This window comes from Hypanus sabinus, chromosome 8, assembly GCF_030144855.1.
Source record: "Hypanus sabinus isolate sHypSab1 chromosome 8, sHypSab1.hap1, whole genome shotgun sequence".
Lineage (NCBI taxonomy): Eukaryota > Metazoa > Chordata > Chondrichthyes > Myliobatiformes > Dasyatidae > Hypanus > Hypanus sabinus.
Window position 1 is genome coordinate 8,057,036 of NC_082713.1, and position 144,179 is coordinate 8,201,214.

Consider the following 144,179-nt stretch of genomic DNA (forward strand, 5'->3'; position numbering starts at 1 on the left):
TTCAAAGTTCAAAGTAAATTTATTCTCAAAGTACTTAACTGTCACCATATACTGTGCTACCCTGAGATTCATTTTTTCAGGCATTCATTGTAAATAAAGTGGATTCTGTTTAATTGAGGTACCTGTTAATCAGGACAACCATTTATTTGGGACAACTCTTAAAGAATAAAAACTAAATCGAGAAAATAGCTGGGATTCCCTTTGTTTATTTATACACTATGTCAGATAATTGGAACAGGGCCTGTTGCCACACAGTTTGTAACGAGCCTTAGTTGCATACACTTCTGTGGCCATTAGACACCAGACCATGCTTACAGTGAACAGTTTTTAAATAGTATCAGTTGCATGTACTTGTTTTCAAATAGCAGTGATTTTTGTTACTGATTTTTGATGAGAAATAAGGAATGAAACAATTTAGAAGTGTTTTGCTCATCATGGCTTCAAGTATTCAGGCTTGGAAATGTCAGAAATGGCCAGGATTGAAAATGAAATGATTTCACTAGATAGATAGTTATTTTATTGATCCCAAAAGAAATTACAAGTGCACAGATATACAAATATTAGAAGTTAAGTAAGAAAGAATAAAAAATAAGTTACCTCAAACAGTCCATCAGGAGGGTGTCATCACTTCCTTAGCTAAAGGTTGACTCGTTATAGAGCCTAATGGGTGAGGGTGTTAATGATTTCATATTGTGCTCTTTGGAGCAATGTTAGTATCTTAGTCTATTACTAAAAGTGCTCCACTGTTCAGCCAAGATGGCATGCAGAAGGTGAGAAACAGTGTCCAGAATAGCCAGGATTTACCTGCAGGGTCCTTTGTTCTACCACAGCCTCCAGTTTGACTCCTATTACAGAACCAGCCTTTCTGATCAGTTTATAGAGCTTAATCACTACTTCAACAAGTTAGGAATTATGTAGAACTTGAAGTTATCATCATTTTGAATGCTACAATGAAAATGAAGATTTGGAGGATGCAGTCATCTAAAGCATTGTTTGAAGGGAATTCATTATCTGCACTTGGTATCTGTTCTGACTTTGTTCATTTACAGTCAATCAGAAAAATACGGCAGATGAACTACTCCCTGATAACTATTAGGAACTAATACAGAGTTTTATAATACTGTAGAGGTATTGGTAGTGTTCTAATTTGTTCTGTATTTCATTTAAATACATAATTTGTTAGTCAGTAAAATGGTAGTATTTTTATATATCTTTTAACTGTTTCTATGAAACTTTGGCTAATTGGGGCAGCTGCTTAACTGGGACAAAATGTACTAGTTGAATGTGTTTCAGTTAACCAAAATCCACTGTACAGAGAAATAGAAAAATAAATAAACAATAAATATTGAGAACATGAGATGAAGAGTCCTTGAAGGTGAGTCTGTAGGTTTTGGGAATAGTGGTAGTAGAAAGTGGTGCGTGAATTTGAGTAAAGTTATTATCTCTGTTCAAGAGCCTGATGGTCGAGGGCTAATAACTGCTCCTGAGCCCTTGGACTTCCTTCCAGATGACAGCAGTGAGAAAAGAGCATGGCCTGTCCACAAACCTCTCCAGGAACTCCAGCCATGCATGAGGTCATTTTTGCCTCCAAGTTGCTGCGTAAGCTGACAGGATGTTTAAGAAGGTGCATAATAAGTTGGCCTCCATTATTGTCATTGTCATTTTGTTGTTGTTTTTGTTGCTTGTTTTGCTCTTCTGAACAGAGTGGACATGCTATGTTGATGCCAGAATGTGTTGCAATATTTGTGGGCTGTTCCCAGCACATCCTTAGATTGTATCAGTTGTTAACTTAAAAAGCACACTTCAAAGTATGTTTCGAATCCAGGTACAGGGACTGGAGGCCCAGATACTGCCAGTCCTGGGGTCGGGGGACAGTCAGTGTGTGTGAATGGAAGGCTGGGCTTGTTTTAGAACATAGAATAGTAAAGCACATTACAGGACCTTCAGCCCAAAATGTTGTGCTGACCCTCAAACCCTGCCTCCCATAAAACCCCCCACCTTAAATGTCTAGTAGTCTCTTAAACTTCACTAGTGTATCTGCCTCCACCACTGACTCAGGCAGTGCATTCCACGCACCAACCACTCTCTGAGTGAAAAACCTTCCTCTAATATCCCCCTTGAACTTCCCTCCCCTTACCTTAAAGCTACGTTCTCTTATACTGAGCAGTGGTGCCCTGGGGAAGAGGCACTGGCTGTCCACTCTGTCTATTCCTCTTAATATCTTGAAAACCTCTAACATGTCTCCTCTCATCCTCCTTCTCTCCAAAGAGTAAAGCCCTAGCTCCCTTAATCTCTGATCATAATCCATACTCGCTAAACAAGGCAGCATCCTGGTAAATCTCCTCTGTACCCCTTCCAATGTTTCCACATCCTTCCTATAGTGAGGCGACCAGAACTGGACACAGTACTCTAAGTGTGGCCTAACCAGAGTTTTATAGAGCTGCATCATTACATCGCGACTCTTAAACTCTATCCCTCGACTTATGAAAGCTAACACTCCATAAGGTTTCTTAACTACCCTATCTACCTGTGAGGCAACTTTCAGGGATCTGTGGACATGTACCCCCAGATCCCTCTGCTCCTCCACACTACCAAGTATCCTGGCATTTAATTTGTACACTGCCTTGGAGTTTGTCCTTCCAAAATGTACCACCTCACACTTCTCCAGGTTGAACTCCATCTGCCACTTCTCAGCCCACTTCTGCATCCTATCAATGTCTCTCTGCAAGCTTCGACAATCCTCTACACTATCTACAACACCACTAACCTTTGTGTCATCTGCAAAATTGCCAACCCAACTTTCTAACCCCACATCCAGTTTGTTAATAAAAATCATGAAAAGTAGAGGTCTCAGAACAGATCTTTGTGGGACACCACTAGTCACAACCCTCCAATCTGAATGTACTCCCTCCACCACGACCCTCTGCCTTCTGCAGGCAAGCCATTCTGAATCCACCTGGCCAAACTGCCCTGGATCCCACACCTTCTGACTTTCTGAATAAGCCTACCATGTGGAACCTTGTCAAATGCCTTATTAAAATCCATGTAGATCACATCCATTGCACTACCCTTATCTATATGCCTGGTCACCTCTTCAAAGAACTCTATCAGGCTTGTTAGACACGATCTGCCCTTCACAAAGTCATGCTGACTGCCCCTGATGAGACCATGATTCTCTAAATGCCCATAGATCCTATCTCTAAGAATCTTTTCCAACAGCCTTCCCACCACAGACGTAAGGCTCACTGGTCTATAATTAACTGGACTATCCCTACTACCTTTTTTGAACAAGGGTCTCCCTCCAGTCCTCCGGTACCATTCCTGTGGACAACGAGCACATAAAGATCCTAGACACTCAGCAATCTCTTCCCTCACCTCCTGGAGCAGTTTGGAGATTTATCCATCCTAATGTATTTTAACAGCTCCAACACTTCCTCTCCCTTAATTACACCATGCTTCAGAACATCAACCTCGTTCATATTGTCCTCATCATCATCATCTAGTTCCCCCTCATTGGTGAATACTGAAGACAAGTATTCATTGAGGACCTGGCTCACTTCCACAGCCTCCAGGCACATCTTCTCACCTTCATCTCTAATTGGTCCTATCTTCATTCCTGCCAATCTTTTGTTCTTCACATAATTGAAGAATGCCATAGGGTTTTCCTTTACCTTACTCACCAAGGCCTTCTCATGCCCCTTCTTGCTCTTCTCAGCCCCTTCTTAAGCTCCTTTCTTGCTACCCTATATTCCTCAATAGACCCATCTGATCCTTGCTTCCTAAACCTCATGTATGCTGCCTTCTCCCACCTGACTAGATTTTCCACCTCACTTGTCACCCATGGTTCCTTCACCCTACCATTCTTTACCTTCTTCACCAGGAAAAATTTATCCCTAACATCCTGCAAGAGATCCTTAAACAATGACGACAGATCCATAGACATTTCCCTGCAAAAACATCATCCCAATTCACATCCGCAAGTTCTAGACTTATAGCCTCATAATTTTCCCTTCCCCAATTAAAAATGTTCCTGTCCTCTCTGATTCTACCCTTTTCCATGATAATGCTAAAGGCCAGGGAGCAGTGATCACTGTCCCCCAGATGCTCACCCATTGACAGATCTGTAACCTGACCCGGTTCGTTACCTAATACTAGATCTAGTATGGCATTCCCCCTAGTTGTCCTGTCAATATACTGTGACAGGAATCCATCCTGGACATACTTAACAAACTCTGCCCCATCCAAACCCTTGGAACTAATCAGGTGCCAATCAATGTTAGAGAAGTTAAAGTCACCCATGATAACAACCCTGTTATTTTTGCACCTTTCCAAAATCTGCCTCGGTATCTCTGCTGCTACCAGGGGGCCTATAGAATACCCCCAATAGAGCAACTGCTTCCTTGTGTGCAGTTTTGGTCCCCTAATCCGAGGAAAGACATTCTTGCCATAGAGGGAGTACAGAGAAGGTTCACCAGATTGATTCCTGGGATGGCAGGACTTTCATATGAAGAAAGACTGGATCAACTAGGCTTATACTCATTGGAATTTAGAAGATTGAAGGGGGGATCTTATTGAAATGTATAAAATTCTAAAGGGATTGGACAGGCTAGATGCAGGAAGATTGTTTCCAATGTTGGGGGAGTCCAGAAAGAGGGGTCACAGTTTAAGGATAATGGCCTTTTAGGACCGAGATGAGGAAAAACTTCTTCACACAGAGAGTGGTGAATCTGTGGAATTCTCTGCCACAGGAAACAGTTGAGGCCGGTTCATTGGCTATATTGGCTGAGTTGGATGATCAGCTATGATCATACTGAATGGTGGGCCGAATGGCCTACTCCTGCACCTATTTTCTATGTTTCCTGTTCCTGACTTCTACCCATACTGACTCAAAAGAGGATCCTGCTACATTACCCACCCTTTCTGTAGCTGTAATAGTATCCCTGACCAGTATTGCCACCCCTCCTCCCCTTTTTGCCCCCTCTCTATCCCTTTTAAAGCACTGAAATCCAGGAATATTGAGAATCCATTCCTGCCCTGGTGCCAGCCAAGTCTCCGTAATGGCCACCTCATCATAATTCCATGTATGCATCCAAGCTCTCAGTTCATCACCTTTGCTCCTGATGCTTCTTGCATTGAAGTACACACACTTTAGCCCTTCTACTTTACTACCTTTACACCCTTTATTCTGCTTCTCTATCTGTTAGATCTGGCTTTACTCCATGAACTTCTTTCACTGCTCTATCGCTCCAGGTCCCATCGCCCTCGCAAATTAGTTTAAACCCTCCCAAACCATGCTAGCAAGCCTACCTGCTCCTCCTCGAGTTTGTTGCTGTTGTTCTGTTGATGGAGTTGTTGTTTGTGTTATTCTCCTGAACATTGTGCACATACTATGTTGGCATCAGATTCTGTGGTGATACCTGTGAGCTGGCTCCAGCAAAAACAATAACACGTGTGCTTCAGAGAAGGAATATGTCAAAAAGAGCCAAAATTATTTTAATTGATAATAAATACCAAGCGGCAAATGCTGAAAATATGAAATAAGATCAGAGAAACACACAGCAAGTCAGGCAGCATCAGTGGAGAGTGAAGCTCCCCACCTTATCACCCACTCACACACAGTCAATCCTCCAAATGGCAGACAAAAAGGCTCTACAACGGGTAGTCAAAACTACCCAATGCATCAGCAACACCAACCTACCCACCATCAAAGACATATATACAGAAAAGTGATGGAAAAGGGCCAGTAACGTCATGAAGCATCCCAATTTCTTGCTCGTGGTCTGTTTGTCTTGCTCCCATTTGGCTGACGGGGTGGGGGGGGGGGGGAGTGGGCTGGATGCATCCTCACCAGGGCCAAGCAGGAAAAGTTATTTAGTTATTTTTCCTGAGCAGCAAGGCTGATCAACACCTCCACCAACTAACCCACTCCTCTACAACCCCAACCACAACCACTTTATCATTTCCTGTCAGTAACCTTATGCACAGACACTACTGTGCCTAGCATCACTGAATAAACATGCAATGAATCTATATATTAGGTATCCATCTTACATATTTATTCTGTTTTCTTTTACTATTGCGATTTATCTTGTGTTTTTTTTTGTGCTGCATTTGATCCGCAGTAACAATTACTTTGTTCTCCCTTACACTTGTGTACAGGACATTAAGCAATCTTGAACCTTGAGAACCTGAGCTGGTTATTTCTTCATCTCCTGAGTTGAGTAAAAAGGGTTAAGAATGGAATAAAATAATAAAAAAACAGAAACACATTCGAGATGTTGTCAACACCGTTGGGGAATTCATCCAGAAAATGTGTCTGAACTGCTTGCAATAATTACCCAAATAGCAGGTTAGATCATTGTTTCTGCAAAGTAATTAGAGGGAGTTGTTACAGATTTGAGGCCTGAAGTAGGTTTCCGTAAATGCCAGGCAAATACGTGTGGGGGTTGGTTCTTTTATCCCTCAGTGCATTGCAGCACTTGGAGAGATTGGCTGTTTCATACCTTGGGGGTACCCTGTCTTCACCCACCTGCTTGTTTCTGGATGACCATCTTGTCTTTCCTATATGGCTAAAACTCCTGTACTGACCCTGTCTTTAGCATCAACGGTGTCTGTGGGGATGGCCACACAGAGACAGCATTTCTGAGATAGAATTCAATTTTCTGTCTCCTAACTGGGAGATGTGAGGTCCAGTCTCACCAGGTCTGCGGGGAACTGAGTCCAGATATTATTTCCAGCGATGATCGGTGGCCACTTTATTAGGTACACTTGTACACGTGCTCGTTAATACAAATATCTAATGTGGCAAAAACTCAATGCATGTATGCATGCAGACATGGTCAAAGAGTTCAGTTATTGTTCAAACCAAACATCAAAAAGAGGCAGAAATGTGACTTAAGTGACATTGACCGTGGAATGATTGTTGGTGCTAAATACTGTGGTTTGTGTATCTCAGAAGCAGCTGATCGCCTGAGATTTTCATGCACAACAGTTTCTAAGGCAGGGACTCCCAGCTTTTTTTTTGTGCCACAGACCCCTACCGTTAACCAAGGTTGGGAACCATTGCTCCAGAGTTTACAGAAAATGGAGTGAAAAACCTAAAACATCCATGGAATGGCAGAGCTGTGGGCAAAAACACCTTGTTAATGAGAGAGGTCAGAGGAGAACAGCCAGACTGGTTCAAGCTGACTGAATGGTGACAGTAACTCTAATATACACACGTCAGAACAGTGGTGTGCTGAAGAGCGCACAACGCATTGAATTCGGAAGTGGATAACCAAAGCAGCAGAAGACCACACTGGGTTCCAGTCCTGCAAATAATAAAGTAGCCTCTGAGAGTATTTAGTAACAGTATTCCGAAATTCTCAATTTATAAATAAATCCCACTGAGCTAATTTTTCAACCACCTGTAAGGCAAGAATCAAGAATGTGAATTAAGGTACATTGCTTACATCAGTGAATTGCAAGCTCAAAACCCCTCAACAAATGCTGCACCATCCAGAAAAAAGTAGCCCACCAGAGTTGCCCCCATCCATCATCCGTTCACTTTGCCATCAGTGAACTCTGACTGTAGTGTGTTCCATTGACAAGATACCCAGCAATAATTTATCCAGGGTAATCCACCAGTAACTCCCAAATCCACAAACTTTACTGCCACAGGGTTCCATACCAGGACCACTGTTGTTAGTGGTGTATGTCAATGATCTGGATGAAAATATGAAGTGATGAGTTAGTAAGTTTGCAAATACCACAAAGGTTGGTGTCACCTCTCATCATTACAGGTTTACAACCAATGCTATCCTTAACTTCCTTTGCAATGGATATTTCTTATTTAACTCTTGAGAGTAAGGGGGGTATGTCTTCAGTGCCATTGCCCTGTTCTGTGTGTCAGATGTATGATTCCCTGAAAACCACATCTGCTCCGGGTGCAGCAAGATGCAGCTCCTTAGAGACCATGTTAAGGAAATGGAGCTGCAACTTGATGATCTTTGACTTGTTAAGGAAAGTGACAAAGTGATAGACAGAAGCTACAGGGAAGTAGTCACTCCAAGGCTACAGGAGACAGATAAATGGGTGACTGTTAGGAGAACTAATGGAGGACTTCAGATAGGGGAGAGCACCCCTGTGGCCAGCCACTTCAACAACAAGTACTCCATTTTAAGTACTGTTGGGTGAGGGGTGGTTAGGGAATCTTCCTGGGGGAAGCAACAGTGGCCGTGCCTCTGGAACTGAGTCTGGCCCTGCGGCTCAGAAGGGTTGGGAACTGAAGAAGATGACAGCAGCAATAGGGGACACTATAGTCAGGGGGACATGCAATTCTGAGGAAGCGAAACAAAAACACGGATGGTAGTTTGCCTCCCAGGTGCCAGTGTCCGAGATGTTTCTAAACGCGTTTACAATATCCTGAAAAGGGAGGGTGAGCAGCCTGAAGTCGTAGTACATATTGATACCAACGACATAGGTAGGAAAAGGGAGGAGCTCCTGAAAAAAGAATACAGAAAGTTATGAAGGAAGCTGCAAAGCAGGACCTCAAGGGTAGTAATCTAGGAATTACTGCTTGTGTCACATGACAGTAAGATTAAGAATAGAATGAGGTGGCAGATAAATGCATGGCTGAAGAATTGGAGCAAGGGGCAGGGATTCAGATTTCTGGATAATTGGGATTTCTTCTGGGGCAGGTGGGGCCAGTACAAAAGGGATGGGTTGCATTTGAATCCGAGGGGAACCAATTATTCTTGCAGGCAGGTTTACTAGAACTATTGGGAGTAGTTTAAACTAATATGGCAGTACGATAGAACTGAGGATGAGCCAGCACGTTTGTAAGTAGATGATGACTGTAACGTGAATGTAAGGAAGGCCAAGCCAATGACCGGGTACAAATGCAGTCAGAGCAAAAAATTAAATTATACAACAGAAGCAAAATTCAAAAGGGTGAAGAATGCAGGACTGAAGATGTTATATTTAAGTGAGTGTAGCATTTGGAATAAGGTGAACGAACTCATGACACAATTAGAGATTGGTCGCTATGGCGTTGTGGGCATCACTGAGTCGAGGCTGGAAGAAGGTCGTAGTTGGGAGTTTAACATCACAGGAAATACTTTGTATTGATAGGACAGGCAGGAAGGCATTGGTGGTGGTGTGGCTCTGGCGGTAAGAGATGGAATTACATCATTAGAAAGAGGGGACATAGAGCCGGAGAATGTTGAATCCTTGAGGATGGAGCTAAGAAACAGCAAGGTGAAAAATATATAGAAATCAAATATATGCCTCCAAATAGTAGCAAAGATGTGCGGTGGACATTCAACAAATTTTCTCTCTGGCAATTTCACACCAACTTGATTTTCCCTATCCCCTTGCATATTGAAGTCCCCCATTACAATTACATCATTAGCCTTATTACTTTCCTTCTCCACCTCCCTTTGGCTTGTTTCAAAATAGACAAACTGGTTGGTTCATGGAAGCCTGCATATTAGATGGATGATTTAATTTAGTATATCAGTAATAAATGTATTTATATTTGGGTATTTTATATACTCAAGGAAGTTAGCTTTCTAGGATTAGCTGAGATCTATGTCTCCATGATGCTCTTAGACCACTTGTGTAAAAAGGACGTCTGAGAATAAATCATATCATGTGATCATAAGCCTGAACTACTCTCTACATTGATATCCTAGTAAAAAGAAAATGGATATCAATATAAAGAGCAGTTCTGGCTTTTGGGGTATGGACTAAAGAACACCAGGAATATTTGGAAGAAACATTGGGTGAACTAGAATCTATTCCTCCAGCTTCAGATTCTGAGACAGATGCTTTGTTTGTCTGCAACTGATGGTTATGTCTTTTAGTTTATAGGAATTGTACTTGTGTATTGGAAATCCATTGTGTTTTAGAAATGGTTTGTAATTTGGAAATGTTTAAGATCAAATTCCACTGTGTATTTTTAAAGTGCTTATAGAACACTGTATGGATTTAAACATGTATCACTGAAAGTAAAAGAACTGTGTATTAAACTACTTTATTAGCTGAAGTATCTTCTCCTTGGAAGGGAGACAGGACCTACTGTTCAATAGTGGGTATTGGCAGAATACACAGAGAAGTGACTTAGTCTTTGCAGATTGGGTTGTTACAGTATAATCTCCTGTTAGTGAGATTACACATGGCTATTTATATCTGATGTTTTCATTTGAGTTTAGAACTTCATGGTTAATGTTCAAAGTAAAATTTATTATCAGAGTACATACATGTTATCTCATACAAACCTGAGGTAGTTTTTCTGCGGGCATGCTTAACAAATCTATAGAACAACAACTGTAAGCAGGATCTGGAAACTGTAAACTGTGCAGATGCATGTAATAAATAATAAGCATAAAATAGCAAGGTAAAAGAGTCCATAAATGAGTGTAGCTACTCTCTTTTGTTCAAGAAGTTGATGATTGAGGGGTAGTAATTGTCCTTGATCCTGGCAGCACGAGTCCTGAAGCTCTTGTACCTCCTACCTGATGGCAGCAGTGAGAAACGAGCATGGACTGGGTGGTGAGAATCTTTGGATGCTGCTTTTCTACAACAATGTTTCACGTGCTGTAGATGTGAAAACACAATCCCATCACACTGGAACATGTAGGTTCTGAATCCTGATCAGCTGGCATTTAAACATCTCCCCCATTTCAGACTTGGATTTGCTCAATCCATAATGCCTTGGTTTACATTCCTCTGATTTAGCACAAAGCCGACACAATAACACAGTGGTTAGAATAACGCTATTACAGCACCGGCTTTCACTGATCCTGCTGCTGCATGCGTTTCCTCTGGGAACCCCAGTTTCCACCACATTGCAAAGGTGTATCGGTTTAGGTTAGTAATGCTATATTGGCATCAGACAAATGCTACACTATACAGTCCTTGCTGAATTGACTGAATGCAAAATAACTGATTTCACTGTATGTTTTGATGTACGTGACAAATAAAGCTACATTTTTATTATTTTGTAGCTATATGTGCCATGAGCTGTGTGTGAATGTTGGTATTGTGTTTTGTACCTCAGTCCCAAAGTAACACTGTTATATATTGTAGTATTCAAAGTACATTTATTATCAAAGTATGTATACATTGTACAACATTGAGCCTAATGACAGCAGCAAAAAAGAGCATGGGCTGGGTGATAAGGTGCTTTGATGATTGATGCTGCTTTTCCATGTCAATGTTTCATGTAGATGTGCTCAATTGTAGGGAGGGTTTTACCCGTGATGTACTGGGCTGAATCCATTAGCTTTTGTAGGATTTTCCATTCAAAGGCTTTGGTGATCCTATACCAGGTCATAATGCAGCCCATCACACATTGATAGAAGTCTGTCGAGGTTTTCGATGACATGCTGAATCTCCACAGACTCCTGAGGAAGTAGAGGCACTGTCGTGCTTTCTTAACAATTATATTTATATGCTGAGTCAAAGATATGTCTCTGATATCGCAACAGCCAGGAAGTTAAAGTTACTGACCCTCTCCACCTCCGATCCTCCAATGATACTGACTCATGGACCTCTGGTTTCCCTCTCCTGGCCACAATCCACAATCAGGTCCTTGGTCTTACTGACATTGAGTGAGAGGCTGTTGTTAGTGGAGCACTCAGCCAAGTTTTTACTCTCCCTGCTGTATCCTGATACATCACCACCTTTGATACAGGCCCACAGCAGTGGTGTGCAATGTATATAAAATCAAAGTGCATCTATGTCATATTAATTTGAGATTTATTTTCTTGCAAACGTTACAGGAAAATTAAGAAATACAATAATTTTTTTAAAAGCTATGCATAGTTAAAGACTGACGAACAACCAATGTACAAAAGAAGAAAAACTGTGCAAATAAATAAATAATACTGAGAACGTGAGGTGCAGAGTCCTTGAAAGTGAGTCTGTTCAGATTTCAGGTGAGTGAAGTTATCCACGCCAGTTCAGGAGCCTGATGGTTGAAGGGTAATAACTATTCCTGAACCTGGTTGTGTGGAACCACTTGGTTAAGGAATATTAATAATAGGGAGCACTTTCAAACTCTGCACTAGAAACCAGGGTCACTGGGATTTAAGGCAACAACTCTCCCTGTTTGGATACTCCACCAGCCCCAGTGACAGATAACCTATTGTAGCGGTGTGCTACACACAGCGCTGAAATAACGACACGCAGTCGGTAAGTTGTTTCGAGACTAGTTTATTCAAACTTCGCGGCACTGGCATTTAATCCCTACTGCCCGCCCTCTCTGGGCGGAAATGACGTCAGAGGTGCATTACCAAAGTCTCCCTCTGCGTGTTGGCTATTTGTGAGCCGGTTCGCCTGTGCAGAAGGTGGGTCACCACACTATCCAGAAACTACTCCTCAACCTTATCCTCCTCTACTCATTGAAACAACATCCCCATCAAGCCCCACAAGAACCTGAAGGCACTAGAGACTGCATATACTGGAATACTCTCCTGCCCACAGTTGCTGCTAGACCTCCTGAGTCCCTCCAGCAGATTCTGCAAGAACTGGTTACATCACGGCTTGGTATCAGAACACCAATTTCCAGTAACAGAAAGGTCTTGAGAAAGTGATGGATACAGTCCTGTCCGTCACAGGAAAAGCCCATCCCATCACTGAGCACACTTACACAGAGCACTGCCACAAGAAAGCAGCGTCCATCATCAAGGGCACCCACCATCTATACAATTCACTCCTCACCACTACCATGAGAAAGGTGGTAGAGGAGCCTTAGGTTCCACACAACCAGGTTCAGGAATAGTTCCAACCCTACAACCATCAGGCTCCTGAACTTCTGCATTTAACTTCACTCACTTTACTGTCTATCTAGCTGCACAACCTATGATTTGCTTTTAAGGACTCTACAATTCATTATTAATTTATTTTTATATATTATTTGCATTTTTGTCTGCTTTTGCACATTAGATATTCATCAGACTTTGTTTATGTACAGTTTTTCACAAATTATGTTGTATTTCTTTATTTTCCAGTAAATGTCTGTAAGAAATTCTATCCTAAGATATATCATGATATATAAGTACTTTGATAATAAATTTACTTTAAACTTAATTCTCAATTGATTGCCCATAGAAAACAATATTTTTCAATTCAAAATAATTAATAGATTCTCAAGATGCATTTCTTTTAATTATAAAAATGATATAACACAATTCAAGCTTAATTCTCAGAGTATCTCCATATTCAGCCAAAGAGAAAGGCTCGATAGAATTTAGACTGAGCTGTGTTTTTTATTATTAAAATGAAGGCAATAATAGCTCTGAAGCAGCACAGCAGGAAACAAACGCTAGAGATTCTTACCACCATCATTTTGTATTCCTCCCTCTGGCATTTGAATTGAGGTGTTACTGCACTTAAGGAAGATGGTTTAACATCTGCTGCAAAATGGTTAGCGTGGTACTGTATTCACAATGAACATTTGAATGCCTTCTCCTCATTGCTTTCTGAATATCTGAGTGCACCTGGTTTCAACAAATTAATCACTTCATATGTTCATGAATATAATGATAACTTAATGATATTGAACAAGAAATTAACTCTGGAGGCTGTTCACACCATCCAATTTTACATCTGATTTGCTGGTTTTCAGTGGTTTGAAAGAATTAGGCAATAATATAATTTAGGATTATTGCAATCCTTGCAATTGAGCTTAAAGAACAGTAACTTATATTGCCATAGCACCTTGAATATAATTCTCCAGAGAATGTTACCCAATCACATGCAAACTCAAATCTCATGAAAAATTGTTCAAAAAAATTACAGAATCTTTGGATAAATTCAACAGAATAAAGAACAAACTTTGATGAAGGGGTATACTTTGAAAGATGGGGATGGGGTGACATGCTAGCATTGTTTTGGAAGATAAAGACCTGACTCAAGTGGAGACTTAATGAAGGTCATGGATGTAGAGGAGGAAAGAACTGGAGAATCATGGAGATTTTCAACTGAAAGTGGTTATAAATACCCACTTCTTAAGTACATCCTGTGATCAAGAAGGGCTTGCATCCTCTCCTATTTTTGTAGGTTCTCGAGTGGTGGTGAGAAACACGCTCTTCCTTTTCCTTGGAGTTTACACTTGCTGATCACCACCTTGAATAGATTCAACGACTTTGCCTTCACATCCCTCAGAAGTAGAGAATTCATTCCACTCAACACTGAACTATTTCCACAAACTATGGACTCACTTTCAAGACCAACTCACATTCCCAGTATTATTATTTATTATTATCATTAGGTTGTTTTTTTATTTCCACTTTTTGCATATTGGTTATTTGTCAGTCTTTGTGTAGTTTTTCATTGATTCTCTTTTATTTATTTGTTTTACTGTGAATGCCTGCAAGAAAGTGAACCTCAGAGTAGTATATGATGATGTGCACATTCTTTATAAGCTCCTTGTGGGCTTCCAGCTGGGTACAGATACTGTCCTAGACTTCCCCATCAACTCTACCCAGCTGGAAGCCCATGAAGAATTTATTCATCATAGCACTAGTTCCTTTATACATATTTTGATAATAAATTTACTTTGCACTTTGAATTCCAATGACTCATGACCATCAGAGAGAATAACTATCCCCTCATCTCTGTTTTAAGTGGATGTTACCATATTCTGAAGGATATCCAATGATTCTAGACACTCTCAAGTTTGGAAACATGCTCAATGCATCCATTTTGTAATCCTTCTCAGACCCTTCAGTTGATCGCATCTCAGTCTTACAAACTCTGATGTCTATTGGCCCAATCTGATCAAGCTGACCTTGTATGTTAACCCTTTTAAATTAAGACTTAACATAACAGGCTCCCCCTGCATTTTCTCTACTGCAGCCATATTAATGCAGTGAGCAAAACTTGACTCAACGGTGTCCTGTAAAGTTGCATTGAAACTTTCCTAGCAATGTCAATACCAATCAAAATTCCAACTGCCTTCCCAACTACATGTTGTGACTGCATTTCCACCTTTCAAGTTTCATACACTAAGATTCTCAAATCTTCACAATCAGAATTAGGTTTATTATCACTGACATATGTTGTGAACTTTGTTACCACTACCAAACCATTACGCATCCATACAGTTCGCTTTCTACAGTGCATCAATAAAAATTGGTAAGACTCAATGGGGATATGCCAAATGTAGACCATAAGACATAGGAGCAGAATTATGCCATTTGGCCCATCAGTCTGCTCCACAATTCCATCATTGCTAATTTATTATCCCTTTCAACCCCATTCTTCTGCCCTCTCCCTATAACCTTTGATGCCCTTAATAACTGAGAACCTATCAACTTCCACTTTAGATAGACCCAATGCTTTGGCCTCCATGGCTGTCTGTGACAATGAAATCCACAAATTCACCATCCTCTGGCTAAAGAATGTCCTCCCCATCTCTGTTCTAAAGGAACCTCTTTCTATTCTGAGGCTATGTTCTCTGGTCCTAGACTCCCCCATAACAGGAATCATCCTCTCCACGTCCACTATACCTAGACCTTTCAAGACTAAGTAAGTTTCAATGAGATTCCCTTTCATTCTTCTAAATTCCAGTGAATACAAGTCCAGAGTCATCAAATACTCATGTGTTAACAAAAACCCCTGAATTTCCTCAGCTCTTTAGCATCCTAAGGAAGTAAGAAGTTCACGTTGACATCAGTGTGGTAGGACCAAGACAGACTGTTGGTGATCTTCACACCTAAGAACTTAAAGAACTCAATCCTTTCAACCTCAGAACCATTGATATAGACAGGAGCATGTGCAACCCCCACCCCACTTCTTGAAGTCAATAGCCAGCTCTTTTGTTTTGGAGAGAAAGATTCTTGTCATTACACCATGTTACTACACTCTATCTCTCCTTCCTATACTCCATCTCATCATTATTTCAGATACAGCCCACTGCAGAGGTATCATCTGCCAAAGTAGATAGAGTCAAAGCAGAATCTGATCCCACAGTCATGAGTGTACAGGGAGTAGAGTAAGGGGACTGAAAACACAACCATGTGGGGCACCAGCATTGAGGGTAATCAATGCAGAAGTTGTCCTGAAGCAACCTCTGAATCTACCTATTTAAAAAAGATAGGTCTGTCCCAATCCTTTAAAGACCAGAAGACTGTAAGACAGAGGAGCAGAATTCACAATGTTCAGAATCAGAATTAGAATTAGGCTTATTATCACTGACATGTCATGAAATTTGAGATTTTGTTGCAGCAGTTTAGTGCAATCCGTGAAAAGATTAGTATGTTATGATAAGAAATATATTAAAAAATAAATATTGCAAAAAGAGAGTTAAGTAATGAGGTAGTGTTCACAGATTTATGGACTGTTCAGAAACCTGATGGCAGTGGGAAGAAACTGCACATAAAATGTTGAGTGTGTGCCTTCTCCCTAATGAGCAGAGGGCATGCCATTAATGGTGAGGGTCTTTCATGATGGATGCCGCCAACCAATAAAGATGCATGTTTGAAGACACAATTCCACATTGGCTTTAGAGGATCTGACATGTCGGGCTGCAAGCTGTATGAAGTCCAAGGATCATAGTTCAGACATCTCAAAGCCATGGCTTGAATTAGAGATGAGCCAAGCATTAATTCTTATGATCCATTCCAAGTATATCTCTCTGCATCTCCCACAGAGAGACGGTTATTACTGTTTAATGCCTTTGCTTATTAGTGTGAACTGTTGTAAAAGAATAAAACATATAGGTAGAGTTAGCATTATGTTTGATTAAAAAAATATCCGATTGTGAAAAATTAATATAAGCCTTTCACACTGATGTGCAATGCTACGTAATCTTTCAAAACTTGTTATGGGTGTCCTGGTGTACTGTGTAGTTATATCATGCACCGTGAGCAGCATTCCAATTGCTTGCACCACCATTTGGTATGGAGAGGCCACCGCGCAGGATCAGAAAAAGCTGCTGAGGATTGTAAGCTCAGCCAGCTCCATCAGGGGCACATGCTGCCCCACCAATGAGGATGTCTTCAAAAGAAGCATCCAACAATGCTGGTTTACCTTCCTTGTGGTTGCATGTATGTATTTGGCCAAGGCCAGGTCATGGAACATAGAAAAGTACAGTTCAATGCAAGTCCTTCAGCCCATGATGATGTGCTCACCCTTTAATGTATTCTAAGATCAAACTAAACCTTTCATCATAAATAGCCCTCAATTCTCCTTGTATCCATGTACCTACCTAACAATCTCTTAAACACTGGTTAAACAATTTTTGTCCAAAGGTGCTGCCAAATGACACACTGTTGCCAGTGTGAGATATACTTGCTCTCTCAGAGGAAATATTAATATACTTGAGTTGCATGGATACATTGTGATGCTCCTCCTCAAGTGCTCTGATAAACTTCTCACACTGGGTCCTCTGTTCCTTAACCAAACCTAGAATACATAGTCATCCATGACATCATCATGTTGAGGTGCTTGCATGTCATTTGATAAATCAGTGCACAGGAATTTAAAACAACTGGTTCTCTCCATCATCGATTTCCCAACATAAACTAGAGCATGTTTTCCCTCCTTCCTCTTCCTGAAGTCAAGGATCAGCTTGTTAGATCTGCTGATGTTGAACGAGAGGTTGCTTTTATGGCACCACTCAGCCAGGTGTCCTAGCTCGCTCTGGTAAGCTGAAGCAAGTTCAGTGTCTTTCCCATCTTCAGCAGAGATAAAAGGGCCCATTGACAAGGAGGTGGGGGTGTGTGACGACTCTTGGCAGATACTCTCAATAGATCTAGATTTTACTTCTATTTATAGTCATGGAAGAAGATGGCACTAGCCAAAAAGCTTAGAGATGGGGTGCAAACCCATGATCGACACCATTTCTCAAAAATTTCACCGATTAAGATGCTCTGGGAGGTTGAAACGAGAGTGCAGAGGTAAGGGGGTATTCAGTGCTGCCTAACAGCCTCTCGCTCACAGTTTCCAGAGGAAGTGGTCTGCGTGTGATGGTCTCCCTGTCACCCTTTCACCCGCTGCTTCTGAAGGAAGGTCCTTGCATACGACTGGCCTCAGTCTCCCTCGATGCTGTTGGAAGATGGTGCTAAAGCAAGGTACAACTGATGTGGTTTGTGGTTCAGACTCTGTAGTTCATGTTATCATGTGTTCCTGGTCACTCCTTTTTTTTGTTGCTTTTTTTTGGGCGATGTTTTATATATATATCAGGACCCTTCATCAGTCCTGATGAAGGGTCTCAGCCCAAAACGTCGACTGTATTTCTCCTATAGATGCTGCCTGGCCTGCTGCGTTCCACCAGCATTTTGTGTGCGTTGCTTGAATTTCCAGCATCTGCAGATTTCCTCGTGTAAGCCTTTTGATTTTGTGTTTTACACCATGTCTTTTGCTAATTTTTTTTATTGACATTTGTACAATTTTTTTTCTGTGTGGGTGGAGGCTGATGATGTTTTTCTTTGAATTGGTTCCACAGTTCATCTCTGTTTTTTGGCTGTCTGTGAGGAAGACAGATATCAGTGTTATATACTGTATACGTACTTTTTTTAAATAAATATACTTTGAACCTTTAAATTTACACTGAATTCTAAAGCCTAAAGTTATGAGTCTCTGTAACTGTAAACTTTATTCTGCATTCTGTTATTGTTTTCCTTTGTGTGTTGAGATGAAATGATCTGTATGGATAACATGCAAAACAAAGTTCAAATTTCAAACTTAATTCATTATTAAAGTATATTTGTGCCACTATATACACCACACTGAGATACATTTTCTTGCAGGCATTCATAGTAGAACAAAGAAACACAATAGAACCAATGCAAAACTGCATACAGCAAATATGGGCAAAAGTCTAAATGCAAATACAAAAAAGAAAAAAAGTAATCCAGTAATAACAATAAATAACTAAGCAATAAATATCAATAACATGAGTTGTTGCGGCCTTAAAACCGAGTCCATAGGTTGCAGGATTAGTTCAGTGTTGAAGTGAGTGTAGGTATTCCCTCTGGTATAAGAGCTGAGGGGAAATCTGGGAGTGGGACCTGAACCTCCTGCATCTGTGACAAGAGTTCTTGATGAGGATGATTTGGACCCAAATGCTGGAGTTTCCAAAGATCAGATCAAGACAGGGTATCAAACTGGATTGAGAACGGAGCACAAATCAAACACTTGCTGATATCGCTAGCAGGGTTTAGCATTGAGCACTGAAGTGCCATTCAGCTGGTCTTTAAATACACAATGCTTAATGCCCAAAACATGATTGCCAATTAGTGGGACAGTCCTGAATCTTTAAAGGGGTCACATCAGTTAGCCATATTCTGGAGAGGTAGAGTGGCACAGTTGGGTGTGTGTTGTAACAGGACCCACTCCACTATGGCCTTGGCTGCTCAGAGAGATGATGATTGTAATCACAGAAGGGAACTGGATCCAAGATGTCCTTTTCAGGAACCCAACATCATTCCTCAAGTCCAAATCCTTCCCAGTGCACAAGGAAGGGTCAAACACCCAAACAGTTTGTATACCCAAAATTCTTCTCGGGATGAAGACATGTTTCCCATTAACAAACCTAGTTGGTGACAGGAATGATGATGGTGGGACTAAAGGGATGATGTTCATATGTTTTCATTTAGAAGTAAGGAAAGTGGGATTGATCCTGAGGGTCATGGGGAGCTGCAAAGTCTAACCCACTGAGACCTTTTAGTTTCCTGAGAACCTTGATGGGTCCAATGAACTTGGGCACCAGTCTCCTAGACTCCACTCTGAGAGTCAGATCTTGAATCTACAGTCAGACCTATTGCCCAGGCTGCAGAACTGGTCTTTGTCTTCCCCTGCAGTTAGCATTTATATCAGCCTTCTGGATAGAAGCTAACAAAATCTCTCTTGCCCTAGTCCATCTTTCCTTGCAGTGTCAAACAAGATTTTCAGCCGCAGGAGCCTTAACCTCAGTCTCCTACTCAGGGAAGACTAGAATTTGAAAAGGGACATTCAGTGCACCAAATGCTGTATAGTATTGTGGGTGACCTCTATCCACATCAAATATTTACACCAATTGTCCGGTCTTTCAGAAGCCAGGCATCCTAGGGTATGTTTCATGTGACTGGACCATGTGGTGATCCTCCCTTCCTTCTAGTTCATGGAAGAGTTATGCTGGGACAGCCAAGGGTTCCTGAGGATCAAGGATATGTGAGGAAATCCAATTATGTCCTCCACATGATCCTCTATTTTCATCTGTAAAACCAATGTCTTCTGCCGGATCTGCACAGAACCAAGCGACTGGCTGTCTAGGACAATTGCGGCCATGGGCTGTCTCGACACCTGCAGAGGTATGTTGAGCCGATAGGTGGTCCTCAAGTCCAGGAAATGTCCAGCTGCCACAGAGTATGAAAAAGGATTCACTTCTCATTGGTTCATACCTCAGGAGATCTCCACCCTCAGTGTTACATCAAATTCTGTGAGGTTGGGTGTAGTGGCTGCGACCATTGCAGTCCTCCTGACACTAGATGATCTTAACAGTTCTGACAGCTGCAGTTTCAGACCTTCATCCCATGGGTAACCTACTTCCCTGCAGTAATGGCAGCAACCTTGAATCCAACATCGGAACTTATCATCGGCAGAGATCCTTATGCAGCCAATTTGCATTGACTCAACAGGATCCCGAATAGGAGATGGGCTGGTCATGATCCGAGATTGGGTGGCTGGGCTCGATTAGCCCTCTTCAACCTTGTGATGTAATCCCACTTAGACTCTACCAGGAGATTATTGAGACAAATGGATTGGTCAATCAGAAATTCTTCATTCTCTGCTTGTTCTCCCATGGCAAGTTCATCTCAGAGTCAGTGACAGTATAGAGTGGCAAAGTCATCCAGTCACCCTCTTGGGTCAAGGTCCAAAATTTGATCACGTAGTCAGCTGCTGACCGCCTGCTAGGTCCAAGCCTTGACTGGATCTGGCTCGGCGATGGAACACCTTCCTCACAGTGGCCATGAATTTCTATGAATCTGAGCAAATCTCTGACCTTTGTTCCCAATGTGCTGTGGCCCAAGCCAGGGCTCTTCCAGTCAGAAGAGAGATAACGAAGACTATCGTTGCATGCTCTGAAGGGAACCAGGATGGATGGAGTTCAAATACTAATGAGCATTGGACAAGGAAGTCACCATCAAATCTCTTTAGGGTTGGAACATGTATTGGCTCTGCAAAGCGACCAAGTGACTTTAACTTCTTTCTTGCAAAAGCTGACAAACAGCTACCTGGAGCTCGTGTATTTCCAGGCTCTGGATATCCTCTCATGTGGCTGACCACAGTGGACGAAAGACTCTGATACCCTGCTGGGTGCATAGTGGCTCAATCATACTTTGATGGGAGTCCTTGATGAGGATAATTTGGACCCAAATGCTGGAGTGTCTGAAGCAAAGATCAAGACAGTATCAAAATGGATTGAGAACTGAGTACAAGACTAACGCTAGATGATATCATTAGTAGAGCTTATCATTGAGCACTGAAGCTCTGTTCAAGTGCTCTTTAAATACTCAATTCTTGGCAGCCAAAACATGATTGCCAATTAGTGGGACGGTCCTGAATTTTTAAAGGGGCCATGTCATCTTTAAAGTGCCTTTAATCCTTAGAAATTGGTGTGGCTGGGTGCTTACCATAACAATACCTCCTTTCTGATGACATCAGCAAGAACTTGACCTGGATGGCTGGGGGTCCTCAATGATGGATACTGCTTTTCTGTCATATCATTCCTTGTAAATGTGTTCAATGCTGTGAAAAGCTTTATCTGTGTTGGACTGGGTTGTATCCACTACTAATAGGAACAATGGTTTCCATCAGTATGTGTGATATTAATAAAACAGTTCACCAAATAACTCTCAGCAAAAGCTCCATTTCTGTTCTTTGCTATTCTTTCTCTCCTATTTCTCATCACTGTTACCTTATTCCTGCTTCACGTTGATGCAGAACTAGTTGTGGCACTTGGATTCAAGCCTCACAATGTCTGTGGAGACTGCAGTCTTCCATTGCTTTAGGAGTACTCAATGCAACCTGCTGAAATGCTATTTTGTCAAATGTGATACAAATCACTGGACGCTTTGCAAGCCTACCTAATATTAAGTGCATCGAGTCATAGAACACAACAGCACAGAAACAATCACTTCTGCCCTTCTAGTTTGTGCTGAACTATTAATCTGCCTTGTCCCATCAACTGCACTCAGACCATAATACTCCACAACCCCTCCCCCCCATCCATGTACTGTACCTATGAAAATTTCTCTTAAACGTTGAATTCAAAACTACATCCATTACTTCCACCGGCAGTTCATTCCACACTCTGAGTAAGCATTTGAGAATTTGGAATTCTTCCAGAATTTCTATATTTATGTGATTATCCCCATGGACAATGAGATAATTTTCCACAATAAAACAGCTTTGTGAGTTCTTGTTTTGGAATATTAGCATTAATAGCAATGGCAACGATGGGGAAGAGAATATTTAACCCCTCGAATCTCTTGACTACAATCATGTCTGGTGCATGAAATAACCCTTTCTAAAGCTTCCACATCCTTCCTATAATGAAGTGACCAGAAATGTACACCATATTCCAACTGTGGTCTAACCATGTTTTTATGGATCAGCATAGGCTCTTGAACTCAAAACCCAACTTAAGATGTTCAACACACCATGCACATTCATAGCAACCCTGTCAGCTTGTATGGTGAATTTGTTAGTAAACTGAAATGACAGCTGGGGTTGAAAAGCAGAAACAAAAGGAGAAAATGCTGAAAAGACACAGTAGGTCAGTCAGTATCTGTGGAAGGAGTAAGGGCACAAGTTTCAGGTATGTGTCGCTTCACCTGAAGTATTATTAGCAATAAGTAAGAGGAAATATTGCAGCCGCCCCTCTGTTAATAAGAAGGTTCTTTTTTTACTTATTTACTGAGAGATACAGTGAGGAGCATGTCCTTCTAGCCCACTGAGCTGTGCCACCCACAATCCACCTACTTAACCTCTAGCCTATTCACAGGACAATTTACGATGACCAGCTAACCTACTTACTGGCATTGTGTTCATTATTGAGGGAGGGTGCAGAGCACACCAGGATACAGGCATGCAAGATACTCACCTGAACTTTATTGATAACCCTGCTTGTACAGTATTGCGAACTCCTCCCATGTGGATGTGGCTAACTGAGTGGCACAGGAAAAACACTATTAACTACTCCTGCAACTGTTAAATTCATTTATTATTGCCACATGTACCGAGACATAGTGGATGTAATTGTTTTACACTCTATCCATACAGATTATTTCACTTCAGTGCATTGAGGTTGTACAAGGAACGATAATAACAGAACACAGAATAAAGTGTAGCAACTACTGAGAGAGTACAGTGCAGGCGAACAATAAAATGCAGGAGGATAACAAGGTAGATTATGAGGTCAAAAGTCCATATATTGTATTGTTCAATAGACCAATAACAGTGGGATAGAAGTGATGGCCCTGCCTTTGCGAGGAATTGGTCTACTACTGTTAAAGTAATTTTGGAGATACTGGCCATAACTGACAGAACATGTTAGTACACCCTGTGTCCACTTTATTTAGTACCTCCTCTACCTAATAAAGTGGCCATTGAGTGTACGTTTGGGGTCTTCTGCTTCCGTAGCCCATCTACTTCAAGGTTTAATGTGTTGTGCATTCAGAGATGCTCTTCTGCACATCACTGTTGTAATGCATAGCCTCTTGAGTTACTGTCACCTCTTTCTCAGCCTGAATCAGCTTGGCAATTCTCCTCTGACCTCTCTCATTAACAAGGCTTTCTTTTTGCCCACAGAACTGCTGCTCACTGGATTTGTTTGTTTGCCACACCATTCTTTACAATTTCTAGAGACTGCTGTGCATGGAAATCCTAGATCAGTCATTTCTGAGACACCCAAACCACCCCATCTGGTACCAACAATTCTTCCATGATCAAAGCCATTTAGATCACATGTCTTCCCCATTCTGACATTTGGTCAGAACATCAACTGAACATCGTGACAGTCTCTGTACACTTTTATGCTTTGAGTTACTGTCACATGATTTACATTAATGAGCAGGTGTACAGGTGTACCTAATAAAGTGGCCACTCAGTGTACATCGAAGTAAATCCAAAATATATGAAAAATCTCATTTTAACATCAATGCTAGGCTGCCCCAGCTCAGTGCTGGTGATGAAATACTCCTTGGCAAAATCAATTACCTTGACTGTCCTAATTTGAAATCAGAACATCAGGCCACTGAAGTCCTACTGGAATTACCATTATCTCTTCTAATCCTCTGGAGAAATATGCTGCTGAGTTCATTTCACGCACTGTCTAGCCCAGACCTGTTGAGCCCTCGGAATAATTTCATGACACTCTACAATGAAGAAATACACTTCCATCACTTTTGTCAAGTGGACTGAAAAGGAGATATTGACAAGTGGTAAATAATCCCTTTGAGTAACTTCAATGGAACAACACAAATTCCAAGTCTGATCACACTAATCCACTGGAGACATGAGCTCAGAATCAAGGCTCTTTGATACCAAGATGAATGCAACATCTTCCTTGGGGAAGGATGCTCACAAAGTGGTTGAGGAGAATACCCCAGGCTGAGGTTCCTTTCACCCAGAAGGACTGAAGTGCTAGAGGAATGCAGTAAATTGTACCAGAATTAAACGAGAAGCAGCATTTGGACTATTGTGTGCAGTTCTCATCACCATTCTATGGGAAAGATTACCAACAAGCTTGAAAGAGTACAGAGAAAATGACAAGGCTTTTGCCAGGCCTTGAGGACCTGAGGAACGGATGAATAAGTTAGGGCTTTATTGCCTAGGACAGAGATTTCATAGAGGCCTTAAAATTATGAGGGGTACAAATAGTGTTGATGCAAGCAGGCTTTTCTTCCACAAAGGTTGGTCGAGTCCTAGGTTAAGGGTAAAAGATGAAATGTTGAAGGGGAATATCTTTACTCAGAGGGTGGTGAGAGTGGTAAATGAGCTGTCAGTAGAAGTGGTTGATGCAGGTTTGATTTCAACATTTAAGAGAGATTTGGGTAGGTGTGTGGATGGGAGGAGGTGGAGGGCTAGGGTTAGGATACAGGTCGATGTGACGGGACAGAACAATACTTTGGCGAGGACTAGATAGACTGAGGGGACTTATCCTGTGTTGTAGTGTTCTCTTACTCTATGACCTAATTATTCAATGTTTAATTTGGAGATTATTCAAAATAGCAAAGTAGCAAAAGGAGCAGAAACAAAGATTAGCTTTATTTGCCATATGTACATTGAACCATTGAAGCATACAGTGAATGTGCCTTTTGTGTAACTAGAAAACACAATCCAAGGATGGGCTGGCAGCAGTCCGTAAGTGTTGCCACATTTCTCGCACCAACATAGCACGTTCACAACCTACTCACCCCAAGCATACATCTTTGGAATTTAAGAAACTGGAGCACGAGGAGGAAAAGCACGTAGTCAGGGTGAAGAAAATACAGACTCGTTACAGATTGTGGTGGAAACTGAACCCCGTCGCTGGCAATGTGAAGCATTATGCTAGCCATTGCGCTACCATGCCACTGTGCATATATTTAAAATGTTCCATTTTGATTAATTATTTGAAATGAAATCCCTCAACTCCTCTAGTTAGATTCAATCTCATGTCTGCAAATTAATATCCCAGATATCTGGATAGGAGTCTCCTGCCAAATCTGTGATATTACAAAATGCCCATTACTATTAAAGGGAAGGTGCCTAGTGCAAAGATTATTCTGAATACCGAGTGCACACCAGTCAATATTCATTGGATGCACACACTACAAAGTACAGGTGGAAATGGAAGATTAAAGTAAACACTGGTCAACTTGGCAACAGAGAAAATATGGGATAATTCCATTCAAAACTTACAGAATATCAGGGCCAAGTATTAAGACCATAAGACAAAGGAGCAGAAGTTGCCTATTTGGCCCATCGAGTCTGCTCCACCATTTCATCATGAGCTGATCCAATCTCCCCTTTAGTCCCATTCCCCCGCCTTCTCACCATAATCTTTGATGCCCTAACTACTCAGATACCCATCAATCTCTGCCTTAAATACACCCAAAGACTTGGCCTCCACTGCCACCCGTGGCAACAAATTCCATAGATTCACCACCCTCTGGCTAAAAAGTTTTTTGGCATCTCTGTTCTGAATGGGTGCCCTGCAATCCTCAAGTCATGTCCTCTTGTACTAGACTCCCCCACCATGGGAAACAACTTTGTCACATCCACTCTCTCCATGCCTTTCAACATTCAAAATGTTTCTATGAGGTCCCCCCTCATTCTTCTAAACTCCATGGAGTATAGTCCAAGAGCGATCAAACGTTCCTCATATGTTAACCCTCTCATTCCCAGAATCATTCTAGTGAATCTTCTCTGAACCCTCTCCAATGTCAGCATGTCCTTTCTTAAATAAGGAGCCCAAAACTGCACACAGGACTCCAAGTGAGGTCTTACCAGTGCCTTATAGAGCCTCAACATCACATCCCTGCTCCTATACTCTATTCCTCTAGAAATGAATGCCAACATTGCATTCACCTTCTTCACCACTGACTCAACCTGGAGGTTAACCTTAAGGGTATCCTGCATGAGGACTCCCAAGTCCTGTTGCATCTCAGAACTTTGAATTCTCTCCCTATTTAAATAATAGTCTGCCTGTTTATTTCTTCTACCAAAGTGCATGACTGTACACTTTCCAACATTGTAATTCATTTGCCACTTCTTTGCCCATTCCCCCCAATCTATCCAAGTCTCTCTGCAGACTCTGTTTCCTCAGCCCTACCGGCCCCTCCACCTATCTTTGTATCATCAGCAAATTTAGCCACAAAGCCATCTATTCCATAATTCAAATCATTGATATACAACATAAAAAGAAGTAGCCCCAACACAGACCCCTGTGGAACACCACTGGTAACCAGCAGCCAACTAGAATGGGATCCCTTTATTCCCACTTCCTGTTTCCTGCCAATCAGCTAACACTCTATCAATGTATGTAACTTTCCTGTAATTCCATGGGTTCTTATCTTGTTTAGCAGCATTATGTGTAGCACCTTGTCAAAGGGTTTCTGAAAATCCAAATACACAACATCCACTGCATCTCCCTTGTCTAGCCTACTTGTAATTTCCTCATAAAATTGCACTAGGTTTGTCAGGAAGGATTTTTCCTTTAAGGAAACCATGCTGAGTTCTGCCTATCTTGTCATATGCCTCCAGGTCTCTGTAACCTCATCTTTGACAATTGACTCCAACAACTTCCCAACCACCGACGTCAAGCTAATTTCCTTTTTGCTTCCTTGCCCTCCTTCTTAAATAGCAGAGTGACATTTGCAATCTTCCCATCCTCCAGAACCAGGCCAGAATCTATCAACTTTCAAAAGATCATTGCTAATACCTTCACAATCTCTACTGCTACTTCCTTCAGAACATGAGGGTACATTCCATCTGGTCCAGGAGATTTATCTACCCTTAGACCATTCAGCTTCCTGAGTACTTTCTCTGTCATAATTGTGACTGCGTATATTTCTCTTCCCTGACACCCTTGAATGTCCAGTATACTGTTTATGACTTCCTCAGTGATGCAAAATACTCATTCAGTTCCTCCACCATCTCCTTATCTCCCATTACAATTTCTCATTTTCTACCAGTCCTTTATCTACTCTCACCTCTTTTACTCTTTATATACTTGAAAAAACTTTTAGTATCCTCTGATATTATTTGCTAGCTTCCTTTCATAGCTCACCTTTTCCCTCGTAATGACCTTCTTAGTTTCCTTTTGTAAGCTTTTAAAAACTTCCCAATCCTCTGTCTTTCCACTAATTTTTGCTACCTTGTATGCCTCTGCTTTGCTTTTACTTTAGCTTTGACTTCTCTTGTCAGCCACGGTTGCATCCTTTTTCCATTCAAAAATTGCTTCTTCTTTGGAATATATCTGTCTTGCACCTTCCTCACTTCTCGTATAAATTTCAGCCACTGCTGCTCTGCCGTCCTTCCTGCTAGTGTCCCTTTCCAATCAACATTGGCTAGTTCCTCTCTCATGCTACTTTAATTTTGGATTTCGGCTTCTCTTTCTCAAATTTCACAGTGAACTCAATCATGTTATGATCACTGCCTCCTGAGGGTTTCTTCACTTCCATCTCTCTAACCACCTCTGCTTCATTACACAATACCCAATCCAGTACAGCCGATCCCCTAGTGGGCTCAATAACAAGCTGTTCTAAAAAGCCATCTTGTAGACATTCTACAAATTCTCTCTTAAGATCCAGTGCCAACCTGATTTTCCCAATCCACTTGCCTGTTAAAATCCCCCACAATTATCATAACACTGCCCTTCTGGCAAGCCTTTTCTATTTCCTGTTGTAATTTGTAGTCCACACCACTGCAGCTGTTTGGAGGCCTGTAGATAACTGCCACCAGGGTCCTTTTACCCCTGCGATTTCTTAGCTCAACCCATAAAGATTCTGTACCTTCCAATCCTACGTCAACTCTTTCTAATGATTTAATATAATTTCTTACCATTAAAGCCACGCCACCCCCTCTATCTACCTGCCTATCCTTCTGATACACCGTGTATCCTTGGACGTTCAGCTCCCAGGGACGTGCATCCTTTAGCCACGTCTCAGTGATGGCCACAATATCATACCTGCCAATCTGTAACTGTACAACAAGATCATCCACCTTATTCCTTATGCTGCGTGAATTTAAGTATAAACACCTTATTTGGTACTTTTTGCATTGATTGCACTGCAACTCATCCCAAAAGCTGCAAATTTGCTCCATCTCCTGCCTGTCCTTCCTGACATCCTTACTGCTCACCACCTTAGATCTATTTCTGTTTTCATTCCAGTTCCCATCCCACTGCCAAATTAGTTTAAACTTTAGTTTAATGTACATTGTTACACGTCATACCTAATAAAGTGACTAATCAGTGCATGCTCATTGTCTTCTGCTGCTGTAGCCCAATCACCTCAAGGTCCAATATGTTGTGCATTGAGAGGTGTTCTTCTGTGCATCACTGGTGTAACACTTGGTTATTTGACTTTCTTGTCAGCTTGAACTAGTCTAGCCATTTTCCTCTGACTTCTCTTATTAGGAAGGCATTTTTGCTCATAGTACTGGCACGCACTGTACTTATGCTTTTTTTTTTGCTTTTTACACCATTCTCTATAAATACAAGGAAAATCCCAGGAAATCAGCAATTTCTGAGAGACCACCCTGACTGGCACCAATGATTCCATGGTTAAAGTAACTTAAAATCACATTTCTTCCCCATTCTGATGTTTAGTAACCTCTTAACCACTTCTGCTTGCTCTTATGCATAGAGATGCTGCCTCATGATTGGCTGATTAGACATTTGCATTACCTAATAAAGTGGATCCTGAATGCAGATGGACAGAAATCATTCCAGCTGTTTGGTGAGTCAAGGAACTAAGATCACAGTGTAAATTTGGAATGGATTTAAGGAGCACTTCTAAATGCCAAGGGTGCTCTCATCTACAAATGTCAATTAACTTACTTTTACCCTCTTAGCACAGATATCTCGCTTGCTCAGTGAGGTGGAACATCTTCTACTCATGCACTGTGCAAGAGCAGGAGAGATTAATCAGCATCCGGTTCAGAGGCACAAAAGCCAGGATTGGAAAAAAGGCTGCTGAGGGTTGTAAACCTCAGCCAGCTTCATCATGGGCACTAAACTCTGCAGCATCAAGGATATCTTCAAGATGCTCTCAACTGTGAGGAGGCTGGTGCCTCGAGATGGAGGCATCCCTTATGGACATCACCATCTGGGATGTGCTTTCTTTCTTATTACTACATTAGGGAGGAGCTACAGGAGCCTGAAGACATATAGTCAACACATTCAGAACTGCTGCTTCCCCCCTGCTATCAGATTTCTGCAATGTTCTTGAAAACATGCTCTTACTTTACACCATTTATTTATTTGTTATATATTCTCATTCAGATGGCAGGGTGGAGGTTTGTCTGTACTAAAGGACTGTAAGACTTAGGGGCCAAATTAGGCCATTTTGTCCATCGAATGTGGTCCGCCATTTCATCATGGATGATCCATTTTTCCTCTAAACCCCGATCTCCTGCCGTCTCCCTGTATCCCTTCTTGCCCTGACTAATCAAGAATCTATCAACCTCTGCTTCAAATATACACAAGGACTTGTCCTTTACAGCTCCCTGTGACAAAGAATTTCAGAGATTTGGCACAGACAGACGTACTTTATTGACCCGAAGGGAAACTGGGTTTCGTGATAGCCACACCAACCAAGAATAGTGTAGAAATATAGCAATATAATACCATGAATAAAATAAGTTAATCATGCCACGTGGAAATAAGTCCAGGACCAGCCTAGTGGCTCAGAGTGTCTGACACTCCAAGGGAGCAGTTGTAAAGTTTGATGGCCACAGGTAGGAATGACTTCCTATGACGCTCAGTGTTGCATCTCGGTGGAATGAGTCTCTGGCTGGACGTACTCCTGTGCCTAACCAGTACATTATGGAGTGGATGGGAGTCATTGTCCAAGATGGCATGCAACTTGGACAGCATCCTCTTTTCAGACACCACCGTCAGAGAGTCCAGTTCCACCCCCACAACATCACTGGCCTTACAAATAAGTTTGTTGATTCTGTTGGAGTCTGCTACCCTCAGCCTGCTGCCCCAGCACACAAAAGTAAACATGATAGCACTGGCCACCACAGCCTCGTAGAACATCCTCAGCATCGTCCGGCAGATGTTAAAGGACCTCAGTCTCCTCAGGAAATAGAGATGGCTCTGACCCTTCTTGTAGACAGCCTCAGTGTTCTTTGACCAGTCCAGTTTATTGTCCATTCATATCCCCAGGTATTTGTAATCCTCCATTCTGTCCACACTGACCCCTTGGATGGAAACAAGGGTCATCAGTGCCTTAGCCCTCCTCAGGTCCACCACCAGCTCCTTAGTCTTTTTCACATTAAGCTGCAGATAATTCTGCTCGCACCATGTGACAAAGTTACCCACCGTAGCCCTGTACTCAGCCTCATCTCCTTTGCTGATGCATCCAACTATGGCTGAGTCATCAGAAAACTTCTGAAGATGGCAAGATTCTGTGTTGTAGTTGAAGTCCGAGGTGTAGATGGTGAAGAGAAAGGGAGACAGGACAGTCCCCTGTGGAGCCCCAGTGCGGCTGACCACTCTGTCTGACACACAGTGTTGCAAGCGCACATCCTGAGGTCTGCCAGTCAGGTATCAATAATCCATGACACCAAGGAAGCATCCACCTGCATCACTGTCAGCTTCTCACCCAGCAGAGCAGGGCGGATGGTGTTGAACACACTGGAGAAGGCAAAAAACATGACCCTCAGAGTGCTCACCGGCTTGTCCAGGTGGGCGTAGGTGCTCCCTGGCTACAGAAAATCCTCCTCATCTCCATTTGAAAAGGACACTACTCTAAAGGTTGCGTTCACTGGTCTTATACTCTCCCACCACATAGGAAACATCCGCTCCACATTCACTCTACCAAGGCCTTTCACCATTTGATAGTTTTCAATTAGGTCACCCCTCATTCTTCTGAATTCTAGTGAAGGTGTGCCCAGAGCCATCAAATGCTCTTCATATGACAATCCATTAAACCTTGGAGTCATTTTCATGAAACTCCTTGGAACCCTGTCCAGTTTCAGCACATCCTTTCTAAGATAAGTGGCCCAAAACTCTTCACAATACTCCAATTGAGGCCTCACCAGTGCCACAGATTTTTGCATTTTCTCTCCATTTAGAAAACAGTTCATCCTTTCATTTCATCTGCCAAAGTGCATAATCATACACTTCCTGCCACTTCTTAACTCATTCTCCACATCTGTCTAAGTCCTTCTGTTAGCCTTTACTTCCTCAAAACTACCTCCACCACCACCTATCTTTGTATCATCAGCAAAGATTGCAGCAAAGCCATCAATTCCATCATTGACATATAACGTAAGATAATCAATCCCAACATAAATCCCTTTGAAACATCACTAGTCTCCAGCAGCCAACCAGAAAAGGCTCCTTTATGCCCACTCTTTGCCTCCTGCTAATCAGGCACTGTTTTATTCATTCAATAATTTTTCCTTTAATACCATGTGCTTGTAGCTTGTTAAGCAGCTTCATGTGCAGCATCTTGTTAAAGACTTTCTGAAAATCTAAATGCGCAACATGAAATGATTCTCCTTTGTCTATCCTGCTTGTTAGTTCCTCAAAGCATTCAATAGATTTGTCGGCAAGATTTACCCTTGTGGAAACCAAGCTAACGATGGATTATTTTATTATGCGCCTGTAAGTACCCCCAAACCACATTCTTAACAATCAATACAAACATCTTCCCAACACTGAGATCAGACTAACCAGCCGATAATTTCCTTTCTTCTGTTTCTCTCCCTTCTTGAATAGTAGATGACATTTGCAATTTTCCAATATTCCAGAATCATTCCAGAATCTAGTGATTCTTGAAAGATCATTATTAATGCCTCCATAATCTCTTCAGCCACCTCTTTCAGAACCCTGGGGTGCACATTATCTGGTCCCAGTGACTTACCTAACTTCAGACGATTCAGTTTCCCAAGAACTTACTCCCTAGTAACTTCACACACTTCATAGCCGCTGACAACTGCAACTTTCACCATACTGCTAGTGTCTTCTACATGAAGACTGATCTAAAACACTTATTCAGTTCATCCACCATTTCCTAGTCCCAAATTACTACCTCTCCAGCATCATTTTCCTGTGGTCTGATACTGACTCTCACCTCTCTCTTACACTTCATGTACCTGAAGAAACTTTTGGTATCCTCTTTACTATTATTGGCTAGATTCCTTTTGTATTCCATCTTTTCCTTCTTTAGTGTTTAAAAGCTTCAAAATCCTATGCACTGTTATTCCTAGATCTCTCTGTTCCACTGCATTCCTCAATGCCCTACCATTTACCCTGTATGTTCTATTTGGATTATTCCTGCCAAAATGTAGAACCTCACACTTCTCAGCATTAAACTCCATCTGCCAACATTCAGCCCATTCTTCTAACCAGCATAAATCTCCCTGCAAGCTTTGAAAACCCACCTCATTATCCACAACACCTCCTACCATAGTATCATCGGCATACTTACTAATCCAATTTACCACCCCATCATCCAGATCATTTATGTATATTACAAACAACATTCTGCCCAAAACAGATTCCTGAAGCACCCCGCTAGTCACTGGCCTCCATCCCGATAAACAATTATCCACCACTACTCTCTGGCATCTCCCATCGAGCCACTGTTGAATCCATTTTATTACTCCAGCATTAATACCTAACGACTGAACCTTCTTAACTAACCTTCCATGTGGAACTTTGTCAAAGGCCTTGCTGAAGTCCATATAGGCTACATCCACTGCCTTACCCTCGTCAACATTCCTCGTAACTTCTTCAAAAAATTCAATGAGGTTTGTCAAACATGACCTTCCACGCATAAATCCATGCTGACTACTCCTAATCAGATCCTGTCTATCCAGATAATTATAAATTCTATCTCTAAGAATAGTTTCCATTAATTTACCCACCACTGATGTCAAACTGACAGGTCTATAATTGCTAGGCTTACTTCTAGAACCCTTTTTAAACAATGGAACCACATGAGCAATACGCCAATCCTCCGGCACAATCCCCGTTTCTAATGACATCTGAAAGATCTCTGTCAGAGCTCCTGCTATCTCTACACAAACTTCCCTCAAGGTCCTGGGGAAGATCCTGTCAGGATCTGGAGATTTATCCACTTTTAAATTTCTTAAAAGCACCAGTACTTCCACCTCTTTAATTGTCATAGGTTCCATAACTTCCTTACTTGTTTCCCACACCTTACACAATTCAATATCCTTCTCCTTAGTGAATACGGAAGAAAAGAAATCGTTCAAAATCTCTCCCATCTCCCTCGGCTCCACACATAGCTGACCACCCTGATTCTCTAAGGGACCAATTTTATCCCTCACTATCCTCTTGCTTTTAATATCACTGTAGAAACCTTTCGGATTTACTTTCACCTTATTTGCCAAACCAACCTCGTATCTTTTTAGCTTTTCTAATCACTTTCTTAAGATTCCTTTTACATTCTTTATACTCCTCGAGCAATTCCTTTACTCCATGCTGCCTATATCTATTGTAGACATCCCTCTTTTTCTGAACCAAGATTCTGTACCCTCATAATTTCACCCTTAAATGACCTCCATTTCTCTATTACATCCTTCCCATAAAACAACTTGACCCAATCCACTCTCTAAATCCCTTCACATCTCCTCAAAGTTAGCCTTTCTCCAATCAAAAATCTCAACTCTAGGTCCAGTCCTGTCCTTCTTCATAATTATATTGAAGCTAATGCTATTGTGATCACTGGACCCGAAGTGCTCCCCAACACATACCTCTGTCAGCTGACCTATCGCATTCCCTAACAGGAGATCCAACACTGCCCCATCTCTAGTCGGTACTTCTATATGCAGAGAGTGGTGAGTGTGTGGAATGGGCTGCCGGCGACAGTGGTGGAGGCAGATACAATAGCATCTTTTATGAGACTCCTGAACAGTTATATGGAGCTCAAAAAAATAGGGGTCTATGGTAACCCTAAGTAAGAACATGTTCAGCACAGCTTTGTGGGCCAAAAGGCCTGTACGGTGCTGTAGGTTTTCTCTGTTCTAACCCCCCCCCCCACCTTCCTGTCTGTCCTTACAGCACAATGTGTATCCTTGGACATTAAGCTCATAGCTTCATTAAGCTTTCAGCCATGATTCAGTAATGCCTACAACAGCATACATGCCATCTGTAACTGTGCTACATTCATCTACCTTATTCTGTATACTTCATGCATTCAAATATATCACCTTCAGTCCTATATTCATCCTTCTACTTTTTGTCCACCTTTTACATTACAACACAGCTAGTTTATTAAATTTTGCCTAGTCTTCAGCCTCTCCTTACTAGGAGTCTCACTACACATTGCATCTGTTTGTAAACCAGCTACCTTATCTTCAGCATATCACTCCAGTACCCTTCCCCCTGCCAAATTAGTTTGAACCCACACAAACAACACTAGCTGACCTACCCACAAGGATATTGGACTCCCTCAGGTTCAGGTGTAACTCACCCCTTTTTTTACAGGTCATCCCTCCACAGAGGAGATTACAATGATCCATAAATCAGAGCTTCTGAACCTTTGGTTCCTCAGCCACACATTCACCTGCAAAATCATCCTGCTCTTACCTTAACTGGCATGTGGCACTGGCAGCAATTAAGAGAACCTAGAGGTCCTATTTCTCAGCTTTCTACATAGTTCTCTAAAATCATCCTTCAAGACCTCCTCACCTTGAGTCATGAAGGTCTAGGCCCAATGGAGCAACACCACAAGGTCATTCATCCTCTCCAACACAGTGACCCCCCCACTAAGGCACTGAATGCAAGATTTGTTTAAATTACCATAGAACGTGGGGCACATGTGCCAGCTGCAATTAACTTGACAAGATTAAACTAAAAACACAAGGGCTTAACAACTCTAGTTAAGATATTGATTAGTAAATAAAGGCACTTAAAAAATCCCTAGAAACTCAATGCTCTATGGCAAGCCACGGGCTCATATCAAAGACTTCTGGCTTCTCTCCCTTGCCCTTGAGAATGCCATGGACCCGATTTGAGACGTACCTGATCCTGACACCAGGAAAGCAACATACTATCCGAATATCTCTACAGTGCCCACAGAGCCTCATCTCTGTCCCTCTGACTAAAGAATCAACTATGAACACTGCAGCCTTCGTCACCTCTCTACTCTTTTGAGCATTGCACCAGACTTAGTGAAGAGAACTGGTCATTGTGGCTTCTTCCAATATGTCATCAATCTCAACAGCATTTAACATTGTATCCTTATTATTGAGGGGAATGGCCACAGGTATACTCTGCACTGGCTCTGCATTTTCTCTCCTTCTACTGACAGTTATCCAGTTACCTGCCTCCTGCAACTTAGGGGTGATAACCACCCTGCAGCTCCTTTCTCTCACCTCATTGAGTGAAGGTCATTGAGCTGCAGCTCCAGTACCTTGGTATGTCCCTCAGGAGATGCAGCCTGGTGCACCCAGTACACATGTGTTTATCTGGGAGACTGAGGACCAAAGCCACTCTAAACACTGGTGCACTCACAACCATTGGCCACTCCAAGAATAGCAGTCCCTCTTGCTGCTTGGTCACTTCTCAACTCAGAGAGATTGCCACGAAGCTCTGCTTTTAAAATCTCGATCACCACCCTGATTAAAAATAGCTCTTTTTATGCACCCCTGACATGGATTGTTCAGCTCAGGGAAAACTGATGCAAGGCTCCAAATGTAATTCAGTTTCAGCTTATTACAGTGGCTCTCCACAGCTCCACTCTAGTCAACCACCTGTTTTATTTAGGATAGTAAAGAAACAAATACATATATTTGAATAATGGAATTAATGGCTTTGTTGCAAATTTGCAGATGATGCAAAGATCGGTGGAAGGGCAGGGTAGATTTGAGGAAGTAGAGAGACTACAGAAGGACTTAGACAGATTAGGAGAATGGGCAAAGAAATGGCAGATGGAATCTAGTGTTTAGAAGTGTATGCTCATGCACTTTGGTAGAAGAAATAAAAGGGCAGATAATTTTCTAAATGGAGGGAAAATTCAAAAATCTGAGTTGCAGAGGAACTTGGGAGCCTTTGTGCAGGATTCCCTAAAGGCTAATATGCAGCTTCAGTCCGTGGTGAGGAAGGCAAATACGACATTAGCATTCATTTCAAGAGGACGAGAATATAAAAGCAAGTTTGTAATGTTGAGGTTTTATAATACACTTATAAGGCCACACTGAAAGTACTGTGAGCAGTTTTGTGCTCCATATTCTATAAAGAATGTGCTGAAACTGGAGAAAGTTCAATGGACATTCACACAAATGATTCCTGATATTTATTGTCCACCCTGAAAGGAGGTGTAAGGTGCTCCTTCCCTCTCCTAGCCTGCAGGTCATCTTTGGGCAAGGTGTAGCACCTGCTTAGCCCCCGATCAGGGTCACATGAAGCCGGGAGCAAGTGATGGATGGTCATAGGAGCAGCTGGTATATATCACAAATCCTAGTTATGCAACCACTGATGCCAGGCAGACAATCTCCAAAGAGTATTGATAATGGCTGGGATCACCTGCCTTGTAAAGACACTACCCAGCAGAAGGCAATGGAAAAACAGTTCCGCAGAAAAATTTCCAAGAACAATTGTGGTCATGTAAACCATTATCACCCACATCATATGACACGGCACATAATGATGATAATGATGATCTTCTTAATGTAATTTTTATTAATTTTCTGTGTATTACAATATACTTCTGCCTCAAAACATCAGATTTCAGGACATACATATGTCAATGATAATGAACATAAGTCAGCTACTGATATAACGGTGCAATCTGATGTAGTGCTAAGTAAGATGCTGACACAAAAGTAATAGAAGAGTCAGAATTAAGAGTCTGGGAATGTGATAGCCCCACTGGGAACGGGATGTGAAAGAAATGATCAGTTCAGAAGTCCAGTGGTAGTAGGGAAGAAGCTGTTCTTGAGTTATGGTTGTCTGAGCTTTGCAGGCCTCCTATCGTCTCCCAGCAGGTAGCAGAGAGAAAAGGGAATAGCTGGGTTGGCAGGCATCCCTGTTCACCTTCCATGTAGGTGGAATGGATGGAAGAAAGTGACAATCCTGTGCTGTTTTGGTCACTGTTCCATTAGTGCAAGTTCCGTTAGCTTAGAGCAGAGCACTTGCCAAACCAGGCTGATATGCCGTCTGTCAGGATGGTGTGAGCAAGAACCCTGCATCGTCCCCCCCACTTCCCTTCTCCTCAGTCCACACTTGTTTCAGCAATGTTAATACTCCCAGAAAACTGGAATAATTCCTCTTTTCTCTCCTTTCCTTTCTTCTATGGTAATATCAATCACTCAAACTTCCACTAATCTGTCCCTCCCTCCTTCAGTCTCTCTTTTGCCATTCCCTATTCTGGTTTTCCTCACCCCCCTTTCTCTACTCAACTATCCATTACATCCCTCTGGTTCCCCTCATCTTTCCCTTTTTTCCATGGTAATTTGTTCTCTCCTATCAAATTCATTTTTCCACTGCTCTTTACTTCTTCTACTTATCACCTCCCTGCTTCTTAATTCAAATTCTCTTCCCCATCCACTTACGTACGTCCTCACCTGGTCTCACCTATCACCTGCCAGCTTGTACTCCTTCACTTCCCCCACCTTCTTATTCTGGCTTCTACCCCCTTCCTTTCCAGTCCTGAAGAAGGGTCTCCACTCAAAACGTCAACAGTTTAATGCTCTCAATAAATGCTGCCTGACTTGTGGAGTTCCTCCAGCATTTTTTGTATGTGTTGCTCCAGAATAATTTGCCTCATTTTCTAAATAGTAGCTGAATAGATAAAGTACCTCATTTGTAAGTTGCAACTACTAACAGTGCAGCCCTATCTTGGCATTACATCAACATGTCATATACTTTATTTACATGCAGAGAATCACAGCCCTTGTGTTTAAAAATGGGAGCATCACTCATTAGCGATTGAGAAGGGCACACCTAATCTGTTTGGTGTAACCTGATGAGCTGGATTGTAAAAGAGAAATACTATAACCTTTTTCTATTCAGTGCATTCTCGTTATGTATATATGTTTTGTGTGTTCAGAGATGCTCTTCTGCACAGCACTGTTGTAATGGATGGTTACTTGATTTACTATCACATTTATTGTTACTGTCAGGAAGGAGGTACAGAAGGCTGAAGACATACACTCAGCAATTCAGGAACAGCTTCTTCCCCTCTACCATCTGATTTCAGAATGGACATCAAACCCATGAACAATACCGCACTTTTTTTTAACATTATTTTTATTTTTGCACTATTTTTAAGTTAACTAGTTAATATACATACTGTATAAATACTTACTGTAATTGATTTACCTGTTTATATATTTATTTTCCTATATTGCCATGAACTGCATTTTACAGCTACTACTAATTTAACAAATTTCATGACATATGCCAGTGATGTTAAAACTGATTCTGATTCCTGTCAGCTTGAACCAGCCTGGCCATTCTCCACTGACCTCTCTCATTAACAAGATGCTTTCACCCACAGAACTTCCACTCACTAGGTGTTTTTATTTTTTTGCTTTTCATAGCATTTTCAGTAAACTCTAGAAACTGATGTGTGTGAAAGTCCCAGGAGATTAGTGGTTTCTGAGATACCCAAACTGCCCGGTCTGACACTAACCATCATTCCACGGTCAATGTCAATTACATCACATTTCTTCTCCATTCTGATGTTTGGTTTGAATAACAACTGAACCGCTTGACCATGTCGGCATGCTTTTATGCATTGAGTTGCTGTCATACGATAGGCTAATTAAATGTTTGCATTAATGAGCAGATATATAGGTGTACTGTACCTAACAAAATGGCCACTGAGAGCATTTGGAGAAGTGTTTTTTTTACCACTCAGATCAATTGATCTGATTTGAGTGTTCTGTGAGAATATGTTGACATGTTGTTTGCAGGGCCGTCTCTGACATGAAAATCAATTCACTCTAAAGAAAGTAAAAATTAGAAAGCTAATTTTAAAAAAGGGTGGAAGGAAGGGAAAATTAATCAGCATTAGGAAGCACAACTCAACACACCCAACTGCTATACTGGTTGGTTAGTCAATGACCAAGACTTTCATTGGAACAATCCTCTACAGAATTGACTTTTCAGAATAAAGAAGATGTGGAGAATTTTGGAGAAATGGCAAAAGGTTCAATATAGCATCACAGATAGTGAAATGTTGTTACAGCTTGGGGTATTCTGCTGTTGAAAGTTGAATTCCAGCAACGTCTATAAGGAGTTAGCACATTCCCCCCATGAACTCCGTGGGTTTCATAGAACCATAGAACACGACAGCACAGTACAGGCCTTTCAGCCCTCCATGTTGTGCTGACCCATATAATCCTTAAAAAATAGTACCAAACCCACACTACCCCATAATCCTCCATTTTTTTTTCATCCATGAACCTGTCCAAGAGGCTCTTAAATACCCCTAATGTTTTAGACTCCACCACCATCCCTGGCAAGTTATTCTAGGCACTCACAACCCTCTGTGTAAAAAACTTACCCCTGATGTCTCCCCTAAACTTCCCTCCCTTAATTTTGTACATATGCCCTCTGGTGTTTGCTATTGGTGTCCTGGGAAACAGGTACTGACTATCCACCCTATCTATGCCTCTCATAATCCTCCATCGAGTCCCTCTCATTCTATCAAGTCCCCTCTCTCAAGTAGACCTCTATCAAGTCCCCTCTCATTCTTCTACGCTCCAAAGAGAAAAGTCCCAGCTCTGCTAACCTTGCTTCATATGACTTGTTCTCCAAATAGACATCATCCTGGTAAATCTCCTCTGCACCCTGTCCAAAGCTTCCACATCCTTCCTATAATGAGGTGAACAGAATTGAACACAATACTCTAAGTGCGGTCTCACTAGGGTTTCCTCTGAGTGCTCTGGTTAGTAGATTAATTTGTCAATGTAAGTTGTCCTGTAATTAGGCTAGGGTGCTGAGATGCATACTGAGATTCATTGTCCACCCTTGTCTCTGGTACTGCTTTAGCAGCTCCTGCAAATAGGCAGATTTCTGGGAATTGTGGCTCTTTGGGCCTGTTCTGCACTGTATCTCTAAATGAATAAATAAAATGACATTGCCAAGTTTGAAATCAGCCAGCAAGCTGTGAACTGTGAATCTGCACTCGCATTTAGTTTATTCCATTTCATACCTTGCCTCTCAATGTGATCTTTGCTGTGCTGGTGAATCTGTAGTATTCATTGACACAGACAGCTATGGAGGCAAGTTGTTGGGTAAATTTAAAACTCTTGTTCTTATCATTCACCTTATGCCTTACTGCCCTCAATGTCTCTGTAACTGTAACACTATGTTCTGCATTAACATTATGTTGTGCAGTTTAGGTCAACTATCTATGGGAAAAATGTTAATAAGGCTGAAAGAGTACAGAGAAAATTTACAAGGATGTTGCCAGGTCTGGAGGATCTGAGTTATAAAAAAAGATTGAATAGGTTAGGACTTTATTCCTTGGAACATAGAAGATTGAGAGGGGAATTGATGGAGGTACTCAAAATTATGAAGGGTAGAGATGCAGTAAACACAGGTAGACATTTGCCACTGAGGTTGGGTGGGTCTGCAACCAGAAGTCATGGGTTAAGGATGAAAAGTGAAAAGTTTAAAAGGAACATGAGGGAATTATCTTTCACTTAGAGGGTCATGAGAGTGTGGAACAAGCTGCCAGCGCAAGTGATGCATGTGAACTTGATTTCAAAGTATAAGAGAAGTTTGGATAGGTGAATGGATGGTAGGGTTATTGTCCCTGTGCAGGTCGATCGAAGTAGGCCGTTTAAATGGTTTGGCAGAGACTGGAAGGACCAAAGGGCCTGTTTCTGTGCTGTACTTCTCTATGATTCTGTTCTATTGTAGTTTTCCCTTGTACCATCTCAATGACTGTACTATGTTTGATATCATTCTCCTATCACCTAAATAGACAATAGACAATAGGTGCAGAAGTAGACCATTCAGCCCCTCGAGCCTGCACTGCCATTTTGAGATCATGGCTGATCAATTACTATCAATACCCAGTCCCTGCCTTGTCCCCATATCCCTTGATTCCCCTATCCATAAGATACCTATCTAGCTCCTTCTTGAAAGCATCCAGAGAATTGGCCTCCACTACCTTCCGAGGCAGTGCATTCCACACCTCCACAACTTTCTGGGAGAAGAAGTTTTTCCTTAACTCTGTCCTAAATCTATCCTCTGTAATTTTGGACTCCCTGTCCTGGGAGAAAAACTGCCTGATGGTGTAGCACCATCCACACTGGACTTTGTGGCGATTGGTTTGGCGAGTCCTGCTGACTCCTAGTACACTTTCCACCCATGCTGAGTTGAGCATTGACTAGCAACTCAGCCTTGTAAAAACAGACAAAAATTCTAAGGAAACAGCAAGGTTGCCACCACAAAGCACAGCAAAGCGCAGAAAGGAACAACAACAACCCTGGAAAGAAGACTGTTATCATCTATATCATGTATATACATCTGTACAGTTTACCCTCATTATCCTGTTTTGCAGGAAGTATGGAAGTAGCCTGACCAACTTCTTTCAATAAGAAAGTCAAATTCAAAGTAAATATATTATTAAAGTACAGTACTGTGCAAAAGCCTTGGGTGCCCTAGCTATACATATGTGCCTAAGACTTTTGCACGATAGTGTATGTCTATGTCACCATCTACAGCCCTGAAATTTACTTTCTTCCAAGCATCTACGGGAAAATAAAGAAGTACAATAGAATCTATGAAAATCTATGCAGAAACAGAGACAGACAAAGAGCCAATGGGCAAAAGAAGACAAAGTGAGTGAATAAAAAAAATAAATGAACAATAAATAACTATATAAGTAAACAGATAACAGATAGACAGATAGTTAGATATAGATTGATATATAAATAAATAGATAGATAAATAAATGAGACCATTAGATGTAGCACCTTTGAAAGTGAGTCTACAGACTGTGGAATCAGTACAGAGTTGCGGTCAGTCAATTTGATCTGCACTCGTTTAGGGGACTGATGACTATAGGATAATAACTGTTCCTGAACCCAGTGGTTTGTGGCCTAAGGCTTGTATGTCTCTTGCTCAATGGTAGAAGTGAGGAGACAGCGTGGCCTGGAATGGGGACGATGGATGCTGCTTTCTTGTGGGTGCAGTCCTGTAAATGGTGGGGTGGTTTTGCCTGTGATGAACTAAGCTATATCCACCACTTTCTGTAGACTTCTCCATTCCTGGTCATCGGTGTTTCCATACCAGGCTGTGATATAACTCAAGCGTTCCGCCCTGGCAACGTTCTCATGTATCTTTTCTGCACTCTTCCCAGTTTATTAGGAGTTATGAGCCTTCCTCCACTCATTCTGGAAGTAGTTGGAGCCTTCCTCCCTCTCTTCTCCTGCACTGCTTTCTCCCCCAACGACAGGTTATTAAGTTCAAGTTCAAGTTTCACTTCAAACTTAATTATCATTCAACCAATACAGCCAAATGAAACAGCATTCCTCTGGGGTCAAGTTTCAAAACACAGTACCAACAGCCGCACATAGCACAATGTGCATAAAGCACAAACAAGATAGTAGTAAACCATACAGTCACAAGTAATGAATTCTACAGACTGTGGAATCAGTACAGAGTTGCGGTCAGTCAATTTACCTTATCTTTACCTTATTGTGGTCCTTGTACCTTATTGGCTGCCTGCAATGCACATTCTCTGTAACTGTAACTATGTTCTACACAGTGTAGCATACCGGTTAGTGTGACACCTTTACAGCTTGGGGTATTTTGGAATTTGCTGTTCAGTTTTGTGCCATTTGTAAGGAGTTGTACATTCTCCGTGGGAGTGCCTGTGTTTCCTTTCATGTCCAAAGATGTATTGGTTAGTAGATTAATTGGTTATTGGTGATTGTCCTGTGATTAGGCTGGTGGTAAGTGGGTGGGTTGCTGTGCGATGAGGCTCCTTTGACCAAAAGGGCCTGTTCTCTGCTGTACCACTAAGTCCCTGAGTGTCAGAGCCCGTAGATCGATGGTGAATGGGTTGGGATCCTGGAGCCACGTTTCTGCAAGAACAAGCACACAGCAGTTCCTTATCTCATGCTAGTGCAGCTGTTAGATGAACACAATTCAGCTTGTCTTCCACCGAGCAAAAACTGGAGAGCAGCACCGATGGGAGGGGGCAGCCCCTAACCCGGAACAAATGCCCATTGCACCACACTGCCTCCAGCGTCTCTCCTGGGCAGCTGCAACAGGAAACCCCAAGCCATGAGGGCCTGGTCCAAGCAACAATTGAACTCACACAGCTCCCCACTATCAGTCTCACCAATATACTAATGAACCAGACATGCAGTATTCTACATTATCAATGTCCAACAGGGTCTTGCAGTCACAAGAAAAATGTGATATAATCCTGGATGCTTATTCTCCTGTGCAGATCTCGTAAAATTCCTTGGACAGTTATTGGTCCGTGCTGTCTGTTCCTTTTAGTTTTGCCACATGAAGAATAATTAGTTAGTTACTTCCCATCACATTTCTGGCATTTAAGGCAGCAATGAAGGTGCTCCATCTCTGAAGATGTTCCGAGCTTCCTCCATCAGGTAGCTTGGTTTTCACTACTGTCAGTCATGCAGGGAGGAGTCTCAGGAGTACTGTCGAACTCAGATGTAAAAGGATCTTTCATTGCTGTTTCAGTAACACTTTTGTTTTAACAGTCATGGTTGTTAGCCTGAGCTGAACCCCCATACCTGTAGGACCAGTAGACCACTCTTAGTCTGGCCTCTACCCTTTGACCTGTTCGGCTTGGGTGACCCTACCAGGAGCCAAAGCGTAAAACCCTGACCCCATCCAGCATGGTTCTCTGGGTCATTGAAGCCCAAAAACCGCCAGACCCAATGACAGGGTTGTGGTTCTCTTGGAGGGTATGGGAACAGGTTCAATGATATTTACCTGCCACCATCAGAACAGCTCAACAGTTTTACATATTGAGTAATTAGAACTCATAGAGAAAATGCACTGACTTTGGCGGTAATGGCTAGAAAATTATTTGCTTCAAGGACATGCCTCATTGTCACCATTTAGACACTACAATCATCATTTAGCACATTGTGAATTCATGGTTCTTCCACATAAATTGAGGAGAGAATCACCTTCTTGTACACTGACAGTATATTCATCAATATCTTACACATATTTTTAGTGTAAGTTCATCTGGCAATAAAAAGAATTGTATTAGAACATATTAGTTTTATGCTGTGGGCATTTTTATGGTCTTTTATAGTCATTTTTTAATGATACAAAGGGTTAACGTGTGAGGAGCTGTTTGACCCAAAGATGCAAAGACAAAACTGTTATTCTGAATTTTGAAGAACTTAATTAATTGATTATCACTTGTTGTGGCTTTATAAGGCATTGGTCAGACCACATTTGGAACATTGTGAGCAGTTGTGGATCCGTTATCCAGGAAAGGATATGCCGGCATTAGAGAGGGTCCAAAGAAGGTTCAAGAAAATGATCAAAGGAATGGCAGAGATAAACCATGAGGAGTGTTTGATGACTCTGGGCCTGTGCTTGGTGAAGTTTAGAAGAATGATGGGGGTGATCTAATTGAAACCTGTTGAATATTGAAAGGCCAAGATAGAGTGAATGTGGAGAGGATGTTTCCTGTAGTGGGGGAGTCTAGGACCAGAGGACACAGATAGAGTGGATGTGGAGAGGATGTTTCCTGTAGTGGGGGAGTCTAGGACCAGAGGACACAGATAAAGTGGATGTGGAGAGGATGTTTCCTGTAGTGGGGGAGTCTAGGACCAGAGGACACAGATAGAGTGAATGTGGAGAGGATGTTTCCTATAGTGGGAGAGTCTAGGACCAGAGGACACAGACAGTTGATGTGGAGAGGATGTTTCCTGTAGTGGGGGAGTCTAGGACCAGAGTACACAGATAGAGTGGATGTGGAGAGGATGTTTCCTATATTGGGGGAGTCCAGGACCAGAGGACACAGATAGAGTGGATGTGGAGAGGATGTTTCCTATAGTGGGGGAGTCTAGGATCAGAGGACACAGATAGAGTGAATGTGGAGAGGATGTTTCCTATAGTGGGGGAGTCTAGGACCAGAGGACACAGATAGAGTGAATGTGGAGAGGATGTTTCCTATAGGGGGAAGTCTTGGATTAGAGGACACAGATAGAGTGAATGTGGAGAGGATGTTTCCTATAGTGGGGAGTCTAGGACCAGAGGACACAGATAGAGTGGATGTGGAGAGGATGTTTCCTGTAGTGGGGAGACTAGGACCAGAGGACACAGATAGAGTGGATGCGGAGAGGATGTTTCCTGTAGTGGGGGAGTCTAGGACCAGAGAACACAGATAGAGTGGATGTGGAGAGGATGTTTCCTATAGGGGGAGAGTCTTGGATTAGAGGACGCAGCCTCAGAATATATGGACATTCATTTAGAACAGAAATGAGGTGAAATTTCTTTAGCAGCAGGGTGGAGAATCTGTGGAACTCCCTGCTTCTGATAGCTGCGGAATCCAAGTCATTGGATATTGAAGTTTGATAGGTTCTTCATTAGTCAGGATGTCAAGGGTTACGGGGAGAAGGTAAGAGAATGGGGATGAAGAAGATAATAAATCAGCCATAACGGAATGGCGGAGCCAAATGTCTTAATTCTGTTTCCATGTCTTATAGCCTTTTGATCTATTTTGTTTCTGAACCTGTCGATGAGTCTATAGCTTTGAATTGGAAATGGAGTAGGCCATTGTCTTCATCATTCAGTAAGGTCATGACTGATCCAGTATACCTGAAGTCTATCTTCCACTGACTCACTTTCAAGAACTTTACAGCTCATGTTCCTGGTGTTACTTATCTGCTTTTTTTGTATTATTGGCATGATTTATCCTCTTTTGTATATTGAATATTTTCCAGTTTTTGTTTTATATTATTTTTTATTTTGCTGCAAATGCCTACAAGAAAATAAATCTCAAGGTAGCATTTGGTGATACATACATACTTTTCCCACTGAGGTTGAGTGGGACTAGAACCAGAGGTCATGGGTTAAGGATAAAAAGTGAAAAGTGTAAGGGGAACATGAGGGGAAACTTCTTCACTCTGAGGGTTGTGAGCGTGTGGAATGAGCTGCCAGTGCCAGTGGTGCATATGAGCTCGATTTCAAAAGAAGTTTCGATAGGTACATGGATAATAGGGTAATGGGGACTCATGGTCGCAGTGCAGGTTGATGGAAGAAGACAGTTTAAAAGGATTCAGGATGGATTAGTTGGGCCAAAAGACCTGTTTCCATGTTGTGCTTTTCTATCACTATGTCTCTAAGATAATACATTTACTTTGAACTTTGATTCTATCTCAGATTATTATCTGCCTCATGTTTAAATACACTGTACAGTATTCATGCACTTAGCCTCACCTTTTTGGGTGAGGAATTTCAAACACACACACTTTTTCAGAGAATAAAGATCATAATACCTAGGTGATGCACCATCAATAACTCTCGGAGACGGGAGGCAAACGACAGGCTTTTATTAGCTGCAAGAAACGACCACACAACATCCTGGAGACTGAGGGGGGAGCAGTGCCTCCAACTGCCTTTACACAGGGGTCTGTGGGAGGAGCCACAGGAGCAGTCAGCAGAGGGACGTGTCCAGACAGGTATACACATAGTTTACCACACTAGGAACAGAATTAGGCCCATTAAGACAGCTCTGCCATTTCATCATGGATGATTATTATCCGTCTCAACCTCATTCTTCTGTCTTCTCCCCGTGACCATTGATGCCCTGATTAATCAGAAGCGTATTAACATCTGCCCTAAATATATCCAAAGGTTTGGTCTGCACAGCCGCCTGTGGCAAAGAACTCCAGAGATTCACCAGCCTATGGCCAAAAAAAGTTTTCCTCATCTCTGCTCAAATTGGACACTCCCCAATTCTGTGCCTCCTTGTCCTATAGGTAGGATATAAAGTATTCCATATTTATATTTTTAATGTGCAACACTTACCTTGAGACAAGCAACTCACAGAAAATGCTGGAGGAATTCAACAGGGCAGGCAGCATCTATGGAAAAAAAGTACAGTCGATGCTTCGAGCTGAGGCCTTTCAGCAGGAGTCGACTGTGCACTTTTCTATAGCTGCTGCCTGGCCTGCTGAATTCCTTCAGCATTTTGTGTGCGTTGCTTGGATTTCCAGCATCAGCAAATTTTCTCTTGTTTGTGCTTTGAGTCACTGCCCTTTTGATACTCATCTCATCTCAGCATTTACCTTGATTTAGCTCCCAAAGAATGTTTCATTAGTATTGCTTCAAATTCTTCCAAACACCAATGTCTATTCCAATATGAACATTTCCTTAGAAGCAAATCAATTGGTAAATTGGCTTATTATTGCCACTGAGGTACAGTGAAAAACTTCTCTTGCATTCCATTCATACAGATTAATTCATTTCAACAGTGTATTGAGTTAGTACAAAGTAAAACAATGACAGAGTTTAGAATTCAGCTTGAGCATGCAGATATTAAGAAAGAGGACGTGCCAGAGCTTTTGGAAAGCATCAAGTTGGATAAGTCATCGGGACTGGGTGAAATATACCCCAAGCTATTGTGGGAGGCTAGGGAGGAGATTACTGAGCCTCTGGCAATGATCTTTGCATCATCAACGGCAACAGGAGAGGTTCTGGAGGATTGGAGTGTTGTAGATGTTGTTTCTTCATTCAAGAAAGGGAGTAGAGGTAGCCCAAGAAATTATAGACCAGTGAGCCTTACTTCAGTGGTTGGTAAGTTGATGGAGAAGATCCTGAGAGGAAGGATTTATGAACATTTGGTGAAGCATAATATGATTAGGAATAGTCAGCATGGCTTTGTCAAAGACAGGTCATGCCTTATGAGCCTGATTGAATAATTTGAGGATGTGACTAAACATATTGATGAAGGTAGAGCAGTCGATGTAGTGTATAAGGATTTCAGCAAGACATTTGACATGGTATCCTATGCAAGGCTTATTGAGAAAGTAAGGAGGCATGGGATCCAAGGGGACATTGCTTTGTAGATCCAGAACTGGCTTGCCCACAGAAGGCAAAGAGTGGTTGTAGACAGGTTATATTCTACATGGAGGTCGGTCACCAGTGGAGTACCTCAAGGATCTGTTCTGGGACCCTTAATCTTCGTGATTTTTATAAATGACCTACATAAGTAAGTGGAGGGATGGGTTACTGATGACAGAAAGGTTGGAGGTGTTGTAGATAATGTGGAGGGCTGTCAGAGGTTACAGCTGGATATTGATAGGATGCAAAACTGGGCTGAGAAGTGGCAGATTGAGTTCAACCCAGATAAGTGTGAATTGGTTCATTTTGGTAGGTCAAATATGATGGAAGAATATAGTATTAATAGTAAGTTCTTGGCAGTGTGGAGGATCAGAGTGATCTTGGGGTCTGAGTCCATCGGACACTCAAAGCAGTTGTGCAGGTTGACTCTGTGGTTAAGAAAGCATACAGTGCATTGGCCTTCATCTATCGTGGGATTAAGTTTGAGAGCTGAGAGGCAATGTTGCAGCTATATAGGACCCTGGTCAGACCCCACTTGGAGTACTGTGCTCAGTTCTGGTCACCTCACTATAGGATGGATGAGGAAGCCATAGAAAGGGTGCAGAGGAGATTTGCAAGGATGTTGCCTGGATTGGGGAGCATGCCTTATGATAATAGGTTGTGTGAACTCGGCCTTTTCTCCTTGGAGCAACAGAGGATGAGAAGTGACCTAATAGAGGTGTATAAGGTGATGAGAGACATTGATCGTGTGGATAGTCAAAGGCTTTTTCCTGGGGCTGAAATGGCGAGCATAAGAGGGCACAGTTTTAAGGTGCTTGGAGTAGGTACAGAGGAGATGTCAGGGGTAGGATTTTTATGCAGAGAGTGGTGAGCGTTGGAATGGGCTGCCAGCAATGGAGGTGGACGCAGATACGATAGGGTCTTTTAAGAGACTCCTGGACAGGTACATGGAGCTCAGAAAAACAGAGGGCCATAGGTAACCCTAGGTAAATTCTAAGGTAAGGCTATGTTCTGTACAGCTTTCTGAGCTGAAGGGACTGTATTGTGCTATAGGTTTTCAATGTTTCTATGTTTCTAAGTTCATAAAAAGGTAGATTGTGAGGTCAAGTATCCCTCTTATCATAGTAGGGAAACATTGAATAATCTTACAATAGTGGGATAGAAACACGTGCTATCTACTCTCGGGTTTTTGGGAGGGACACAAGCAACAATGTCCAGGGTTTGATATCTCTAAATATGTTTGCTGATTTTCTGAGGCAGTGAGAAATGTAGACGGAGTCCATGGAGGAGAGGCTAGCTCCTGCGAAGTGCTGAGCATGTGTCCACAATTCCCGCAGTTTCTTGTAGCTGTCATACCAAACCATGATGCATCCACATAGATTGTTTTCTGTGTTGCATTAAGAAAGATTAGTGAGGGTCAAAGTTGTGATGCCAAATTTCTTTAGCCTCGAGGAAGTAGCTGCTAGTGGTGAGCTATACTGACATTGGATTCAATATGGTTCCTCTATTCCTCCAACAATCTCACCATTATTGGGGTCATTGCAGTAATCCTTCTCTGAACTTCCTTCAATTACATTGTATATTTCTTTAAATATGAGGCAAATACAGTGAATGTGGGGTCTCCAGTGGCTTTGTACAATTGTGAATGCTACCCTACTTTTACATTTCAACCCCCTTGAGGTAGAAGGCATTATCAATCTTCCCATTAACCTACCCCTGTGCGCTAAGTCATTTCAAAGCACAACTTTCTGCAGTCTTTCTCTGTTTAAATAATTTTGTGATCTATTTACATTGAATATTGAAAATTACAGCACAGTACAAGCTCATTGGGCTATGATGTATTGTCGATAGGTTAATCTACACTAAGATCAATCTAACCCTTCCCATCTGCACAGCCCTCCATTTCTCTTTCATCCACATGCCTCCGTAAGAGTTTATTAAATGCCCCTGATGTATCATCTTCTTCCATCCCCCCTGCAGGGCATTCTGCACATACACTAATCTCTGACACACCTCTTGTAATTTCCTCCAACCACCTTGAAATTATGCTTCATTGTGTTAGACATTTTCACCCTGGGAAAAGAAGTCGCTAGGTGTATTTGAAATGTCCTTACTCATGGGTTAGGTGCTGCAATTGCTAGGCTGTCCACTTCATCTATGTCTCTTATCATCTTGTGAGCCTTTATGAAGTCATTTTCATCCTCCATCACTCCAATATGATAAACCCTAGTTTGCTCACCCATCTTCATTAGACATGCCCTCTGTCCAGGCAGCATCATGGTAAATCTCCTGTACAACCCCTCTAGAGTTTCTACATCCTTCCTATAATGAGGTGATCAGAGCTGAACGAAATATATTCCAAATGTGGGCTAACCACAGTTTTATAGAGCTGCAACATTATTTATTTTCCAAAATGAAGAAATTTATAATTTTATAGATGGCAGTGGCGGTCATGAATAAGACCTTCCAATCCCCTCCCTTATCAACACACAATGTATTGATAATAGGTGATGAAAGCAGAACTTTTGAGTGTTATTATCTTCTATTAGGGAAAGAGATAGGGTAGGTGGCTGAAGTTTGTGTAGGGGAAACACTTTGCATCCAGTCACCACAATGCCACTTGTTTCAAAGTAAATATGCAAAAAGATAGTTCTGGTCAGGGGTTGAGATCCTAAATCAGAGAAAGGACAATTTTGATGGTATTCGAAATGATCTGGCAAGTGTGGACTGGGCCAGGCTGTTTTCTGGCAAAGGTGTACTTGGAAAGTGGGAGGCTTTAAAAAACTAAATTCTGAGAGTACAGAACTTGTATGTGCCAGTCAGAAGAAAAGGTAAAGATAACAAGCATAGGGAACCTTGGTTTTCAAGGGATGTCAAGTCCTGGTTAAAAGAGAAAAGGTGATATAGGCAAGTAAGAACAAATGAGGTGCTTATGGAATACAGGAAATACAAGAGAATACTTCAGAATGTAATCGGAATGGCTAAAAGAAGGCATGAGTTTGTTCTAGCAGACAAGGTGAAGAAGAATCCTAAGAGATTCTACAGATATTTTAAGAGCAAAAGGATTGCAAGGGGCAAAATTAGTCCTTTGGAAAACCAGAATGGTAATCCATGTGTGAAGCCAAAACAGATGAGAGAGATGTTAAAAGAATCCTTTGCATCTACATTTTCTCAGCAGATGGACACAGAGTCCATTCAAGTAAGTCAAACTGGCAACAACTTTATGGACCCTCTACAGTTTGCAGAAGTTTTGCTACCCTGAGGCAAATCAGGGTGGATAAATCCCCAGGGCTGGACAAGCTGTTTCACTTGGACCCCATGGGAGGCAAGTGCAGAAGATGTCGAAGACCGAGCAGAGATACTTTGAAGGGACAGTATATCTAAGTATTTGGATAGACATGGATGATTAAGGATAATCAGCATGGCTTTGTGCGTTGTAGGTCATGTCTAACCAATCTTCCAATTTTATTTTCAAAGAAGTTACCAGGAAAGTGGATGAAGACAAGGCAATGTATGTTGTCTACAGAGACTTTAGTAAGCCATTTGACAAGGTCCCTCATAGGGACTGTTCAAGGACGTTCAGTCACTCGACATTCATGATGAGGAAGTAAACTTGATTAGACATTGGCTTTGTGGGAGAAGCCAAAGAGTGGTAGTAGAGGGTTGACTCTGACTGGAGGACTGTGACTAGTGGTGTGCTGCAGGGCTTGGTTGCTGGGTCCTTTTTTGTTTGTCATCTATAATAATGATCTGGATGGTAATGTGATTAACTAGATAGGCAAACTTGCATATGATACCATGATTGGGGATATGGTGGACAGTGAGGAAAACTATCACGTCTTGCATTGTCTGTATCATCGTATATGTCTGAAATACTGTAGATGGAATTTAATTCAGACATGTGCAAGGTTTTGCACTTTGTTAGGACTAACTTGAGCAGGTCTTACACAGTGAATGGTAGGGCACTGAGAAATGTAGTAGAACAAAGGGATCTGGGAAGACAGGTCCATAATTTATTGAAAGTGGCATCAGAGGTAGACAGGATCATAAAGCAAGCATTTGGTACATTAGCCTTCGTGCATCAATGTATAGAGTGCAGGAGATGGGATGCTATGTTGAAGTTGTGTAAGTCAGAATAGGTTAGGGCTGTATTTTTTAGAACATAGGTTGAGAGGAGATTTGATAGTGGCATACAAAATTCTGAGGGGTATAGATAGGGCAAATGCAAGTAGACTTTTTCTACTAAGGTTGGGTGGTACTACAATTAGAGATTCAGAATCTCGATATTTATTGCTTATTTATTAATTATTATTTCTTCTTTTTGTATTTGCACAATTTGTTGTCTTTTGCACTCTGTTTGAATGCCCTAGTTGGGTGATCTTTCATTGATTCTATTATCATTGTTATTCAGAATCAGGTTTATTATTACCAGCATGTGTTGTGAAATTTGTTAACTTCGTAGCTGCAGTTCAATGCAATACGTAATATAGGAGAAGAAGAAAAAAATAATAAAATAATAAAAAGTATAAATAATTAAATCAATTGCAGTCATGGGTCAAAGAGGTCATGGGTTAAGGGTGAAAGTTGAGAAGTTTAAGGAGAACATGAAGGGCAACTTCTTCTCTCAGAGGGTTGTGAGAGTGTGGAATGAGCTGCCAGTGCAAGTGGTCCATGCAAGTTCGATTTCAATGCTTAAGAGAAGATTGGACAGATACATGGATGGTAGGGACATGGAGGGCTATGGTCCTGGTGCAGGTTGATAGAAGCAGATGACTTCAGCATGGACTCAAAGGGCTGAAGGGCCTGTTTCTCTGCTGTATTTCTTTATGACACTATAACTTTATGAGGTCGACAGAGAACTAAGGGAATGAGATTGCTCCTCTCCTTACACAAGGGATGGGACTGCATGGTATTTTAGCTGTTAGTTGTGTGTAAGGAGTTTGTACATTCTATCTGAAACCACGTTGGTTTCCTCCGGGTGTTCTGTATACCTTCCACATTCCAAACACATATGGGTTAGTAGGTTAATGGGTGTAATTAGGTTGAGTGGTGTCATTGAGCTGGTAGGGCCTGTTTCCGTGCTCTATCTCTAAATAACTAATGAGGCCTGAGGAAAACTGGATTTGAGGTTACAATCAGATTGGCCAAGATCTCACTGATTGAAGGTGAATTTGGAAAATTGTCTAATCCTGCTCCAGGATCTTATGTTCTGATGTTCACATGTGCATGAACAAGGTGCACTCAGAGGCTTGCTTCTCACAACCAGATGTTAGCACATATGTTCCTCTGAGCTGTACTCACCAGGAGATCACAATGACTCCCCCTGAGAAGATTTGGGGCCATTCCTGAATCTGAAAGGTCCTGCTGGTTTGTGACAGTTGAGTGGCACATTGCCCAAGATGAGTATCTTGTTGCTGTGTCAATTATCATAACTCATGTGGAGATCACAACTGTGATAGTGAGGCAACGACAAACCCAAAGAACACAAGAGTGTGCTCAATAACATGCACTTCCTTCATGTTACTTGCTTCAGTGCCAAATTAAAATGTCAGATTTTTTGTCTTGCTTGTGAGGGATTTAGATTGTGCAGCTTCAAACTGGTAGGAACTACTTACATGATACATGTTGGAAATGGAGACACAACATAGAATGTGGAACGGTATAGACCCTTCAGCCCATGATGTTGTGCTGACCTTCTTACATGTTCTGAGTTCAATCTAACACTTCCCTTCTGCATATAGTACCCCTCCACTTTTCTACCATCCAGGTGCCTACCTAATGTCTCTTAAAAGCATCCAGCATTCAGGAATATTCAAGGAGCAATGCCTCAAAAAGGTGGTATCCATAATTCAGGACGCACATCACCCGAGACATGCATCCTTCTCACCACTACCATAAAGGAGATAAAGGAGCCTAAAGACACACAGTCAGTGATTCAGGAACAGCTTCTTATCCTGTGCCATCTGTGGGTGGGTGGGGGAGAGGAACGTCAATTATTTTGCAGTTGTTCTTACTTAGTTTGTTGTGCACTGGATTGTTCTGCTGAGCATTGTGGGTATGTTACTGCATGTTGACACCAGATTCTGCGGCAACACTTGCAGGCTACCTTCAGTGTATCTTTTGGTGTGATAGTTATTTATGGAAATGGTGCATTTCACTGTATATTATGATGTATACCTGATAAATAAATCTGAATCTAATAAGAACAGTCTTTGAGACACCAAAAACAGAAATAATTTACACTGCCATGATGCCTCAGGCTCACAGGCAGAAACCACAGTAGTACAGAACCAGCTATGCTATAAATTACTGAAAATCTCCCCATAATGTACAAACAGGTAATGGCATAAACATGTAAGCAAGCATAAGAAAAGTTAAATTGTAAGGGTCATATTCTGCATGGAGGTCGGCTACCAGTGGGGTACCTTAGGGATCTGTTCTGGGACCCTTAATCTTTGTGATTTTTATAAATGACCTGAATAAGGAAGTGGAGGGATGGGATAATAAGTTTGCTGATGACACAAAGGTAGGAGGTGTTGTGGATAGCGTGCAGGGCTGTCAGAGGTTACATCGGGACATTCATAGGATGCAAAACTGGGCTGAGAAGTGGCAGATGAAGTTCAACCCAGATAAGTGTAAAGTTGTTCATTTTGGTAGGTCAAATATGATGGCAGAATATAGTTTTAATAGTAACACTCTTGGCAGTGTGGAGGATCAGAGGGATCTTGGGGTCTGAGTCCATAGGACACTCAAAGCAGCTGCGCAGGTTGACTCTGTGGTTAAGAAGGCATATGGTGTATTGGCCTTCATTAATCATGGAATTGAATTTAGAAGCCAAGAGGTTATGTTGCATCTATATAGGACCCTGGTCAGACCCCACTTGGAGTACTGTGCTCAGTTCTGGTCGCCTCACTACAGGAAGGATGTGGAAACCATAGAAAGGGTGCAGAGGAGATTTACAAGGATGTTCAAACAACACACACAAAATGCTGGTGGAACACAGCAGGCCAGGCAGCATCTATAAGGAGAAGCACTGTCGACGTTTTGGGCCGAGACCCTTCGTCAGGACTAACTGAAAGGAAAGATAGTAAGTGATTTGAAAGTAGTGGGGGGAGGGGGAAATGCGAAATGATAGAAGACTGGAGGGGGTGGAATGAAGCTAAGAGCTGGAAAGGTGATTGGCAAAAGTGTTACTGAGCTGGAGAAGGGAAAGGATCATGGGACGGGAGGCCTTGGGAGAAAGAAAGGAGGCGGGGGGAAGCACCAGAGAGAGATGGACAACAGGCAAACAACTAATTACGTCAGGGATGGGCTAAGAAGGGGAGGAGGGGCATTAACGGAAGTTAGAGAAGTCAATGTTCATGCCATCATGTTGGAGGCTACCCAGCTGGTATATAAGGTGTTGTTCCTCCAACCTGAGTATGGATTCATTTTGACAGTAGAGGAGACCATGGATAGACATAGCAGAATGAGAATCAGATGTGGAATTAAAATGTGTGGCCACTGGGAGGTCCTGCTTTTTCTGGCAGGATGAGCATAGGTGTTCAGCAAAATGGTCTCCCAGTCTGCGTCGGGTCTCACCAATACATAAAAGGCCACACCGGGAGCACCGGACGCAGTATACCACACCAGCTGACTCACAGGCGAAGTGTCGCCTGCAGCATACCACACCACTCCCGGTGTGGCCTTTTATATATTGGTGAAACCCGACGCAGACAGGGAGACCGTTTCGCTGAACACCTACGCTCGGTCCGCCAGAGAAAGCAGGATCTCCCAGTGGCCACACATTTTAATTCCATGTTCCATTCCCATTCTGATATGTCTATCCATGGCCTCCTCTACTGTCAAAATGAATCCAAACTCAGGTTGGAGGAAAAACACCTTATATACCGGCTGGGTACCCTCCAACCTGATGGCATGAACATTGACTTCTCTAACTTCCGTTAATGCCCCTCTTCCCCTTCTTTGCCCATCCCTGACAAATTCAGTTGTCTGCCTGTTCTCCATCTCCCTCTGGTGCTTCCCCCCGCCTCCTTACTTTCTCCTAAGGCCTCCTGTCCCACGATCCTTTCCCTTCTCCAGCTCGGTATCACTTTCGCCAATCACCTTTCCAGCTCTCAGCTTCATCCCACCTGCTCCGGTCTTCTCCTATCATTTTGCATTTCCCCCTCCCCCCACTACTTTCAAATCTCTTACTACCTTTCTTTTCAGTTAGTCCTGACAAAGGGTCTCGGCCCGAAACGTCCACAGTGCTTCTCCCTATAGATGCTGCCTGGCCTGATGCGTTCCATCAGCATTTTGTGTGTGTTGTTTGAATTTCCAGCATCTGCAGATTTCCTCGTGTTTCCAAGGATGTTGCCTGGATTGGAGAGTGTGCCTTATAAAACCAGTTTGAGTGAACTTGACCTTTTCTCCTTGGAGTGACGGAGGATGAGAGGTGACCTGATAGAGGTGTATAAGATGATGACAGGCATTGATTGTATGGATAGTCAGAGGCTTTTTCCCAGGACTGAAATGGTTGCCACAAGAGGACACAGGTTTAAGGTGCTGGAGAGCAGGTACAGAGGAGATGTCAGAGGTAAGATTTTTACGCAGGAAGTGGTGAGTGTGTGGAATGGGCTGCCGGCAACGGTGGTGGAGGCGGATATGATAGGGTCTTTTAAGAGACTTTTGGATAGGTACATGGAGCTTTGAAAAATAGAGGGCTATTGGTAAGCCTAGCAATTTTTAATGTAGGGACATGTTCGGCACGACTTTGTGGGCCGAAGGGCCTGTATTGGGCTTTCTATGTTTCCATTTCTGAGTGATTTCCTGACCACCACATTCTCCATTAGTAATATTATGAAAGTGCCCCTCTTGTTTCCCTGATGAATTGCCCCCCCACTGACTAACCACCTCTCTCTACATTTGGTCCAAATGTATTACACTCTCACATTATCCATGATCTCCACTCTCTGCGGTAGTCAGTGATGTTGATGGAAAGGACTCTGTGTAGTATTTTTTTGTTTAAGGTCTATTAAAATGTACACAATGCATCAGGCTGAAATAAGACCTTGTATCATATCTAGACCTCGTCCAAAACTGACATCAGCTTTCTCCAGGCACCTTACTGTTAAAACTCTGATCTCTAAATACATATGATTCTTTGCTTAAGATTGCTCCAGTCCCGTAAGTAGATTGTATTGTATCTAGTACTTTGTATTAGGTATATATTTTCCAAACATGATTCCCCTCTCCCTGCCCCTTTCCCATTCTCAGTCCACAATAGAGACTATATCAGAATCAGGTTTATCATCACAGACATATGTCATGAAATTTGTTTTTTTGCAGCAGTGCAGTGCATAAATCACTATAGTACTGTGAAGAAGTCTTATACACCATAGCTGTATATATGTGCCTAAGACATTTGCACAGTACTGTACAAGGAGCATTGTCACAGGAAAGCACCATCCATCATCAAGGACCCCCACCATCCATGCCATGCTCACTTCTCACTGCTGCCACCAGGTACAGGAGACTCAGAACCCATACCACTAGGTCGAGGAACAGTTACTGTACTCTGAACCTAAGTGGATCACTCAACTTCACTCACCCCCAACTCTGAATTTTTTTCCGTAGTCTATGGACTCACTTTCAAGGACATTTCACTTCATATTCTCAATATTTATTGTTTATTTATTTATTATTACTTTTTTTTCTTTTTTTTGTATTTGCATTGTTTGCTTTCTTTTGTACATTGGTTGTTTGTTATTTCTTGTTTGATCTGGTCTTTCATTGCTTCTTTGTATTTATTGTGGATTCCCACAAGAAAATGAATATCAGGGTTGTATATAGTGACATAGATGTACTTGGATGATAAATTTATTTTGAACATTGAATCACCCCATCAAAAAACACAAGACAGAAGCACAATATTAAGTGAGTTTGATATTTGAATCACAATTGCTTAGCCTAGAAATGTATCAGACAAAATTTGTGACATTAATAACTATGTTAGCAATTGTGCCGATACTGATTCCAATATCTCTACAAAAGACAATTACAGAAGAGTGGCAGGGACTCCCTTGTGTAACAGTGCGAGTTTCTGGAATTAGTGCCACAGTAATGCAAAGGATAGTGTAACGTTATTACACCACTAGTGATATGGGTTCAAATCTTGCTAATGTCTGGGTAAAGTTTGTATGTTCTACCTATGACTATATGGGTTTCCTCTGGGTGCTCCTGTTCCCTCTCACATTTCAAAGACATACAGGTTAATAGATTAATAGGTGTATTTGTTGTTTGTTGATTATAGCTCTGCTTTTAATACTGTCATTCCCAGCAAGCTCATCTCCAAACTCCACCAACTAGGCCTCAGCTCATCACTCTGCAACTGGGTCCTGAATTCCTTGTCAGAGCGTTCACAGGCAATGAGACTGGCCCCTCACCTGTCCTCCACTACTATCCTGAACACTGGTACACCACAAAATTGTGTATTGAGTCCCATACTCTACTCCCTCTTCACATGACTGTATACCTGCATTTGACACCAATGCCATCATCAAATTTGCAGATGGCACAACGGGTTGATCTCCAACAGAGACGAATCAGTGTACAGAGCAAAAGTACAGAACTTAGTGAGCTGGTGCTCAGAGAACAACCTGTCTCTTAATACAGAAAAGACTAAGGAGCTAATTATCAACTTTGGAAAGTCAAGGGATGATGAGTATGCTCCAGTCTACATTAACTGAGACATAGTGGGGAGAGTGTCCAGTTTCAGGTTTCTGGGAATACACATCTCTGAAAACCCTACACTGTCCACTATCACCACAACAATAGTTAAGAAAGCACAGCAACGCTTGTTTTTCCTCAGGACGCTGAAGAAAGCTGGTCCGCCTGAACAGATGCTGGTGACCTTTTACCGCTGCACCATAGAGAGCATCTTAACATACTGCACCTCTGTGTGGTATCTCAGTTGTACAGCAGCTGATAGGAGAGCACTTCAGCAGGTCGTCTGTAGCACACAGAAGGTCATCGGGACACAGCTCCCAGCCCTGGAGGACACCTACAGCTTGTGCTACCTAAGGAAAACTACAAGCATCTGTAAGGACAATACACACCCATGCAATCATCTGTTTGAACTTCTTCCATCTAGTAGATGTTATAAGATTTTCTATGCCCACACTTGCAGACTGAAAAATAGCTTTTTCCCCAGAGCTATAATTGCTCTGAACCAATCGATCAAGCATCATCCATAAATTTGTTATATTCCTACTTTCAATACTGGTTTTATGGCTGTCATGCATCGGAGTTGTGCTTTTGTACTGGTGGACATTGCTTGTACTGGCTGGTTACTTGATTTTATTTATTGTTTATTTATTTTATTTGTTGTTTTATAGCATTGAGTACGAGAGTTGCAAACTCATTTTCGCTGTATCGGTGCGTGACAAATTGTACAATGCAACGACAATGAAGATATTTCACTTCATTTCGTTTGGGCAGTGCAGACTTGTTGGGCTGAAAGGCCTATTACCATGCTGTATCTCTAAATAAAAATAAAATAGATTGTATTAAATGACTGTTCTGTGCTGTACTGTTTGATGTCATATGTTAGAATACAGTTGATTTCACTGTGTTACAAAGATCATTCTTCACCTTTTGCCTTCAAATGTAGCCCTTAATGAATCACAAGACAATACAATTAATGATCTATTGACCTGTGAGAAATGTCATCAAGGAATGGTCCAAAGATGTGAGGGATGGCAGAGCCCTTTTAAAGAGGGCAAGTGGTAGATGTTGGAAGAGGTACATGCTCCCTTTTAACTGCTGCCATCAGGTAGAAGGTACAGGAGCATCTGGACTTACACCAGCAGGATCAGGAATAGCTCTTACTCCTCAGCCATCAGGCTTAGGATAGAGGGGATATTATTTCTTCCTTTTGTATTTGCACAATTTGCTGTCTTCTGCACTCTGGTTGAATGCCCTAGTTGGGTGGTCTTTCATTGATTCTGTTATCGTTGTCATTCAGAATCAGAATCATAATCAGATTTGTTATCACCAATATGTGTTGTGAAATTTGTTAACTTAGCAGCAGCAGTTCAATGCAATACAGAATATAGACTAAAAATCATGCAAAATACAGAAATAATATATATTCAAAAAGTGAGGTAGTGACCAGGTTTCAATGTCCATTTAGAAATCAGATGGCAGAGGGGAAGAAGCTGTTCCTGAATCACTGAGTGTGTGCCTTCAGGCTTCTGTGCCTCCTACCTGATGGTAACAGTGAGAAAAGGGGCATGCCCTGGGTGCTGGAGATCCTTAATAATGGACACTGTCTTTCTGAGACACCACTCCTTGAAGATGTCTTGGGTACTTTGTAGGCTTGTAACCAAGATGGAGTTGACTAAATTTACAACCCTCTGCAGCATCCTTCGGTCCTGTGCAGTAGCCCCCTGCCCCATACCAGACAGTGATGCAGCCTATCAGAATGCTCTTCACAGTACACCTATAAAAGTTTTTGAGTGTATTTGTCGACATACCAAATCTCTTCAGACTCCTAATGAAGTATAGATTTATTGATTATGTCCACAAGAAAATTAATCACAGGATTTCATATGGTGGTATATGGTGGCATGTACTTGATAATAAAATATACTTGTAACAGTGCAAAAGTTTTAGGCATGTATGTATAAATAGGGTACTTAAGACATTTGCAAGGTACTATATTTGCAAACGTGGAGCAGAGAGCAAGGTTGTAAATCTGGTGGGAACAAATGATGTTGGGAATGGCAAGGATAGAGGATAGAGCACTGGGGGAGGGGTGTGGGACAGATGGCAAAAAAGGAGTGCCAGGGTTTGTGGGTGGGGGGAAAGGAGTGGCATGGGTGCAGACACACCAAGTCCTGAGACAAGTAATGTCAATGAGTCCAAACAATTGGTTTATTGATCATTACAGAATGCGTCTCTGGTGCTTTCCGTTCCTTCCCCTCTCCCTTCTCCTTTTTCCAGCCACGATTCCCTCTGCCTGTTCCCTTCTCACTCTCACTCCACAATAGAGATCCATGTCAGAATCAGGTTTATCACAAAATTAGTTTTTGTTTGCACAACTGAACTTGCAGCTGATGTGGTACTGTACCTGCACAGATTCTGAAAAGCAATACATGCAGAAGAAAGCTTCCTGGTACAGAGGGCATAGAAGTTGCCAGTAAGGTTTTTGAAAGGGAATTAAATCACGGAACACCACCCATCATGGAAACCTGGTGGATGCTGCCTTCCTGAGGTATCATGGTTAGAAATCTATAAGTTGGAGTGAAGGAGACTGAGGGGTAACCTCATAGAGGTGTACAAAACATAGAATGTACTTCGCCATTGGTCCCAGCGAACAGAAACAAAACGAATAGATGTATACTCAATGACTAGTTTACTCTCAGACCAAACATCAGAATGGGGAAGGAATGTGAACCAAGTGTCTTTGACCATTCAATGATTGTTGGTGCCAGACAGGATGGTTTGAGAATCTCAGAAACTGCTGATCGCCTGTGATTTTCATATACAATAGTCTCTGTAATTTACAAAGAATGGTGCAAAAACAATCTGAAAACATCCAGTGAGTGTCTCTTCTACAGGGGAAAAAAATCACCTATTAGTGAGAGAGGTCAGAGGAACATGGCCAGACTGGTTCAATCTGACAGGAAGGTGACAGTAACTCAAGTAACCACACGTTACAACAGTGGTGTGCAGAAGAGCATCTCTGAATGCACAACACGTTGGACCTTGATCTGAATGAGCTACAGCAGCAGAAGACCACAAACATACATTCAGTGGCCACATTTTTAGGAAGAGTGGCCACTGCATGTAGGAAGGTGAGAGAGGAAAGATGTTAAAAATAATTGAAAGGCACCTTTGTCATGCAGAGTATGGTGTGTGAATGGAAAGAGGTTCCAAAGGACATGGTTAGTAAATTGTTGAACTGCATGGAGTACCAATCTCGACAAACTATTAATCAAGTAAAACTGCTGGGGTACCTTCTTCTTGATTGAATCTGTGTGTTGGGACCAGGAGAGGTCCTTCAATACCATATCATATGTATATCATATTATATGTACCATATCGTGTGATCTTACCCAAAGACAGGTTTGCAGACTTACAAATTTCAAAAGTTTAAAGCAGAAAATAAAATTTATAATCAGGGTACATAACATGTCACCACATACAACCCTGAGATCCTTTTCCCTGCGGCATACTTAGTAAATTTATAGAACAGTAACCGTAAATAGGATCAATGAAAATCAAACTTTGCAAATACAAATATAAATAAATAGTAATAAATAATGGGAATGGTATGCGTTAGCTAGAAACTTTATATTGAACTCATGAGGTTCTGACTAGCCTAGGTTGTTTATCTTTCAAAAAATTTCGAACAAAGATTAGATCAATGAGGACACCAGAGGTTCCGTAGATCCAGACGACTACTTCAAGTTCATCATGAAACAGCTTATTTCTCTTTTCTTGTGTCTTTATTGTTTTCAATATGGTTGGGGTCCCTGATCTACAGCTACAGCTCAAACTGCGGTTTTCTGCAAGCAGTGGTTTCTCTGACTTGCTGTGCAGCCTGGTGTTTCAATATCTCTAGGTGTGGCTGATAGCCATCAATAACTCACTCTGAGACGTAAGGTGAGATATCGGCTTTTATTGACTGGAAGAAGGAACAAGCAGTGAGTGACCATCATACTACATCCTGGAGACTGAGAGGCTGGGCTCAGGCCTTGATTGCCTTTATACAGGGGTCTGTGGGAGGAGCCACAGGAGCAGTCAGCAGGGGGCGTGTCCAGACAGGTATATGTAGTTCACCACAGTGGCCTGGAAGACATATGCCTTCAGTGTGTGACTCCATAGACAACCTGGTCTTTCTGAAGTGACATGGGAGACTGAAACATCAAGACAGCAGAGGTGTGTTTGCTAATTGATGGCTTCTGTCGGAATAAGTCCCTTGCACCTAAGTGATTCTCTCTCTCTCTGTCTCTCTGTCTGTGTAGAACCTGTTCATCCTCAAATCAGGTGCTCAAAAAAAAGTAATATAAAATATTGTAAGGTCAGAACAGCAAGCTGCTGATATCCCACTCTCACTGTTGCAGGAGTGATCATCTCTCTCTTGCTAGTGACAGAGAGTCTGTTTGAGATACCCTAGTGTTGGGATGGGCTGTAGTTTGTGATCAAGGTGTCTTTGGGGGCTATTTCTATTGCTTGCATAGTTGGGAGGTTGGTGCTTCTGCTGGTGCAAGTGGGGGGGGGGGCAAGGGAACAGGAGGGTTGGTGCTTCTGCTGCTGATTGTGGGGACTTTGGAGTTCTGATGTTTCTGTCATTCCTTCTTTGATTTTTTATGTTACAAAGAGTAAGGATTTCAGGTTGTAAGCTGTACATATTCTCTGGTACTAAATTGAATTATTTGAACCATTTGATAAACTATGATAGAACTCAAACAAAGTGAAATAGAAATAAAACAGTTTGGTTATTTAAACAGTGAGCGTATTGTACTCACTATGAAAAATTCTCAGTTAAAATTCCAGTCTTGATTGACTTTCATACTTGACTTATCACAAAGACAAGCTGTACCAGCTCCCAGCAGGCAAATTAGAAATAACACCACATTTCATTGAAGGGGAAAGTAATAAAGGGAGCCCATATCACAGAGCCATTGAAATTGGCCACATCACAGTCGTAACCGTGGCCTTGAGCCAAGTTTGCAATTAGATTGACAAGGCTTGTCGCCTGAAAGATGGCGAGAAGCATGCACAGTTGACTACAAAGTGAAACGCGGATGGCCCTGTGTGCAGACATGATCAGTGTAAATGTGCCCCAGCTAATGTGAAATCTCATTATTCCGTTGAACCCTGAACTGAGTTTACAACCTCATACCCAATCAATCATCAGAATGGCCTTCTTTCACATCTCCTGTTGTTAGCACGTCTCTCCTTAACCTTTCTTTGTGGCTATTGAAAGGCTTGTCATTGGGAGCTGCTTATCTACTGTTCAGTACACCACAAGGACCCATCCAACATTATTCTTTTGCTTTCCCTTCTGCCTTGGATATTATGTTCCTGTCTTTCCATACTCTTTACATTTTTATGCCAGCCTGGCTTTAATTGAACTAATCAAGCACAAACATTCTTTTGGTGGATGAGAATTCTGGTTCCATCTAACACATTACGAATTGGATAATTTCTACAGGTGTTTTAAATTCTACACAACATCAACATCTTTTGCAAGTTTCTCATAACTTTTTAAATTGGCTTTTACACATAAGAATAGAAACATAAGAGGGCCCCTTGATCACCTAGTTCTGATCCCTCACTCAATAGTATCCAGGCTGATCTGACTTTGCCCTGAGCATTTTTAAAATTATTTATTGAGATATAGTGCAGAAAAGACCCTTTTGCCCTTTCAAGCCCAGCAATCCCCTGATTTATCCTAGCTTAATCACAGGGCAATTTACAATGGCACTAATTAGCCTACCAACCTGTATGTTTTTAGACTGTGGGAGGAAACTGGATCACCTGGAGGAAACTTATGTGGTCACGGGGTAAACGTACAAATTCTTTACAAAGAGTGGTGGGAGTTGAATCCAGGTTGCTGACAGTAAAGCACTATGCTACCTGCCTATTCCTTACTCCCTTGGTGTCTCAGACTGCACAACTCTTGCTCAAAAGGCTCATGAATTTCTAAGAGTAGGAAACTTCTGTTAATTATTCTGCAACACTGCATGAAATTTCCCCATCAACTCTTACCAATTTTTAAGCAACTTTTATCTTCATTCTGTCTGGATGTTTGGAATGGCAACTGTTCTGTATGTGATCCCAAGTTACAGTACTTGCAAACACAGCACGGTCATGGACTCTGTCTGCACTTCTCGCTGCCTTGGTAAAGGAGCCCGGGTAATCAAAGAACTCACCGACCATGGACATGTTTTATTCCCCCCTCTCCCAGTGGGCAGAAGATACAAAAGCTTGAAAATATGTATAGTGCTCGCTTCGACAGCACATATACTAAAATTGGAACGATACAGAGCAGATTAGCATGGCCCCTGCGCAAGGGTGACACACAAATTCGTGAAGTGTAAATTGAAAAAAAAGAAAAAAGAAAATATGTATACTTGGCTCAATTACGCTGTTAACAGACTGTTGAATGATCCTCTGGTACGATGAGATTTACTCCTGGGCTCACAGTCTGCCTCATTGTGATCTTGCACTTTATTGTTTACCTGCACTGCATTTTTGGTAGCTTTTATACTTTATTCTGCATTGTCATTGTTTTATGTTACAATTTCTCCAATGATTCAATCTGTATAGACAGTAGGCAAAACGAGTTTTTCACAGCATCTTCGTACATGTGACAAGGATATACCAGAATCAATACTGCACTGATAATGACCCAACACCAATGCCAGCATAGAGACTAATCATGGCGAAAGTGCTGCTGCATATCCATACTGATTGCAGTTCAAAAGTTAAGGATCCAGTTGTAAGGGGAGATGTTGAGCCCCAGGTCTAGGAGTTTGGAGATGAGTTTGCTTGGAATTATAGTATTGAAGGTGGAACTGTAGTCAATAACCAGTAGTTTAACATAGACACAAGAAATTCTGCTAATGATGGAAATCCAGAGTAACACACACAAAACACTGGAGAAATTCAGCATGTCAGGCAGCATCCATGGAAAGAAATAAATGTCAACATTTCTGACTGACATTTTTGAATTGAATTGAATTGAATTGACTTTATTACTTATATCCTTCAGATACATCAGGAGTAAAATCCATTACATCTCTGATTAAATGTGTAATGTGCAATTTATAGTACTTTATTATAAATATTACGCTCAACGGGACAGTCAACATAACATAGAAATACAATGCAGCAGGCCAGGCAACATCTATAGGAAGAAGTACAGTCGACGTTTCAGGCCGAGACCCTTTGTCAGGACTAACTGAAAGAAAAGATAGTAAGAAATTTGAAAGGGGGGGGGGGAGATCTGAAATGATAGGAGAAGACAGGAGGCGGAGGGATGAAGCTACAAGCAGGAAAGTTGATTGGCAAAAGGGATATAGAGCTAGAGAAGGGAGAGGATCATGGGATGAGAGGCCTACGGAGAAAGAAATGGGAAAGGGAGCACCAGAGAGCGATGGAGAGCAGGGAAGGAATGATTGTGAGAGGGACAGAGAGAGAAAAAAACGAGGAAAAAGGGAAAAATAATAAGCAGATGGATAGATAGATAAATAAGGGATGGGGTAAGAGGGGGAGGAGAGGCATTAACAGAAGTTAGAGATATCAACACCTGCTGCGTTCCACCAGCATTTTGTGTGTGTTGCTTGGATTTCCAGCATCTGCAGATTTCTTTGTGTTTGCATATAGAAATACAATTCCTACTTGTTGTGGTTGGAATGAAGTCCAAAATAAGTAACTTTACAGTCTAGATGCTCCAGAGTGAGTGCAAGGCCAGGCAGATAACAAGACCAGAATGATATTCAGTACTAGGTGAGTATATCATGGACTTTCAACTACATTTCACAACATTTGAACTCATTCCTTAATTGGAGAGGTCCATTATTGTATTTGCTTCAGTAACATCACCATGCCATATGATCTGGAGATGTAACATTTTACTGTTTACAGTAACTTCTGTTCACTTCACAGCTGTGCTTTGTACAATACAACAGTGATGACTTTTCAAAGTACTTAATTGGCTATAAATTATTTCAGGTCACACTAGAGTCATGGAATATGTTGTAGAAACCTCTGCTGTATTATTTCAAACTGTATATGATATTAATTATGCTTGTTTGCTGGTTAAATAACTTGTCTGCCTTATCTCTGTACTTTCAAGAATTTGTCACTAATGTTTGGCTTCGTACTTCATAAGATTACACAGGCCGTTAGTCATTTACCAAATGCACCAGTTTAAATGTATCCAAAGATCTATCTGCTACTGGCATCATGATGGATCGTTGCCCTTCTTCTATGGCATCTCTGATCTATTTTTATCGATACTCAGATAACAAAGCCCAAATTTATTAAACAGACATTCTGGCTCATCGCGAAAGTAAGAGCCTTATTGGACTATTGGAAATGCAGCATATTAATTCCAATTGATTGGTTTCTGGTTGGTTTGTTGAATGAATAAAATTTTTTTCTATAGTATTGCAAGAAAATTAATAATAGAGTACACACATAAAAGTTACACTCCATTGCCACTTTATTAGTTACATCTTGTAAAGTACCCACTAAGTGTATGTTAATGGCCCTCTGGTCCTGTACCCCATCCCGTTCAGAGATGCTCTGTTGTAATGAGTGGCTATTTGAGTCATTGTTGCCTTCCTGTCAGCTTGAAGCAGTCTCGCCTTTCTCTTCTGCCCTCTCATTCACAAGGTGTTTTCACCCATAGAACCGTCATTCGTGGATTTTTTTTTTGTTTTTCACAACATTCTCTGAACACTCTAGAGACAGTTGTGCATGAAAATCCCAGGAGACCAGCTGTTTCTAAGATGCTCAAACCACTCTGTCTGGAACCAACTATCATTCCTGGTCAAAGTCACTTAGATTCCATTTCTTCTCCATTCTGATGTTTATTCTGAACAACATCTGAACCTATTCACCATGAACGTAGAAGAATGAGAGGGAACTTGATAGAGGTCTACAAGATTATGAGAGGCATAGATAGGGTGGATAGTCAGTACCTGTTTCCCAAGGTACCAATAGCAAACACTAGAGGGCATATGTACAAAATTAAGGGAGGGAAATTTAAGGAAGACGTCAGGGGTAAGTTTTTTACACAGAGGGTTGTGAGTGCCTGGAATGACTTGCCAGGGATGGTGGTGGAGGCTAAAACATTAGGGGTATTTAAGAGCCTCTTGGACAGGCACATGGATGAAAGAAAAATGGAGGGTTATGGGGTAGTGTGGGTTTAGTACTTTTTTTTAAGGATTATATGGGTCAGCACAACATGGAGGGCTGAAGGGCCTGTACTGTACTGTAGTGTTCTATAGTTCTACGTCTGCACACTTTTATGCATTGTGCTGTTGCCACATGATTCACAGATTAGTTGTTTGCATTAAAGAGCAGGAGTATAGGTGTACCTAATAAAGTGGCCACTGAGTGTAGGTACCAGCAGGCTCCCATTATTATAAGACTATGGAATGGTCCTCTGCTACAGTAAGATGAATTCTTGACTTCAAAATCTATCTCATTATGACCTTGCACTTTATTATTGCCTGCGCTGCACTTTTTCTTTAATGGTAACACTTAATTTTGCATTCTTTTATTTTTCATTGCCTTCACTTCCTCAATGTACTGATGTGACGAATTGAGCTGTGTTGATATAATGCAAAACAATGCAAGTGTCAATAATCAACCAATAAGTTAAGAGAAGAGTGCTGGCCACTCAGCCCTTCCATTCTCTTCTATCATATAATACATCACGTCTGATCTATTTTAGTCTCTGTTCTAGCTTCCAGCATTTCACCTTCTCTCCCCCTTGCTTATCCACAGAGCAGTAGTATTAGTGTGATTACTTGAGTCAAGTATGATGTTCTCCTAAAGGGTTATTCCCTTAATGGAGAACAGCTGTACGTAACTTCGTTTAATGCGGGGAGACTGACAGACTGGCAACCACCACGTGATCCTTGACAGATTGGGATCAGGCTCCAGAGGCATGAAACGCAAGATGACGAGGGACACTTCTCTGCCTCAGCCTTCCTCCACCTTCACTCCCATTGTGATGCACCATCACCTTCTGTCAGCTCCACTGTTGAGATCATGGTCTGGGACCTCTGCCTTGACCTTACCGACATGGTGACTCCACCAGGAACTAAGTTCCAGATGCATTGCTCTCAGGATCTCAGGAATCCACAAGCCGTGATAAGGTGACAGTCCTTGGAGAATTCCTCCAAAGAGTGCCTATATATAACTATATAGACTCCATTTCCCAGCCCTTTGATTTCCAAAGTTTCATAATCACCTGAGAAGAATCTGATTTATGTCCTACTGTCTTCTTTGCCAGTCCTCTACACTGTCCACAACACCACCAATCTTAGTACCATCTGCTAATTTACTAACCTGTCCATCTATGTTTTCAAACAGTATATATACGCACAAGTATTTAGTTACTTCTCCAATTCTCCAAGGATCATCACCTGGTTGTGCTGTAGAGGCTTGTGTGTCTCTAAGATCCTGACAGTGATGTTGTCTGGAATTTAGCCATGTGGTACCTAGCTCCTGGTAGGGTCACCCAGGGTGGTAAGGCAAAGGGGGCGGTTGGAGACAAAGAGTGATCCAATCAAGGGCTCAGTGGTGGAAGATGATGACACATCACAATGGCGGTGAAGGTGGAGGAAGGCTACAGCTGTGAAGCGTCTCCAGTTGTCTTGCACTCTATGCCGCCGGAGCCTGACCCCGATCTGTCAAGGTGGCTACCTGTGCATCAGCCTCCCCACATTAAACAATGTCACACACAGGCATTTTCCATCGATGCAATCCATCCTGGCATTCAGATTAAGCCCCGTGGCGATATACTATATATGGAATCCGGATCAGCCCCTGCAGCTACTTGATGACCCACCTATAGTCATCAACCCCTTAGGAGGGTGTCATACTTGACTCAGATGATTGCACTAAGACCATCGGTAACTACTCTTGAATTAAGTATCTTGCTGAGCCATTTCAAAGGGCAGGGAAGGCTCAATGACACTGATGCATCTGGAGCCAAACACAGCACAGAGTAGGAAAGAACTGCAGACTCTGCTCACGGAAGGAATTAGTGAACCACATCAGCTTTTAAAACAATGCAGAAGGATCATGGTCATAATAACTAATTAGTTATGTCAGAACTATTAATTAGATATAACTTTCCTCTTATAGGAAATACGTCACAAAACTGAAAAACATGCAAAGAACATTTACCAGACTGTTACTAGGACCTGGAGACCTTAGTTATAGAGAGAGGTTGGTCAGGCCCAGACCTCATTTCCCAAAGTGCGTAAAATCCTGAGAGACGTAGATAGGATAAATGTAGTTAGTTGTTTGTCCATGGAAAATGAAATCAAAAACTAGAGTTCATTGACTTAGGGTAAGAGGGTAGAGAAGTAACAGGTACCTGAAGGGCAACCTTCTTATGCAAAGACTGGAACATATATGGAACAAGCTACCAAAGGAAGTGGTTGAGGCAGGTCTAATAACAGCACCTAAAAGATTCTTGGACAGGTACATGGACAGGAACTGTTAATATGAGCTAAATGCAGGCAGATAGGACAGGCAAAGGCTGGCACTTTGGTTGGCATGGATGAGTTGACTGGGTCTCTTTCCATATTGCATAACTGTACTTGTGTATTCTTTGGTGACAGGTTATTAAGTTAATTAAAATCCACAGCTGTTTAGATGGGATTTGATATTAATCTGTGGGTTAAGAAATTAGTTTAGAGGAATGAGGGAGAATATCTTTGAAACCTATTGAATATAAAAAGGACCAGATAGAGTGGACATGGAGAGGAAGTTTCCAATAGTGGGAGAGTTGACTATCAGAGGGCACAGCCTCAGAATAAGACATCCCTTTCAAGCAGAGACAAGAAGGAATTTCTTTAGACAGAGGGTGGTATGCCGAGGATGGACCAAACTGCTGATTCAGACAAGAAAAAAGTTGGAGTTGTGTGATTCATGATAAACTCTCTGTGGTGCTCTGATGTGACAGGTTGTTTGTATTCATGTTCCCTCAGCCTTGAACACCTGACGATCAAATACTGACGTTCCATTTACTGAGAGAGCTCTCCTCTGTGATCCTGACAGCAGTTTACAGACCACCGGTGGCCAACAGTAATGAAACGCATGATATCATCACCAAACAAGAATCGGTCCACCTCATTGTATTTCATATCATAGTCAGGGTTGGATTTCCAACAGGCCTTTTTTGAAGAAATCCCTGTCAAAATACCATCAGCATATAACCTGTAGCACCATAGGTCACAACACACTAGACTAAGATAAAGAATGCCTACAGTTCCATGCCCAGACTGCATTTCAGGACATCCAATCACTTGGCAGCCCTTCTCCTACCTGCACAGAGGCAAGGGCTAAACAGCAAGGCTTCAGAGATAAGGGCAACAAAGAGCTGGTTGCAGGAGGCAAAAGAGTTGCTGTGGGATTACCTCAAGTTAGTAGACTGGCCTGTGTTCAAAAGCTGATCTGTGGATCTGAATGAATACACCATGGCTGTCATGGACTTTATAAAAATAGTCATAGATAAGTGTGTCTCCAAAAGTCTTTCAGTCTTCCTCAAATTGAAGCGCCTGATGAACCATCCAATTGGCCATCTGCTGAGGGCCAGGTTCGAGACATTCAAGTCTGGTGACAAGGAAAGTTACAAGAGGTTCAGGTACAATTTCCAGAAAGCCATCTCACGAGTGAAGTAGCAATTCTGGACTAAACTTGAATCAACAAAGAATGCTAGACAGCTTGAATGCTATCACCTCTCAGAAATTGAAATCAAGCGACATTGGTGACAACAAGGCTTCACTTCCAGATAAACTCAATGTCCTCTGTGCTTGCTTTGACCATCAAATTTTTTTTGTGGCCTCCGTCAGTCGTGGTCGACCATGGATATTGCGCCTCTGGTAGTCACTGAAGCAAAGCTGGATTGTCCAGGGCAGAGTTGATATGGAGATCCATCTGTTGCCCATGCAGTGGGACCCCCCCTCTCCACGCTGATGACCGGTCCACAGGAACGACGGAAGTCGGTACAGTTTGGTGCCAGCAGCGTCGCAGGAGTTGCCGTGCCGGTGCTGGGTACAGCAGTCAGCCACCTTCAGGACTCCAACTCCGGATTTTTCCTCGGGGTTTACTCCCAAAGCCTTTCCTGTGAGCAGGTATAGTCACAAAGCAGCAGAGGTTTGAAATCAGAGTTTTCCCTCTCCTAGATGAGCTACCATCTGTGGTTAACAAGCCCCATTTGCCCAGAGCAACTGGTTTTAAGGCACCAGAGGTCCACCTTTGCCCCTTCTCCTGTCAGTGAGAGCAGCTCTGCCGGGCATAAGAACTATGCCACATGTGAAGGCCAGGAGTTGGACTTGGTTGTCAGAGGCTGTTTGAAACGCATGCCATGAAGAGCATTTGTTTAGCAGTGGGAGCTAAATCTGTGGAATTTGTTGCCATGAACAGCTGTGGTAGCCAGGGCACTGGGTGCATTTAAGGAAGAGATAGATAGGTTCTTGATTAGCTAAGGCATCAGAGGATATGGGGAGAAGGCAGGGGAGTGGGGATGACTGGAAGAATTGGACCAGCCCATGATTGAACAGTGGAGCATATTCTAAGGACCAAATGGCCTATTTCTGCTCCAATATCTTATGGTCTTATGGTTTTAAGATAGAAAAAATTCACAAAGATTAACAGTGTACGGAGAATTTCTATTTTCCTGGTGAATTTACATGATTTTCTACCCAAAATTATTCTGGTGGTTAAATCATTAGTGTTTATGGTGGAGGCACTGCTGTGGTCAGGTAGAAGGCATGCAGGACTTGCAACGCCTGCTTCAAGAACAGCTACTACCCCTTAACCATCAGGCTCTTGAACAAAATGGGATAGTTACACTCACTTGCCCATCCATTGGGATTTTCCCTCAAGCAATGATCTCACTTTAGGGAATTTTTGTCATGTTTTATCATGTTCTCTTTATTTATTGCTATTTATTTATATTGGTAGTTGCTCCATTTGCTGTCTTTTACACTCTGGTTGATCTTTCATTGATCCTATTATAGTTACTATTCTGTAGATTTGATGAGTTTGCCCACAGGAAAATGAACCTCAGGGTTGTGTAGAGTGACGTATATGTAAAGTGATAATAAAATTTACTTTGAATGTTAAACTATGAACCTTAATTATTTGAGAGCTCAGGAAACTGAATGTTATGGGGAACTGGCACAGAGAAATACCTTATTGATATCATTCAGGCAGGTCACCTATCTATATGACGGATATCGATAAGATTGAATTATAAATTTACAAGGATTTTGCTGGGACTTGAGAGTCTGAATTATAGGGAAAGGTTCAATATATAAGGACTTGAACAGCAGAAGACTGCTGGGAGATTTGATAAAGGTATACAAAATGAAGAGAGGCAAAGATAGAGTAAATGCAAGCAGGCTTTTCCCATGAGGTTTGCTGACTTGAACTAAATGTAATAGGTTAAGGATGAAAGGTGAAATATTTTTGGGAAACCAGAGGAGGAATATCTTCACTCAGAGGGTGGTTTGAGTATGAAACAAACTAGGGGAAGTGGTGGATGAGGGTTTGATTGCAGCATTTAAGAGAAGTTTGGATAATAACATGGATGGGAGGCACATGGAGGACATTGATCCAGGTGCAGGCCGATTTCACTTGGCAGAATAAGAGTTTGGCATGGACAAGAAGGGCCAAAGGGGCTGATTCTCGGCTGTAGTGCTCTATGACCCTATGATTCTACTCCTTTGCAATTGTTTTGTAGAAGACACAAAATGTTTAGTCCATAAGACATTGGAGCAGAATTAGGCCATTTAGCCCCTCAAGGCTGCTCCGCCATTCCATCATAGCTGATTCCGAATTTCACTCAACTCCATATCTGCCTTCTCGCCATACCTTCTGATACCCTGACCAAACAGAAAGCTATCATCTTCTGCTTTAAATAAACCCAAGGACTTGGCCTCCACCATAGTCTGTGGCAGAGCAATCCACAGATTCACCACTTGCTGGCTAAAAAAAAAATACTCCTTACTTCTGTTCTAAAAGATCACTCCTCAAATTTGAAGCTGTGTCCTCTAGTTCTGGATGCCCAACCATAGGAAACATCCTCCTCATATCCACTTTGTCTAATCCTTTCAACATTTGGTAGGTTTCAATGAGATTCCCCACATTCTTCTAAATACCAGTGAGTACAGGCCCAAAGCTACTAAATGCTCCTCATATGTCAACTCCTTCATTCCTGGAATCATCATCATGAACCTCCTCTGGACTGTCTCCAATGGCAACTCATACTGTCTGAAAGATGGAGCCCAACATTGTTGACAATATTCCAAGTGCAGCCTGACAAGTGTCTCATAAAGGCTCAGCATTATCTCCTTGCTTTTATCTTCTATTCCCTTTGAAATAAATGCCAACATTGCATTTGCCTTCTTTACCACAGACTCAACCTGTGAATTAACCGTCTGGGAGTCTTGCATGAGGGCTCCTAAGTCCCTCTGCACCTCTGATGTTTGAATTTTCTCACTATACTTCCTTTTACCAAAAATTCATTATCATACAGTTCCCAACACTGTATACAAACTGCCACTTTTTTGCCTATTCTTCTAATTTGTCTAAGTTCTGCTGCAATTGCATTGCATCCGAGCACTACCTACTCCTACGCTTGTCTCCATATCATCTGCAAACTTTGCCACAACAGCACCAATTTCATTATTCAAATCACTGACAATGTGAAAAGTAGTGGTCCCAATACTGACCCCTGCAGAACACCAATAGTCATGGGCAGCCAACCAGAAAAGCCTCCCTTTATTCCCACTCGCTGTCTGTCAGCCATTCCTCTATCATGTGCCTCCAAGAACACCGAAACAGAACTGATGGCTTTGTTGCAACCTTTTTGGATGATACAAAGGAAGGTGGAGTATCTTTCCTGTAATACAATAGGATTTTATTTTGTTAAGCAGCTTCATGAGTGGTATCCTATTAAACACCTTCTGAAAACCCACATAAATGGCATCCACTGCCTCTCCTTTGTCCACCCTGCTTGTTAACTCCTCCAAGAACTCTAATAGATTTGTCAGGAAAGATTTATCTTGTTTATGAATCATGTAATCCTATCCTGATCATCCCATGTCTCCACACTTCCGGCCTGATATTGAGATGATCAGTCTTATGAAGATAGATTCAGCGAGCTAGGGTTTCTCTTTTTGGACCAAAGGAGCATGAGAAGCAACTTGATGGAGATGTACAAAATGAAAGAGGCATAGATTAAGTGGACAACCAAAGACTTCTTTCCAGGGCAAGATGGCTAGTATCAGGGAGCATAATTTTAAGGCGATTGAAGGAAAGTGTAGGGGGGATATCAGAGATAAGTGGTTTACACATCGAGTGGTCTGTGCCTGGAGCACCCTCCCAGCCAGGCAGGCACATTAGGGACAAATAAAAAACTATTTGATGGGCAAAAGAAAGTAAGAAAATTTGAGGGTTATGTGGGAAGGAAGATTTAGGTTGCTCCTAGAGTTTTATTTATTTATTTGTTGAGATACAGCGCCAAAAAGGCCCTTTAGCATTTTGAGCTCTGCTGCCCAGCAATTCACTGATTTAACCCTAGCCTAATCATAGGACACTTTAAAATAACCATTTAACCCACAAACCGGAATGGTTCTGGAAGACTGGAGAATTGCGAATGTCACTCCATTTTTCAAGAAGGGAGAGATAGAGAAGAAAGAAACTCTCGGCCAGTTAGTCTGATTTTATTTGTTAGGAAGATGTTGAAGTCCATTGTTGGATGTGTTTTTGGTGTACTTGGAGGCTCATGATAAAACAGGCTGTAGTCAGTTTGGTTTTCTCAAGGGAAAATCTTGCCTGGCAAATCTGTTGAAATTATTTGAAGAAATAATAGATAAAATAGTCAAAGGAGAATTAGTTGATAATGTGTACCGAACTTGGATTTTCAGACAACTTTGACAAGCTGCCACACATGAGGCTGCTTTACAAATTATGAGCCCATGGCGTTACAGGAAAGATACCAGTATGGATAAAGCAGTGGCTAATTAGTAGGAGGCAAAGTGTGGCATGTAAAGGGTGTCTTTTCCGGCTGGCTACCAGTGACTAACGGTTTTCCACAGGGGTCTGTGTCGAAGACTGCTTCTTTTAACATTATGTGAATGACTTGGATAAAAGGTATTGATGGCTTTGTTGCAAATTTTGTGGACGACACAAAGGTAGGTGGAGGGGCAGGAAGTTTTGAGGAAGTAGAGAGGATACAGAAGGATTTAGACAGATTAGGAGAATAGGCAAAGAAGTGCCAAATGGAATACTGTATTAGGAATTGTATGGTCATCCATTTTGGTAGAAGCAATAAACAGGTAGACTAATTTCTAAATGGAGAGAAAATTCAAAACTCTGAGGCACAAAGGTACCTGGAAATCTTTGTGCGGGATTCCCTAAAGCTTAATTTGAGCTTGTGCTAAGGAAGACAAATGAGATGTTACAGGAATAGAATATAAAAGCAAGAATATAATTTTGAGGCTTTATAAAGCACAAGTGAGACCTCATTTGGAGCAATGTGAGTGGCTTTGAGCCACTTATTTTCAGAAGGATATGCTGACATTGGAGAAGGTTCAAAAGAGGTTTACAAAAATGATTCCAGGATTGAATACTTGCCATATGAAGAATATGGCCTATATTTACTGGAATTCAGAAGAATGAGGGGTGACCTAATTTAAACCTATCGAAAGTTGAAAGGCCTCGATAGAATGGATGTGGAGAGGATTTTTCCTATGGTGGGAAAGCCTAGGACCAGAGGACAGTGCCTCAGAATGGAGAGTCCTCCTTTTAGAAAGGAGATGAAAAGAAATTTCTTTAGCCAGAGAGTGGCAAATCGGTGGAATTTGTTGCTACAGCCATCTATGGCAACGATTTCCACAGATTCACCACACTCTGGCCCAAGAAATTTCTCCTCATCCCCATTCTAAAAGGAGGACAAGAGTTTATGTATATTTATGGCAGAGGTTGATAGATTCTTGTTTGGTCAGGGCATGAAGAGATACAGGAAGAAGAGTGGAGATTAGGAGTGAGAGGCAAAATGGATTGTTCATAATGAAATAGTGGAACAGTCTTGATGGCCAATGGCATATTTCTGCTCCTGTCACAAACAAAAGAAAATCTGCAGATGCTGAAATTCCTAGAAACATACACAAAGTGTTGGAGGAACTCAGCAGGCCAGGCAATGTCTATGGAGAAGAGTACAGTCAACATTTCGAGCTGAGGCCCTTCGGCAGGACTGGAGAAAAAAAAGCTGAGTAGATTTAAAAGGCGAGGGGAGAGGAGAGAGACACACAAGATGATGGTGAAACCTGAAGGAGAAGGAATGAAGTAAGGAGCTGGGAAGTGGATTGGTGAAAGAGATACAGGGCAGAGAAGGGGGATTCACCGCTCTCTTTCACACATGGTCATTGGGAAAACATACAAACTCCTTCCAGACAGTGGCAGAAATTGAAGTCAGGTCACTTGTACTGTAAAGCATTGTTCTAACCATTATGCTACTGTGCTGCCCAGTCGATTAAATGTCTGCACACCATCATGGGCTGAAGTGCCTTTACTGTGTTCTATGTTCTACGTTCCTACCTGACAAATAGCTCTTGTTTTCAGATATAGAAATTACATCTTTACACTTACATAATCCGCTCTGCATCCAACATATGGTGTCATTGAAAAAGAGAAGAATTGCATTGCAGGCACTCATCTTGTACACCACAAAATCTGAAGTAAGATTCCTATTCAGTGAAGGCTTAGTCCTTATTTCCCTGCAGGACTTCTATGTACGACAATGAAGTGAGCAGAAAAATCACTACCTACCCAGCAAACTGTCTTTTCCAAAAGCTCCCTTCTGGAAAGTGCTATAAGCCTATTAAAACAACAGCTCTCTCTTAGAAGTTTCTTCCCCTAAACAGTTAATCTGATCAACCATTTTAATTGCTCCCCCTGCCCCCCCCACCATCACACTCTGTTACCTCAGTCTCTGCACTGTGAACACTTTAAACCATGGGTTCCCAACCTGGAGACCACAAACCCCTTGATGAATGATAGATGTCCAAGTCCTGATGAAGGGTCTCAGCCCAAAATGTCGACTATACTCTTTCCAATAGGTGCAACCTGACCTGCTGGGTTCCTCCAGCAATTTGTGTGTGGGGTCCATGGTATAAAAACGTTTAGAAACCCCTGCTTTAAACCATTTTTAAAAATGCTGTATACATTCTAAATATATGTTAATATTAATATATTTATGCACACCTCTACTTTAATGTTTATATTTATTTCTATATATTCCTTTATTCTTTGTAATTATAGAGAGCTGGTGAATTTTGTTGCATGCTGTACCAATGCATCACAACAAATTCCTAATATATGTATATGGTGAATAAAGCTGATCCTCAGTCTATTGCATTATTGACCTTGCACCTTACTTGTATAGTGCACTGCACTTGCCCTGTAACTGTAACAGAATGTCCTCAACTGCTTGGTTTGCTTCTGTGCTATCTCATTTTAAGGCCGTAAGACCATAGGAACAGAATTTGGTGACTTGGCCTATCGAGTCTGCTCTGCCATTCCATCATGGTTGATTTATTATCCCTCCTCTTCTGCCTTCTCCCCATAACCTTTCACACTCTTACTAATCATGAACATATTAACCTCTGCTTTAAGTATACCCAATAACTCGGCTTCCATAGCCATCTGTGGCAATGAATTCCATGGAGTCACCATCCTCTGGCTAAAAAATGTCCTCCTCTGCTCTGTTCTGGATGGATGTCCTTCTACTAGGACTGTACCCTATGGTCCTAGACTTCTTCTCTATTGAAACATCCTCTCCACGTCCACTCAATCTCAGCTTTTCAACATTTGATATCTCCCATCATTTTTTGTTGTCACATATATGACAATACTTAAACAATTAGAATTAGTAATAAACAAGAATGAAACCTCATAATATTGAAAACTGGATCAGTAAACTGCCTCCTAATCTCAAATTCAGAGTTATTTATCACATTTAATGTATATTGAAACATACAGTGAAATGCATCATTTGGGTTAACAACTAACACACCCAAGGAAGTGCCAGGCCAGCCTGCAGGTGTCACCTCTCTGGTGCCATTATACCATACCCTCAGTGTTCAGTAGAACAACACAAGCAGCAGCACAAAGCACAGCAAAACAAGCCCCATTCCATCCCTCCAACTCTCCAACTCACTCAGCCAGACAAGTTTTCATCTGTAGGACAGACAGACCATTTCTGGGTCTTCAGTCCTTGATCCCAGATTCTAGAACTCACAGATACTGGGTTTCCAACTTTGGGCTTCACCCCCAGGAAGCCGATTACAGGTTTGACCTTTGGGCCTTGGCTTCCAACTCTCACTGTCCTCCAATCTTAGTGACCCAGGCCCTTGTGACTCTCTCACACCATCGTGAGTCATCAGGCCTTCAACTTTCAACCTTCAGGCCTTTGCCTTTGCACTCCAGACTTTGCTGGATTTGACCTACGGGCCTTCCAGACTGTCATGGAACTCTGACTCCAGTGATCCCGGAGCGTCACAGGCCCTCGTGACTCCTGCCCATACCAGAGACTCATCACCCATATGGATTTCCAACCCGAGGCCCTTCTCCAACCTGTGGATCGCTGGTCTTCTCAGTGGCTGCAACAAAATTTCTGGTATGCCTGATGTAATCTCTGTCCAATATTCAATACAAGGATCTAATTTCTGTACCTGGTCTGTTGCTTCCTTCAATGTTGTAAAGAGCATCCACAGATAAATTCTCAGTCATCTAAATTCAAGGCACTCACAACAGTATTCAAAAACTGCCCATTCAGAATGGAAAATTATAAATTCTTGGTATCAGGGGAGATGTGCAAAGGGCTAGAAAGTAGATTTGATGTTTAAGGTTACTTATGAAAGATGATGATGGAGGTGGCTCAAGGGACTATGTTATTTTGTTTTATGACCATAAGTTCTTGTAAAATTTCCTCTACGGAGATAATAGTGTGATTAGAACCACAGCATTTTGGGGTTAACATCATCATCATCATCATCATCATCACCTTTATGTACCATGTCAAATGACATGGATGATTATGGTCTTTCCATGATCTTGATTGTTCTTGACATATTTTTTTACAGAAGTGTTTGCCATTGCCTTTTTTTTTTGGGGCAGTGTCTTTACTAGATGGGTGATCCCAGCAATTATCAATACTCTTCAGAGATTCCTTGCAGGGCATCAGTGGATCATATAACCAGGACTTGGGATATGCACCACCTGATCCTTTGGCTTCACGTGACCCTGATCAGGGGGCTAAAGCAGGAGCTTCATCTTACCCAAGGATGACCTGCAGGCTAGCGGAGAAGTGAGAAACTTACACCTCCTTTGGTAGAAACTTATCTCCACACTCCTCCGCCCAAAACTACATATAATCTCTGTGACTGTATCCTGTAACAAGTGACTCAGTGGATGTGGAAGCTTTAGAGAGAGTGCAAAGGAGATTACCAGGAAGTTGCCTGGATTAAAGGGCATGTGTTATGAGGAAAAGGATGTGCAAGCCAGTGCTTTCCTCTATGGAGTGAATAAGAATGATAGATGACTTGATACAAGATGAGAGGCATAGATTGTGTGGACAGCCAGAGGTATACACCCAAGGTGGAAATGGCTAAAATCAGGGGCATAATTTTAAGAAAGTGGAGGAAAGTACTGTGATCGACTGCAGATTTATGCGGCATTTATGGACTCAGGGCCTCACGCCGTGGCATTGCCTGTTTACAGCCACCAGGAGAGAGGCATCGGAAATGGAGTGCTCCACCAGGGGTGGTGTAGCATGGCATTCAGACTAGAGTTGGTGCTGCCCCCAGTGTTTGCTTGGTAGAAGACATGCTATATTGTTGCCCACAGCAGATTTCTGCAGCAGTCATGGACGCAGAATTTGGCCTATTTTTATTTGCGTGGCTGTATTTTACTGATATCTTACATGTGCTTGCTATTTTGTATATATTATGTCTGCTTTGAGTGTGACCATTGGTTTGTACTGTGTTTTGCACCTTGGCCCCAGAGTAATGCTGTCTCAGTTGGCTCAGTTCACGGGTATTTATGTATGGTTGAATGTCACTTAAACTTGAATTGAATTGAATTGGGAGGACAGCAGGTAATTTTTTGCACAGAGAGTGGCGAGTGTGTTGATAGGCAGATGGATGATAGGAAAATGGAGGGCTATGTAGGAGGGAATGGTTAGATTGATCTTAGAGTAGGTTTAAAAGTTGGCACAGCATCATGGGTCAAAGGGCCTGAACTGTACTACAATGTTTTACATTCTACATTCTAAGTTCTTTCAATAACCTGGGGCATTTCCACCTCTACAGATCGGCATGTGATGGATTCTCAACCTATCTCAACTGCTCTGACAATACTTAAAATGTTTAAAACCAATGCTGGACAACCAGCGGGTCTGACCTTCTCTCCATCGCTCGAAACTTCCATTATCTGAACCAGATTCAGGTTTGTTATCATGTATCATGAAATGTATTGTTTTGTGGCAGCAGTAGAGTTCATGATTTAAAAATACTGTAAGTTGCAAAACAAATAAGTAGTGCAAAAGGTGAGTAATAAGGTAGTATTTATGGGTTCATGGGCAGTTCCGAAATCTGATGGACAAGGGAAGGAACCTCTTCAAAAGGTGGTGAGTGTGTGTCTTCAACAGACTGGAGGAGGCCAAAATGAACAATATTTCCACCATGATAAAGCAACACCAACTTGTATGGATAGGTCATGTCATCCTGATACCCAACTCACATCTCCCCAAACAGATCCTCTACTTCTCGTTGATGGCAAAAGGAAAGGTTTTAAGGATAACGTCAAAATCGGCCAGAAGGAATTCAACATCTAAAAACAGGGAAGGCATTGCACTCAATAGATACATCTGAAGGAAATCTGTTCAGGAGGAATCTATGTTACACAAGAACGACTCCCATTGTGCCTTAGAGAACAATTGACAGTTGTGAAAGTAGAGAATGAACAACCAAAAAATCCAAGAACTAACCACAGTCACTACTTACTCATACCCACACTGCACCATGATATGTAGATCCTGGACTGGCCTCTACAGTGACCTGAGGACCCAGCAATAGACAACACCTGAGGAGAAAATCATACTTGACTCATGATTGCACTAATACTATCACTATTATTTCTATTAATGAGAAGATGGCATGTCCCGGATAGTGAGAATCTTCAATAATGGATGTTTTGTTCCTGAAGCACTCTCTTTGAAGATGTTCTCAATGGTGGAGAGGGTCTTTTGTTTATTTTTGCATAAATGAGGGATTTGATGCTCTTGTTGCTGTTTGTGCTATTTGTTTCTTTTTTGTGCAGGGGGGATTAGGGTTTGATGTTCCTGATGCCATTTGCAAAATTTGTGTTTTATTGCATGTTGAGGAGGAATTCAGGATTTTATGTTCTTGTTGCCATCTCCACGATTGTTTTTTGCACGCAGTGGGGGTTGATGATCTTGTGATGTTTTTGGGCATGGGGAGCGTTGATGTTTTCCTTTGATAAGCTTCCATGGTTTTCTTTGTTTCATGCCTGCCTAGAGAAGATGAATCTCAGAGTTGTATACTGCATACCTACTTTGATAATAAACGTATCTTGAATTTTCTACCTTGTAATGGCGTTGGCTGAGTCTACAACTCTCTGCAGCCTCTTGTGACCCTATGCATAAGGCTGTGATGCAACCAGTCAGAATTCACTGCACCATAGATGAAGTGTGACTTATTTTCAGGATGGATTGGAACAGTTTAGAGTGATAAGGGCCAAACACAGACAAATGGGATTAGCTTGGTGATGGGCATCTTTGATGAGATAGGTCAAAGGGCCTTTTTCCATGTATAATGACTCTACAACTCGAAGCAAATTCTTATTATGACACATTTTCAGTTGGTGTTGAGCATTTGCACAAATGCCCTGTACTGATTTCCCATAAGGCCATAGGACATAGGAGCAGAACTTAGCCACTCCATCATGGCTGATTTATTATCCTTCTCAACCCTGTTCTGCTGCCTTCTCCCCATAACCTTTGCTGTTCTGACTAAACAAGAACCTATCAACCTCCGGTTTAAATATACCCAATGACTTGGCCTCCATAGATACCTGTGGCAAGGACTTCCACAGATTCACCACCCACTGGCTAAAGAAATTCCTCCTTATCTCAGTTCTAAAGGAAAGTCCTTCTATTCTGAGGCTGTGCCCTCTGGTCCCAGAGTTCCTCATTATAGGAAACATCCTCTTCCACCTCCACAGCAGAGAAACTCAATTTGTGGAATTTAACTGAAAAAATACATTATATTTCTGAATTCCTCTGCTCTGTCACAGAGATTTCATGGAATTCTTGCATCGTCCCTGGATAAAAAAACAGTTACAATCCCAGCCTCTTGCCTGTGTAATTCTGTCAATAATCACAATGGGCTGAATGTTGCATAGTCCTAATACAGGGTTTCGACCTGAAACGTCAGCAGTTTTTTTTCTCTCTTACTCAGTTTGCTGAGTTCCTCCAAAGGAACTGAGTTCCTCCAGTTGGGCTGGAATAATGAGTTAGTTCTACCATTGACTGTTGAAGCACATGATTCTGAGCATAGGAAGTAAGATACTGGAAAAGGTTTAGTATGGGATAAGGGCCAAACATGGGGGAATGAGATGGAAATCTTGTTTGGCGAGGGCCATCGAACTAAAGATTCTCTGTCTATGTTCTGACTCCAGTTGAATCACTCAAGTTGAATATCATGCTCTCCTGAAGGGGTCGTCTCTTTAGGATGAATTCCCTTAATGCCGCACACCTATGTGTGACTTTGTTGAACATGGTGAGATTGATTCACAGGAAGTTACCACAAGGTCCTTGACAGATCTGAGTCAAGGTCCAGAGACATGGAATGCAAGATGGCTGAGAACATTTCACTGCTGCAACCTTTCTCCACCTTCACTACTGTTGTGATCTGTCATCGACTTCCGCCAGCTCCACCACTGAGGTCTTTGTTGGGTCACTCGTTATCTGCAACTTCCTGCTTGACCTTACCATTATGAGGAGCTAAGCATTAGATGACTAAACTCCAGAAGTCATTGTTCAAGGGATCTCAGGACATAACAAACCTCTCCACCATGACAACGTGATGATCCATGGACAAGAATCTTAGATTTTAATGAAGACCAAATCATATTCTTCTATTCAATTACAGAATAAGTTACTGCTCAGCTCTTCTCCTAAATTGCAACTGGGTTGCAACATATTTCAATATTTCTATCAATGTCATTGTAATACAGTGGATTCCAGTTATTTGGGATACAGAAAGACCTGTTTTGAATGGAATTGACTTTACTACTTACATCATATACATGAGGAGTAAAAATCTTTACATCTCTGTTCAAAAATGCAATAAGCAATTACAGTAATTTATAATAAATATTAGTACAACAGGATAGTCAATATAACATAGAAATACAGTTGTATCAGCACGAATTAAGCAGTCGGACGGCCTGGTGGAAGAAGTTGTCCCAGAGCCGGTTGGTCCTGGCTTTTACGCTGTGGTACTGTTTCTCGGATGGTAGCAGCTGGAACAGTTTGGGGTGACTCTGGTCCCCAATGATCCTTTGGGTCCTTTATACACACCTGTCTTTGTAAATGTCCTGAATAGTGGGCAGTTCACATCTACAGATACGCTGGGCTGCCTGAACCAGTCTCTGCATGTTAGGGTCCGGTCCAGAGCCCACCTTCTGGGTCTTGCTCCGGTCGGTGTACTCCAGACTCCGGGCCTTGCAGCCAGCCCTCCTGTCACCCGGAGCCATTGGATCATCTTGGCTTAAGGAGGTACACCTGTTGCCTATTAGGGGGCAGGTGTTTATAAGGGGCTCGGGGACTGAGCCTAGTTGTGGGGTTGTCCTGCTCTGAAGCTGGTTTAAACATGGACTGCTGGTTCTGAATCCTGTTCTGTATATGCTCTATCTGGTTGGTCTTGTTCCCCTGCTTCTCTCTTGTGTGCTGGTCCTGCTGTTCCACCTTATTTTCCTTGCTTGTGCTGCCATGCTGTTGGTTGCCTTTCCCAATTTACTGGTGTATCACGGTAGTCCTGCTGCTCACCCTGGACCCAGTTTCCTTCTGATCCCTTGCCTCTGTTGGGCAGGTCTGGCTGGACTGCTGCTGCCTGATGGGGGTTCTGCCCCTTCCACCCATCTGCCTTTTGTCTCTGTTGGGCATGTCTGGCTGGACTGCTGCTGCCTGATGGGGGTTCTGCCCCTTACCTGTTGCCTCCATTGGGCAGGTCTGGTTGGATTGCTGCTGGTCAGGATGATAACTTCCTCTCTGGAGGCTGCCTCATTATTATTTGAGGTTAGGCCAATCACTGTAATGTCAGCAAATTCAATTAGCAGATTGGACCTGTGAGTGGTGATACAGTCATGGGTATACAGGGAGTAAAGGAGGGGGCTTAGCCTGAGGGGTTTTGGCTCAATTATGTGGCTGTTCCAATTAGCCAAAACTGTATGGAAATAGTTAGAAAGGTAAAGAAAAAAGACAAACTGCCATTTAACAGTAGTAAATTAGGTATTTCAATGATATAGAGCAAATTAGAATACTAACAATACTATGACAGTACTGTGAAACTATGTGTTAGTTCCTAATAGTTATCAATGGAGGAATTCATCCAGTGTATGCTGTTGTATTCTTTTGATTGATTGTAAATTAACAAAATCAGTGGAGATAGTGAACTGCCTTCAAATATTGCTTTCAAAGATTGTATTATCCAAATCTTGATTTTCATTGCAACAATCAAGAATGTTACCAATACCTTCAAATTCTTTGTAGTTCCTAACTTATTGGGGTTGTGCAATCATTTCATTTACTGAGCCGGCCATTTCTGATATTTGAAAGATTGTGTGCTTGAAGCTGCGGTAGGCAAAACAGTTCTGAATTGACTTACTCCTTATTTCTCACCAAATATCATTGGCAAAAATCACTGCTTTTTGAACACAAACACCCAAATGACATTCTTTAAAATCTGTTCACCCGAAGTCCAGTATAGCATCAATAGCCACATGACTGACACTAGTTAGAAATTGTTCAGCAACACTCTCTGGCCCCAAATAAGTGGCATATTGTCCTAATTAAATGAAGGAAATCCTGGCTATTCTGTTCTTTAAGGGCTGACACAAATAAGTGGTTGCATCAATTAACCAGAGGCCCATTGAACTGGAATTCACTGTAGTCTCTGTGAAGATGATAGTGCTAAATGAGACTACAGGGACTGGAGAGTGGGTGAAGTAGGTAAGATACACATCTGAGCAGCCTTGTCTTATTCCTGTTGATTTGATGTGACCTTCTGAATGCCAATCACAGGGATATTGAAAGTGTCCTTAGCAGTTCAGACAACATCTATAAAAACATACAGAGAATGTTTCAGGTGAATAACTTCCGTCAGACGTGTGAAAAGGCAATCTCTGTCACATTGCCGTATGAAGGAGCTGTGAACCAGCTGCATAAATAAAAGAGCTTTCTACTATTAAAGTTGCATTGCTCGTGAAGGCAAAGATCAAGTGTGAGATCATGTTGCGGGGAAGATTTGCAGATTCAATAAAAGCCAACTACCAATACGTATTTTAACTATTTATTAACACAACAAGGACAAATTTACACAGATACTTATCTAAGTGTGTTCACAGGCACACTATCTGCACCACACTTCTAATCTTTCCATAACACTGGTCATGACCACAGACCTGGCAAGCCCTTAAAGCAAGAGAGCTGGTGCCCCACATGTGCTATGTTTATACGATAGCGGTACTTTGATGCCAGAAGCCAGTAAGTACCGTGACACCAAAACCAGCCAATGGAAGACCTGCAGTGTTCATCAAACGAGACAATAGATAACTAACACAGTGGAAGCACCGTTTAACCAGCAGATAATGTTAACCCTTCACACAACAGATGTGCATGCTGAAAACCCCATAACAGAGGTACTCTGACATCTAGTGCATCAGAGTGTTCCAGAGCTGAAGGATGATTATCACATGTATATTGAAACATACTATGAAATAGTTCAAAGTACACTTATTATCAAGGTACATATATGTCATCATATCCAACCACGATATTAATTTTTTTGCAGGCATGCTCAATAAATCCATAACAGAATAATAAGCATCATGGAATTAATGAAAGACCACACCAATGTGGGTGGTCACTCAGTGTGCAAAAGGCAACTAAAAGAAAGAAATAGTAATAATAAACAAATAAGCAAAAGAAAATGAAGACCATGAGATGAAGAATCCTTGAAAGTGTGTCCATAGGTTGTGGGAACATTTCAGTGATGGGGCTAGTGAAGTTGAGTTATCCCCTTTGGTTGAAGAGGCTGATGGTTGAGGGGTATTAACTGTTCCTGAATCAAGTGGATGAGTCCTGAAACTCCTGGACCTTCTTCCTTATGGCAGTATAGAGAAGTGAGCATGTCCTGTGTGGCGAGGGTCTGTAATGATAGATGCTGCTTGCCTGCAATAAGGCTTTGTGTAGATGTGCTCAAAAGTGGGGAGGGCTTTACCCGTGATGGACTGGGCCATATCCATTACATTTTGTGGGATATTCCATTTAAGGACATTAGTACTTTCATAACAAACTGTGATGCATCCACTACACATTTATAGAAGTTTGTCAAAGTTTTAGATGTCATTCCAAATCTTTGTAAACTCCTGTGTTGGTCACTAAAGCAAACGCAGTCCGAGGATATACTGGAGGCAGCCCACAAGTGTGGCCACACTTCTGGCACCAATGTAGCATGTTCACAATTTACCAACCCTAAGCACTACTTGTTTGACGCCGAAGCACTGGGTACAAGTCCATGTGGTGATGGGGAGAATGTACAAACTCCTTACAGACAGTGGCAGGAATTGAACCCCAATCACTGATCGCTAGCACTGTAATAAAATTGCGCTAACTGTGACACTCCCCTGCCACCCAATAGGAAAGAGATCCACTTAAGAAACAATTTGCAGAGTACTTCCCCTTCATATACATGAAGGCTACAGTAAAGTCAATTGACTTAAGCATTAGATTAAAAAGATGAAGGTGTTGAGGCTGAGGTCAGACACCCTCAGTTCACTACTCTGTGTCAACCTGGTTCCCTCACCTGAGCCTGTCCCATATGCCTGAATCTGACCCTTCTCCCTCTCTCCTCACTGCTACCATCAGCTGTGCATTGTGCGAGCCTTGACCGACTGCGTTTGCCTCGTTGCTGTGCGGGCTATGTGGTTGTGGGCTCACTTTTGGGGACATTCCTGACATTTTCTGTGTATTGTTTGTTTATTTTATAATTGTTTACACAATTGTCCTCTTTTTTTGCACATTGAATTTTTGACTTTTGAACTTTGAATTAGTTAGCGTAATCAAAGATCTGATCCATCCCAGACATTCTCCCTTCTCTCCTTTCTTATCGGGTAGAAGAAATGTACCATCAAGCTCAAAGGCAGCTTCTATTCCACTGCCTTAAGATCATTGAACAATCCTATAATACAATAAGCGTGCTGGGGTGGAGCTCCCTCTCTTACAAAGGAGGTGTAAGGCACCCCTTCCCTCTGCTAGCCTGCAGGTCACCATTGGGCAATGGGTAGCATCTGCTCATCCCTGATCAGGGTCACATGGTTCCATGGGATCAGGTGGTGAATGATCGTAAGAGCTTATCAAAAGTCCTGGTTATGCCACCACTGCCAAGCAGATAATCTCTGTAGAATATTGATCATGGCTGGGGTCACTCGTCACACTGCCCAGAAGAAGGCAATGACAAACCACTTTCGGAGAAAAATTCGTAAAGAACAATCATTGACATGAGACTATGATTCTACTCTTTACACAACGCGGCACATAATGATGATGATGATGATTACTGCAGATGCCGGATGCTTGAGTCTCCAACTCATATTCTCAGTATTCTTTACACATGTATTATTATTGTTTTATTTTGCTTTGGATTTGCCTAGTTTGTCTTCTTTTACACATTGGTTGTTTGTCAACTTTTGTGTGTGCTTTTTCATTGATTCTATTGCATTTCTTTCTTCTACTGTGAAAGCAAATGAATCTCGTGGTCGTATTTAGTGACATATAGCTACTTTGACAATAAATTTACTTTGCACTTTGAACGTTGAATTGTGAGCAATGCATACTAAATGCTGGAGGAGTTCAGCAGGTCAGGCAACATCTATGGAGAGGAATAAACAGTCACTATTATTACTTGGCATTGCACTACCTCAAAGCACTGATTTGATGACATAAGACCACAAGACATAGGCCATTCAACCCACTGAGTCTACACCACCATTCGATCATGGCTGATCCCAGATCCCACTCAAAACCATACACCTGTTTTCTTGTTTTTGATGTCCTGACCATTCAGGAAATGATCAACTTCCACCTTAAATATACATAAGGACTGGGCCTCCACCACAGTCTGTGGCAGAACAATCCACAGATTTACTACTCTCTGGCTGAGAAAACCCCTTCTTACCTCTGTTCTAAAAGGTCATCCCTCAGTGTTGAGACTGTGCCCTCTGGTTCTGCATACACCCACCATAGGAAACATCTTCTCCACATCCACCGCATCTAGTCCTTTCAGCATTTGGTACATTTCAATGATATCCTCATTCTTCTGAATTCTAGTAAGTACAAGCCCAAAGCTGCTAAACGCCCCTTATATGCTAACCCCTTCATTCCATGAATCATCCTCATGAACCTCCTCTAAACTCTCTCCAATGACAACACATCCTGTCTGAGATGTAGGGCCCAAAACTGTTGATGATACTCCAAGTGCGGCCTGACTAGTGTCTTATAAAGCATCAGCATCATCTCCTTGCTTTTTTATTCTATTTCCCTTGAAATAAATCCCAACATTGTATTTGCTTTCTTCACCACAGACTCAAACTGTAAACTAACTATCTGGGAGTCATGCACAAGGACTCCTAAGTCCCTCTGCACCTCTGATGTTTGATTCTTATCTGCATTTAGGTAATAGTCTGCACTATTGTTCTTTTTACCAAAATGTATTATCATACATATCCCAACACTGTATTCCATCTGCTAGTTTTTTGCCCATCCTTCCAATTTGTCTAAGTCCTGCTGCAATTGCATTACTTCCTTAACACTACCTACCCCTCCACTAATCTTTGTACCATCTGCAAACATTGTCACAACATTATCCAAATTATTGACAAACAATGTAAAAGTAGCAGTCCCAATACTGATCCCTGTGGAACACCACTAGTCACTGGCAGCCAACTAGCAAAGGCCCCTTCTGTTCCCAATCACTGCCTCCTGCCTGTCAGCCATTCCTCTATCCATACCCTTATCTTTCCAGTAATGCCATGGGATTTTATCTTGTTAGGCAGCCTGATGTCAAATGGCTGGATAATGACTTACACTGCCTCTCCTTGTCCACTCTGCTTGTACTTCCTTGAAGAACTCTAACAGATTTGTCACACAAGATTTCCCTTCCACAGAAAGCATGCTGACTTTGATTTATTTTATCATTAGTCTTCAAGTATCCCGAAATCTCATCGTTAATGATAGACCCCAAAACTGTCCCAACTCCTGAGGTTAGGCTAATTGGCCTATCACTTCCTTCCTTTTGTCTTCCTCCCTTCTTAAAGCGTAAAGTGAAATTTGCAATCTTCCAGTCATTGGGGACTTTGGCAGGATCATGTGATTCTTGAAAGTTCATGACCAATGCACGTTCTTTCAGGACTTTGGGATGTAGTCCATCTGGTCCAGATGACTTATCCACTTCAAGATCTTTGAGTTTGCCTTGCACTTGTTTCTTTGCAATAGCAATGGCACTCACTCCTGCTCACAGACCTCTGGCACACTGCTCAAGTCTTCCACAGTGAAGACAGATGTAAAGAATCCATTAAATTCATCTGTCATTTCATTGTCCCTAATTATTATCTCACCAGCATCATTTTCCAGTGGTCCAATATCAACCCTCACCTTTATATAACTGAAAAAACTTTCAGTATCCTGCTTTATATTATTGGCTGGTCTGCCCTCTTATATCACCATTTCCATTCTTATAGCTTTCTCGTTGTCTTTTGTTGGATTTTTAAAGCTTCCCAATCATCGAAATTTCCATTCACTTTTGATACCTTATACACTCTTTCTTTGGCTTTTACGTGTCCTTTTTTCTTCCCCAGTCAGCCACGGTTGCCTACTGTTGGCATTTAAGAATTTCTTCTTTTGTGGGACATATTTATCCTGCACCTTGTGAACTATTCCCTGAAACTTCAGCCATCGCTACTCTGCTATCATTCCTGCCAGTATCCTCCCTGAATCCACCTGGGAAAGCTCCTCTCTCATACCTTTGTAATTCCCTTTACACCAGTGTGATACTGATATATCTGACTTATGCTCCACCTTCCCAATTTACAGTATAAATTGAATCATATTATGAGCACTCTCTCCTAAGGGTTCCTTTACATTAAGCTCCCTAATAAGATCTAGGATATTACACAACACCCAATGTTAGAAAGCCTTTCCCCAAGTAGACTCAAGCGCAAACTGCTCTAAAAAGCTATTACCTGGGCATTCAATTAATTCCCTCTTTTGCGATCCAACACCAACTTGATTTTCCCAATCCCTTTGCATTTTGAAGTCTCCCATTACAAATGTGACATTATCCTTATTACATGCCTTGTCCAGCTCACTTTGAAATCTCAGCCCTGCATCTTGGCTATTATTTGGAAGAGTATATAAGATTCTCTTAATGGTATTTTTACTCTTGTGGTTTCTTAACTCCACCGGTAATGATCTTGGTGGATGGCATGCAAATCAATTTTCCACTGTACCTTAGCGTCTGTGAGAGTAAAATCCAGTCTAGCAATTTACCACTAATCAACATGTACCAGTGTACTGTTAGAGTTAATGCAGTTCCTGAATTTAGGGACAAGGGACTACCGATGCTGGGATCTAATGCAAAATAACTCAGCAGGTCAATCAGCATCTATGGAAACAAACAGTCAATGTTGTATGTAGGTGCCACTGGACAGGATCAAAATAATCTGCAGAAACTTGTAATCTCAGCCAGCTTCATCATGGATGCTTGCCTCTCCATCATCTTCAAAAGGTGATGCCTCAAAAAGGCAGCATCCATCATTAATGACCCCAATTTTAAGGTCACCCATCACCCAGGACATGCCCTCTTCTCATTGCTACCATCAAGGAAGAGGTACAGGAGCCTCAAGAAACAGTCTCAATATTTCAGGAACAACTTCTTCCCTTCCACCATCAGATTTCTGAATGGAAAATGAATCCATATACACTACTTCAATTTAATTTTTCGCTCTCTTTTTACTCTATTTACTTATTTATTATTGTAATTTATTGTTTTTTATCATTATGTATTGCAATGTACTGCTGCTGAAGACAACAGATTTCACAATGTATGTCATTGATATTAAACCTGAATCTGATTCTGAATCCTCTCCATCCTCATGTCAAGTTCCAATCTGAAGCATCATCGACACTCCTGCCTCTACACATGCTGCTTGATCCATTGTGTTCCTGCTGAACCGTGTCTACGCCCACCTGGTCAAGCCAGCGAGCACTGTGACGATCATGTTTTTTGACTTCTCCAGTGTGTTCAACACAATCCGCCCTGCTCTGCTGGGTGAGAAGCAGACAGTGTTGCAGGTGGATGCTTCCCTGGTGTCATGGATTATTGATTGCCTGACTGGCAGACCACAGTACGTGCGCTTGCAACACTGTGTGTCAGACAGAGTGGTCAGCAGCACTGGGGCTCCACAGGGGACTGTCCTGTCTCCCTTTCTCTTCACCATCTACACCTTGGACTTCAACTACTGCACGGAGTCTTGCCATCTTCAGAAGTTTTCTGATGACTCTGCCATAGTTGGATGCATCAGCAGGGGAGATGAGGCTGAGTACAGGGCTACGGTGGGAAATTTTGTCACGTGGTGCGAGCAGAACCATCTGCAGCTTAATGTGAAAAAGACTAAGGAGCTGGTGGTGGACCTGATGAGGGCTAAGGCACCAGTGACCCCTGTTTCCATCCAAGGGGTCAGTGTGGACATGGTGGAGGATTACAAATACCTGGGGATACAAATTGACAATAAACTTGACTGGTCAAAGAACACTGAGGCTGTCTACAAGAAGGGTCAGAACCGTCTCTATTTCCTGAGGAGACTGAGGTCCTTTAACATTTGCTGGAAGATGCTGAGGATATTCTACGAGGCTGTGGTGACCAGTGCTATCATGTTTGCTGTTGTGTGCTGGGGCAGCAGGCTGAGGGTAACAGACACCAACAGAATCAACAAACTCATTCATAAGGCCAGTGATGTTGTGGGGGTGGTACTGGACTCTCTGACGGTGGTGTCTGAAAAGAGGATGCTGTCCAAGTTGCATGCCATCTTGGACAATGACTCCTATCCACTCCATAATGTACTGGTTAGGCACAGGAGTACGTTCAGCCAGAGACTCATTCATCCGAGCGTCATAGAAAGTCATTCCTGCCTGTGACCATCAAACTTTACAACTCCTCCCTCAGAGTGTCAGACACCATGAGCCAATAGGCTGGTCCTGGACTCATTTCCACTTGGCATGATGAACTTATTATTATTTAATTATTTATGGTTTTATATTGCTATAATTCTTCACTATTCTTGGTTGGTGCGGCTGTAACGAAACCCAATTTCCCTTGGGATCAATAAATTATAGCAGATGTCAAAGGGAAGTTTTTTACACAGAGTGGTGGTTGTGTGAAATACACTGCTAAAGGTGGTGACAGAGGCAGACAATAGAGAATAGACAATAGACAGTAGGTGCAGGAGTAGGCCATTTGGCCCTTCTAACCAGCACTGCCATTCACTGCGATCATGGCTGATCATATACAATCAGTACCCTGTTCCTGCCCTCTCCCTATATCCCTTGACCCTGCTATCTATAAGAGCTCTATCTAACTCTCTCTTGAATGCATCCAGAGACAGCCTCCACTGCCTTCTGGGGCAGAGCATTCCACATATCCACCACTCTCTGGGTGAAAAAGTTTTTCCGCATCTCTGTTCTGACATAGTAGGGACCTTTAAGAAATTCTTAGATAGACAAATGGATAATAGAGAAATGAAGGCAATGTAGAAGTGAATGGTCAGATTGATGTTAGAGTAAGTTAAAGGGTCGACACAACATTGTGTGCTGAAGGGTCTGTACTAAGCTGCAGTATTCTATGATCTGTTCTATGAATTCATATCGACTTATTTATTTAAATAATAAAATATGACCTTTTAAAATTAATCTTTGCTTGCTGTTATGTTGGAATAATCTAAATGGTATCTTCCCAATGAAATAAAATCCAATAAAAAATGAAATATATCTTGTTGGGAAAGATGTTGACAGTTTAAAAGCAGTTATGAATTAGTGACAGTGTACTTTAAAAAGAAAAAAAAAACACCTTTAATGCAGTAGAGTTCCACGGAGATTAACTGGGCCAATTATTACAGGACATCTATCAGTACACCACATGAAGAGAAACAAGGAGAGGTGAATGGAAATGTGAGGAGATTAGACTATCTTAAATCAGAATCTTGGGCAGCATGGACCATTGTGCCATTACAAAGAAGGCCTGACAGCACATCGACTTCCTTAGAAATTTGTGTAGATCTGATATGTCGTCTAAAACTCTGACACACTTCTACAGATGGACGATGGAGAATGGCCTGAATGGTTGCATCATGGCCTGGTATGGAAACACCAATTCCCAGAAGTGGAAAAGTCTACAGAACACGGCAGATTCAGCCCAGTCCATCACAGGCAAAGCTCCTACCATTGAACACATTTTCTAGAAGCACCGCTGCAAGAAAGCAGCATCATTCATTAAGGGCCCCCACCATCTATGCCATGCACTGTTCTCTCTACTATCATCAGGCAGGAGGTAGAGAAGCCTTAGGTCCCTCACACCAGGTTCAGGAGAGTCTCGATGAAGGGTCTCTGCCCAAAATGCTGACTATTTATTTCCATCGATAGATGCTGCCTGGCCTGCTGAGCTCCTCCAGCACATTGTGTGTATTGCAGTACCTTTTGTTTCTACCATCACTTTGTTGATGTATAGTTTATTCTATTGTATTTCTTTATTTTTCTCTCAAAGGCTGCTTGATAAACTTACTTTGACATTGACGTTGTTCGACCAAAAGGCCTGTTTCCATGCGGCATGACTCTACGACAGTGCTTCCTGCATAACAATGTCAAGGAGCAATATTTGGCTGCCAAGCTCTTTGGCCATGAATGGTGGTTTGCAGGTCTGTGCTGTCCAATGAGATGGGCGTGGGACGCTGCACAGCAGAGTCAGCCCACCTTGAGTTTCGCAGTATAACTTTCCACCACAACCAACCTTGAACAGGCTCCCCGAAGTGTTGTTGGCAACCAGTGCAGAACTGACTTGAACTGAAATGATAAATCTGTCAGTGATGATTAAAGCACGTAGAACATTGAATTGGAGTGCTGATGCTGTGCACTGCTTCAAATTTAGCAATACACTGGACTACTTAACTTAATTGAATCTGCTTCCCTGTCTGCATTATGGCTTAAGTTGTTTCTAGATCATAAATGTTAAACATTTGTCAATACACTAAGCCAAAAGAGGAAAATGCAATCTGCCAATGGGGTTGTATGAAATAAGCTCTACCTCACTAATTTTGCTCTCTTTTTCCACTACGTATTTAATTGATTTTCTTATGAATCTTATTGTAATTTATAGTATTTTTATACATTGCAATATACTGCCGTGGTAAAATAGCATACTGCATCACATACAGTACTATGAAAAAGTCTATATGTAGCTATAGATCCTACAACTTTTGCACAGAACTGCATTTGTTAATGTGGAGCAGAGAATGAGTTTGTAAACCTGGCAAGGGCAAAGGATGTTGTGAATGGTGAGGGTGACAGAGAAGGAGTGCCAGGGTGAGAAAAGCCCCTGCCCTGAGACACCAAGCGAGGTCCAAACAATTGGTTAATTGATCATTACAGAATGTCTCTCCAGTGCTTGCTATTCCCTTCCCTCTCCCTTCCCCTTTCCCCCAAAATGAATCTTCTCTCCTTCTCCCTTCCCTCTGTCAGTCCACAACAGAGACCCATATCAGAATCGGGTTTATCATCACTCACATATGTCATGAAATCTGCACAAAATTCTTAGGCACCCCGGCTATGTAGATGTGCCCAAGACTTCTGTACAGTACCATATGTCAGTGATAATAAGCCTGATTCTGATTCTACCTATAAGAGCAAGATGGCTCTGAAAGAATGGAAGCCATAGTCCAGCTTTTTGTGTCCTTCCACATGTGAGACGATGCACCACAGCAGCAGCTGGACTCAAAACAAAGAGCAAAGCCCACTTAATGGTGTCCCTTGTAGAGTGGAACTGCATTAACCTTGGTTTTCAGTAGTTGATTTTTATTTTTTCTTTCTTAGAAGAAGTTTGCCCAGATTTGGCATGTCATCTAAAACTTTTTGACAAACTTCCACAGACACACGTTGCAGGGTATCCTGGCTAGTTGCGTCAGAGCCTGGTATGGAAACAACAAGAGTGGAAAAGCCTACAAATACAGCCTGGTTCATCACCGACAAAACTCTCCCCATCATTCAGCACATCTACAATGAGAGTTGCCTCAAGAATCCATGAGCAAGGACCCCCAGCATTCAGGCCACCCTCTCATCGTGCTTCTCAGAATCAGGTTTATTATATCTGGCATGTGTTGTGAAATTTGTTAACTTAGCAGCAGCAGGTCAATGCAATACATAATAAAGAAGGAGTTAATAAATACATAAGTAAACTAATTACAGTATAATTAGTGTATGGATCTATTTCTTTTAGAGCAATGACCACCCCTCCTCAGCACTACATATTGAACTGCTGTCTGCACATGTGCTGTTGCCTATGCATGCAGATTGTACTCTCTCTCTCACTGCAATGTGAATACACTGGTTCAAGGCCTCTCCTTTTTAAAAAATTGATAATGTAGTTGTTCACAGGCACAACAAATAGGCAACAACTATGAACCTGAATGTCAGAAAATATTACAAACGCACCGAGAGTTACGGCATGATTATGGGACGAAACAGCGAGAGTTAAACAGCCTGTGAAAGCCAGAAGACCAGTGATTAAAAGTGAAAGACACACTGAGTTTAAAGTGAAAATAATGTGGCAATAGCTTCAGTTGGGAAAGTTGACAAATTTGATAGTGGTAATGAAGGCTAGGGTTCATATATCAAGACAGTTGAACAGTATTGTAACACAAACAATGTGGAGGAGCATATGAAAGCCACTACACTTCTTAGGTTAATGGGCCCAAGGACGTCCAGTCTCTTACACAGCTAGCAACACATGAAAAGCCAGCAAGCATGTTTAAAGAAATTCTTACAATTTTACAAAATCACTTGATTCCTAACCCACTGGCAATAGCTGAGAGATTTAGAATTTACAAAAGGAACCAGTCAAAAATGAACGTATTTCTGAATACACTGGAGAACTGTGCAAACTCTTCCAGTATTATGGACTTTAGAGATGGACTTCCTGATGCATTAAGGGACAGGCTCGTAGGTGGCATGGTAGTCAAAGCACTCAAAAGAAGCTATTATCATAAAGGGATCTAAACTTGGAACTTGGAACAGGCTTTGACCATTGAAATATTGTCAGAGGTTGCTACAAAGGATGCAGCAGAGCTACAGAAAGAGAAGTTAGAATGTGAAATGCACAAAATGTCCCTGAACGGTGCAAAAAGCCAAAGATGTTATTGATGTGGCAAATCCTCCCATAATGCAAATGACTGTTGGTTTAAAGAAAGTCAGCAGAAAGTGTCACAGATAAGGTCACACAGAGAGATTGTGCAAGGCAGACAAAAACAGAACTGAACGTCTCAAACACAAAACTAAGCAAATGCATAAAATTACCCAATGTAGAACAGAATCAGACAAAATAGAGTCTGACAAACAAAGGTAAACTGCATAGTATGGCTGAAGCAGATCACAATATAACGCAAAGCTAGAATAAAGGGAAGAGATCCTGAAAGCAGAATACAGGGAGTTAGGAAGGAAGCTAAGGTGCAGGACTTCAAGGGTAGTAATCTCGGGATTGATGCCTATGCTACACAGCAGTGAGTGAGGAATAGAATGAGGTGGTGGATAAATGCATGGCTGAAGAATAGGAGCAGGAGGTAGGGATTCAGATTTCTGGATCATTAGGACCTCTTCAGAGGCAGGTGTGATCTGTACAAAAAGGACGGGCTTCCCTTAAATCCAAGGGGGACCAATATCCTGGCAGGGAGGTTTATGCAGAAACTTGGGAGCAGATGACATAAAGGGAATGCACAGCAGAGATGTGGCAAATGTTCAGGGAACATTTAGGGAACATTTGCATGGTGTTCTGCATAGGTATGGTCCAATGAGGCAGGGAAAGGATGATAGGGTAAAAGAACCATGGTGTACTAAGGATGTGAAAAAATCAAGTTAAGAAGAAAAGAAAAGCTTACAAAAGGTTCAAGGAACTAAGTACTGATAGCTCTAGAAAATCTCAAAGTTGCCAGGAAGGAGCTGAATAATGAAATTAGGAGAGTTACAAGGAGCCAGGAGAAGGCCTTGGCGAGCAGACTTGAGGAAAACCTTATGACCTTCTACAGGAATGTGAACAACAAAAGCATGAGCCATGTGAGAATAGGACCAATCAAGTGTGATGGTTGAAATATGAGCATTGAGTCCGAGGAGGTAGCAGAGGTACTTAATGAATACTTTGCTTCAGTATTCGCCAAAGAAAAGGACCTGGGCAATTGTGTGAATGACTTTCAGTAGACTGAAATGCTTGAGCATATAGACATTAAGAAATGGAGCTTTTGAAAAGCATTAAGTTAGATAAGTCACCATGATTGGACGTGATATACCTCAGGCTACTGTGGGAAGTGAGGGAGGAGATTGCTCAGCCTCTGGCAAAGATCTTTACATCATCAATAGGGATGGGAGAAGTACCGGAGGTTTGGAGGGTTGCAAATGTTGTTCCCTTGTTCAAGAAAGGGAGTAGAGGTAACTCAGGAATTTATAGACCATTGAGTCTGACTTCAGTGGTGGGCAAATTGTTGGAGACAATCCTGATAGGCAGGATTTATGAGTATTTGGAGAGACAGAATCTAATTGAGGATTGTCAGCATGGCTTTGTCAAGGGCAGGACATGCCTTATGAGCCTGATTGAATTTTTTGAGGATGTAACAAAACACATTGATGAAGGCAAAGCAGTGGATGCAGTGTATATAGATTTCAATAAGGCATTTGATAAGGTTTCCCATGCAAAGCTCCTTCAGTACGTAAGAAGTCATGGGATCCAAGGGGACATTGCTTTGTGGATCCAGAATTGGCTTGCCCACAGAAGGCAAAGGGTGGTTGGAGAGGGTTCATATTCTGCAAGGAGGTTGGTGACCAGTGGTGCTCTGGGTCCCATCCTTATTTGTGATTTTTATAAATGACTTTGATGAAGAAGTAGAAGGGTATGTTTGTAAGTTTGCTGATGACACTAAAGTTAGGGGTATTGTGGATAGTCTGCAGGGTTGCCAAAAGGTACAGTGGGACATCGATAAGATACAGAACTAGGCTGAGAAGTGACAGATGGAGTTCCATCCAATAAATGTGAAGGGGTTAATTTTGGTAAGACAAATTTGAAGACAGTATATGATATTTGTGGTAAGACTCTTGGCAGTGTGGAGGATCTGAGAGATCTTGAGGTCCGTGTCCATAGGACACTAAAAGCTGCTGGACAGGTTGACTTTGTTGTTCAGAATGCATATGGTGCAAAGGCAATCAACTGTGAGATTGAGTTCAAGAGCTGTGAGGTAATGTTACAGCTATTTCAGAACTTGGTCAGACCCCACTTAAAGTACTGTGTTTAGCTCTTGTCACCTCACTACAGGAAGGATGTGAATACTATAGAATGGGTGCCGAGGAGATTTACAAGGATGTTGCCTGGATTGGAGAGGGTCTCTGATGAGAATAGGTTGAGTGTACTTGGCTTTTTCTCCTTGCGGCGACGGAGGGTGAGAGCTGACCTGATAGAGGTGTATAAGATGATGAGAGCCATTGATCTCGTAGATATAACGATATAACTATATAACAATTACAGCATGCAAACAGGCCAACTCGGCCCTTCTAGTCCATGTTGAACGCTTACTCTCATCTAGTCCCACTGGCCCGCATAACCCTCCATTCCTTTCCTGTCCATATACCTATCCAATTTTACTTTAAATGACAATATCGAACCCGCCTCTTCCATTTCTACTGGAAGCTCATTCCTCACAGCTACCATTCTCTGAGTAAAGAAATTCCCCCTTGTGCTACCCCTAAACTTTTGCCCCCTAACTCTCAACTCATGTCCTCTTGTTTGAATCTCCCCTAGTCTCAATGGAAAAAGCCTATTCACGTCAACTCTATCTATCCCCCTCATAATTTTAAATACCTCGATCAAGTCCCCCCTCAACCTTCTAAGTTCCAAAGAATAAAGACCTGACTTGTTCAGCCTTTCCCTGTAACTTAGGATAGTCAGAGGCCTTCTCCTGGGGCTGAAAGGGCTAATACAAAGGGGCATAATTTTAAGGTGTTTGGAAGTAGGTACAGAGGGGAAGTCAGAGGAAAATTAGCACACGGCAAGAAGTGGGTGGGTGGAATGCACTGCCAGCGACGGTGGTGGAGGTGAATACAATAGGGTATTTTTAGAGACTTTTAGATTGGTACATGGAGTTTAGAAGAATAGAGGGCTATGCAGTAGGGTAATTCTAGGCAGTTTCTAGAGAAGTCTATATTGTCGGCACAGCATTGTGGGCTGAAAGGCCTGTAATGTGCTGTAGATTTCTATGTTCTACAATATGGATCACAATAGATGTGTCTGGTTTAAAACTGAAAATGGAGCTGGTTGCAGGGTTAGCTTTGTTCATCAATCCAGGGGCTGTCTAGAACAAACTGTTTCCTAAGATACCTTTAGAGAAGACCTCAGTGATGCTAAAGACTTACACAGGCAAAAAAGTTTCCCCCAAAGTCAGAAGGCGACATATGGAGCCAAACACAGCAGTTGGATTTTTATGTATTGAAACGTGGAATGCCAGCACTTCTCGGACTTGAATGGTTGTGAAAAATCCAAATTGACTGGTACTCAGCCAAAGCTCTCAGTGTGACATTCAACAGGCAATGGCAGCCCAAATGGTAGCACTAACCAGAGACTGGAACAGCTGCTTAATGCTAATGAGAAGGTGGCTGAGAAGTGGATCGGTAATTCTAAGGCATGAAGGCCAGAATTGAATTGAATGATGCAGCAACACAAAGATTCTGTAAATTGTGTCCGGTGCCTTAGGCACTATTTCCTAAAGTGGATGCTGAGCTGCAGAGCTTGGTGGCATCTGCAATTCTCTCTAGGTTTGAGTAGAGCCATTGGGCCATGCCCATTGTCCCAATGATGAAGAAAGGAAAGGCTGGAGCCGTTCACATATGTGGGTATTTCAAAGTCAGAATCCCTGCCAGGAATAGAAGACATTTTTGCATTTTTGGCATGCAGGGAGAGATTTTCAAAAATTAACTTGTCACAAGCCTGTCTGAAAATGGAGATTGAGGAGTGAAGCAGGAAATTCCTCACAATGAACACTCACAATGGTCTGTCCCAGTATAATCGTCTTGTCTTTGGCTTCGCATCAGCTCCAGTAATTTGGCAAAGAGCAATGGACCAAGTGCTGCAAGGCATCCCAGGAACACAATGTTACTTTGAGGACATCATCATGACTGGCCAAAATGAAGAAAGGCACCACCAGAACCGTGGTAAAGTGCTTACAGGCTGAGCGAGAATGGTCTGCATGCAAAGAGAGAGAAATGTGAGTTTTTCCAGAATGAAATCTCATATTGTGGACACGTCGTTGACAAGCATGGCTTACCCAAGTCACAGGAGAAGATTGAAGCGGTGCTACAAGCACCCAAACTGGAAAATGTGTCACAACTTAGGTCATACTTGGTCAACTGATCTCTCCCAAACATTGCTACAGTTCTGCTTTCATTGAACACACTGTTACAGACAGGAGCAAAGGGAGAATGGTCTGAAAGATGTGAAAGATCATTCAAGATAACAGAGAGACTCTTAACATCAGATGAAATGCTCACCCATTATGACCCATCCCTGCCTGTCAGACTGGTATGCAATGTGTCCCCTTATGACGTTGGAGCTGTTTTGTAAAACACACATTATGAACGATGGATCAGAATACCCGAATGCATTTGCTTCAAGATCTCTGATGAGTGCAGAATCCAACTACGTACAGATCGAACGAGAGGCTATTAGTCTATAATGGGGAACAAAGAAGTTCCACCATCACCTCAAGTTTACACTAGTGACAGATTACCAGCCTATGTGTCCATTTTCAACCTCAGGAAGTGAATTCCAGTGATGACTGCTGCCCAGTTACACTGTTGTCAATTCTTATGGTATAGGGTTCAAGGGTACAAGCTGATAGCTTGTCATGTCTTCCAGTATTGGCAACTGACAAAGAAAATCTTCAGATGATGACTTAGCAGAAGTGTTACATCATATCAGATTGTCACTGTTAACAGTTGCTAGTAAAAAATTCCAAAATACAAATGGAAACAAGTACTGAACTGACATTGTCAAAAGTCTATGAAATCACCATGCGAGGATGGCCAGCTCTTGGAACCCTTTGCTTCCAGAGTTCTCAGTAAGGTGAGACCAAATGTTGATGCATCGAAGAACCCTGATATGTGGATCTCGTGTTGTGGTTCTCTCTAAGCTGCACACCAGAGTGGTGGCGAAGCTGCATGAAGGACTCCTAGGGAGTTTAGACGGAGTCAATGGGAGGAAGGCCGGTTGATGTGATGGTGAGCTGCATTCACAGCTCTTCAATTTCTTGCCACCTTTGTTGAGGCCGTTACTGTACCAAGCCGTGATACACCTCTGATACTTTCTGTGGCGCGTCTGTAAAAACTATCTGCTCTATGCAAATAGAAGCTGTCACACTCTCCTCAGGTTGTCATAGCCTGGGGTGGTAGTGGGGATAAGCTCCCATTACCTATAAAGTGCTCCACATGGCATATGACTCTAACAGACTCTGACAACCAAGTCCAACTCTTGACCTTCACATGTGGCTTAGCTACTAGGCCTGGTGGAACTGTTTCTAATGACAAGAGAAGGGGAAAAGGTGGATCACTGGTGACTCAAAACCAGTTGCTTTGGGCAGGTGAGGCTCTTCAGCCTTGGATGGCAGCCCACCTAGGAGAAAGAGAACTCTGATTTTAAACCTCCATTGCCTTGCAGCCATACCCATCCATTGGAAAGTTTTCGGGAGTAAACCCCAATGAAGGAATCCGGAGCAGGGGTCACTAAGACAATACAATGTTGTTTACAACTTCACTCTGCAAGCTCTGCAATGACACCGGTGCCAAGCTGTATCGGTGCTTGCCCTTCCCTTGGACTACATCAGTGACATGGAAAGGGGGAACCAGCTGGTTCTTCAAATCTTCACGTCCTGGAGAGGACACAGTCCACCAGAGGCACAAATCCATGATCCCCTGGGATCGATGGCTGCCTACACGCTCCCTGGTGTTGTGGCCAGAAATGATCCTTACAAAGCATTACAATGATAGATTATCAGATTATTTGAGCATCATTACACTGCTAACTGTGGAGTTCAAGTTTCAAGATGCTTCAATATCATTTGCAGTGCACAAGAGTAAAGGGGAACAAAATAATTGTTACTCTGAATCCAATGCAGCCCAAAAATAACACAATAAAATATAGAACACAATGATAATAAAAACCACCATAAATATAAATACATAATGTAGCTATATACACAGATTAATTGTGTGTGCATAAAATGACTTCAGGCACAGGAGTGCCTCTACATAACGTGACTGACAGGAATTCTAAATTGAGTTGAATTATTTCTTACATACATATGAGGAGTAAAAATCTTTATGTTACATCTCTGTCTAAATGTACAATGTGCAATTTATAGTAATTTATAATAAATAGTATGTACAACAGGACAGTCAATATAACATAGAAATACAGTTGTGTCAGCATGAATTAAGCAGTTTGATGGTTTATGCTGCGGTACCGTCTCCCAGATGGTAGCAGCTGGAACAGTTTGTGGTTGGGATGACTCAGGTCCCCAATGATCCTTCAGGCCCTTTTTACACACCTGTCTTTGTAAATGTGCAATATAGTGGGAAATTCACATCTACAGATGTGCTGGGCTGTCCGCATCACTCTCCACAGAGTCCTGCAATTAACGGAGGTACAATTCCCATACCAGGCAGTGATACAGCCAGTCAGGATGCTCTCAATTGTGCCCCTGTAGAAAGTTCTTAGAATTTGGGGGGGGGGGGGTGCGGGGGCATACCAAACTTCTTCAATCGTCTGAGGTGAAAGGCACTGTTGTGCCTTCTTCACCACACATCTGGTGTGTACAGACCACGTGAGATCCTTGGTGATGTGTATGCCGAGGAACTGAAAGCTGTTCGCTCTCTCAGCCCCAGATCCATTGTTGTCAATAGGGATCAGCCTGTCTCCATTTTCCTGTAGTCCACAACCAGCCCCTTTGTTTTTATGACATTGAGGGAGAGGTTGTCTTCTTGACACCACCATGTCAGGGAGATGACTTCTCTGTAGGCTGTCTCATTATTATTTGAGATTAGGCCAATGAATGTAGTGTCGCCTGCAAATTTAATTAGCAGATTGGAGCTGTGAGTGGCGACACAGTTATGGGTATACAGGGAGTAAAGGGATGGCATTGGGGTGCGGAGAGGTGAGTTAGTGGGTGGAGGTGTTCATTAGACTTACTGCTTCGGGGAAGTGACTGTTTTTCAGTCTAGGGTCCTGTTGTGGATGCTGCACAGTTTCTTGCCTGATGGGAGTGGGACAAACAGTCCATAAGCAGGGTGATGGGATCCTCCATGGTATTGCTAGCATCTTTTTGGAAACTTTCTGTATAAATGTCCTTGATGGTGAATAGGCTGGTGCCAGTGATGCGTTGGGCAGTTTTGATGATCCGTTGGAAGCCCTCCTATTCACCGCAATGCAGTTTCCATACCATGGTGTGATGCAGCACATTAGGATGCTCTCTACTGTGTATCTGTAGAACGCTGTGAGTGTAGATGTGCATCGTATACTTTTCTGGCACCGTTCTGTTAGACAAAATGTAGGCCAGATGGAGCCGGTGATCAATAGTGACGTTTTGCTGACATCTCACAAAACTACTAGATACTCAAGTACAGGGTTCCCAAATGGAGTCCATGGACCTCTCGGTTAATGGTAGGGGTCCATGTCACAAGAAAGTTTAGCAACCCCTGTTCTAGTAGATTTACTTCTTCTGAGCTGCGATTGAGGCAGTCTGCAGGCTGTAATTTCGCTTTTAAGGATGCGCTTTTGAACTAACTAAACAAATCGCTTTTGTGATCTTGTGGGGGTTTCGACAAAAGAAACTTGGTCTGACAGAAGAAAACAAGCGCACGGTCAGCTCCATTGTGCCACACTGATTAAAGCATAGAGCAAGATTAATGTCAATGAAGATGAGTGGAAAACAAACAGGTTTTCTGCACAGTCTTCCTACGTTTGACCCATCTCCCTCCCTTCTCACTACTATCAGGCAGGCAGTGCAAGAGTCTTGGGTTCCATACCACTAGATTTGGAAGTAGTTGCTGGCCTGAATCTTGGATGGCTTCACTTGCCTCATCACTGAACAGTCTCTGTAGTCTGTGGACTTACTTTGGGGAACTCTGCAGTTCCTGTTCCTTGTGTTTTTGTTTACTTATTTTTACTATTTGCGCAGTTTGTTCTTTTTTTTTTGTAAATTGAACTTGCAGCGGTCTTGTGGAGACTTTTTCTTTTAGTGAATTTGATTGTGTTTTTTTTTATCCTGTGAGTACCTGCAAGTATCTTTAAGTTGTATATGGTAAACATACCACAGAACCATAGAACACTGCAGCACAGAAAACAGGCCATTTGGCCCTTCTAGTCTATGCCGAAACTTTATTCCACTTGTCCCATTGACGTGCACCCAGTCCATAACCGTCCAAACCTCTCCCATCCATAATCTATCCAATTTATTCTTAAGAGTGAGAGTGAGAGTGAGCCCGCATTTACCACGTCAGTTTCGGCTCGCTTCACTCTCCCACCATTCGCTGAGTGAAGAAGTTCTCCCAATGTTCCCCTAAACCTTTTCCCTTTCAGCCTAAAGCCATGTCCTCTCATATTTATCTCTCCTAGTCTAAGTGGAAAGAGCCTACTCGCATTTACTCTGTATATACCCCTCATAATTTTGTAAAACTTTGATATTACATTTGAACTTTGAACTTTGAAAGGAGTCCTTTTCCTTCACCTTTCTGTAAATTCCCTGCTTTACGAAAGTTTGCTTTACGCCACTTTGCTTTCACAAAAGACCTACATTAGCTCCTGTTTTTGCTAACTGAAAGAAATCTGAAGAGGATTTTCACTTTTACAAAAAAAGAAGAAAAGCGAAAATAGCATTCAGTGTTTATTTTGCAGTTACAGAGGCTGAGCGGTGAGGGTGGCAAAATGCGAAAATGGTGTTCAGCGTTTGTTTTGCTCTCAGCATCAAGCTGCCACAGCTTTGAACTGCGTGAGATTTATGCCTCGATTGACAGTGCCGCAATGATCGCAGTAAAGTATGACTTTAATTTTGAAAGGTCACGTAGGTTTAGGGCAGGATTGCAGGATGTTTTGAGTGCTTACAAAGAACCGTATGATAGAAAAATGCATGAACCTTCCAGTGTCTTCCCAATTCTGGTAAGTGAAGCTATACTGTACACACATTATTTCTACTTTATATAGGCTGTGTATTTATTATATCATTCCTGCTTCTACTATATGCTAGTATTATTTTAGGTTTTACGTGTTATTTGGTATGATTTGGTAGGTTATTTTTTGGGTCTGGGAACGTTCAAAAAATTTTCCCATATAAATTAATGGTAAATGCTTCTTCGCTTTACGCCATTTCGGCCTACGAAAGGTTTCATAGGAACGCTCTGCTTTCGGATAGTAGGGGAAACCTGTATACCTATATGACAATAGAGACTACATATCCCCGGCTGTAAAGTGCTTCAGGGCATTGTGAAAAGTGCTTGTTCTGTCATATTGCAATATGTTCCAGCATCCCTCACAGGGACAATTTATAAATTAATGTGAGGTGAATGATGAATTGATGGTGTGTAACCTTTAATCCTTCACGCTGCTCCAATTTGCAGTCCAACTTAACTAAAATATCTAACTATCATACCCTGGATTAGACCTTTTACAAATGAGAGATGAATTGATTCTGCAATCTAATTTGGTACATTTAAATACCTGACAAGTGCAATAATCTTATCCAAATGTTAAATGAAGAGTAGTATCTCATAGCTGGCTGAGATCAATAGCAGCAGTGCATCACAGGCTCCAATCTTTGTTTTGCCTAATGATTTCATAAACGGTATCAGGCTGCATAGAAATTATTAGAGGAGCCTGTACTGAAAGCAAAAAGAAACTCCAGGTTTTGCACCTGAAAACCAGTCACTGAGCAGATGGGGCTCGCCAGCAGCTCATCCTGAAGAAGTAAAACTCTGAACTGACACCTCTCCTGCCTTGCAGCTCCACCCACTCCTGAGGAAGTTTTCAAAAGTAAACTCCAAGGAAAAATCTGGAGCTGGAATCCCTAATGGTCTGACATTGAGTTCAACGCTGACTGGCAACTCTTGCGCCGCTGCTGGTACCAAACTGTATCAGTCTCTGCCGTTTCTTCAGGGTCATCAGCCACTTGGAGAAAGAGAAGCTGCTATATGGGCAAAAGCTTGCTCTCCTGGTCGTACAGCCTGTGTTTGTGTACAAGCTTCCAAAGCATGTAGACAGCTGGGATGCAATATCCAAAGTCAACTTCATCCAGTGGCAGACCTCCTACATTGTTATTCCTCGTTCTATAAAAACACACTGTTGTAATGAATTGATCCGTGTGAATGGATCATTGCAAAGCAATGCTTTTCATTGTACATGTGACAATAATACATAACTTAAAACACACATAGGACAATTCATCATCTCGAGAGAAGCAGAGTTATCAAAGTCCTCTTTGTCAGAACAGTTGACCATTTTGACTTCAAGGTTAGCTCAGATACTCTATCTAAACATGCTGCCTGATGTGGTGATTCTTTCTGGCATGCTCTATATTTAAATAAGACCATAAGATATAGGAGCACAGTTAGGATATTTGGCCCGTTAAGTCTGTTCTGCCATTTCATCATGGCTGATCCATTTTCCCACTCAGCCCCAATCTCCTGCCTTCTCCACATATCCTTTCATGCTCTGAACAATCAAGAATCTATCACCCTCTACCTTAAGTATATGTAAAGACCTTGCCTCTACAGCTGCCAATGACCACAGATTCACCGCACTTGAACTAAAGAAATTACTCCTCATTTCCAGTCTAAAAGGATGCCCCTCTATTCTGTGGCTGTGTCTGCTGGTCTTAGACACTCCCACCATAGGAAACATCCTCCCTACATTCACTCTTTAAGACATTTTGCAATATATGTTTCATTGAGGTCACCGCGTATTCTTCTGATTTCTTGTGAATACAGGCCTAGAGCCATCAAAGGCTCTTAATATGGCAAGTCCTTCAATCCTGGAATCATTTTCGTGAACCTCACTTGAACCATCTCCAGATTCAGCACATCCTTTCTAACATAATGGGCCCAAAACTTCTCACAACACTTCAAGTGAGGATCCACCAGTGCTTTATAAAATCTTAATATTACATCTTTGGTTTTATATTCTACCCCTCTTGAAATGGATGCTAGCATTGCACTTGCCTCCATCACTACCAACTCAAACTGCAAATTAACCTTTAGGGAATTCTGCACAAGGACTCCCAAGTTTCTTTGTGTCTCAGATTATTTTTAAATTGTCTCTCCATTTAGAAAATAGTCTATGCTTTTATTTCTTCTGCCAAAGTGAAGGACAATACATTTCTCAGCATTGTCTTCCATCTGGCACTTCTCTGTCCATTCTCCTACCTGCGCCTCTACCTATCTTCATATTGTCTGCAAACTCTGCAACAAAGCCATCAATTCCATCACTCAAGTCATGGACAAATAACATAAAAAGAAGCACTCCCAACACAAACCCCTGTGGAGCACTTCTAATTACGGGCAGCCAACATGAAAAGGTGCCTTTATTTCCACTCTCTGCCTCTTGACAATCAGTCACTGTTTTTATCCTTACCAGTAAATTTCCTGCGATAGTATGATCTCCTAACTTGTTAAGTAGCCTCTTGTGTGGCACCTTGTCAAAGGTTTTCTGAAATTCCAAGTTACACAACATCAATCGATTCTCCTTTGTCTACCTTGCTTGTTATTTATTCAAAGAATTCCAGCAAATTTGCCAGATTTTCCCTTGAGGAAACAATGCTGACTACAGCCTATTTTATCATGTGCCTCCAAGTATCCAGAAACCACATCCTTAATAATCAACTCAAAGTTTTTCCTAACCTCTGAGGTCAGACTAACAGGCCTATTATTTCCTTTTTTCTGCCTCCCTCCCTTCTTGAAAAGTGGAATGACATTTGCAATTTTCCAGTCTTCTGGAACCATTCCAAAATCTAGAGATTCTTGAAAGATCATTACTAATGCCTCCACAATCTCTTCAGCCACCACTTTCAGATCCCTAGGGTGCACTTCATCTGGTCCATGTGATGTATCTACTTTCAGTCCTTTCAGTTTGCCAAGAACCTTCTCCCTAATTATGGCAACTTCACCACACTTCTGACCCCTAACAGCCTTGAACCTGCAGCATACTGCTGGTGTCTTCAACAGTGAAGACTGATGCAAAATACTTATTTAGTTTATCTGCCATTTCCTTGAACCCATTACTACTACTCCAGCATTGTTTTCCAGTGTTCCGATATCCACTCTCAACTTTCTTTTACACATTATGTATCTGAAGGAACTTCCGCATCCTTTTTAATATTATTGGCTAGCTTATTTTCATATCCCATCTTTACCTTCTTAATTAGATTTTTAGTTTTAGTTGGTTTTTAAAAGTTTCCCAATCCTCGAACTTCCCTCTAATTTTTGCTGTTGGCTTTGACCTCTCTGTTGGCCACTATTGTGTCATCTTGCCTTTAGAATACTTCTTTTTCTTTGGGATGTGTATATCCTGTGTCTTCCAGATTGCTGCCATAAACTCCAGCCAATGCCACTCTGCCATTATCCCTGCTAATGTACTTTTCCAATCTCTTGTGGCCAACACCTCTCTCATGCCTCTGAAATTCTGATACATTTGACTTTATTCAACTTTCAGGGTGAATTTGATCATATTACAATCACTTTCCCTAAGGGTTCCTTTTCCTTAAGCTCTCTAATCAATTCCGGTTCATTGCACAACATCCAATCAAGAATCCCCTATTGTGCTCTACTGTGAGCTGATCTAAAAAGCCACCTCATAGGCATTCTAAAAATTCCTCCTCATATAGTCCAGCACCAACTCGATTTTCTCAATCCAGCTGCATGTTGAAATCCCTCATGACTATTGTAACATTCCCCTTTTGGCATGCATTTTGTATCTCCCATTGCAATTTGTAGACCAAATCCTTAATACTCTTTTGGAAGTCTATATATAACTCACAGCTGGGTCTTTTTTTTCTGGCATTTCCTTAGCTCTATCCATAATGATTCAACATCATCTGACCTTATGTCACCTCTTTCTAATGATTTGATTTCATTTTTTGCCAACAGAGTCACACCAGCCTCTTTGACTGCCTGCCTCTATTTTCAATACAAAGTGTATCCTTTGATGTTAAGATCCATCTATAATCTTTTTTCACCCATGATACAGTAATGCCTACAACATCTTGCATGTCAATTTGTAACTGTGCTACATCCATCTACCCTATTCCATATGCTGCATTCACTCATAGATAGCACCTTCAGTTCTGTATGCATCCTTTTCAATTTTGTCTGCCTTTTATGAGAAGCATTAATTGTGTGGATAGCCAGAGGTTTTTTCCCAGGGCTGAAATGGCGAAAATGAGTGCATAGCTTTAAGGTGCATGGAAGTAGGTATGGGGGGCGGGGGGGTGGGGGGTGGTGAGTGTCAGTGATACGTTTTTCAGACAGCGAATGGTGGGTGTATTGAATGCACTGCCAGTAGTACAACAGGGCTTTTTAAGAGATTCTTAGATAGATGCATGGAGTTTAAAAAAATAGTGACAGAGGGCTCTACATGAAATGGACAGAGGGTAGGAACATTTAGAGGAAATTCAAGGCAGCTTCTAGAGTAGGTTACCTGGTCAGTACAACATTGTGGGCCGAAAGGCCTGTAATGTGCTGTAGATTTCTATGTTTCTATGTTTACATTTCAACTCCTCTTGTTGACTGCAATTTTTCCCTATCATCAGCCTCACTACACATTGCCTCTGTTTGTAAACCAACTACCTCATCCTCAGCACTATCACTCCATTTTGTCATCCCCTGCCAAATTAATTTAAATCCTCACGAACAACTCTAGCAAACCTGCCCGCAAGGATGTTGGTCCCCCTGGGGTTCAGGTGTAACCCATCCCTTTTGTACAGGTTGTACCTTCCCCAGGAAATATCCCAGTTATCCATAAATCTGAACGTCTGCCCCTTGCACCAATTCCTCAGTCATGCATTCAACTGGTTACTCATCCTTTTCTTACCCTCACACAGGCAGCTGTCCAGAGATGACTAATCTGGAGTTCCTGTCTTTCAGCTTATTTTGCATCTCCAGCTCCAGTGGCTTGTTCGTGATTTTCATTCCAAAATCACAACCTCAGATCCCAGTTTGCTACCCAACTCTTGTTGACATCTTGCACCCTCTGTAAACCTTCTGTGCAAGGTAAGGTGACATGTTAATGTAGTGGTTAGCACAAAGCTTTACAGTATCAGTGAACTGGGATCAATTCCTGCCTGCTGTCTATAAGGAGTTGGCATGTTCTCCCCATGAATGTATGGGTTTCCTCTGGGTGCTCTGGTTTCCCCTCCAAGTCCAAAGACATACCGGATGGTAGGCTAATTAGTAATTGTAAATTGTTGCATCATTAGGCTAGGATTAAATTGGGATTTGCTGGATAACACAGTTCAAATGTCCAGAAAGGCAGATTCTGTGCTGTATCTCAATAAAAACCTTCACCTTCTACCTGTCTCCTGTTTAACTACCTCTTCAATCTCTACTCATCTCCTCTAAATGTCCCTACCCTCTGTCCATTTCATGTAATGCCCCTCAGTCACTATTCATCTTATCTAACACTGAAAACTTCCCAGCCTTTTGACTCCAATTTCTCCCATCCAGCCGTGACCTAACTTTGTGTTATGTGTTGCTTGGAATCATAATCGAATCCCGATCTCATGTCTAATGGTCTTGTACAGTTTGTTTCCTCTGCACTCAGGCTGAACACCCTATTTGGTCAGTCTTACACTGATCCAGGTACAGTTACTATTCTATAGAACAGTGGTCATCAACCCTTTTAAGCCCAAGATCCCCTACCTCGGCCTTAGTGAAAGGCGAGATCGACCCCAGATCAATTAGTTACATGCATGCGCACCGGGGCAGAAAAGACCGGAAGTAAAACCCTGCAACCCGGAAGTAGAAATAATGTATATACACCAGGGGCACCGACCCTTTTTTTGCACCGCGGACCGGTTTAATATTGACAATATTCTTGTGGACTGGCCAATGTGGGGGTGGGGGGGTCGGGGAAACACAACGGGAACACAGCAATACTTGAAGCTGGTTCCTTATGTCCAGTCTATTTCGCAATTTGGTATTAGCGGCTCTCGGCACTTAGTTTCTGTCCTGCACTGCTGACGTTTTTTCCGCTGAAAAAACTCAACTCGTTTGTCTTTAAGTGCTGGGTGTTTGGACACAGGGTACCGAAGCAGTTTTGAGGGCTTCATTGTCTCATTGGACAGCCTCTTGCCCGCCCGCCGCCAGACGCCTTGGCCAGGTGCGGCTGGTCGTGGGTGGGGTGAGAGGACGAGGTCAGGGCCGGAGGTCCCTGTGCCGGGGCCACGGCAGTCGCTGTCCGGACAGAGCGACTGACCGAGCGAGGAGTGCAACAGGGTGTGTGCCCGCTCTCCTTGTAGGATCTATCGTCTGACAAAAGTTTGTTTCAGTAGATTGCAGCAAGGTAGCTGCTCTGATACTTATGAAACAATGAGCCCGAACTAGGTCGTCTGCAAGTATTTTAGCACTGGATTCCCCATGAACATTCAGTGTGCTAAGCAGGTTCAGAGGCAGCACTCCAGGCCAGTAGGTGATCTCTGGCGCAAGGGTGTCACTGCGGTTAGGCAACTGATGACCTCAAGTGCGTTCAAGTTCAACAGTGGGCTGACAGAGAATGAGGAAAGGTGCAGTTGATTCATATTGTTTCCTCGCGGCCCGGTGGTTGGGGACCACTGAAATACACTGTGTAGTGCGGGGGAGCTACACGCATGCGCACTGGGCAGAAAGAACGGAACTAAAACCCCGCAACCCGGAAACAATCTCTCAACAGTATTTGTGTATTTTTTTTTCTTTCGGGATCTACTGGGAAAGTCTCAAAGATCGACCAGTCGATCACGATCGATGGGTTGGCGACCACTACTATAGAAAGTGAATCTCAAAGTTGTATATAGTGACATATTAGTACATAGATAATAATATTTTCATTGAACGTTGAACTTATGCTATTATCTTCATTATTTTTAACAGTTCGCGTTGGCTAGGTAAGTGAAGAATTTGAGTTTTATACAGGCTTTGCTGTTTAACAATGGTTTTATGATATTCTCCATCAGATTCCTTCTTCTTCATCACTTTACTTTTCTCATCTATCGCATTCCAGATTCTCACATTACTCTCTTCCATCTCCCACCCTCCTACTTCCCACCTGCTCCCCCACTTCAACTAGATTCACCTGTCTCCTTGCCTTACCCTTTCATTCTGGCTTCTGCCCTTTTCCTTTCCAGTCCTGATGAATGGCCTTGGCTTAAAATGTTGCCCGTTTACTTTCCTCCAAAGATGCTACTGACATGAGAGGTAACTTGTTAGAGGTGCCCAGGATGATAAGAATCCTAGATCAAGTGGACAGTCAGGAAAGCAGCATCCATCATCAGAGACCACCACCACCCAGGACATGCTCACTTCACACTGCTGCCATCAGGAAGAAGGTACAAGAGGCTTAGAACCCTCACCACCAGGTTCAGGAACAGTTATTAACTCTCAAACATCAGGCTCTTGCATCAAAGGGGATAACTTGACTCAACTTCACTTGCCCAATTATTGAAATGTTCCTGCAACCAATGGATTCACTTTCAAGGGCTCTTCATCTCATATACTTGATATTTGCTTATTTATTTATTATTATTAAATCTTTTTGTACTTGCCACAGTTTGTTTTCTTTTGCACACTGATTGAATTTCCACATTGGTGCGGTCTTTCATTGATTCTGTTATGGTTATTATTCTATAGATTTATTGAGTTTTCCCACAAGAAAATGAATGTATATGTATATGGTGATATATATATGTACTTTGATAATAAATTTACTCTGAGCTTTGAACTTTTTTTCTGAGGCAAAAATGGCTAATACGAGGGGAATAATTTCAATAGGATTGGATGAATATCAGAGGTAATTTTTGTTTCACACAGAGATTGGTGGATGCATGAAAAAATATACCAATGGTTGTGGCAGAGGTGGATAAGAATCTCTTAGATAAGCACATGGATGATAGAAAACTGTAGGGCTATATAGGTGTGAGAAGGATTTAATTGATCTTGGAGATGGATAGAAACATTGCGAGCAGAAGAGCCTATTACTGTGCTGTAATATTCTATTTTTAAAATAGAAATAGGATTTTTTTTAATTTTTATTTTATTTAGAGATGGACCATGTAACAGGTCCTTCTGGCCCAACTAGCCTTGCCAGCCAACAACCCAGCTATCAAACCCCAGCCAAATCACAGGAAAATTTCCAATGACCAATTAACCTACTAGTTGGTAGGTCTTTCGAATGTAGGAAGAAGCTGGAGCAGCCAGAGGAAACCCATGAAGTTCCAGAGAGAACATACAAACTCCATTCAGAGGACACCAGCATTGAACTCCAAACTGAGCTGCCCCAAGCTGTAATATTGCCACGCTAACTGCTACACCTGTAGCACCCCAGCATTTTGAGTGTACAGCTTATCCCTCGGGCAAAATCTCCGCAAAACTTGTCCAGAGTGCTGTTTTTTGCAGGCAAGAATATCGATGATTCATTCATTTGTGGGAAATCAGTATTTTCCTTGCATTACAAAGAAAGAAAAATAACATGTCTTTAACCCACATCAGCCATCAGCAAGATACAAGCAGCAACAAAATACTGGCAAAGTAGCTTATAAATATGAGATAGAAATACAAAGGAAATTTTTTAGACAAATTACTAATCTTTCATGGAAGCAAGTGAGAGTGTTAAGAGTTCAAATTTTATTCAGGGTTGAAAGAAATCATCAGATGTGGCAGCAAAAATGTCACATGAAGGGCTCAGATAGTGAATCACTGTCAGTCTGGAATTATTTTCCATGTCAAACTGAATTAATGGTTCATTTGAGTGGTATCAAACTAAATGCTAGTGTTACAGTCAGGTCATAAGGCTATAGAAAAAAAAAGAGATTATTGATGTCCTATTGCAGTTACAGTGACAGAGTTCCATACATATTGAAATAAAGTGAGGGTATTCTCCTGTTCTGTCTGCTTGGACTCATTTTTATTGCCTGTGGATTGCCCATTGTTGACAGTGCACATTTTGGGCTCTCATTATTTCAAGAGAATAAGGCATATATATATATACACTTACAATACTCTTATTCACTTAATCTATAACAACAATCAGGCTCCTGAAACAGTGTGGATAACCTCACTCACCTCATCACTAAACTGTCTTCACAACCTACACACTCACTTTCAAGGACTCTGCAACTCAGTCTCGGTTTGTTTATTTATGTATTTATTTATGGATTTATGGATTTATCTATCTATCAACCTACCTCATCTTCATCAGTATGTGCCATGTCATCTCACACAGTGATCTTAATCTTGTGAACATGATTGTTTTTGGCAAATCTTTCTACAGAAATGCTTTGCCAGTGCCGCCTTCTGGGTAGTGTCTATTGCCTGCCTACATATATATATGTTTGTCTATTTGTTTGTTTATTTATTTATTTGTATTTTCACAGTTTGTCTTCCTTTGCACATTAGGTGTTCAGCCTTTGTCTGTAGGTTTTCATTGATTCTGTTGTGTTTCTCCATTCTACCCTGATTGCCTACAAGAAAGTGAATCTCAGTGTAGTTTATAGTGACATATATCTACTTTGATAATAAATTTCCGTTGAACTTTGAACTATAAATACCTTAATAATCTTTTGTTCCTTTCTGTGTCGAACATTGAGCTTTGTGTCAGCAGCTCAGATATCTGACTTCCTGCATCTTTAATGCCATGATAATTGCTAATTGGTATTTGGTTTATCAGTGTCAGATTGTACCACTGGATATCCCTGTGTGGCTAAATGAAAATTAAACCAGAACTATCTGACTGTACATATATACAACCAAACACAACAGTGTTCCTCAGCATCATGTGCATCCACAGAACATAGATCACACACAGAGCACATAAAGCAAAATATTACCACTAATAAGTTAGACAAAATCACATCTCACAGTGCTTCAGCTTTTGCTGCCAGCTCGGGCTGACTGAGTCTTTCATCAAGGTCCAAGATCCAGTTACAAAGGGGGGATGTTGAGTCCCAACAAGGACAGTTTACCCACCAGTCTCTGAGGGATTACCCTGTTAATTCACCGAGCTGAAGTTAATGAACACGGCGTATGAGGCATTGTTTTCTAAGTGGGTCAGGACAGGATGGAAAGCTGAAGCTATGGCATCATCAGTGGATCGGTTTGAGTGACAGGCGAACTGGAAAGGGTTCAATGTAGCACTTCATGATTGCTGAGGTTAGTCCTGCTGGGAAGTACTTTGTACATTTCAGCCAGTTACCGTCGTTCTCTTGGGCACCAGAATGATAGCAGCTGCCTTGAAGCCTGCAGGTACAGTGAACTGTTACAAAAAGATGTTAAATATGTCCATTAAGCCCTCTGTTAGCTGAGCCACACAATTCCTCAGTACCCAATCAGGTGTGCTGTCAGGCCCCACAGCTTTGCGTGAGTTTACCTTGCATCTTGAGTATATAGTGAAATCCCTTGCTTGCACGAGGCTCGCAAAGTTAAGAGTATACATGGTAATAATAATCACAATAATGACGCCGATGAATGAAAAACAACAAAGTTGTGAAAAGGTAGTCATGCTATTTGACATAATGCAGAAAGTTACTGCAGTGAGAATAACAGAATAACAAGAGGTAGAGTGAAGAGTCTGAGAACGTGACAGAACCACTGGGAAAGGGGTGTGAGAGAGCTGACTGGTTCAGGAATCTGACTGCCTTGGGGAAGAAGTTGTTCTTAAGTCTGGTCATCTGGGATTTGAAACTCCTGTATCTTCTCCCAGAAGATACAGCTCCCAGCTTATTGAGTATGTGGAAGTCAATTACAGATATGAATGTACAAAAGAAGTTTCTAACATACAGTTATAAACTTTACATATGTGTACATTGTACTTATTGATTCCAGTATATTTCTTTGTATGTACTGTGCATGCCTGCAAGAAATGAATCTCAGGATGGTATATGGTTACATATAACATACTTTAATAATTAATTTACTTTGAACTTTACATTAACAAGCTTGGTTTATAAGTTGATCAGACTTTAATCAAGTTCCAATGGATCTGCGACAATGTACGAATTTTATACCCTGTTCTTTACCAGACTTTGTCTCTACTAGTATCTCTCCCATGGGGCAGGTAGCTCACTAGTTAAGGCTCCACTTGCAGTTTTGAAATCTCAGTTCTAATCCTATTCTGGCCACTGAGGGGTTTTGATGTGGTTAATTAATCTGAAGCACAAAACAACGATCTTACAAATGGCTAAATAAAAACACATCTGGTTCAGTGATGTCCTTTGAGGTGGGAAGCATGCTGTTGGAAAATAAAAATTCCAAAATCCACTGTAATACTGTATGCCTGCTTGAAGGTAATTCAAAATGAGGAATAAGTGCTAGTTTTCCAGTGATATCTGTGCCCTGAGATTCATTTGTTCATTATGTGCTGTGTTGTATGATGTTGTATTTGATAATGGTCGACATGACCATAACAGTTCTTGGCAAAATTTTTCATAGAAGTGACTTGCCATTGCCTTTTTCTTGGCACTGTCTTTACAAGATGGGTGACCCCAGCCATATCATACACTTCAGAGACTGTCTGCCTGTCATCAGGGGTTGCATAATCAGGGCTTGTGATGTGCACCAGCTGCTCATACGACCATCCACCACCTGCTACCTTGACTTACATGACCCTGAACAGGGCTAAGCAAGTGCATCACCCCCCACAAGGATGACCTGCAGGCTAGCGGAGGAAAGGACCGACTTACACCTCCCTTGGTAGAGATATATCTCCACCCCGTCAACCAGACCTAAGAATATAGATGAAAAAATATTACTTACTGAATTTAATACATACACTGATGGATATGTTGAATACAGTGTCATAAAATCTTTGAGTGCTACAGCACAGAAACCAGCCATTTGGTTGTCATCACTGAAGGGACGTTGGTAGTGGGGATAAGATCTCACTGTCTATTAAATGCTCCCAATGGCGTGTGTCTCAAATATCTTCTGACAACCATATTCAGCTCCTGGCCTACACATGTGGTTTAGCTTCTAAGCCTGGTAGAACCATTTCTACTGAAGGAAAAGAGGCAAAGGCAGTTTACTGGTGCCTTAAAACCAGTCACTTCAGGTAGATTGGGCTTGTTTGGACATGGTTGGGAGTTCATTATGTGGCTGACTGCTTTACTGCTTGGTATGGGAACACCAATGCCATTGAACAGAAAATCCGACAAAAGATAGTGGACTTGGTCTAATACATCATGGATAAAAGGCTTCCAAACCACTGACCACATCTACATGAAACACCATCACAGGAAAGCAGCACCTATGATCAAAGATCTTCACCACCCAGGCCATGTTCTTTTCTCGCTGCTGCCATCAGGTAGAAGGTAAAAGTGCCTCAGGACTCGCACCACCAGCTTCAAGAACAATTACTACCCATCAGGGTCTTGAACAAAAGAAGATAACTAAACTCATCTATTGTGATGTTCCCACAACCAATGATCTCACATTAAGTTACATCTCACATCATTCTCCTGTTATTGTTGCTTTTCATTTATATTTACATTTGTATTGTTTGTAGTCTTCTATGCTCTTGTTCTTTCATTGCTCCTGTTTATAGTTATTCTTCTCTAGACCTGCTGAGTATGCCTGCAATAAAAGGAAACTCAGGGTTGTGGGGGGCGTCATGTCTGTACTCTGAAAATAAATTTTACTTTGAACTTTGATCTAAAACATAGAAAACCGACAGCACAATACAGGCCATTCAGCCCACAAAGCTGTGCCAAACATGTCCCTACCTTAGAACTACCTAGGCTTTACCCATCTAGGAGAAGGAAAACTTTAAACTCAAACCTCTGCTGCTTTGCAGCTATACCCACTCATGAGGAAGGCTGAGGAGTAAACCCCGAGGGAAAATCCAGAGCTGGAATATTTAAGGCAGTCCTACATTGAGTTCAATGTTGACTGACAACTTCTGCAATGCTGCAGGTGCCAATCTCTCTGCCATTCTTTTAGATTCATCACCCATGTGGAGAAGGGGAGCCTGTTGCATGGGCAATACCTTGCTCCCCATTCCAAACTGCCCTGCTGCCCTGGCTTGTGTGTATATACAGTATATATATCAATGCAACTATCTTATCAGCCAATCATGTGGCAGGAAATCAATGTAAAAAACAAGCAGATGTGGTCAACAGGTTCAGTTGTTGTTGGGACAAAACATCAAAAAGGGAAAAAAATGCAGTTTAAGTGACTTTGGCTTTGGAATGATTGTTGATGCCAAACAGGGTGGTGTGAGTATCTTAGAAACTATTACTCTCGTGGGATTTTCATGCACAATAGTCTCTAGAATTTACAGAGAATGATACAAAGAAAACCAAAAGAACGATCAAGTGAGTGGCCATTCAGTTGGGTGAAAGTGCCTCATTAATGAAAGAGGTCAGACAAGAATGGCCAGACTGGCTCAAGCTGACAGGAGGGTAATAATACTTCAAATAACTAGCTGTTACAACAGTGGTGTGCAGAAAAGTGTTACTGAATGTGGAACATTTTGTATTTTGAAGTGGATGAACTATAGCGCAGAGGACCGTGACCATTTTGTTAGGTACAGGAGGTAACTAATAAAGTGGCCACTGTGTGTGAAAGCCTGCTGCAAGTGTTTCATTGTTTCTGCATCTCAGTGTACTTGTACACATGATAAAATAAACTTGCTTGACGTTAGGATGAACAATGAAGAGACAAAGAGAAGTGCCTCTCTCCACTGATGCTGACTGACCAGATTTCCATCATCTGCAGTTTATGTTATTTTTCCCTTAGTCTGTAGAGTAGCACTCGTTTGCTATGTTATGAATTGTTTGGAATGGATCTCTAAATATAAGTTTGTTCCATTTTATTTCAATCTTCTACAAGAGATAAAGTTTTAGCAAATGTTTCCATATACAGGGCGTACATTAGCAAAACTTCTACAAAATGTATTTCTGTAATTTTTGGAAAAGTAGGCCAAAGCAGCTGATGCTTTACGGTCAGTCTTAATTCAACTGTTGAGGTGTCACTGAAATTTAATAAGTTTACAATTCTTTATCAGAGTCCAAAAGATCTGTGGAGACTGAAGAGAGCTTGACTGTACACATCCATACTCACATTATTCTACAGATCCTAATACAAAACATCACTGCTTTGGTTCAGGAAAGCTCTACAGCAGGTAGTCAAAACTGCCCAACACATCATCGGCACCAGCTTGCCCACTGGCAAGGACATAAATACAGAAGGGTGCTGGAAAAGGGCCTGTAACATCATGAAGGGTCCCACCAATCTTGCTGATGTTCTATTTGTCCCACTCCCATCAGGGAGGAGGCTACATAGCATGTACACAAGACTGAAAAACAGTTACTTTCCCCAATGTAATGCTGATGAACACTTCCTCCTACTAACCAATCACCGCTACTTTACCATTTTTTGTCGGAGTCACCTTGTGTACACTCTTGTGGATATACAATCAATTTATGTAAATAATCTACATTACTGTGAAAAGTCTTTGGCATGTGTAAAACTATCCTATAATGTGATGATGCATTCAAAAATAATGAAGTGAAACATTTCAAAATGTTAAAAAGAGCAGTGAACAGTAAAACACTAAATCAAATCAGTTCTTGGTGTGACCACCCTTTGCCTTTAAAACTGCATCAATTTTCTTAAGTAGACCATCATGCAATTTAATAAGAAAATCGGCTGGTAGGTTGTTCCAAGCATCTTGAGAACTTGCCACAATTCTTCTGCTGACATTGGCTGTCTTGTTTGCTTTGTCTGTCCAGGTAATGCCAGAAGCTCAATGTTGAGATCAGGGCTCTGAGGAGGCCACACCATCTGTTGTCGAACTCCTTGTTCTTTTTTTCACTGAAGGTAGTTCTTCATGACCTTGGCCATGTGTTTGGGGGTCACTGTCCCGCTGCAAAGCGAATTTGGGACCAATCAGATGCCTCCCTGTTGGTATTATATTATGGATGAGAATCTGCATGTACTTCTTAGCATTGAGGATTCTGACCAGATCACCAACTCTATTTGCAGAAGTTCAGCCCCAAGCCCTCAGGGAACCCCTGCCATGCTTCACTGTTGGCTGCATTTATGTAGCACTCTTGAGCTTCTCTATGGACTAACTGACCACTGATGGAGCCAAAAATGTAAAATGTAAATTTTAAAATGTAAAATGTAAAATTTTGACTCATCAGTCCAGGGCACTTGCTGCTATTGTTCAGCACCCTAGACCTTGTGCTTTGGTGCATAGGTGAGTTTCTTGGCTTTATTGCCACTTAGGAGGAATGGCTTTTTGGCAGCAACTCTTCTATGAAGAACACTTCTGACAAGACTTCTCCAGACTGTACTAGGGTTCCAGTGGTTTCTCGGAGTTCAGAGCTGATAGTAGTGTCAGATTTCTTTTGATTTAGAAGGGATGTCAGTCTGAAGTATCTCTCACCTGCTGCACTTAGTTTCCATGGCTGACAGCTATGTTTCTGGTCCTGGTTCTTTGTGCTTCTTCAGAAGAGTTTGGACAGCACATCTTGGAACTCCTGCCTGTGGCAAAGTTTCTGCTTGAGAGAGGCCTTGCTGATGCAAAGTGACCACCTTGTGTTTTGTTGGTATGTTCACTCTTGTCTTGATGTAAGGATTGATGATTTGGAAATTAAAGTGTCACATCTACCACACCTTCAGCTTTACTTTAGTTGTCCACCCAATGACCTGGCCTCCACAGCTGCTTGTGGCAATAAATTCACCACACACTAGCTAAAGACATTTCTCTGCAACTTTGTTTTAAATAGACACCCCTTTATCCTGAAGTTGTGCTCTCATGCCCTTGAATCACCAGCCATGGAAGACATCCTTTCCACATGGGCTGTCTAGGCCTTTCAATATTTGAAAGGTTTCCCATGAGATCCTCCCTCATCCTTCTAAATTTCAGTGAGAACAGACTGAGAGGCATCAAATGTTCCTCATATGATAAACAATTCATTCACTGAATCATCATTGTGATCCTTTTCTGAAATCTTTCCAAGGTCAACACATCTTTTCTTTGATGAGGAGCCCAAAACTGTTCACAATACTCAAGGTCAGGCCTCACTAGTGCCTTATAAAGCTAATGTTGCATTTGCTTTCCTCACCATTGACTCCATCTGCAAGATAACATGCAGCCTGCAAATAAGGTGTACTGTACAAGGACTCTGAAGTCCTTTTGCATCTCAGATTTATGGATTTTTCTCCCCATTTAGAAAATAGTCTGCACATTTATTTCTACTACCAAAGTGCATGACCATGCATTTTCCAACATCGTATTTCATTTGCTACTTCCTTGCCCATTCTTCTAATCTTTCTAAATTCTTCTGCAACCTACCTGTTTCCTTAACATTACTGTCTCTCCATCAATCTTCGTATCATCCGTAAACTTGACAAGCCATCTATACCATCATTTATATACAGCATAAAAAGATGCAGTCCCAACACCGACCCCACAGCTAACCATAAAAGGATCCTTTTACTCCCACTCACTACCTCTAACCATGCCAGTCACTTTCCTGTAATACCATGGGTAAGCAGCCTCATGTGTGGCACTTTGTCCAAGGCCTTCCAAAAGTCCAAATATACAATATCCTGTGCAACCCCTTTATCTATCTTACTTGTAATCAAAGAATGCCAACAGGTTCTTCTAGCAAGATTTTCCCTTAAGGAAATCATGTTGATTTTGTCCTACCTTGTCCTGTGTCACCAAGCATTCCATAAACTCATCCTTAACAACTGATTCCGAAATCTTCCCAACCAGGTCTATAGTTTCCTTTCTGCTGCCTTTATTCTATCTTAGAGTGGAGTGACATTTGAAAGATCATTACTAATACCTCCATAATCTCTATGATACCTCTTTCAGAACCCTAGGATGCAGCTCATCTGGTCTGAGTGACTTATATACCCTTAGGTCTTTCAGCTTTTTGTGTAGCTTTTCCCTTGTAATAGCAACTGCACTCACTTCTCCTCTGCTATGCTCTTCAACATCTGGCATACTGTTGGTGTCTTTCACAATGAAGACTGATGCAAAATAATTTCATCTGCCATCTCCTTTTCCTCCGTTATTATTTCTCCAGCCTCATTTTCTAGCTGTCCTTTATCCACTCTCATTTCTTTTTTATTTCTTACATACTTGAAAAAGCTTTTACTATCCACTTTGGTGTAATTTGCTAGTCTGTCTTCATATTTCATCTTTTCCGTCATAATGATTCTTTTAGTTGCTCTCTGTAGGTTTTTAAAAATGTCCCAATCTTCTATATTCCCACTAATTTTTGCTTTGCTGTATGCCCTCTCGTTTGCATTTACATGAGGTTTGACTTCCCTCGTCAGCCATGGTTGTACTATTTTGCTATTTGAGTTATTTCTTAGTTTTTGGAATACATCTTTTCTGCACCTTCCTCATTTTTCCCAGAAACGCCCACCATTGCTGCTCTGCTGACATGCCTGCCAACAACTCTTTGCAATTAACCTCAGCCAACTCTTCTCTCATTCCATTGTAATTTCCTTTACTCCACTGAAATATTGCTACGTCAGACTTTACTTACTCCCTATCAAATTCCATGTTGAACTCAATCATATTATGATCACCGTCCCCTAAGGGTTCTTTTCCTTAAACTTCCTAATCACCTCTGATTCATTACATAGCACCCAGTCCAGTATAACTGATCACCTAGTAGGCTCAATGACAAACTGTACTAAAAAGATATTTTGTAGACATTCAACACACTCACTGTCTTGAAATCCATTACCGACCTGATTTTTGCAATCATCCTGCATGTTGAAATCTCCCATAAATATCATAACATTGCCGTTTTGACACACAATTTCTATTTCATAGAAACAGAAAACTTACAGCACAATACAGGCCCTTCGGCCCACAAAGTTGTGCCAAACATTTCCCTACCTTAGAAATTACTAGGGATACCCATTGCTCTTTATTTTTCTAAGCTTCTTATACCTATCCAAAAGTCTCTTAAAAGACCCTATTGTATCCACCGCCAGCACCATTGCTGGCAGCCCATTCCACGCACTCACCACTCTGAGTAAAAAACATACCCCTGACATCTCCTCTGTACCTACTCCCCAGCATCTTAAATTAAACCTGTGCCCTCTTGTGGCAGTCACTTCAGCCCTGGGAAAAAGCCTCTGACTATCCACATGATCAATGCCTCTCATCATCTTATGCACTCTATTAGGTCACCTCTCATCCTCCATCTCTCCAAGGAGAAAAGGCCGAGCTCACTCAACCTGTTTTCATAAGACATGCTCCCCAATCCAGGCAACATCCTTGTAAATCTTCTCTGCACCCTTTCTATGGTTTCCACATCCTTCCTGTAGTGAGGTGACCAGAACTGAGCACAGTACTCCAAGTGGAGTCTGACCAGGGTCCTATATAGCTGCAATGTTACCTCTCGGCTCCTAAATTCAATTCTACAATTGATGAAGGCCAATACACTGTATGCCTTCTTAACCACAGAGTCAACCTGCGCAGCTGCTTTGAGTGTCTTGTGGACTCAGACCCCAAGATCCCTCTAATCCTCCGTGGTAATCTGTAGTTAACATCCCAACTGCTGTTGGAAGGCCTGTATATAACGGCCATCAAGGTTCTTTTACCCTTGCAGTTTCTTAACTCAACCCACAAGGATTCAACATCTTCCAATCCTATGTCATAACTTTCTAATAATTCGATGCCATTCTTTACCAGCAGAGCCCCCTCTGCCCACCTTCCTGTCCCTCTGATACAACATGTAACCTTAGTCATTCAGCTCTCAACCACAACCATCATTCAGCCACAATTCAGTGATGGCCACAACATCGTACCTGACAATCTATAATAGTTCAACAAGATCATCCACCTTATTTCTTATAATTTGTGCATTGAGATATGACACATTGAGTACTGTATTTGCTGCCCTTTTTGATTCTGCATTCCTAATGCACTGATACTCACCCTGCTGTCTGCAGTTTTGCTCTGTCATCTGCCTGCCCTTCCTGACGGACTGCCTGACTGCACTCTGTCCTTGCTTTTTTACCATCCGTCCTATCCTGAGTCCCTTCACTCCAGTTCCCACCCCTTTGCAAAGTCAGTTTAGACCCTCCCCAACAGCTCCAATATGCCTATGAGAATATTGGTCCTCCACAGGTTCAACCCGTCACTTTTGTACAGGTCATGCCTCCCCCAGAAGAGATCACAATGATCCAAGAACCTGAAGCCCTCATCACTGCACCAGCTTCTCAGCCACACAGACTCTTCATCAGAACTGGAAAGGAACTTTTGCTCTGTCTGACACAACAGGCAGAGGGGTGCCATGGTAGCAACCCATTTATTCCCACTTCCTTTTCCCCTTCCAGTTGCAATATTTTGGTCCATGCCCTCCTCTAATGCCACAATGAGGCCACTCTAAGGTTGGAGGCCATTTTCTGTCTGAGTAACCCATAATTTGGCAGCATAAGGATTGATTTCTCTAATGTCCAGTATTTTCTTCCCCTTCCCCCTTTGCACTTCTTCAAATCCCCCCACTTCTGGTTCCCTTCCTGATCCTTCTCTGCTCTTCATCTCACTATTATCTCCCTCTGGTTCTCCTCCTCCTGCGGTCCACTCTCTTCTCCTATCAGATTTCTGCTTCTCCAGCCCTTTGCCTTTTCCACATATTGCTTCCCAGTTTCTCACTTCATCCCCATTACACCCAGTCCACTTAATTCTCCCCTCACCTGGCTCTACTATCACCTGCCAGCACATTCTACTGTTCCACACCCTCCCTTATTATTCTGGATTCTTCTTCCTTCTTCTCCAGCTCTAATGAAGGGTCTTTGCCCAAAACGTTGGCTACTTATTCCCCTCCATTGGGTTTGCCCGACTTTCCCAGTTCCTGGAGCAGTTTTTTTTGGTTGATCATTATGAGGGACAGTTTCCCTGTATAGGAAAGTTTTGGGTGTCAGGTTGGAGATATGTCTCTACCAAAGGAAGGGGAAGGCACACTTTCCCTCGACTAACCTGCAGGTCACCCTTAGGCAAGATATAACACCTGCTTGCCCCTCCTCCCCAGTATGTGTCACGTGAAGTCGTGGCAATAGGTGGTGGATGGTCAGATAAACAGCTGGTGCATATCACAAGTCCTTTTTTCAACAGTGGTTTGATCAAGGCACGACTGCTAAAGCGTGTGGATGTCAGCAAGTTAGACCGGCGGGAAGAATTTAAAAGAAGACAATTATATAGAGTGGGCATCAGAGTAAAGGGAGTCAGAGTAGGAGGGCTTTGGCTTAACGGGGCTTCGGCGATAACAGGTTGAAGTGTGGAAAGTTACTTGTGAAGAATAGGAAGTATGTCTGTGAGACTGGTGTTCTGCAGTGGGTGTCAGATGTGGGATGTCCAGGAGATTCACAGCCCCCCCAGACGACTACATCTGCACCAGGTATGTCGAACTACAGCTCCTTAGGGACCGCACTGGGGAACCGGAGATGGATGAAGCTTGACAATCTTCGCCTGGTCAGGGAAAGTGGGGAGGTGATAGAGAGGAGCTATTGACAAGTAGTCACACTGGGGCCTTGGGAGACAGGTAAGTGGGTAACAGTCAGGAGAGGGAAGGGCAAGAGTCAGATACTAGAGAGATAGTATCTGAGATACCTGTGTCTCTCCCCCTCAACAATAATACTCCTGTTTGAGTACTGTTGGGGGGAACGGCCTATCTGGGGAAAGCAACAGTCGCCACGCCTCAGGCACAGAATCTGGCCCAGAATCGGGCAGGGAAAGGAAGAGGATGGCAGCAGTGATAGGGGACTCTATAATTATAGTTTGGGGGTTAGGCAGATGATTCTGTGGATGTAGGAAAGAAACACAGATGGTAGTTTGCCTCCCAGGTGCCAGAGTCCAGGATGTCTCTAATTGCGTCCACGATATTCTGGAGTTGGAAGGTGAACAGCCGGAGATCGTGGTACACATTGGTACTAACGACATAGGTAAGAAAAGGGAGGAGGCCCTGAAAACAGACTACAGGGCGTTAGGAAGGAAGCTGAGAAGCAGGACCGGAAAGGTAGTAATCTCAGGATTACTGCCTGTGCCACATGACAGTGAGTATAGGAATAGAATGAGGTGTAGGATAAATGAGTGGCTGAGGGACTGGAGCAGGGGGCAGGGATTCAGATTTCTGGATCATTGGGATCTCTTTTGTGGCAGGAGTGACCTGAACAAAAAGGACGGGTTGCATTTGAACCTGAGGGGGGGACTAATATCCTGGTGGGGAGGTTTGCTAAGGCTACTGGGGAGAGTCTAAACAAGAACTGAACTGAAGGGACTGGGGAAGAGGAAGCTGGCTCAGAAACACAGAAAGCTTGTAGGCCATGTGAGAGGGAGGATAGACAGGTGATACAGAAGGGATGCACTCAGACCAATGGTTTGAGATGTGTCTATTTTAATGCATGGAGTATCATGAACAAAGTGGATAAAATGAGAGCATGGATCAGTACTTGGAGCAATGATGTTGTGGCCATTACAGAAACTTGGATGGCTCAGTTGCAGGAATGGCTACTTAGAGTGCCAGGCTTTAGATGTTTCAGAAAGGACAGGAAGGGGGAGTGGCACTGTTGATCAGAGATAGTGTCACGGCTGCAGAAAAGGAGGTAGTCATGGAGGGATTGTCTACTGAGTCACTGTGGGTGGAAGTTAGGAATAGGAAGGGGTCAATAACTTTACTGGGTGTTTTTTATAGACCACCCAATAGTAACAGCAACTTCGAGGAGCAGATAGGGAGACAGATTCTGGAAAGGTGCAATAATAACAGGGAGATTTTAATTTCCTCAATATTGATTGACATCTCCCTGGAGCAAGGGGTTTAGATGGTGTGGAGTTTGTTAGGTGTGTTCAGGAAGGTTTCTTGACACAATATGTAGTTAAGCCTACAAGAGGAGAGGCTGTACTTGATTTGGTATTGGGAAATGAACCTGGTTAGGTGTCAGGTCTCTCAGTGGGAGAACATTCTGGAGATAGTGACCATAATTCTATCTCCTTTACCCTCACTGGAGGGGGATAGGAACAGACATGTTAGGAAAGCATTTAATTAGAGTAAGGGGAAAATGAAGCTATCAAGCAAGAAGTTGGAAGCATAAATTGGGAACATATGTTCTCAGGGAAATGTACGGCAGAAATGTGGCAAAAGTTCACGGAACATGTGGTTACATTCTGCATAGGTACGTTCCAACAAGACAGTGAAAGGATGGTTGGGTACAGGAACCATGGTGCACAAAGGCTGTTGAAAATCTAGTCAAGAAGAAAAGAAAAGCTTACAAAAGTTTCAAAAAGCTAGATAATAATACAGATCTAGAAATTACAAGTCTAGCAGGAAAAAGATTAAGAATGAAATTAGGAGGGCCAGAAGGAGTCATGAGAAGGCCTTAGCAAGCATGATGAAGAAAAACCACAAGTATGTGAAGAACACGAGGATAAGACGTGAGAGAAAAGGACCAATCAAGTGAGACAATGGAAAAGTGTGTATGGAACTAGTGAAGGTAGTAGTACTTAATAAATACTTTGTTTCACTATTCACTATGGAAAAGGATCTTGGCGATTGTAGGGATGATTTACAGTGGACTGAAAAGCGTGAGCATGTAGATATTAAGAAAGAGGAAGTGCTGGAGCTTTTGCAAAGCATCAAGTTGGATAAGCCACTGGGATTGGATGAGATATACCCAAGGCTACTGTGGGAGTTGAGGGAGGAGACTGCTGAGCCTCTGGCGATGATCTTTGCATCATCAATGGGGACAGGAGAGGTTCCGGAAGATTGGAGGGTTGCAGGTGCTGTTCCCTTATTCAAGAAAGGGAGTAGAGATAGCCCAGGAAATTATAGATCAGTGAGTCTTACTTCAGTAGGTTGATGGAGAAGATCCTGAGAGGCAGGATTTATGAACATTTGGAGAGGCATAGTATGATTAGGAATAGTCAGCATGGCTTTGTCAAAGGCAGGTTGTGTCTTACGAGCCTGATTGAACTTTGAGGATGTGACTAAGCACATTGGTGAAGGTAGAGTAGTAGATGTCATATATATGGATTTAAGCAAGGCATTTGATAACGTACCCCATGCAAGGCTTATTGAGAAAGTAAGGAGACATGGGATCCAAGGGAACATTGCTTTGTGGATCAAGAATTGGGTTGCATACAGGAGGCAAAGAGTGATTGTAGACAGGTCATATTCTGCATAGAGGTTGGTGACCAGTGGTGAGACTCAGGGATCTGTTTTGGGACCCCCTTCTCTTCATGATTTTTATAAATGACCTGGATGAGGAAGTGGAGGGATGAGTTAGTAAATTTGCTGATGACACAAAGGTTGGGTGTGTTGTGGATAATGTGGAGGGCTTTCAGAGGTTACAGTGGAACATCAACAGGATGCAAAACTGGGCTGAGAAGTGGTAGATGGATTTCAACCCAGATAAGTGAGGCGGTTCATTTTGGTAGGTCAAATACACTGGCAGAATATTGTATTAACGGTAAGACTCTTGGCAGTATGGAGGTTCAGAAGGATCTTGGGGTCTGTGTCCATAGGACACTCAAAGCTTGTTGTCTGTGTGGTTAAGAAGGCATACACTGTATTGGCCTTCATCAACTGTGGGATTGAGTTCAAGAGCCAAAAGGTAATGTTACAGCTGTATAGGACCCTGGTCAAACCCCAGTTGGAGTACTGTGCTCAGTTCTGGTCACCTCACTGCAGAAAGGATGTGGAATCTATAGAAAGGGTGAACAGGAGATTTACAAGGATGTTGCTGGATTGGGGAGCATGCCTTATGAGAATAAACTGAGTGAACTTGGCCTTTTCTCCTTGGAGCTGCAGACGATGAGAGGTGACCTGATAGAGATGTATATGATAAGAGGCATTGATTGTATGGATAGTCAGAGGCTTTTTCCCAGGGCTGAAATGGCTAACATGAGAAGGCACAGTTTTAAGGTGCTTGGAAGTAGGTACAAATGAGATGTCAGGGGTAAGTTTTTAGGCAGAGAGTGCTGAGTGCATGGAATAGGCTTCTGGAGGCAGTGGTAGAGGCAGATACAATAGGGTCTTTTAAGAGACTCCTGGACAGGTACATGGAGCTTAGGAAAATAGAGAGCTATGGGTAACCCCAGCTAATTTCTGAATTACTGTAAGTACATGTTCAGCACAACATTGTGGGCCGATGGGCCTGTCTGGTGCTGCAGGTTTTCTGTTTCTCTGTTTCTATGTCCTAGTTATGCAACCACTGATGCCAGGCTGACAATCTCTGAAGAGTATTGACAATGGCTGGGGTCACCCATCTTGTGAAGACGCTGCCCAGAAGCAAACCACTTCTGTAGGAACATTTGCCAAGAACGTTCACGATCAAGGACATGATTGCCCACGTCTTACGACACGGCACATAATGACGATGATGACAGGGAAGTTTAGAATGAGAAGTCACTAGTAGAAGATGAGAGGGGATAAATTTATAAGTGATCTGAGAGACAGTTTTTAAACCAGAAGGTGGTGTTATCTGAAATTATCTGGTTCCGGTGCATTCAAATACAATTACAATGTTTAAAAATCAAAGTCAAAGAGCAAATGGAATGAAAACTTCCTTGCAGTTTTTCAAGTTAATTTGACAAAAAAGACATTAGTTTCTGCAAGCAGTAAGGTTGATCAATACCTCCACCCACTAACCCATCCCTCCACACCCCAACCACCATTACTTTATGATTTCTCATCAGTCACCTTATGTATAGACACTCCAATACCTGGAGTCACCTTATGGACATTCAATAAATCTATGCACATAAGCTATTTTATATATTTATATTTAGTGTGTTTTATGTTATTATGCTTTTTTTCTTTTGGGTTTTTTGTGCTGCATCAGATCCTAAGAATTATTTTGTTCTTCTTTACACTTGTGTACTGGAAATGACTTTAAAGAATATTGAATCTTAAATCTTGAAATTCTTAAAACATTTTACAGAACGGAACTGTATAATAGTAGAAATATCATAAATAAACATTCTAAAAATAAAAGGAAATAAATTCTTACTAGAGGGAATATTGTAAGTACTGTAAAATTTACTTCCTTTTGAGGGAATTATAAACCACACATAAAACTATTCACATTTGTTGTGGACCTTTTTCTTGGGCTGGAAGTACAAGTTTTTATTCAGGATATGGACATGCAACAGAGGAACTTTGATGTGAGTTTTTTTTTCGGCTGTCAAAATACACTGATGTGTTATGGAGCGTAGGTGACAGAGATGGCACACTAACACCGCTATCGTCTGACAGCTCCAGTGACCCAGGTTCAGCCCTCATCTTCATAGCCATCTGTTAGTGGAGTCAGCACGTTGTCCCAACGCCGGCACGTGGTTCCTCCGGGTGTCCCGGTTTCACTTGTTTATACAGAGATTCAGCAGAACAACATTCATCACTTTCTCTTACCACAGATGCTGCTTAGCTGGCTGAATCTTATTTCCTTAGAGAAATATTACATGGAACAGATTTTCAGCCTACCAAGCCATTCTGCGCAGCTGCCCAAATAACTGACTCTATCCTAATCACAGGACAACTTACAATAACCAATTAACTTTCTAACAGTTACATCTTTGGACTGTGTGAGGAAAGCAGAGCACCCAGAGGAAACCCACTCAATCCACAGAGAAGATGTACCGACTCCTTACATGTGACATGGGAATTGAACTCTGAAGTTTGACAGTCCGAGCTGTAATAACACTACACTAACCATTATGCTACTGTGACACACGTGAACTGATGGAACAGCTTAAACAAAGAATAGGTCCTTTGGTCTATGATGTTGTACCAAAACAATTAAACTAGTAATTGTATACCTAACTAGCCTAATTCCTTCTACGTACTGTAAGTCCATATCTCCCTGTCGTCTTCATATTCATCTTCCTATGTAAGGGAGATCTCAGATGCCTCTATTTTTAATTAGAGATACAGCACAGTAACAGGTCCTTGTGGTCCAATGAACCTATGTTACCAAATTACATCCATGTGATAGTTAACCTACTCACCAGAGTGAGGGAAGAAACTGGAGCATTCAGAGGAAACACATGCAGTGACGGGGAGAACATACATATTAACTCCTTACAGACAGCGGCAGGAATTGAACTGATGCTGCTGGCACTGTATTAGCTTTGCACTAAATGCATCCCAAAGGTGTGTTGGTTAGAAGCCTAAATGAATGATGTAAATTGAAGCTCAAGGTAAAGGCAGGCTGGAAATGGCAGGAATATGATGAAAATAAGGTGGGATTTGTGTAAATGGGTGTTGGCTGGCTATCACAGACTCAAAGGGCCAAAGGGCGTGTTTCACTGCTGTATGTATCTATACTTATGAGATGTTAGTATACAATTAACAGATGCTGGTATGACAATATATGCATATTGCTGTTGAGTATATGACTGCTGTTCCATTCCATCCCCTCACCATTTAGGCCTGGAGTTCCCAATATTTTAAAAGCCATGGAGTCCTACCATTAACCAAGGGGTCTGTGTACACAAGGTTGGGAACCCCTGATTTGGACCATACTCCCTTCTCGCAAATTCCATTGGGCAGGAGGTACAGAACACTTAGGTCCCAAAACACTAGGTTTTAAACAGTTACAATCATCAGTCTTCTAAACCGGGGTAGGTAACTTCATTCACTACTGATCAGAACTGCCCTAGAATCATCAGTCTTCTAAACTGGTGTAGGTAACTTCATTCACCACTGATTCTACAACCTGCAGATTCACTTTCAAGGACTTGACAACTCATATTCTCAATATTACCTTTTTAATTTTTTCAATGTTTATAAATTCTATTGTATTTCTTTATTTTCCAGTTAATGATTGCATGAAAATGCATCTCAAGTTTGTATATGGTAATATACACTCAGTGGCTTTTTTATTAAGTACACATGAGTGAAGTTCAAAGTAACTTTATTATTCAAATATATATATGTCACCATATACAACCTTAAGATTAATTTTGTTGAAGGCATACTAAATAAATACAGTGATCATAATAGAATCAATGAAAAATCACACAAACTGGGTGTGCAACCAGTGTGTAAAAGATAATAAACTGTGCAAATATGAAAAAAGTAATATATTAATAAATAACTAAATTACACATTGAGAAATTGAGATAAAGTGTTACTGAAAGTGAGCCTAGAGGTTGTTGGAACATTTCGATGATGTGGCAAGTGAAGTTGAGTGAACTTACTCCCTCTGGTCAAGTGCCTGATGGTTGAGGGGTAATAACTGTTGCTGACCTTGGCCATGTGAGACCTGAGGCTCCTATACTTTCTTCCTGATGGTAGCAGTAAGGAGAGATCATGACCTGGGTGTTGGGGGTCTTTGATGATGAATGCTGTTTTTCTGCAACAATGCTCTGTCCTGGTTCATGCAAATTACTAATCAGCCAATCATGTGGCAGCAACTCAATGCATAAAAGCATTCAGACATGGTCAAGAGGTTCAGTTATTCTGACCAAACATCGGTATGGGAAGAAATGTGATCTAAGTGTCTTTGACTGTGGAATAACTGTTGGTGCCAGACAGGATAGTTTGATTGTGTCAGAAATTGCTGACCATCACGTCACACATGATGCGCCAGTAGTATCATACTGTTTACTTTTTAACTTGTCTCATAAACAAGCTTTTCTCATCTGTAAACATTTCCCAAATGCATGCCGCAATTCCTTTATGCACGTAGGATAGAAGTTCAAGTTCAAGCTCTGTTTATTGGCATTCAGCCATGCACATATCTACTGCCAAATGAAACAATGTTTCTCCAGACCAAGGCGTAAAACACCTTGTATAACCTACACACACACCACATAAGTAATTACTACAAATAAGTTAACAAATAATAAGGTACATTTATGACATAAGTTAAAAAGTAAACAGTATAACGCTACTGGCGCATCATATGTGATGATTGAGATGTATGTTGAGATTCATTTGTGATGATAGGGTGTACATTTGTCTTTCAACCTCAAGTTTAAGTTACTGTTTTGTTATTCAACTGTACACATATATACTGCCAAATGAAACACTGTTCTTCTGGACCAAGGTGCTCAACACAGAACATATAACTCACATACATAATACATAAGGTGATATTAACACAAATTAATAAATAGTAAGGTGCATTCATGATACTAGCTAAAAAGAAAACAGTATAACACTACTACTGCTTCATACATGATGAAACCTGGGTGGCTGTAATTGTTGTGTATTTAATATTCCAGTAATATTTGAGACATCTAGTATATATATATTGTTTAAGCATTCTTGTTGAATTAAATAATTTATTATGAGTTGTATGTATAAAGGTCCACCAGTGATATGCGCAAGCCTCCCTTAAGTAAATTTGAAGTTAGACCTGTATCCCGGGACTCCTGTATCTTCCTTTGAATTAGTTTAATGTTTTGGAGTTATAAAACATAACAGCAGGGCTTTCAGAATATTATGGTTTGGGGGAGAAAGCTGTTTCCCATCCGAGCAGTTCTTATCCTGACCTAATGCTACATAGAGTTATAAAGATGTACAGCATGGAAGCATGCCTATTGGCCCATCTAGTACATTCTGAAACCATTTAAACTGCCAACAGACATCGCCCTTCCATGGCAACCATAGTTTTCCATATCCCAACTATCCATGTACCTTTCCGAACTTCTCTTGAAAGTTGAAATCGTGCTTGCATGGACACTTGTGCTGGCAACTACCACACTCTTAGGATCCTCCGAGTGAAGAAGTATCCCTTGATGTTCCCCCTAAACTTCTCACTTTTCACCCTTAACCCATGACCTCTGTATGTAGCCCCACCCAACCTCAATGGAAAAGGCTTCCTTGCATTTACCCTATCTTTACCCTTCATAATTAGGTATAGACCAGTTAGGCCAGTTAGTTCAACATCTGCAATTGGGAAAATGCTTGAAACTATCATTAAAGAAGAAATAGAGAGGCATCTAGTTGGTCGGTTTGAAGGTCCAGCAGACTATCAAGAAGGCAAAAAGGATGTTGGTCTCCATTGCTAGAGGGATTGAATTTATGAGCAGAGAGGTTATGCTGAAAATGTACAGGGTACTGGTGAGGGTGCACCTAGAGTATTATGTGCAGTTCTGGTCTCCTTACTTGAAGAAGGATAGACTGGCTTTGGAGTCGGTGCCGAAGAAGTTTACCGTGTTGATTCCAGAGGTGAGGGCGTTAGACTATGAGGAAAGATTGGGTCACCTGGGACTGTACTCACTGGAATTCTGAAGGATGAGAGGAGTTCCTACAGAAACATATTAAACTATGAAAGGGCTGGATAGGATAAAGGCAGAAAAGTTGTTTCCACTGATAGGTGGACTAGAACTAGAAGACATGCCTTAAGATTTGGGGGAATAGATTTAGGATGGAGATGAGGAAGAACTGCTTTTCCCCAGAGGATGGCAAATCTGTGGAATTCTCTGCCCAGTGAAGCTGTAGAGGCCACCTCAGTAAAGATACTTAGGACAAGGTTGGATAGATTTTGATGTACGGGAATTAAGGGTTATGGGGAAATGGCAGGTATTTGGAGATGAGTCCATGATCAGATCAGCCATGGTCTTATTGAATGGTGGAGCAGGCTCGATGGGCCAGATGGCCTACTCCTGCTCCTTTTTCTTAGGTTGTATACCTTTATCGGATCTCCTCTCAAACTTCTACGTTCTTAAGAATACAGTCCTAACCTATTCAATCTTTCCTCATAACTCAGGTCCTCCAGATCCAGCAACATCCTTGTAAATTTTTGCTATGCACTTTCTACTTTGCTTACATTTTCCATGTAGATATGTGACCAAGAATGCACACAATATTCTAAAGTAGGCCTCACCAATGTCTTAAAAAATTTCAACATAACATCCCACCTTCTGTACTTAATACATTGATTTATGAAAGCCTATGTACCAAAAGCTTTCTTTATGAACCTATCCACCTGTGACACTATTTTCAATTAATTATATACTTATATTCCCAGATTTCTTTGTTCTACCACGTTCCTCAGCGCCCTGCCTTTCACTGTGTAAGACCCACCCTTTATGATCCTACCAAAGTACAAAACCTCATATTTGACTGCTTTAAATTTCATCTGCCATTTTTCCAGCTGACGTAGATCCCTCTGCAAGCCGTGATAGCCCTACTCACTGTCCACTGCACACCCAATCTAGGTGTCATCTGCAAATTTGTTGATCCAGTTAACCACATTATCATCTAGGTCATTGATATAGACAACAAACAACTCAGCTCTGACCCCTGCACCACACCACTAGTCACAGGGGTCTAGTCAGACAGGCAGCCATCTTCTATCACTCTTTGACTTCTCCCACAAAGCTACTGTCTAATCTAATACCTCATTCTGAATGCCAAGCATCTGACCCTTCTTCACAACACAAACAAAATATTGGAGGAACTCAGCAAGCCAGGCAACATCCATGGAAAAGAGTGAACAGTTGACAATTCGGGCTGAGACCCTTCATCAGGACTGGGAAAAAAGAGAATTCAGAGTAAGAATGGGGGGAGTGGAGGAAGTGGACAAGGTGTTAGGTGATAGGTGAAACTGGAAGGGGGTATAGGTGATGTAAAGAGGGGAGATTAACATGTGAAAGTGATAAAAAGCAGAGAAAGGGGAGTCTTAATTGGGAGGGTAGAAGACCATGAAAGAAAGGGAAGAGGGAGGAGCACCGGAGGGGAATGATGGGCAGGAAAGGAGACAGGTGAGAGAGAGAAAAGGGAATGGAGAATGGTGAAGGTGGGAGGGGGCAGTTACTGGAAGCTCAAGAAATCAATGTTCAATCCATCAGGTTAAAGTTTCCCAGAGGAATATAAGATGTCGCTCCTCCAACTTAAATTGTGGCCTCACTGCGGCAGTCGAAGAGGCCGTGGACTGACACATTGCAATGGGAAGTAGGTTTGACATATGTGGCCACCAGGAAATCTGGCCTTCTGGCCGAAGGAGTGGATGTGCCTGGCGAAGTGATCTCCCAGACTACGTCAGGTCTCACCAGGGGGCATGAACATAGATTTCTCAAACTCCCTTGCCTTGCCCTCATCCGCTTTCCTGGTAACTTCCTTGAAAAACTCTATAAGGTTGGTTGGACGTGAACTGCCAAGCATGAAGCCATGCTGACTATCCTTAATATTATCCAAATATTTATATATCCAGTCTCTTAGAATACCTTCCAATTACTTTCCCACAACTGATGTCACATTCACTGGCTTATAATTTCCTGGTTTCTGTTTTAAACTCTTAAACAGCAAAATGACATCGCCAATCCTCTGGTACCTCTCCTGCTGCTCAGAATGTTTAAAATATCTCGGCTAGGACACTGGCAATTTCTGAACTTGCCTCTCGTAGGGTCCAATGGAACATGTTGTCGTGCCCTGGGGATTATTCCACCCTGTTATGCCTCTGGGCAGCAAACACCTCTTCCTCTGTAATCTGTTCAGGGTCCATGAATTGATGCCATTTTGCCTCACTTCTATAGACTCCGTGTCCTTCTCCGGAGTAAATACAGATGCAAACAATGCATTTAGGATTTCCCCCATCTGTTTTGGCTCCACACACTGATTACCATTCTGGTCTTCCAGAGGACTAATTTTGTCCCTTGCTATTGTACCATCTGTCTGAAAGTAGGAGTTAAAGAGGTTGTGAACAGATGGGAGCAACGCTAAGGACCCTGCATATACAGCACTCCTAATACGGGTGGAAGAGACTCCCCAGTGGTCTTCTCAGCAGCTCGCACAATCCTTGTGTGGCAACCTGATGAATGAGGCTGGTGGGGTGGATGGTGAAGATCAGAGAGGTTTGTGAATTATTACCCTGTCAGCTGGATGACTCCCTGCTGGAGTTAGATATATAAACAGAACATAGACATACAGGTGTACGGCAGTGGAAACTGCAATTAGTTTCAAACTCCTGGGATTGCACATCTCACACCAGCCTGCTACACATTACACACAATCAGGAAAGCTCACTGGTGTCGCTACTACCTTCTGAGGAGGCTAAAGAGAGCTGGGCTTTGCACATCTATCCTTACATCATGCTACAGAAGAATAATAGAGAGCATTCTAACAAGGTGCACCACTGTGTGGTAAGGAAACTGCACTGTGGCAGACAGGAAGGTCCTACAGCAGGTGGACAAAACTTCCCTACACATCACCGGCAGAAGCCTACTCACCATCAAGGACACATAAACAGAAGGATGCCGGAAAAGGGCCAGTAACATCACAAAGTATCTGACTCAGGGACTTTGTTCCACTCCCATCAGGGAGGATGCTTCGTAGCATCCATGAGGACCACCAGACTCAAAAACAGTTACTTTTTCCAAGTAGTAAGACTGATACAACACCTCTAGGCACTAACCCACCTCTCCACCACTACTTCATCATTTCCTGTCAGAATCACTTTATGCACAGACACTCTTGTACCAAATGTCACTTTATAGACATACAATCAATCTATGTGTATGAGCTATCTTTTGTATTTATGTTTATTGTGTTTTTTTTAAATTATTAGTGTGTTCCTTATCTTATTCTGTTTCTTTGAGCTGCATCAGATGCGGAGTTACATTAATTTCATTCGCCTTTACATTTAAGTAGAGGAAGTAGGCAGAGCAATTTTGTTGAATATTGACTGGTTTAGAGGGATATGGACTAAAATGGGCTAGCTTGATGTGCACCTTGGCCGGCATAGATGAGATGGGCTGAAGGGCCTGTTTCTGTGCTATATTCCCTTATGGCTCGGTGACTCTGTAACTGTTTAGTAAATTGCTTTATCTTCATCCTCAGTGGCCTTGATCAGATTCATAAATGCAGCTGAATTTAGATGAAAGATCACTGTAATGAAAATTGTTTTCTATTGGTAACAGTCTGGTCTGTTAGAGCAGGCTCTGGATTGTGTTATAGATTCAAAAAACAAACCTCCAGACCCCTCCCATCCATATACCTATCCAAATTTCTCTTAAGTGCTGAAATTGAACCCTCAGCCATCACTTCCACTGGCAGTTTGCTCCATGCTCACACCACCTTCTGAGTGAAGAACATCCCCCTCAGGTTCCCCGTAAGTATTTCACCTTTCACTCTTAACCTAAGATTTCTAGTTCTAATCTCAACTAACCTCAGTGGAAAAAGCCTGCTTGCATTTACCCTGATAATTTAGTATACATTTTTCAAATTTACTCTCATTCTCCTATGCTTCAGGGAATGAAGTCCTAATCTATTCAACCTTTCCCTATAACTCGGGCCCTCAAGTCCCGACAACTTCCTTGTAAACTTTCTTTGAACTCTTTTAATCTTATTGATATCATTGCTGTAGGTAGATGACCCAAAACTATTTCACAGCAGTATCCAAACTAGGCCTTATATGTATATAGACTCAACTACATCAGAAGTGCAGGGTAGTGATGAGTCCTAGTTCGGAGTGAAATATCAATTCCTGTGTGGGTTCATTTTGATTTGATTTGAAACACTCAGTGGAAAGACACCCATCTCCATCCTCTCTTTATTTTGCCTTGAAACAGCAATATCTATGAGTCTTAAGTTTTTGTTAATGCTGGCAAATATTTACTAGGTAAGAGTACTGTGTAAAAGTCTTAGACAGACTAGCTAAATATATGGATATATATATACACAAGGAATATTATATATGTTCTGTATTGTAATTTATAGTCTGTATTAATGTATTGCACTGTAATGCTGCTGCAAAATAACACGTTTAACAGCATATGTCATGACTGTGATGCTCCCGGTGTCACTGTACGCTGATCCTTCCCGAGAGATTTCACATGTTCTTTTTATATTTTGTGCAGAGTTATTTATTTGCACAGAAAATAAAAAACTTGGGGAGATGTTGCAGGTAATGAAAGTGGCAAAGAATCTCACTGATTATTAAGTGCAAAGTCCTAAATAGGTTTAGAGAAAGTTCCAAAGCTATTTTGAGTGGGGCTGCAGGGATATACTGAAAGCAATGGAGCAAAGTTTCAATGCAATGCTGGCATTGAATGGTGAGGACCGGTGCTCAGAAGGTGAGGAATCAGAGGAAGCTGCAGAGAATCTCCACAATAAGGTTAGAACATTCAGCATAGAACAGTATAGCACAGTGCAACTCATTCACACTCACCATACAAACCGTTTTAGATAACTTTAATTTATGTAGAGCATAAAACCTAGAACTGCAGTATATTACAGACCTTTCAGCTCATGATATTTTGCTGATCTGTTACCCTATTCCAAGACCAATTGAACACTTCTCATCCATGTATCCCTCCATTTTACTCTCATCCATGTGTCTACTGGAAAGTCATTTATATGTCACTAGTTTTCTAATGGCTTCAATACCATACCATGAATTTCCATTCAATACAGATTAAGACTTCCATTGTATCCTTGTTATTAGCCCACCTGACTGGCAGACCACAGTTTGTGCGGATTCAGAGCTGTATGCCAGACATGGCTATGAGCTGCACTGGGGCCCAATAGAGAATTGTACTGACTCCCTTCCTGTGTATTCTGTAAACAAGTGCACTTTAGATACAACACTGTCATGTCATCTGCAGAAATTCTCTGATGACTTATCAATAATTGGGTGTATACTGGGAGGACAAGAGAATAAATACAGGGCCCTGGTGGAAGATTTTGTCAAATGGGGCAAGCTGAAACATCAACAGCTCAACATCAGCTCTAGAAAATTACGACATTGCTTGGAAGGAGCTTTGGAATGGAATTAGGAGAGCTATAAGGGGCATGAGAAGGCCTTGTTGAGCAGGATGAAGGAAAACCCTAAGGCATTCTACAAGTATGTGAAGAGCAAGAAAATGAGCCAGGTGAGAATAGGATCAATCAGGTGCGATACTGGAAACGTGTGCATGGAGTCGGAGGAGGTAGCAAAGGTACTTAACGAATACTTTGCTTTAGTATTCACCAGGGAAAAAGACCTTTGCAGTTGTGGAGATGACTTACAGCAGACTGAAACACTTAGTATACAGACATTAAGAAAGAGGATGTGCTAGAGATTTTGAAAAGCATTAAGTTAGATAAGTCACTTGGAACAGATGAGACATACCCCGACAACCGTGGGAAGCGAGGGTGGAGATTTCTGAGCCTCTTGCGATGATCTTTATGTCATCAATAGGTAGGGAGAAGTACCAGAGGACTGGAGGGTTACAAATGTTATTATTTTGTTCAAGAAAGGAAATAGAAGTAACCCAGGAAATTATAGACCAGTGAATTTGACTTCAGTGGTGGGCAAATTTTTTGGAGAAGATTTGGAGAGGCAGGATTTATCAGCATTTGTAGAGACATAATCTGATTAGGGATAGTCAGCATGGCTTTGTTAAGGGCAGGTCGTGCCTTATGAGCCTGATTGAAGTCTTTGACGATGTCACAAAACACAGTGATGAAGGTAGAGCAGTGGATGTAGTGTATATGGATTTCAGTAAGGTATTTTATAATGTTCCCCATGCAAGGCTTCTTCAGAAAGTGAGGAGGCATGGGATCCATGGAGACCTTGCTTTTTTGATCCGGAATTGATTTGCTTACAGAAGGCAAAGGGTGGTTGTAGATGGTTCGTGTTCTGCATGGAGGATGGGTGACAAGTAGTGTTCTGCCGGGATTTGTTCTGGGACCCCTCTTCTTTGTGATTTTTATAAATGACCTGGATGAAGAAGTAGATGTGTGGGTTAGTAAGTTTGTTGAAGACACGAAGGTTGGGGCTGCTGTGGATAGTCTGGAGGGTTGTCAGAGTTTACAGGAGGAAATTGATAGGATGCAAAACTGGGCTGAGAAGTGGCAAATGGACTTCAACCCAGATAAGTGTGAAGTGGTTCATTTTGGTAAGTACAATTTGAAGACAGGATATATCATAAATAGTCAGACTCCTGGAAGTGTGGAGGATCTGAGAGATTTTGGGTTTCATGTTGACAGGGCACTCAAAGCTGCTGCGCAGGTTGTTAAAAAGGTGTATGGTGTGTTGGCATTCATCAACTGTGGGATTAAGTTTAAGAGCCATGAGGCAATGTTGCATCCAAGTGGGATCTAACCTTGGTCAGACCCCACTTGGAGTATTGTCTTCAGTTCTGGTCCCTTCACTTTAGGGAGAATGTGGATACTATAGAGAAAGTGCAGAGCAGATTGACAAAGATGATGCCTGGATTGGAAGGCGTACCTTATGAAATAGGTTGAGTGTACTTGGCCTATTCTCCTTGGAACGACGGAGGATGAGAGGTTACCTAATAGAGGTGTATAAGATGATGAGAGGCATTGATCATGTGGATAGTCAGAGCTTTTTCCCACGTCTGAAATGGCTAACACGAGAGAGTATACAGTCAGCCCTCCTTACCTGTGAGATCCGCATGCTTGAATTCAACCAAACGCGGATCAGGAAAACCCAGAAGTGCTCTTCCAGCACTTGTTGTTTGAGCATGTATAGACTTCATTTCCTTGTCATTATTCCCTAAGCAATGCAGTATAACAACAATTTACATTGTATTAGGTGTTATACGTAATCTAGAGATGATTTGAAGTATATGAGAGGATGTGCATAGGTTATAGTGGATTGGGATTGAAAGAAACGGAAGTTCTCTTACTAAGTAAGTCGGAATAGGTACATCTGGTATTATTTAGCGTCAGTTAATCAAATGTTTGTCTTAGTATATAGTATATATTTTACCTTTCTATGCATATAAAACACTTAAGAAACATATATTTCAATAATTAAATCACTGTGTTGCTCAGTAATAATTGTTGCTTTCATCGGGGCAGGGCCTTTCTCACTTTATCCATTAAAATTGTTCCGATTGTTGACCGACTGTGGCCTAACGCTTTT

The 144,179-nt window shown here is 41.9% G+C and overlaps 1 non-coding gene across 1 annotated transcript; it reads left to right on the top strand.

Moving 5' to 3' along the window:
• The first annotated feature begins 65,689 nt into the window (after positions 1-65,689).
• LOC132398748 (U6 spliceosomal RNA) lies at positions 65,690-65,796 on the top strand. Its single transcript, XR_009513778.1, has one exon. It is a non-coding gene; the product is annotated as a U6 spliceosomal RNA (small nuclear RNA).
• Positions 65,797-144,179: the final 78,383 nt, after the last annotated feature.